A 141942-nucleotide genomic window follows, 5' to 3' on the forward strand; every position below is an offset into this window, starting at 1 on the left:
AGAGATAAATATTACTACTGTAAATTGATAGCCAGAAATCAGTCATAAGAGAAAATTTGTGTTTTCATTTGAACTCTTTCTTCTTTGATAACAATACAGTAAAGGCTAGATTGCAAAAATAATAAGAAACCATAATAGAGCTTTTTCCAAGGTCTGAACTAAGGCATAAAAGAACCTGTCACCTTCTATATTCTATTTAATAATATTTAAAAGAAAATAAAATGTTTTTGTTACATATTTTCCTATCTGAAAGATATCAATGCAATTATCTTTATTTTTTCAAATAATCAAAAATGTGTTGTTGTGTTAAGAGCTTTGTCTGTTGTAGTCACTGAGAGAATGTGCCCCCAAAGAATTTCATCTGAAGGAACTTATGGAAAAGTTTGCTTTTTATCAGAATAATTTTCTCTGATTAACTTCAAAATTGTATTACCTATTTTCTTAGCTCTGTGAGTCACTTCTTAACCAGATCATATCACACCAGTCATTTCTAAATAATTAAGTTCAATTTGAATAATCAAAATCTAAGTATTATATATAATTTTTTCCAACTAGGGAAATGATTTTAGAAATTAATCCAAAATTCAGAATGTTTTTATTTGTAGCTGCAAAGAAATGTCATGAGAAGTCTTAACTAATTAGTTATAAATTTATGAATTTGTTAGGAACAGTGAAATTATATTTGGAGGTATTAATTAGAACTAAATTACCATTTTAAATGTTTTAGAATAGTGAAAAGTGATTTTAATTATAAAGACACTACCTGTTTATTAAAATGTTTTATTTGAAAATAAGTTCATTTTGGAATGATAAATATTATTTAATAATAGAAAATTTTAGAACCTTAAATTTTCTGTCCACTAAGTCTCCCTTGTATATTGCTGCCCTAGATGATATATTGTGGATGTACTTTAATATTCTTGGTAGTCACAATTTTTAATTGTGGTTTGTTTGTAATAAAGACATTGCTCTAATCCCAACCAAGGAGATGAAGTTATTTTCTCAGTCATCAGTCTTTAAGCCCTATCTCTGTGTGAGATACTTTAGAAAAAATTCGACTTCTAGTCTGAAACCATTTATTCAGTTTAGCTTTAAATCTTGTGACTCATATTGCCCATGACCATAAAGGCATTAGTAATATGGCTTAAATACTAGATAGGCGTACAGATTCTAGAAGATCACACTGCTCCTTGACTTCTTTGCTCCGAGGGCCATTTGAAGCAAAGGTAATTAAAAAGACATACGGTATATTCTGGGCTGATTCTATTGCACTAGGTAAAAGAAGGTAAAATTTTCTCGTGTTGGGTGATTTATGATTTCTAGCAAGCCCACTTATCAAAGAAGAAAATTCAAGGGTTTCGATCCTGAAGGAAGAAAAGTCCAAAGGAGAAACCTGAAAAAGAAGAGAAAGGTAGATAAGTTGCCTAATTCAGGCAAAGTAAAATAGCATGAAGATAAGTCATAGTTGAGTTTAAAATATATATAAAATAGTTGAAGAGTGACTTTTATAAAGAGATTATACCTTGCTTCAGATGCTGGTGACAAGTCTTATGAAGAATGTGATGAATTTGATTTTCTTTCAAAATTCAATTCCAGAGTACAGTGGTTTGGTTTGAAACCCACATGGTAAGTTAATTTGAATTAAATGTGATTTAAGACCATAAAAATGCTTGCTTTCAGAATCTGCTGGCCAGTAAAGACCACACTGATTTCCTTTTTTGAATTTACTCATATTTACTAGTATTGTGCTATTCTCTACCAATCCACTGTGCCTTACAAGATTTTTCCCCTATCGTTTTCTTCTTGAGAAATTATAATTGTCAGTAACAGCATCCAGACTATGTGAAAGTCTAGTAAGTCTCATGTGGGTAGAAGCTTGAGGTGGATTTATTTGTATATTATATAAGAAATCTCATTTGAGGGGTACCTGGGTTAAGCATCTGCCTTCGACCCAGGACATGATCCCAGGGTCCTGGGTTCGAGCCCTGTATCAGGCTTTCTGCTCAGTGGGGAATCTGCTTCTCTCTCTCTCTCTCTCTTTCTCTCCCTCTCTCCCTCCCTCCCTCCCCACTGCTCGTTTTCTCTCAAATAAATAAAATATTAAAAAAAAAAAAAGAAATCTCATTTGAGCCAGTGGTGATATGTCCGCAATACTAAGCATGATGCAACACTGGTGTTTAAAGATTGGTGGGTAGAGGTCACAAATTCAAAGAAGTTCAGGGACCAAACAGCTATAGGTTAAACTGTGAGATTATAAGGAAGAGTAGGAATTGTATGCAATGTTATGAGCCCAAGAATGTATGTCTTGTCTGAAGGCATTCAAAGTTTTTTAAAGCACTGTTCTAGGCTTACAAAACCTAAACCTGGAGGCAGAATTTAGCTTGACCACTATTTCAACAGCTCTAAGTAAACCGCCTATTTACAACAGAAATAGGACTTAGAAAAAACTAAAAATGATCTTCTAACCCTTCAATTCCAGACTCTTCCTTCAGAATGCAATTTCGCATCTTGGCTGGCCTTTTGAGCATGGCCACTGCTCTGCCCATCCCTGTGAGTACGCCTCCTCCACTGTCCACTCCATTTGCATTCTGGAGACAGTATTTCTGGGCCAGGAAGCCTTTCCTGTATCTTTTCATTTCACAAAAGATGAAGGTAGAGTCCAGGAAAGTTGCAGAATCAGGAATTTATCACTTGTCCTCACCCAGTAGTTTTCCCAGGACAAATCTCAGTCCCACGTGCCATCTGCTAACTGGGTGACCTTGAGCAAGGAGCTGACCCATGGCTTCTCAGTCTGTAAAATGAGTCATAAGAATGACCTCAGAGTAGTGCAAAGATAACAAAAATACATCTGAAGCACATAATATATATTATATATATATATATATATATATATTATATATATATATATATATATATATATAAGAGTCCTGACTGGAAAATGGGAAGCTCTCAAATAAATTTAGCCAGATGGAACCCTATTCCACAGTGACCTAAGTCTTAAGTATGCAGTTTGAATTCAGTTTCATTTATGATATCTTTACCCCAGTCCATCTCAGGTTGACTACAGCCATGCCTTCCGCATCTATACCAATGAGATCTAGGAGGGTCATCTGTATCAGCTACAATCTGAATAAGTAGGACACCCAGTAGACAAGAAATCCTCTTTCCTGCACGTTTTGTAACCAAGGAGCTTTCAAAGTGAGGGAGCTTTCAAAATTTGTGTTTGGGGATACAAAATTTAAATTTACAGTACTATACTCCCTTCACTTTGAACTTCTAAACACTGAGAACTAAATTGAGAACACTGTTGATTCGAAGATAAAGAGGCATGCAACATGTAATTACTCTTAAGAAACGTAAATGAAAACATTCCGAAGTAAGTTTAAAGGCAAAAAGTACACCTTCTAAATCACTGAACAAAATTAATTCGACATTTCCCCATTAGATAGGCAACCCTTTTCATTTCAGAAGTGAAGGTACAGGGGCGCCTGGGTGGCTCAGTCATTAAGCTTCTGCCTTCGGCTCAGGTCATGGTCCCAGGGTCCTGGGATCGAGCCCCGCATCGGGCTCCCTGCTCTGCGGGAAGCCTGCTACTCCCTCTCCCACTCCCCCTGCTTGTGTTCCCTCTCTCACTGTGTCTCTCTCTGTCAAATAAATAAATAAAATCTTAAAAAAGAAGAAGAAGAAGAAGTGAAGGAGCACCACTGGTGGGCGTACTGCCGAATAGTGGCCTGTTACCTATTCTCATAAAATCTCTTTGTAACGAATACTGTATTGGCATATGTTGCTTCACCTTGTTGCTGTTGTTGTTTTACAAGCTTGAACAATTTGGAGGAAGTACCAGTGAACAGGTAAACTTCTCGTTGTATTTTCAAATACGGTGCTCATCATTTTTAAAGTTTACAGTTGTCTGAAATAACTGACATCATGTTTCTTTTTACAGAGATTTGGCTTTTACCCACCACCAGGACCACCACTTTTTCCTCAGATCCTGTTTCCCCCGCCTCCGCCTCCCCAACTGCCCTTGGTAAACATGGGTTTGAGGAATCTCAAATTACAAAACATATGTATTACTTAGATGATGGCTATTAAATTTCCCAGATTTTCATACCCAAATATGAGGCTTTAAGAGCTTGCCAGGCATCAGCTCTTCACACCCCCGCCCCGCACAGCCTGTGGTGGAATGTGACAAGGGGCCAGAGGATTTCCCCCTCTGAATCTTCAGTGACTTCTTCCAATTGCCATCAAAAAGGTGTTCATACTGAATTCCTTTGACTGTGGTGAGCCTAGGTGCTCTTCATGAAGAAAATACCTCTTTCAATACCTTTTTCCAAATCATCTTGCTGCTTTTTTTTTTTTTTTTAAGATTTTATTTATTTATTTGAGACAGAGAGAATGAGAGACAGAGAGCATGAGGGGAGGAGGGTCAGAGGGAGAAGCAGACTCCCTGCCGAGCAGGGAGCCCGATGCGGGACTCGATCCTGGGACTCCGGGATCATGACCTGAGCCGAAGACAGTCGCTTAACCAACTGAGCCACCCAGGCGCCCCATCTTGCTGCTTTTAAGGTGTTTTTTTTTTTTTCCCCCAGCTCTCTGTAACTTTTTCTCACAGGTGAAACAATGTAATTAGTTTACTCTTCCTGTTAGTTCCTCTCCAATGTCTTCTAATATCTAGAATCTTGTAACATTTATAAATAAAGGCCAGAAGAGTGCTAAATACATAATAGAATTCCCTTCACTCTCTATGTAATACTTACACTCATACAGACAGGTAACATTCATTCGATTAATATTTACTGAGCGTCTACTGCATGGTAGGGTCTCTAGTGAGGGCTGGAAATACAAAAACTATGAGATAAGTTCACAATCGGATGAGAGAGAAATCTGTAAATGTAAAAATATAAGTTGATAAGTGCTTCTAGATGTAAATACATAGTTGACTTGGGCCGTAATCAAAGACTTCATTCACAGAGAAGAAGTGATTGGAGCCCGGTCCCAAAGGCTGAGGAGTGGGCGGGGCGCTGCAGGCAGAGGGAACTGCAAGTGTGTGGGATGGACTTGAGAACGACAGGACAATCTGGGCGAAGGATCAGGACAACCTGGGCGAAGGATCAGTACAATGAGGCTGTAACACAGACTGGAGATGTGTTACATTTGGACGGTATTTAAGCAATGATATTTTGAAAAGTTCACACACATTTTAAAATAGAATCTTGCTTGGGGCGCCTGGGTGGCTCAGTCGGTTAAGCAGCTGCCGTTGGCTCAGGTCATGATCCCAGAGTCCTGGGATCGAGTCCCGCATTGGGCTCCCTGCTCTGCGGGGAGCCTGCTTCTCCCTCTCCCTCTGCCTACTTGTGTTCTCTATCTCTCTGTCAAATAAATAAAATAAAATAAAATAGAATCTTGCTTAACTTCTTGTCTACCACCTACTTTGAAAACAAACATGGTTTTGTATGATTTTTGTTTTATATCTAAATGTAATAAACACCTTTTTGCTTGTATTTAATTTCAAACTGTTTATATCACAACTTTAAGTAGGCTTTTGGAAATTTGTCACTGAAGTTACAGTACTCAATGGAACAGTCTTTAATGTTCTCACATATCCTGAATTTCTAAGTACTTGCATTTATCATTAATTGCTAATTAATTGCTAATTTTGGTTCTAGTCAAGGCTAGAGCATTGTTTCCCTTTTCGTTTTCTGGCTGAAATTCAGTAAGATTTAAGTTTCTCTGTTAACATCTTATGTAAATCCGTATGGCAACAAAGAATCACTAGTATTTGAAATGGAAACTTCCTTCCACCAGATGGCAGAGTAGTATTAAAATCAAAGAATAAACCACTATAGAGAAATTGGCAGATTCACAAGAACTATCAAGCCCATAAGACAGATTCCTTGGCTTTCGATTTGACTAATTAACCCCCCCCCCCCAAAAAAAAGGCATACCTCTCGAGAGGAAAAAAATAATTTAAAATCCCTTAGAATCTAAGCTCCACCAAGTAGAAAGTGGGCTCCTTTTAAGAGCATATAATTGCTCAATAAGTACTGGATGGAGGATGGATGGATGGATGGATGGATGGATGAATGAGTTAATGAGAAAAAAAGCTAAAACAAAATTTTGTTTTATTCACAATTCACTTCCCCCCCCCCCCTTTTTTTGTAGATTCCAATTCCTCTTCCTTTTCCTTTTCCTTTTGATCCAAATCAGGTAAGTATACTTAAAATGTCCTTTAAGAAAGTATTTAAATGAATACAAAAAAAAATTTGAAAATTCTTTAGATTTAATTGGAGAGAAACCTGATACCAAGGATTAATAGTCATCGTTCTCTTTTGGACCTTCAGTTATTGGTATTTTATCTGGTTTGAGTCATTTAATGTACAAATCTCACATACCCTTGCAAACTGAACTACCTAAGACCTGAAACTTTCCTTGATCGTGTGGAAGAAACCCAGGAAACTAGTAGAAAAAGCATTTGAAGTCAAATAATCTAGGGATGCAAACTCTGCCATTTCATACTTTGGAGTGATCTTGAATTCCTTTGAGTCTTACTTTCTTCTAGATTATAAAATAATGAAAATGAATTATTTATAAAGTCCATTTCACCTCTAAAATCATATGCTTATGTCTGCCATTAATGAGAGAAAAATGCATTCTTATTGAAATGTAATCCTTTGAACTGGATTTAAGATTATGGTCATGTTATAAAAGGATTATTTAAATTTTACTTTTGACAGGATTTTGCTGAATGGGAGGACAATTACATGTGATGAGATTGATTGAGTCACAAACCAAAAAATAAGTTGTGTATTTTATAGCATATTAAAACTAAATTTTTTAATGATACTCCTATTACAATGATAGGAAATGACATTATTAAGGTTTTCTTTCATAAAGAAGTGATCCTAAAATATAGTCTTTTTTCCAACCTAGTAGGCATAAGTTTAATGACCTTTTCAAAAGGTCCCTGCTGTGTTTGGATACCACAAAAGAAAATGTGGAGTATATGCTTCCAGAGATAGTAGGTTTGGGGGGGGGGGAAAGGGGGAGTTACTTAAAATATTAGTGAATATGATTCTTAATGACATAATTTTAGAAATGTAAGAATTCTAAAAAGCATGTTTTCATTAATCAAGCTAATATAAAATGTATAACATAGACAAGATAAACAAAATGCTGAATTACAACTCCTTATTTTATTACATTTTATTCTAGGTCCTGACACTTAATGATCTTATAATGGTAAATATATCTGCCCTGTTAATGTATAAATTTCATAAAAATGTTACATGGAACTCCTTATATAAGATAGGCCAGTTCATCATGAAAATTACTATCTTTATGCTTTTTTTTTTAAGATTTTATTTATTTGACAGAGAGACACAGTGAGAGAGGGAACACAAGCAGGGGGGAGTGGGAGAGGGAGAAGCAGGCTTCCCACGGAGCAGGGAGCCTGCTGCAGGGCTCGATCCCAGTACCCTGAGATCATGACCTGAGCCTAAGGCAGACGCTTAGTGACTGAGCACCCAAGCGCCCCGAAAATTACTATCTTTATTAGTCTAATTCATTTGGAAACAAAATAAAGCACAGCTGTTAAATTCAAAGCCAAAAAACAATCTCAATGCACGTGGACAGTTCTACATTCATTACTGAATTCATCCAAACTATGTATTGACAAAACAACCTCTTCCATCACTGATGAGGGTGAAAGTGAAGAGTTGAAAGACTTACAGAATAAACTGCTTTAGGAGAAATGAAATAGACTTGATTATTTCTTCACTAACAAGGCATTAGTATAAACACATAATACATTAAAAATTATCAAATCTAAATTCCAACAGATAATACTTTTTTAACTGAAATGCATGAATTCAACTTTTTAATGATGCCCTTTATTGATACAGTAAGTTAGTCAGGATCTTAGTTTATGAAAACTCAGGAGAAATACTTGAGTGGACTTACAAAAGAAAATACTAAAAAATTCCATTTCCTCTAAAAACATACTTTTCATACTTAAACATTTTCTGAAATCAAGACAAAACTCACAACAGATACATATATTTATTCTAAGGGGATCTCCTTTTTCTTTAAAATGCAATCATTAACTAAGTGGTACATTTTACAGTTGGTGGTATCTTAGAATCAAGGACATGCATATTTTGTACAAATGTCAGAAACTTAGACCTAAATCATCTGTGTGCCTGAGGTAAAAATTTTTGGATTCGAGACTATTTAAAGCCAACCATCTTGAGCAATATTTATGCGTCCCAGAACCTTGAGATCAAATAGCTTCTGAGTCTAATCAATAAGAACTTAAGTCTCTTGAGTTGAAGTGCTAGTGCTCTCCCCACAATCCACTCTGTTTAAGCAACATTATAGTCCATTTCCAAATGGCAAACAATAAAAATTCTTGCATATTTCTAACTAAAAATGTTTTAGGAAACTATCTTCCATGATTAATTACTGATGATTACAAAAATAGCAGTTCACCTCTACATCAAAACATGGCTGAAAGACCACCGGCCTGCAGTTGGAAAGCTTAGAGTCTCATCTTACTTTTACAATTAAATTAGCTGTGTGACCATGGGAAAAAGTATAGTTTACCTCCAAAGTCTCTTCCAGTGAAAATACTGACTCCTCAGACACAGGACTCATTCAGGTTACCAGATCTGAACACTTAATACCTATTTATACTTTCTTTTATTGAACTTTTTAAAAATATTATTGGCTGAGGCATCTGGCTGGCTCAGTCAGTAGAGCGTGTGACTCTTGATCTCGGGGTCGTGAGTTCGAACTCCACGTTGAGTGGCGAGATCACTTAATAAAATCTTAAAAAAAAAAAAAAGTGCTGTTGGCCGCAACCCATCGTGGGAAGAATTCTGACTGAATAACTTAGAGAATTGCATCATCTTCATAGTCATAAGAATTTTTTTTTTTTTTTTTTTTTTGAGACAGAGAGAATGAGAGAGAGAGCACATGAGAGGGGGGAGGGTCAGAGGGAGAAGCAGACTCCCCGCTGAGCAGGGAGCCCGATGCGGGACTCGATCCAGGGACTCCAGGATCATGACCTGAGCCAAAGGCAGTCGCTTAACCAACTGAGCCACCCAGGCACCCAGTCATAAGAATTTTTTTCTCCCAGTGATCCTAGTTAAGTCAGAAAACAGGAAGAGGCCCCCTAAGAGAACAAACACTACCTCAGGTATCGCTCTTGCCTAAGAGAAAATTGGGACAGTGTTTAGCTTACATGTTCTTGCATATGTGCCGGGGTGGACAGCTCTGCAAATAGAGGGATTCGCCTTCTTTCAGTGGTCAATTCCTTGAGCAAGCTGCCAGTCTGTTAAAACATAAGGACCTGTGGAAGCTACAAAGCAGGACTTTTCCAGTGAAACGGGTTGTCTAAGCAGACCCTCAAAGCAAAGTAGTCATAGTTGTCCTAAAATTTTGGTTCAAGTATCATTCACATAGGGAGCTTGCATAATTTAAGAAACGAAGCACTTGCCTGGATATGTACACAGCGAGTTTCTTAACCATTCACATCAAGTTCCTATCTTTCAGATATAGTGAATATAGTTACAAGAAAATAGTTACAAGGGAATAGTTTTTTGAATTAAGGAAATTTAAATCTAGATAGTGTATATTCATTTTAAAATCTTACATCATGTAAATAAAGCACTAAAAATGGAATTTTTCAACAAAAAGAAAGATTTTCATATAGAAAGTATTTTAGCTTATATGTGGACTAAGTTAAAAAAATAAACCCACTGAGAGCTCTAGCACTGATCATTGACTTTTCTTCTTTCATAGTTAATCACTTCTATTTTGAACCAACTTGGGGTAAGTTCATATTAATTTTTAAGCTATTATAAACTACAAACCTATTTAATGGACTGATGAGTTTTTTTTGTTTTTTTGGGTTTTTTTTAGGGTTTCATTGGGGTAAGACTTTATTTCTATGATTCTATTGATAAAAGCAAGTGACATTTAATCTCAGGAAAGGTAAGGATAATTCTCCTGAACCATAAAAACATATGGCAGAGTCAAACCCAACTGACTTACCCAAATTAGAGCTCCTTAGTATCAGGCCATCAAAGGCCAGATGGGAGAAGTTAAGCGCTTTGTTGCAGAAAACCCATTTGAAGATAAAATTTATCAGCACTTCCGGTGTAACAGAACCACATTATTTTCTACCTCCCAGTACACATGATTATACCAATACTAATCCATCAGCAGTAAAATAACCATAGGATGGGAGACATGAGTGGAAGCAAAGAAGAAATTATGGCAAAAATACCTTCATATAGTAACTATAATCTGTATTGTTTATTTTGGCAGAAATAATTCTCTCACTACTATGTCAGAAGTTATATACGGTGAGTAAAATCCCCAAATATCTTTCAAGCACTATTATACATTTTAAAAATATTTTTATCTTAGGAGTTTAATAGTCTCAGGTCATGTCCATATTGATAAATTAATAGTTCGATGAAAGTGTACTGATGAAAACAGGTAATTAATTAACCTACTTAAATGCTTTCTTCAAAGGATGTGTTTTTAAATCAGTTTATTAAAACTTCACAAATATGTTAGAGTATAATACCAACCACCATTTCTTATATTGTAAGAAAATAGAGCATTTAACCTCTAAAAGTGGTTAGAATTTTCAAGTGCCCTCTTTAGCTACCAAATATTTAGGTTTTAGATAATTATGGTCTTATTATGTAAGTTCAGCATATGCTTCCGTTTGAGTTTGAAATGCTTTCAAAAGCTTAAGAACACCTGCTAGCAAGAAAAATATTGGTTGCTGTCACTTAGCCTTAAGATATTACCAAATAAACTGTCTCTGAGCCAAAATTTCAATTTCAACAATGCTAGCTACATCACACGTGGCCCTAAAGTCAAGTCGTAAACTCTAACTATATCACTATGGATAATGTGGGTACTCCTTAAGTAATATATAATCTTCCAAACAGCATGCTTAAAGTAACAAATCATAAAAGCTTCATCACCTTAGTAAGGAACACAATACAGAACAGATTTAGGAACAAGGCAGACCAGGATTCAAATCCCAGCTCTGGCCCTTTCTGAATTAACCTTGGGACAATCTTTCTAAATATCATTTTCATCTGTGAAATGGAAATAATACCACCTAACTTCATAGGATTGTTATTGAGGATTGAGTGATATCATGTAGATACTCAGTAAATGGATGTTATTACTATTTTGCTAAATATCTCCTTTAGACAAAAGTATTCCAAGAGTATTCCTGATACCTAAAATATAAGAAAAGCAAATATGGAGGTAATATCACCTAGTAATATAGGAGCAGATATTCCTCCAGAAATGTCTTAAACTAAAATTTTAATCTGGTTTTTATTATAGATGATGCTGGATATTTAAAACACTTATCAGAAGATTATCTACTTCTATCCTTCTATAGTTTATAGTAGTTTTATAATTCTGCATACTTTGTATATGTTCCAGAGAAAATTCCAAAATGCCATGAAGAATTTATTATCTATAGATCATGTGCTTTAGTCATTCTTTAAATAAAATGTATTATCTAATATCTTTTCTAATGTCAATGCAAATATTTCAACACTATTAGACATAAGTAAATGTTGACCTTCAGGGAATTGCTCAAACTTTCTCAAGAGCTTTAGTAAGCAGCTTCAATTTAAAGAATTCTATTCAGTGTCAGGAAAAAGCAATCTCTTCCTGCCAAAGAGTAAAAGTAGAATCCAAATCATTCATTCTAGGAGAAGGTCATCCTGCCTATCACCTAATGAGCAGGTCATCCTGGTCAGCACAAGTCCCTTATTACATATCCAGGGACCAGGATTTTATGGATTTTAGAAAATTAGTACCATATTTAAACCTTGTAACTCTTCCAGAAGGGTCTGAAACATCCTGAAATCAAACATTCTAATGTTTCTCAGCAAAATTTACAGTCACAAGAATGGAGAGAAAGCTTCCTGTCAGTTCAGCTCAGGTGTACCACCAAAGTAGTTTTGACACTAATCTGGGGTGGGGGGGGGGGAACCTTTTGATTTACCTTAGCCCAAGTTCTGTCCTCAAGCTACAGAGTAAACCTAATACCTTTCTCAAATATGTGAAGAAAGGGAAACACCATGTCTCTATCCCCTAAACTTCCTTTTCTTCAGATGCCCCATCTGTAGTCCAGCTGGAATGAAGGAATTATGATCGTCCCTATGTTAGGTTGACAGGACTAAATACTATGGGACTTTCCCAATAGATATCTTACAGCCAGAATGTGATACACATGCCCACTCAGACAAGTATTCTTTTCCTTCCTCTTCCCTGCTTCCAGAAGCACCTAGAACATCAACAACTCTTTCCTTTCCTCTGGGAATTATAATGTTAACAGTGGGCCTCTCAAAAACCTATTCCAATCCTTAACGTTCCCTTCCAAAAAAAAAAAAACTTTAACTCTCAAAGACCTCCCTGTCTCTCTCATTTCAATTTCTTTCTGAACATCTATTATGATACATGCAGTTACAGTAGTGAAATAAACAATCAATTTACTAATTTCCTGAACATATTTTAAATTCAGAATTTTTGAAAAGTGAGAACATGAGCTCTTGTTCATTGATCTTGATCTTTATTGACTAAAAGAGTGACTGAGGGGCGCCTGGGTGGCTCAGTCGTTAAGCGTCTGCCTTCGGCTCAGGTCATGATCCCAGGGTCCTGGGACTGAGCCCCACATCGGCTCCCTGCTCCACGGGAAGCCTCCTTCTCCCTCTCCCACTCCCCCTGCTTGTGTTCCCTCTCTCGCTGTGTCTCTCTCTGTCAAATAAATAAATAAATAAAATCTTTAAAAAAAAAAGTGACTGAAATTTCCTCAAAACACTGATGACTCTAAAGTCAAGAATACATAAGGTTTCCATTTTGAAATCAGCTTCAGCAAGATCACATAAAACAAAATATGAAGCAAATAATTTAAAGATAAATTAGACAATGGTGGTGCTCCTCCTAAAGGAGCCTGATGTGGCAGGAACATCCTTCAGACACCAGTAGATCAATAGAAAAAAAAAGAACAGAACTGAAAAATAAGAACTAGATGGAAAACAGAAGTTATGGGTGACCATAAATTTATCTTTATTCAGATTATGATTCTTCAAAGATCACCAGTTGTTTAGACTTGGTTTAAGCTCTGCTTAAATAGAATACATACAAAATGATTGTTTATATTTCTTTCGATCAGAAAGCAGAAAATTCTGTGTTGAATTTCACCATATTTACTAATTTTATTCTAATGCGAATAGAATAAATGCAAATAGCTTTGAAAGTGAATAAAATAATTTCCAAGTGACCGACCCTGCCCTCCTGTAGGATGAGCTCTGTGATACCTCCCTTCTTTTCAGCACGCGCCCCTTTGCTGGCCTGTGGCTCCCACAGCAATGCGGGCTACAACCCGCGGCACTCAGTTTCAGAGTCCTCACTCCAGTGTGCATCTCGCTTCTCGGCCACAAGTTTGATAAATTGAGAGTGACTGGCATAAAGCTGGAGTTGATCACTGATGTCCACCCATTTCACTCTTCCAGCATCGTCTCCAGCTTCTAGGGTAAGGTTATCCATTATCTCACCTGTTACCAAAGAAAAAACATCACCAAGAAAAAGTAATCCATTTATTTATTTATTTTTCAACATAATTCTATAGATTCAAGTATTCCTATTAAAAATAGTCTTAAATCATCATTGTATTAGGTGGCCCAGTCAATTAAAAACTAGAATGTTCCAAATTCTTCCAGATGCCCAAATTTTAACCAAGTTCCTAATTTTTTTTTAAAAAAGATTTTATTTATTATTTATTTGAGAGAGAGAGAGAGCACAAGCAGGAGGGAGGGCAGAGGGACAAGCACACTCCGTGCTGAGTGCTGAGCCCAACGTCAGGCTCGATCCTAGGACCCTGAAATCATGACCTGAGGTGAAGTCAGACACTTAACTTAGCTACCCAGGCACCCTCAAGTTCCTAAATTTTAAGTAGAGGTACCAATAAGGGAACTTTTCCCTTTAAGAAGAATATTAGCCTTAAAAAAAAAAAAAAAAGAGTTCATATTAAATAAGTATGAAAACTTATGTCAAAATTAATTCTAAGGGCTCCTGGGTGGCCCAGTCATTAAGTGTCTGCCTTCGGCTCAGGTCATGATCCCAGGACCTGGGATCGAGCCCCGCATCGGGCTCCCTGCTCCACAGGAAGCCTGCTTCTCCCTCTCCCATGCCCCCTGCTTGTGTTCCCTCTCTCACTGTTTCTCTCTGTCAAAAAATAAATTTAAAAAATCTTTAAAAATAAATAAATAAATTCTAGAGGGATTAGAGATTTAAATGTAAAAAAAATAAAACCATCATTGGCAACTCATTTTACACTCTTAAGGTAAGTGGATCTTTCTAAGCATGACCCCAAACCAGAAACCATAAATGAAAATATTTATAATTATATTTACAGATAAATATATTTATTAAAATAATTATAACTATCAAAAAATTAAAAGTAACGCTCTCAATCACTATTGGGAATGAAAATGGCGTATTTCTGGAAGACAATTTGGCCAAGCTATCAAGAGCTTTGAAAAAGCAAATTCTCTTTGATGAGCAGTCATTCCACAAATATCAGAGTGCCTCTTATCCAGTCGGTTTAATAAACATAAGTCAGCTTACCTGTTTCATCATGGTAGTTCACAGCTTCTGTCTCCATCCATGCATTATCAGTGTTTCGAGGATCATCAACATATCCCTTATATATCTATTTTTAAAAGGAGGCAGAAAAAAAGTGTAGAATGAACACAAATGGGTAGAGCAGATGCATGTTACCTTCATTAGAATCAGAAATGTAAATATCCTGTTGCAAAACAGTGTGCATATAATTAACATTACTTAACCGTACATTAAAAATAGTTAAAATGGTAAATTATATGTTACTTATTTTTTACCACAGTAAGAAAAAAGTGCCAAGCTCAAATTGTCAGGAGGCAATAATTAAGCATTTACTTAGGATCAAAGAACTGCAATTCAGAGTATACAGATTTGGGTAGCAACCCAGTGTCCCACTAGGGAACAAAGTCAGGAGTTTTTACTTTTTTATTTTTAAAGATTTTATTTATTTATTTGACAGAGAGAGAGACAGTGAGAGAGGGAACACAAGCAGGGGGAGTGGGAGAGGGAGAGGGAGAAGCAGGCTTCCCGCTGAGCAGGGAGCCTGATGCGGGGTTTGATCCCAGGACCCTGGGATCATGACCTGAGCCGAAGGCAGATGCTTAACGACTGAGCCACCCAGGTGCTCCAAGTCAGGGTTTTTTTAAAGATAGAAAGAGAATGCTTGTAGAAGTTGTCTACAAGGAATTTTGACTGGCGTTGGTACAGAAAACCAATCGTGGCTGAATATAATTGGTTGCTAAGGCTATCACTAAGCAAGTCTGTTCTTTAGCAAGTTGCAGGAATTTGTGTAGAGTCTTTGGAGTATTTGTGGTTTGGCCCAATTTAAAAGTTCAGGGCTCCACCTGGTGAGGAAATGTATAAGGCCGACCTCCCTAAAGGCCTCTTAGCTCCATTTTAAAACCCCTTGACATAACTGACTCCATTATTTCACCTTTCATAGAAGAAATGTAAACATCATAGAACCTTTTTCATGTAGCATTCCATATGCTTGTTTTAAATTTCCCAGGAAACAATACTGTCCAGAACCACTTGAGTCAGCTTTAAAATTCACAAAACCCTCAGAGTGCCTGGGTGGCTCAGTTGGTTAAGCGTCTGACTTTTTTTTTTTTTTTTTAAAGGTTTTATTTATTTATTTGACAGAGACAGAGAGAGAGACAGCACAGCAGGGGGAGCAGCAGACAGAGGGAGAAGCAGGCTTCCCGCGGAGCAGGGAGCCCGATGCGGGGCTCAATCCCAGGACCCCGGGACCACGACCCGAGCCGAAAGCAGACGCTCAACGACTTAGCCACCCAGGCGCCCCATGCGTCTGACTCTTGATTTCAGCTCCGGTCATGATCTCAGGGTTGTGGGACTGAGCCCTGTGTTGGGCTCCACGCAAAGCGTGGAACCTGCTTAAGATTCTCTCTCTCCCTCTGCCCCTTCTCCCACCTCCCACCCCCTCGTGTGAAAATAAAAAATTCACAAAACCCTCAACTCCACAGACTTTAATTTCATAATTTGGGAACAGTCATATTTGGGCCATATGACTTTTTTAAAGGCTCTATAAGTACATTTCTGTTTTAGTAATTTCTGTACTTACGGTTCCAGACATACAAATATTCTTTTAGTTATAAAGAGATCTATAAATAAATTTAGTAAAGACTAATATTTAAGCTATTAATACATGAGAAGATTTGGATCTGGCCATCTAACACAAATGTGACCAAAAACCTAAACCTAAATAAGAAATCCTAATTCTAGAAAGGAAACAAAGCAAGTGGAACATAAGCCAGCATAAAAGACAAGAAACTCAGTCCTTTTTCTTATCATCAGTATACATATACCTTATAAGGTGATTTTTTAAATCACAAAGGGTATGTAGACAAAACAGACATAAGACTTAAATGGTTATCAACCAGAAAAACTCTGAATAACATAACTTAAAATATAAGTGTCCTTGCAAAGAGCTAAATTCATGTAATTTTTTTTTTTTAAAGGTTTTCTGATGGATGGGTAAACTCAGGGTCACATTAGCTCACATCTAGTCCAAAGAAAAACTCAGAGGATAAAAATGTATTCTAATGTAACTGACCTAAAGTTGGGCTATAAAACTTTAAATAGAACTCTATTTACAGTGAAGATCTACTAGAATTTAAGTTGTTTTTATTTTTTTTAAAAGATTTTATTTATTTATTTGACAGAGAAAAACACAGCGAAGAGAGTGAACACAAGCAGGGGGAGTGGGAGAGGGAGAAGCAGGCTTCCCACTGAGCAGGGAGCCCGATGCGGGGCTCGATGCCAGGACCCTGGGATCATGACCTGAGCCGAAGGCAGACACTTAACAACTGAGCCACCCAGATGCCCCTAGAATTTAAATTGTTTTCATGAATATGTATTTCAAATACACAGGTAGTTCACTTTATTCAGAGAATAATCTACCAGATATCCAGGTGAACTTTTAAATAATTTTCACTAATCCATGGGGCTAAATCCTTCAGAGGAACCACCATTTCTTACCACTAGATGTTCCTGGCTGAAGAGTTTGTGCAACTGTTCCTCTAATTCTCTCTTTTCCGCACTGGATTTCTGTAAGGAGTTGAGAGCTTCTTCACCAAACTCTCTTTTAAGTGTAGCACTAATCTTCTCTCCTGGATCCACCATCCCCTAACAGTCACATTTTTGTTTAAGAAAAAGAAAAAGTAATATGCTTTAACTCATGCAACAAATATTTACTGGGTGATACAGTACACATTTATTGTTCTATCTGCCCATAATCATGATCCCCATTCTCCTGTGGTATGTTCTTCTGTAAACCATTTGATTCTAGTAGAAGCAGCCAGTCAGGGTATTTCATGTATTTGATCACAGTAATTGGTCCAAGGTTAGCCTATGGTAAACTGAGCCATTCAGACTCCTTTCCTGATACCTTCCAAACTCCAGCTAAGGAAGGAAGGCCTGGAGGCAAGAAAGAATACAGCAAGCTAATAATTCCTCATTGCTCATTCCAATCCATTTTTATCCTACAAAGAAAAAAACCATTCTTGCAGATAGCAGTATATGTATAAAAGTCATCTTCTTATCAAAGTATCTCCATTTCATATGGCATAAAATAGGAAACCCTCTGTTGCTAAAAAATTTTAAAAATTAAAAAAAAAAAAAACAAACCCTCTGTTGGGGGCGCCTGGGTGGCTCAGTTGGTTTAAGCATCTGCCTTCAGCCCAGGTCATGATCCCGGGGGTCCTGGAATAGAGCCCCGTGTCGGGCTCCTTGCTCAGCGGGGAGTCTGCTTCTCCCTCTGCCCCTGTCTCTCTTGCTCTCTCTCTCTGTCAAATAAATAAATAAGGGGCACCTGGGTGGCTCAGTCATTAAGCATCTGCCTTCAGCTCAGGTCATGATCCCAGGGTCCTGGGATCGAGCCCTACATCGGGCTCCCTGCTCCGCGGGAAGCCTGCTTCTCCCTCTCCCACTCCCCTTGCTTGTGTTCCCTCTCTCGCTGTGTCTCTCTCAAATAAATAAATAAAAATCTTAAAAATAAACAAAATCTTAAAAAGCAAAACAAAATTAAAAAAACCTCTGTTGCACACCCATTTTATTTTATTTTATTTTTTTATTTTTTTTAAAGATTTTATTTATTTATTTGTGAGAGAGAGAATGAGAGACAGAGAGCACGAGAGGGAGGAGGGTCAGAGGGAGAAGCAGACTCCCCGCTGAGCAGGGAGCCTGATGTGGGACTCGATCCCGGGACTCCAGGATCATGACCTGAGCCGAAGGCAGTCGCTTAACTGACTGAGCCACTCAGGCGTCCACAAACACCCATTTTAAAATGCCACTTCAAATATACACTGACATGAATGCAAAAACAGTCCACTATTCCTGATATTATGGAAACTTTTAAAACTACAAGGAACAGTAAGTAATAAAAGTTATCTTTTTTTATGTCTAAAGTTATCAGAATTCAGCAAAACAATGCTAACAGTCTTACTCTGGATTTGGAGTAGAGGTTGAAGTCTGAAATGGGATCCAACATTTATGAATACCTACTTTATGTGGGGTACTTTATATGCTATTGCTAGTAATCCTATGAAGCAGATACCATTATCTTTATCTTAAAGAGAAGATTCTGAACTCCAAATCTTCAGCTCAAAGTGCAAAGGCCAGGATACAAACCTATGTCTAACTCCAAAGTCCATGTTCTTTTCCAAGGGTTTTATAATTAGACTCAAAGTCTAACAACTTTGATGCATTACCTTACACTTGCTATTGACAATGAGACTTCATTACAGTGATGAATGACAAAAGAATTACTAATTGAAGTGGAGAGGAATGGAAAATAAATGAAGGATAAAGATCCCCACACAATAAATAATCTTGCAGCAAATGAAGCAACTAAGAAGGACTTAAAACATTAATTTGATTTTATTTTAGTTCTTTTCTTACCCCTGGGATTGCCCATTCTCCACAGTCTTTCCTTTTTATTGCCACAAACTGTAAGATGTTTTTCCCAGAAACGGGGTGGGTGATTTTATTTCCACTTCCATCCCTTTTCCACCTGTAAATAGTAATATAAAATCATAACTGATTTAGAACAAAGAAAAGGACCTGTCTCAAGTTTAAGACAAAGTTACAAAGATGTATTTTTCTTTATAACAAGACTATATATAAGTTTACCTCAAATCAGCTAGTTTTACCAGAAAAATATTTTGTAATAGAAACATTTGGTATTTAGCACTATTACAAACCAAGTCAGGTATCTACTTTCTATAAAAGATACTGTATTCTCTGTAATAAAAATTCAGAATATAAATAGTTTTTACTACTTAAAGTACTGTCAAAAAAAGAAGTTTAAAAGCCAAACAGAATTTAGAGACAGGGGTATAAACTTAAGAAACAGTCCAAGGTCCTTTTTTAAGAATCACAACTAGTGTAGGGGCACCTGGGTGGCTCAGTCAGTTAAATGTCCGACTCTCGATTTCAGCTCAGGTCATGATCTCAGGGTCCTGGGATCGAGCCCTGCATTGGGCCCGCACTCAGCGCAGAGTCTGCTTGTCCCTCTCCCTCTGCCCCTTCTCCCCCACTCTTGCTCACTCTCTCAAATGAACAAAATCTTCAAAAAAATTTTTTTTAAATAAATAAATATCAAGGTGATGGTTCCTTTCAGAATGCACTTCTTCTAACCATATCCTCTTTCCCAGATGCTGATACATCTCCCCTTTCCCTTCTCTACCCCCACCATAGCCACCCCAACACCCAATTTTAAGAATTGTTCTAATACTATCTTAGGCAAAGATAAAGACTTTGAACTTCCAGTACTAAACCAAAAAAGAAAGCCTAGTACCTAATCACTGCTTTGCATCAGATTCAATGAAATAAATGAGTTTTTTTTTTAAGATTTTATTTATTTATTTGAGAGAGAGAGACAGATAGTGACAGAGATAGAACACAATCAGGGAGGAGAGGGAGAAGCAGGCTCCTGCTGAGCAGGGAGCCTGATGTGGGGCTCAACCCCAGGACCCCCGAGCCAAAGGCAGAAGCTTAACCGACTAAGCCACCCAGATGCCCCTAAATAAATGAGTTTAAATAGGAGTTTCCAAATTTCTTTATATAGTGGCTGACTACCAGTTCTATCCCATAATTCCTGCCCTGAATGCGCTCAGAGTCTAGTAGTGGAGCTAGACATGTAAGTGAATGAATTATAAGAGAGAATGACAGTTTGAGGAGTACAATAACTAGAAATGAAAGAACAATTAGTAAAAGAAGACAGCATCGGTTTTTAAAGATGCCAGACATAGGTATAACATGAGGAAAAAACAGGGCGCCTGGGTGGCTCAGTTGGTTGAGCTACTGCCTTCGGCTCAGGTCATGATCCTGGAGTCCCTGGATCGAGTCCCGCATCGGGCTCCCTGCTTGGCGAGGAGCCTGCTTCTCCCTCTAACCTTCCCCCCTCTCATGTACTTTCTCGCTCTCTCAAATAAATAAATAAATCTTTAAAAAAAAAAAAATGAGGAAAAAACAAAGGTATAAAATAATATGTTCAAGAAACTGAATGTATAGGTGGGGTCTGGCCCCATGGGCATTAGTGGGGGCAAGAGGTGTGATGAAGCTGGAGGAGTAGGCGAAGAATTCATCAAAGTCAGCTGCTTAGAGAGCCAGAGAATGTGTTTAAGCAGGGCAAAGCCATAAGCACCTGGTATTTTAGAACGCTCACTCACTTTGACAAAAGTATGGAGGCTGGTTTGGAGGGAAGCAAGACTGGAGGCTAGAAAACTGTTACCATGATCCATGTACAAGATGATGAGGACAGGACAGAAGGCAAACAGGGTAAGAATAGAGACAGCATACCTTTTACTTTTATTTCTTAAAAGCCATTTATACAGCACTTATTACGTACCCGATAACTGCTTTAAGTCTTTAATGTATTTATCCATTTAAATCTCAAAATAACCCTATAAAGTAGTTGCATTATTACCTTTACTTTACAGACAGATATGGAAAATGAGGCACAGAGAAGTAGATTAAACTTGCCCAAGATTGCAGAGCTTGTAAGTGGTATAAACCAGGATTTGAACCCAGGCAATCTGCTTCCAGAATCTGTTCCCTTAATCACTATACTATTTACTTAAGTCAAACAAACACAACGTTTACACTAATTAGATAAAAGGAGGTAGTAAGAAGGTGAGTGATGATGCTGTTCACTCACAAACATTTACTAGCACCTACTACACATCACATTCAAGGAGCTGGGAAAACAAAGACCAACACAGTCCCTTGCTGCTCAGCCAGCCAGCCAGTCCTGGCTCCAGCACAGGGAAGAGAAGCAGAACAGAGGGAGAGATGCTGCCTGCCGGACAAGGCAGGACCAGCCAGAGACTGAACAGCGTGCACATCATGTTTACATTCTCAGATTTTATCCTGAAGGCACTCACTTAAGGATTTTAAGCAAGTAGTTTCTTGCTTTGTTCTTTATTACTACCCAATACATTATTACCAAATTTAAAACAAAATTTGATATAATGGAAATAATGTATCATTTTAATTAATGAATCTCATTAACATTTCTTCAATACCAATGATATTTCTATATACTATTGACATTCCCTCCCCACTTCTGATGGCCCACACCTTCCTGTCTCACCAAAACTAGAAAGAAAATGTTAACACCATTAACTTTTGATCTGATTTTATTCATAATAATATTTAACACTTCCCATTACATTTTCATTTTAAAGGATCTAAAGGAATATCAGATAGTTGTACACAGAGAATCTCTGGAAGAGGCATCTGGGAAGAGAAAAATTTAACATTTGCCTGGAGAGTATGGACAAGAACATTTGTGAAATTCTATACTATACAATACTGTTCCTGAACCATGAAGTACTTGAAAGAAGAGGGAATGGAATCTTTTCTTTAAAAGTGACTACGTGAAAAACTGGTATAAAAGAAAAAAAGCACAATATCTGAAGCCAAATATCCCCAATTCAAATTTCAGATCTACAAGATTTAGGCGAGTCACTTAACCTCAGTGAGTCTTCATTTTCAGATCGATAAAATAGAAAGGTTAATACCTAACTTTGAGGAGTTTTGTGAGAAACAAATGGACAAACTAACATCTTATATTCTTCTCTTCCCTCCATTTCTACTGCCACTCATCTATTTAAAGGGACTCATTGGTTAATAGATCCATTACTGAGGTAGCAAAGAGCATCAATCTAACAGCACAGCTGAAAGCTAGACTCTGCCACCTGTGGGCTCTTTCATAGCCTTGGACCATCTCAAAGCCTTCAGATGTCTCATTTGTATAATGACAGAATTAAGCTCAAAATGTCTATTATTTTGAAACAATGCAACACAATCACCATATACACTCCCATATATTTGGTCCACCAGAGAAAAAAATAAGCTAACAAGAAGCTAACTTTCAAGACTCTAGCTTCCCTTTTCTTCTTGGCCCCTTATCAGCATTCCTACTTCAAATGTTTCACACCTTCCGGATTTTAGCCACCCTCAGCAAAACTGGAAAGAAACTGATACTGTCATTAGTATTTTTTACTTATATTCATTAATAAAAATATATTAACTCTTCCCATTTCATTTAAACCATGAAGCTTCTAAAGGAATTTGAAACTGATAGGTAGGTTGGTAGGTAGATACGTAGGTAGGTAGACAGGGAGGGAGGTGGGCTGGTAGGTGGGTAGATGGATGAAAGATAAATCTGGGATGAGGTGTGGGGTAAAGATCTCTTTTGGCGGGAGAACTGAAAGGGCAAGTAGGAGAATAAGATGGGACAAATATCGGTGCCTCTTCCAGGAACTTGAAAATAAGGGAAATAAGCTGCTTTCCTAGAATTAAACTATGAAATCATATTTATATCTCAGATCAGAGAAAAACAAAGTCTCGTGAAAGAACGAAAGGGCCTCAAAATATCAAAACACAAGAAGTAAAAATATTGGGGCGCCTGGGTGGCTCAGTCGTTAAGCATCTGCCTTTGGCTCGGGTCATGGTCCCGGGGTCCTGGGATCGAGCCCCACATCGGGCTCCCCGCTCCGCGGGAAGCCTGCTTCTCCCTCTCCCAGCCCCTCTGCTTGTGTTCCCTCTCTCGCTGTCTCTCTCTCTGTCAAATGAATAAATAAAATCTTTAAAAAAAAAAAAGTAAAAATATTGAAGGTATTTGCATTATTTAAAGGAAAGTGACAATTACATGTGAGAAGGGAGTTGAGAAGTGAAGAAATCCTAAAGATAAAAAAATTAAAAGGATGACAGAGATGACAGAATATTCCAGATGTATTGGAAAGATGATCCCTGTGGAGATGGTCAAGTACATCTAAACACTGGATTCACCTACCTTCTTTATTCTGATTCATGCTCACCAAGGGGCTTTCTGAATACTTGGCTTACCAGATAGACCTGCCTCAGGAAGAGAATGCCTGTCCCCTGTTCGGAAACCTTCACTGGCTCCAGTTCACACTCCTTAACTTTGGCATTTAATATTCTCCACAATAAAATTGCACAAAAATTAACTAAGTTTGATTACCCGCTATTCTCCTATAAAAATCTTCTGCTTCAACCAAGCTGGTCTTTTCACTGGCCCTCAGTACTCAGATATTACTACAAGCCTTTTTCTTAGGCCTCCTACTGTCCCCCTATTTAAGCTTCAAGTTCGGCTCAAGTCTGCCTCCTTAATAATGCCTTTCTTGGGTGCTCCAGCTTACCATCATCATGACCAACATCTAATCTAATTTGGGGGGGGGGGCGGTAGGAGGAGAGGGAGAGAGAAAAATTTAAGCAGGCTCCATGCCCAGCATGGAGCCCAATGCAGGGCTTGATCTCACGACCTGAAATCATGACTGAGCCAAAATCGAGTCAGACGCTTAACCTAATGAGCCACCCAGGGGCCCCTCATCTAATTTTCTAAAGCATCCTGTACACCCATGTTACCTGACATGTTTTTTTTTTTTTTAACCTTGACATGTTTTCTTATTTCGTATTTTTCATCTTGCAAATGAAGCCATAGCTCTTCTGTGACAGGGAGCTGAAACTTAGGATTCTTTTATTTTTTATATCCTCCAAAGCACCTACTCAATTCTGTGAACAAACATATGTTCAGTAAATACCAGGTGAGTTAACTTTGTTCAGATAATGCCTAGTCTACTCATGTAACATAAAACTACAGCTTTAATATGAAAAGACACTTCTCTGAAGAAGACATACAAATGGCTAACAGACACATGAAAAAATGTTCATTATCATTAGCCATCAGGGAAATCCAAATCAAAACCACATTGAGATACCACCCTACACCAGTTAGAATGGCAAAAATGGACAGGGAAAGAAACAACAAATGTTGGAGAGGTTGTGGAGAAAGGGGAACCCTCTTACACTGTTGGTGGGAATCCAAGTTGGTACAGCCACTTTGGAAAACAGTGTGGAGGTTCCTCAAAAATTTAAAAATAGAGCTACCCTATGACCCAGCAATTGCACTCCTGGGTATTTACCCCAAAGACACAGATGTAGTGAAAAGAAGGGCCATATGCACCCAATGTTCATAGCAGCAATGTCCGCAATAGCCAAACTGTGGAAAGAGCCGAGGTGCCCTTCAACAGATGAATGGATAAAGAAGATGTGGTCCGTATATACAATGGAATATTACTCAGCCATCAGAAAGGATGAATACCCAACTTTTACATCAACATGGATGGGACTGGAGGAGATTATGCTAAGTGAAAGAAGTCAAGCAGAGAAAGTCAATTATCATATGGTTTCACTTATTTGTGGAACATAAGGAATAACATGGAGGACATTAGGAGAAGGAAGGGAAAAATGGCAGGGGGGGGGCGGAATTAGAGGGAGAGATGAACCATGAGAGACTATGGACCTGAGAAACAAACAGGGTTTTAGAGGGGAGGTGGGAGGGGGGATTGGTTAGCCCGGTGATGGGTATTAAGGAGGGCACGTACTGCACGGAGCACTGGGTGTTATACGAAAACAATGGATCATGGATCACCACATCAAAAACTAATGATGTATTGTATGGTGACTAACATAACATAATAAAATTAAAAAAAAAAAAAAACTACAGCTTTACACTTATATCAGTATGATTTCACATAAAGTTCCTTTAAAATATAGAGTTCACAAGGATACCTATATACATACACATGTATATATACAACCACATATACATTATATATGCATATGTTATATATACACAAACATACATACGTGTGTATATAAACACAGGTTACAGTCCGTATTTCTCAATCACTTGGCTCTCTGCTGCTGAAATGTTTTTTTCATTCTTACCTGGTTATGATGGGATCTGCAGCATGATTTGGGCCCCATCGCCCCAAAAGTCCCCGGCCAACCAGTCCTGTCCGTCCTGCAGGATTTCTGGGACAAAAAAATGTAAAATCAATTGAATGTGTTCATCTTTTTTAACCCAACTTGATATAGCCCAAAAGAAGGCAGTCAGTACAATAAGAGGGAAATAGTATCTCGTCCCAAATCCACTAGCATTGTCACATATCTGGCACTAAAATCTCATATTTCCTTACACTGTTATTTAACATTTCTTTTGTGCATGTCTTAAGCTTTGGGCCTGAACCAGGAAGATCTCATTCTCAAAGTTGTTCTCAATATGAGAATTTCTTCTGTTTTCATCTATACTCCTAAATTCAAACCAGAACTTTACTGAACTCTTACAACAGGGCAGATGAATGGTCTGCACCTAATCATCATCTATCTCTACAAAAGTGATGATTTATCATTCAAGATAACCACACTTGTCTTCACTTTCTCACCATTTCCTTTTCTTACTACCATTTCATACAACCCTTCTCATGAAAGTATTTTTGTTACTTTTTTAAAGTTTATTTAAGTAATCTCTATACCCAATGTGAGGCTCAAACCCATAAACCCAAGATCAAGAGTCACACACTCTTCCAACTGAGCCAGCCAGGTGCCCCTATTTTTGTTACTTTTAAAAGTCCATTTATTCCCAGTGGGTTCTGGATGTTTATTACCAATAATATATATTTTGTAGCATATAATGAGCTAGTAGTATTACTCAGGATTTCAAGATTTTTTTTAAAGATTTTATTTATTTATTTGACAGAGGGAGACACAGCGAGAGAGGGAACACAAGCAGAGGGGGTGGGAGAGGGAGAATCAGGCTTCCCGTGGAGCAGGGAGCCTGATGCGGGGCTCGAACCCAGGACCCTGGGACCATGACCTGAGCCGAAGGCAGACGCTTACCGACTGAGCCACTCAGGCGCCCCAGGATTTCAAGATTTTTAAAGAAAGCAATATTATAAAAATGCCAACTTACTGTGTAACCAAATAGCATAACCCAACAAAAAGTCTGTCAGGTAAACATAGCAACGTTCATGCGTAATTCTCTTCCAGTCAATATTCCTTAAATGTTCAACTTTCATTATGTACCAGTAAAATACTGTAACCTACAGTCCTACCTTATTAAGATTTTATCTTTTGTCCTCTCAATACATGAAAGAAAATAAACAAATAGCCAAAATTTTCTCTGTCAGCCATCTCTTTTTATTCTGGTCTTTCCTGTGACTGTTATTTAGGCTCAATGAGTTTTGCTATTGTTTTTGTATTAGGCTCAGAAATATTTCAGCAAGATTTATAAATAAAGACAAGACACATGGCCAGGTGACAATAATTTTACTTTTCAAGTTCACAGGAAGAGGGGCAAGGCGGCCAACAACTATGTTTATTCCATGTGACCACCCACTCCTGAATACAAATGATCAAAACCAATATTAAGGGTTGCCTGGGTGTCTCAGTCGTTAAGTGTCTGCCTTTGGCTCAGATCATGATCTCAGGGTCCTGAGATCCTGCTCTGCAGGAAGCCTCCTTCTCCCCCTCTCACTACCCCTGCTTGTGTTCCCTCTCTCGCTGTCTCTCTCTGTCAAATAAATAAATAAAATCTTAAAAAAAAAATATTAAGAGAGAATGTTAGTTTTTAATAGATGACCAAGCCTCTAACTTGTACCTTAGAAACTATGGAAAAGACACATAGACTATCTTGTAGCTTGAGAAGCAGAGAAAGTTGTTTGCAGTGAAAGAGAAATAAAAGCACCATGTAAAAAAAGCAGAGATGGATTTTCAATTCTACCCTTCCTCAAGTTAGTTGCACTTATGCTTTGGGCTCCTTGAGATGATCCTATAACCCTAAAGTTCACTTTTTACTCAGGCAAGCTAGAGTTGTTTCTATTAGTCAGACTCTTGGCTAAAACAACATGCTATCTTGCCTTTGCTGCCTATCCTTTTACGTGGGTACATATCCTTTAATATATTTTATCCAGAAATGAACCAAAGGAATAAGTCAAATGCAAGGAGGGTCTGACTTAAAAAGATCCAACAAAACAGAAAGGTGAAGTTATGACCAAAGGCTGACTTTAGCAAAACTGAAGGACCAGGTTATGGTGAGAGGAGTACAACCACTGCCTTGTCCTTGAGCAACTAAGAATACAAATCACAACATTTTTTCAAGGTAAGAACTATGACTACAGATCCCTGATCTTTCTTTGTTTTATTTGAGGCATGCTAATTTTTACATTTCTTCCTAACTTTTATAATGTCTTGTTAAGGAAAATGGAAATTTTTGGAGTTGTGTATAAAAATCATTTTTAGAAGCATAGAAAGAAACTTCATGTTAAGTTACTGGATTATTTTTATTTTTACTCTTACATTTGGGTAAATTCTTACCTTTAGACATCAATTTAATAAATTTAATAAACTACTGAATGTACAATTTTCAATCCTGTTTTTTTTTACGTAATACCTACACCCAATGTGGGTCTCCAATTCACAACCCCCAAATCAAGAGTCAGATTCTCTACTGACTGAGCCAGCCAGGCGCCCCTCCTTTCTCTGTTCATTTACTCAATTCATTATTTCTACCTTCAAGGTGGAGTTACAAAAAAGTGCATTCAAATCCTTCCTCTCCCACTTAGTGTATGCGAATTGCTTACCTTCTCTCTCCTCATCTGTAAATGGAACCAAAAATATCCACTCGTGGGGTTATTGTAATGTTTTAATTAGATCACACATATAAATTCTTTTGTATATTGTCTGGCACATACAAACACTCAATAAATGTTAATTGGGTTTTCTACCTTCTTACATTCTCCCATCCCCAGTACCTACCTGGGTCTTCCATTTTCAATCTCATACAAACCATTCTGGCTCTTTCTCTCAACATGCCCATCCTTTTCATTAAACTTAGGAGAGAAGTTACTTTCACTGTAATTAGAATACCAAAGCAAAATAAGAATAATGGCCTAATACTACCAAGAGCTCACTAATGCCAGTCAATCTGTTATTATAATAAAGTATCCATGAAACTTAATTAAGAGTCAGTTTTCATTTACAAATCCATCTTACTCCTTCAAAACAGTTTCTTAAAAAACTGTTAACCAAAACACCTTATAGTACAAGGATGTGTATTGTAACCCCTCTGGGAAGGACTATGCAGAAAATCTGCAGCTCCTCCCACATGCTACAAAAAAGTCTACATTACTATTAGCAAGGAGGAATTGTCTGTGGGCACAATATGGAAATTAGTGGTTCCTTTGTGGTCCCCAAAATAAGATCCTTTCTGATATCTTGATGTTTTTACTGTCTCAAAGTAACTTTAATTTCCTCAAATGTACACTAGCTAATATTTTCATCAAAGTAAACCCACAAAACAATGAATTTACCCCCAAACTTCATACTAACTATAATGTAGACTAAAATAAATATTATATGTTAGAAGTGTTCTAAATCTTGATCTCAATGGTAATTAGAGCCGTATAAACATAAAATCGTTCTGAGCTATAGAAACACACAGAAGAAATGTGCATTCTACTGTATTTGTCATTCCTCAATAAAAATATTTTCAAAGTAAATATAAATAAACTACTTTCCTCACCATTATGAAACCACTGACATAACTGCATTGATAGTGAATTGTTCATAGGCAGTTCTGATGTCAGTTTTGTTTTTTTTCTTGCTTTAATTTCAATAAGTGAGCATCGAAGTATTTTTGCTCTAGTTTGGAAATAAGTTGCAATCTGAATGATTCAGACATTCTTTCAAGACTTCTAACCAATCTTCTATCTAACACACAAATAAAAAGAATTAAATGGTAAAAATCATGAAATTATAAAACCAGTGTTACAATGCTTTTGGGACTCTAGAAATTCACCAATGGGGAAAAAAAGCATGAACCTAACCATAATTGAAATATTAATGTTAGTAATAAAGCTTGACTTAGATGGCGATATAAATTCAACTCTTAAAAAATAAACCGAATGAAAAATAAGAAAACGTTCCTCTGTTTACACTATATAGCACCCTTGCCAACACCATTAATTTTAATTGTCTATGCTGGATATGTAAAATACTCTAAAATGAGGGGAAGTAGAATTCACTGAAGCTACTAATTTCTCCACAGGTTAGCTTCATAATTAATTAATAATCCAAGTACTATTACAAAAAAATAAGAAATAAAAGTTCAAGTACTATCAGATAAAATAAGAAAACCGTAGGTCAAAATCAACTCACAGCATAAGACCATGGTAAAGTTTAACCTAATGAACTAATACTGGATCTAACTAGCAACATTTTTTACTTACCTGACTAAATAATCCCTTGGGAAGCATTTATAATAAATTGGCCCATTAAATCTAACTTATAAAACTGTTCTAAAACCACGGAGCAGTTTAGCAGAGTGGTTAAGAGCATGAATTATAGGAGTCAGATTGAGTTCAAGTCCAAGCTTCACCATCTATTGGCTCTGTGACCAGAGGTAAAGGGCAACCTTTCTGTGCTTCCGTTTTTTGTGTGTTTTTTCTATAAAGTAGAAATAACAACCCTATCTGTCTTCCAGAAGAGGTATAAGAATAAAATAATGCTTATAAAACACTTAGTACAACACCTAGTTTGTAGTTAGTACATTAAAAAACCCTATCATTATATTCATTAAAAGGAACATAAATATAAAATGTGAACTGATGTATTTCTATGAGTTTAGTCAAAGGATTTTTGCTTGAGTGTTTATTTTCTTTTCTCTCCTTTATCTATCCCTTTTCTATTTTTTTCCCACTGCTCTAATTTCATCATCCTCCTGTTCTTAGTAATCTGAAAAAATTCTGAAAAATATTTTCACTACTTCAAATACAAGTCTAGCAGTGGTAGAAAATAACCACAAAAGATGTTCTACTGATAACCTAAACAGAACAAATGAAAATAGATACCACCACTTGCCATTCTATAAAACTCCACAGTAAAACAGATTTACTTTTTTGGAAGGATCATCATAAAACCCCCAAAAGAACAAGCAAACATGGATTGTCTAGCTTTAGCAAGAATTCAAGCCAATGTGGAAACTGAGTTCTGACAAAATCAAACACTAGATAAAAATAATTTTTCAGCTGTCAAAATGGTAATTTACAAATACAACCATTCTCGTCACCGTCCTACACCCAGCTACCAGCTAATGCCAGCTGATTTGCTCACCTGATCTGAGGATCTGCCCACCTTGGTCCTGCCAAGACAGAGACTGCAGTGTATTCCACAGGATTATAGTCTTGCCACTCAACAAACCAGCCTACTTTCTCATTAGGAACCTGGCTGCGTTGGACTTTTGAACCCGGGTAAGGAGATGTCCGAGCCTTGTTGTGGGAATTCTCTTTGGCACCATTAGAACTAGACATGATGTTTGAGCTAAGATGAAACCCACAGGATGAAAATGTGTTTCTGGAGAGAAAAAAAAGAAAAAGGAAAAATGTTTTACATAAATGCCAAAAAAATTAAAAATAAAGAACCTAACTCAAAGACCCAAAAACATACTTTTCAATTTCAAAGTATAAAAGTCTAACATCTGTGAGAAAATTATTTTCAAATATGAAAAATTTTTAAATATTGCCAAATCTTATTACTTGGAACCTACTCACTGAATTTCTTTTAGTTGAGAAAAAGGGACAGAAGTTTACTTTTGTTAGCACAACAGTTGAGGAAGTTTGTTATGAAAATTCAACCATAAAAACAAATATAAAAGAGACTTTTTAAAAAAAATGGTCCATGGTCTAACACACGTGTAAAATGTATGCCAAGAATGGCACAAAAGAAGAACAAGAAAATGGAAATATCTGTTGTAAGTTCTTACATTGTACAAGAATTAACGTAATACTACTGAAAGTCAGACTATGATAAATATATGAATTCTAAACTGATGACAGCATCCCTGCTCTGCTCTCACAGTATCAGTGATCAAACGCCAACTTGTTAGGGTGGTGAAATAAGTCAACATCCTGTGCCTCCTGATATCACACACTGAGAAGTACAGTGATCATTTCTGAGGTATTCCTTACAAGAATGTATGACCAGAATCGAAAACATAAGGACATACAGAATAGAACCAGGTCAAGGGACAGCTTGCAAAATAAATGTGTGTACTCTTTCAACTGGTAACATCATGAAAGACAGAGTAACTCTTTCAGATAGATGCAGACTAAAAAGACATGAAAACTAAATGCAATCAATGATTTGAATTGGTTCCTGAACCAAAAAAGAAAAAAAAAATTTTTTTTGCAGGACAAGTGGTGAAATTTGAATGGGGTTATATAAATAATTTTATTTTTTAAAAGATTTTATTTATTGGGGCACCTGGGTGGCTCAGTTGGTTAAGCGTCTGCCTTCGGCTCAGGTCATGATCCCGGGGTCCTGGGATCGAGCCCCGCATTGGGCTCCTTGCTTGGTGAGAAGCCTGCTTCTCCCTCTCCCGCTCCCCCTGCTTGTGTTCCTGCTCTCACTGTCTCTCTCTATCAAAAAAATAAAATCTTAAAAAAAAATAAAATAAAATCTTAAAAAAATAAAAGATTTTATTTATTTATTTTTGACAGAGACAGTGAGAGCAGGAACACAAGCAGGGGGCGTGGGAGAGGGAAAAGCAGGCTCCCCACCAAGCAGGGAGCCCGATGCGGGGCTCGATCCCAGGACCCCGGGATCATGACCTGAGCCGAAGGCAGACGCTCAACGACTGAGCCACCCAGGCGCCCCTTAAGATTTTATTTATTTGACAGAGAGACACAGCGAGAGAGGGAACACAAGCAAGGGGTGCAGGAGAGGGAGAAGCAGGCTCCCCACCGAGCAGGGAGCCTGATGGGGGGCTTGCCCAGGACCCTTGGGATCATGACCTGAGCCGAAGGCAGATGCTTAACGACTGAGCCACCCAGGCACCCCTATAAATAATTTTAAAAGGTGATGCAAAACCGTATTTATTTACTCCTGACAAAGAAACACTTGGGAGACGATAGCTTCATTGGTGAATTCTATGAAACATTTAAAGAATTGACACCAATCCTCCTCAAACTCTTCAAAAAAACTGAAGAATGAATATATCCAAATTTTTTTTTATGAGGCCAGCATTATTACCCCGATACCAAGCCAGACAAAGGCACTACTAGAAAACTATAGACCAATATCCCTGATGCATATTGATGCAAAAATCCTCAACAAAAAAGCAGCAAACAGAATTCAACAGCACATTTAAAGGATTATACACCATGACCAAGTGAGATTTACTGGAATGCAAGGATGTTTAAACATACAAATATCAATCAATGTAATACACATTAACAGAATGAAGGAAAAAAACACATGATCATCCCAATTGATACAGAAAAAGTCGGTCATAATCCAATAAATAAAATTCACAATAAAAACATTCAACAAACTAGGAATAGAAGAAAAAGAAGAAAACTACCTCAACATAGTAAAGGCCATATACAAAAGCCCAATTTTTGGTGTGATAGTGAATAGTGAAAGACTGAAAACTTTCTAAGATCACAAACAAGGGACCCCAAACAGTCCCTTGAAAACAATCTTGAAAAAGAAAAAGTTGGAGGTGTCACACTACCTAATTTCAAAACTTACTACAAAGCTATAGTAATCATAACAGTATAATACTGGCATAAAGACAGATATATAGACCAATGGGATAGAATGGAGAGCCCACACAGGATGAAAAGACCCTATACTCCGAGGCAACAAGTTTATTTGTAAAACTGGATCCTAAAAAAAGTCTGACATAAAAGAGCTTCTGGTGCATTCTACACCAATCTGCACTCCTTCCCTCCAGAAGAAGCTGTTGTCTCCAGTTCTGCTCTACTTACCTACTTTTGAGTCCCCCAGAGGGTGAAGCCTGCTAACACTGATCTTCCTCAACAAATCTTCAGAATACAACTCCAGGAGCTCTATTTCCACCTTCTAAACTCTTTAACACAGAAGGACTCCGTGTGACGGTATCAGCAATTCTTTGTGTCTCCTTAGAATAAGTTTCTGGTTCTCCTAAATTTGAATGGGCTCCTTAAGTTTGCACAAGCATGATATCTGCCCCATTGCAGACTGAAGAAAAAATTCATATTGAAACTCTTACCACAAACTTGAAAATGCCAGAAAACCAAAGGAAGGAGTGTGTGTGTGTGTGTGTGTGTGTGTGTGTTATAAAGCGGGGGAGTCGGAGGGGGAGACGAACCATGAGAGACTATGGACTCTGAGAAACAAACTGAGGGTTCTAGAGGGGAGGGGGTGGGGGGATGGATTAGCCTGGTGATGGGTATTAAAGAGGGCACGTATTGAATGGAGCACTGGGTGTTATACGCAAACAATGAATCATGGAACACTACATCAAAAAAGAAAAAAGGAAGGAAGGAAGAAAGAAAGAACAAAGCTAACTTTATTGTATCCAAACAAATGGTTCTGGCCATGGTAGGAAGTACAACTAGTTCCTATAGGAATGAATGAATACCTCAGATCTGGATCCTAGGGATTAAACAACAGTACCATTTTTAACAACAACAACAAAAAAAGAATGGAGAGCCCACACATAAACCCTCACATAGATGGTCAAATGATTTTTGACAAGACTATTCAAAAGGAAAGGACAGTCTTTTCAACAAATGGGCCTGGGAAAATTAGATATCCACATGCAAATGAAGATGGTCCCTTACTTTATAGCATATGCAAATACTAATGCAAAATGAATCAAAGACCCAAACACAGACCTAAAACTATAAAACTCTTAGAAGAAAACATACAGGGAAAATTTCATGTCACTAAACTTGACAGTGATTTCTTGGATATAACCAAAAGCACAGGCAACAAAGAAAAACAGATAAATTGGACTACATCAAAGTTAAAAATTTCTGGGCATCAATAAGCAGTCACTGGTTTTAGATATATCCTCACTTCACCCAGGGTTCCTAGCATTATAAAAATGAAGAGTAACTGTGGTGCCTGGGTAGCTCAGTTAAGCGTCAAGACTCTTTAACTTCAGCTCAGGTCATGATCTCAGGGTCCTGGGATGGAGCCCCTCCTCCAGCTCTGTGCTCAGTGAGACTCTTACTTCAGCTCAGGTCATGATCTCAGGGTCCTGGGATGGAGCCCCTCCTCTGGCTCTGTGCTCAGTGGGGAGTTGGCTTGAAGATTTCTCTTTCTCCCTCTCCCTCTGCCCCTCCCCCCATTCACACGCACTCTTTTTAAAATAAATCTAAAATAAATAAATCTTAAAAAAAAAAGTAACTGGCAAGCAACTTTACACTGTTCTAGTAGCATCTATGAAAAAAAGCATTCATAACTTCCAAAGAACATAGTTTGATTTTTTTTGTCTTTAACTTGGAATATTTTATAATTTTATTAAATTTTACTTTAATTGGAATTTGGTTGACACACAATGTTATATTATAAAAAGCATGGACTTTCATTCCTTCCCTCCCCAAATCCCACTGAAAAGAGAGAAAGATGGGGTGCCTGGGTGGCTTAGTTGTTAAGCGTCTGCCTTCGGCTCAGGTCAGGGTCCCTGGGTCCTGGGATCGAGCCCCGCATCGGGCTCCCTGCTTAGCGGAAGCCTGCTTCTCCCTCTCCCACTCCCCCTGTTTGTGTTCCTTCTCTCACTCTGTCTCTCTCTGTCAAATATATAAATTAAAAAAATCTTAAAAAAAAAAAAAGAAAAGAGATAAAGATGTACAAAAGGCAACAAAATCCACAGCAGGAGAGAGACTAGAACACCACCACTGAATAAGATTGTAACCAATTTCAGGTAGAAAGTGGATGGACTCATAGTGACTTACAAACCAAAATACAACAAATTATATTTGAGAATATGCACAAAAAAGTGAGTGAGAGATGCTATGCCTACAAGAGGAGGCCTGAGAGCTTTCAAGCTTAAAATAGTGGGCCCAATTGTCCTAAGTGGGCAGTGGGACAATAATCATGGAACTCGGTCGTCCTCCTTCCCCAAATAAAAAGTTGCCATTGGTTATGTTTGCCCCTGGGATAAAGCCAAAAACTTAAAATGAAGACTAGAACCTCTATTGCGAATATTGGTGTTAGAGAATACAGCAGCAATTTAGACTTAGTATCACCAGAGTTCACACTAACACCAGGAAATAAAGTTAACGCACCTATGCTCAGCAGAGAACTTGCTCCACTAGTGCAAAACCTGGAAGAAAGGGGTAAGGGGAGGGTTCCCAGCCTGTCTACAGGCTCCCTGCTCACACACACTCAACTGAAACCTTCCAGTCTACGTGCCCTGGTATATGAGGCCAATGTTCTAACAGTCCTCCCATTTAGAGAAAACAATGTCTATTACTTACATTAATCAAAATATAAATGGATAACCGGTGTCCACCAAATGTTCGAGAACAGAAGGAAAAAGGACTGAAAAGTAACAGAACCATTGACCCATTAACAGATAATTCACGAAATAGAAGATAATTTTTTATTTTAATTATCATTTTTACAGATTCAAGGTTTTTATATCCATAAGAAAAGGCTGCTATTAAGAAGAGCAATTAGAGAAAAAAAAGTTCTTGTCAAAATTTACAATTTAATAGAAGTGATGACGCAATGGACTGAAGTCTGAATTAGTAATCTGGAAGATAAATCTGAGTAAAATCTCTAAGAACATTATACAAAAAAGACAAACGAATGTTAAATGAGAGAAAAAGAGAAGCAAGAAATTCAATCCAGAAGGTCCAACAGCTATCACAAGAGTTCCAGGGAAAAAGAAAAAAGAAAAAAAAAGGACAAGACAAAAATGGAGAGAGGGCGAATAGAAGAAAATTTCCTTTTGCCCAAATAAACATGACACGCCAAACAAGAATTTTTTCAAAACCACTCCTAGAGACAGAAAACTCGTTCCTTACTCTGTGCCTAGCATATCTAGGACATCGTGTTTACTGAACAATTAATTAAGAGAAAAAAAAACAGAGAATAAAAGTAGGAGGCAGTATGAGATACCATAAATCCCTGTATTTATCCAGGGGTAAAGAGGTAGATGATAAATATATTATCTACACTTAAAAGTAGAGGTGGTGGGGAATGACGACTTATACTTTTCATTTTACACCATTTATACTGTTCACATCTTTAAACTATATGCATGTATTAATTTTTACCATAATGTTTTAAGCATCAACCAGGAAAAAAAAATGGCACGGGACAACACCACACATCCAAACAAGTGCTATTTAAACTCTGGGAAGACAATAATATTGGTGACTTACGGAGGATGGCAAATTTCAGTATCAGAAACCAAGAAAGATTTACTACCACCAGTTTTCCTCAAAAGGCAGATAAAACATTTTGGAGCCTTTTTGAAAACGTGCATATGGCTATAAAAACCCGGGATGCAAGCAAAGCCTACAGAATCCGCGGGACCGGACGCTGGCTCCACCCACAACCCCAGGACTCAGGAGAAGGCAGCACTAGGAAATACCTGCACGCCAGAATGCTGCAACAGCCTGAGGACTTGACAGTCACAGAGGCCAAGGCCACAGAGAGAGACACTGTGGCTAAAGTCTTTCCCAGGATGCGTTCGGCCATCAGCTGCCCGCGGGCGCTTCGCGGAGCGAGGTCACGCTTAGCCGGGGCCACAGCCTCGGTCCGCCCCACAGCCCTAGGTATCTAGCGGGCACTAGGACCGGACCGCCCTCCCGTTCCGGGGAAGGAGTATCTAGGTCTTTCACAGAAACACACAAGACCCGGAGCCCTCCCCAAATAATCTCCCGCTTGCACCAGTGAGACGAAGGGAACCAGATCTGCGAGGGACGCGGACGTTATCAGCGCCTGCTGCCGCGCAACAGCAACGCGGACCCCGTGACCTCACACGTCCGTGACAGCGCTTTACAGCCGCGCCGTAAAGCAAAAACAGCGCCGGCTTCGCAGCGTTCACCTTTTTCGACCTCCCAGTATGCGCAGGCGTACTTGGGGTGGAGTGGTGCAAACTCTACCGAGAAAGCGCCCGAAAAAAAGGAGAAGTGCAAGAACATGGGGGAGCTGGAAGGGGGGAAGTGGGGAAAGAAAGAAAAGGGATTGAGAGAAAGTCGTGTACCTGTTTTTATTTTTATCGGCAGGAAGGAGTTACACGCCCCTCAGGTAGTGAACAATGGGCGTCCTAATCCTATCTGAAGAAGTGGTTGCAGGAAAAGGAGGTACTTCAGAGATTTGCAATGCATTTAAGGCTTTTCTCTTCCTCTTTTACCAAGCTGTTCACTATAGCTGCTAAATTTGACAAAGCTTTGCCGGATGTGGCCTTGGCAAACCAGTGGAGGAGCAAACCAGCTGTGATTCGGCTGCGCAGCTTGGAGCAGGAATACAGACCAACACCCAAGACAAAACAAGGGGCAAAAATTAGCCAAACCGCCAGACTGAAGATTGGTAATTCAGACTGAACAAAACAGTTTGTAACCTGGCTTTCATTTTTTTATATTCATTATCTTACTAATGTGGCAAATACTTAACTTTTAAGTACAAAGTCCACTGTTTTTGATGATGTGGTATAGACACAGCCATTATAAAATTTTGACTATCTCAAAAGCCTGATTAATCAAACTTTGACAAGTATCGTCCTGAAGACTGAAGAATGCAGAACTTTTGGCCTATAACAGCTCCATCACAACCTCTACACTAAGACACTTGACAAAACTAGTATGGCTTCTAGCAGTTTAAGGCCTTGTCCCTAGGATAATCGGAGACCCCCTTAAAATGCGTTGGTGGAAAAGCTAACAATGCAGCAGAATTGACTATTCCAGGCAAAACCTCGTGATAGGTAGATAGTACCTACACCCCTCTCTTAGAGCAGTTTCTTTCAAAAGTTTGCAATTATAAATCCTTTCTCTGCCCTTTGTGCTAAAAATCTATCCAGAACTCTTTTCACAAGGACCTGAGAGCCCCTCACTTTGAAATGCAATCTTCAGGGAGATAACTCTGTTCTATCTCCCAGTCCTTGTAGGCCTAACTTCAATGGACACCTTTCTTCAACTTGGACTGCTGCCTCTTGTCATAAAGATAGAAGTTTCTTCTCTGACAGGCACCAGTTAACAAACCCAGATGGCCTACTCATGTGAAGCACCAACTCACCCCCTTAACACCCCTCAGTGCCTTTCCCTTAGCACACTGCAGGCTTTAAAAAGTCTCCAGCCTTCTGTTTCAGGGAGGTTGAGTTCATTCACACAATAGTATTACTAAATAAAATGTGTCCTTACCACTTTACCTAGTATCCAGGTCTGTTTATTTTTGACAGTTCTTCCAGATAGTAAAGTACTATTATTAAAAAATAAATTTCTGGCTTTGGCTTCCTCTGGTCAAATAAACTTTGCCCTAATTGTTGACAGCCATTAACCTCTGCTTAAACTGGAAATATAATTAGGCAGGCTCTGTTTAAAATGTTTAGTTCCTCTGAAGTGTGCTGACAAATCGGTCATTAGGAAGAAGAGAAGTAAGGCAGTGAGCCACAAAACGTTTGACCAGGAACAGGAGAGAGAAAGGCATTCTCATAGAAAGTTCCTCGAGCTCTAGTTTTCTAACTCTACATTCCTTAAAGAGAGATTGGAATGGACTTAGCTCAAAGAATTACACAACTATGCAAACAAAACCAACTCCTAAGTACTAGGACTATACCACAATTAGCTCAGACAGAGGGTCTCCAGGGTTCCACCCTTCGGGGACATCTACTAGATCTACTAGAGTGTTGTGAGCATGTGCTATAGCCCACTCTTGGGCAGAACCGAAATGCCATCTCAGATATTTACTGTTTTATACTACCATCCATTTATCCAGATTCCAAATTAAATGGATATCATTAGAACTTAAGTAGAGAGAAGTGAGGGCTTATATTTTTTATTTAATTTTTTTAGTTAGTAACCACATACCAACTTTAAGTGCTTCTTACAATAGTGAGACAGGCAAAAGATGCTGAATAATGAATGTTTTTCAATAGGAAAGCAATGTATGTGATTACCGGAATTGATTTTAGGTATACTAAAAATAAGAGTGATTAATAATTCCAACTGTTTCACCCTTGTTCTATTCATTTCATTACATGGCAAATATTTATGGATTACTTACTATTTACCAAGCACTGCCCTAAGTGCTAGGAATAAAGTCATGAACAAGACAAACAAGGTCCTGCTCTCATGAAACTTACTTTCTAGGGGAGGTAAATGAACTATAAATAAACAAACTAGAATTGCATATTAGGAAAAGTGCTATGAAGGAAGTAGACAACTTGCTACATAAAAGAATAATTGAAACCGGAGTAACTATATTACAGGAGAAGAGTGTCAGCAAAGACTTCTCTGAGGAGATCACTCTTGAGAAATACTTAAGGATATGAAGCTACCAGGCACTGGAAAAGCTGGGGAAAGCATTCCAAGCAGAGAGGACTGTGAGTACAAAACCTCTAAGGTAGAAAAGAGCTTCGCCATAATCAAGGAACAGAAAGGTCAGTGTGCTAAAGCATAGTAGTAAACTAGAAAGTGTGATCTGGAATGAAGCCAGAGAGGTGGCCAGTCTGGTGGACACAGCTCTCTGTTACCCAATACCCATTTATTCATTCTCCCTTCTTCCATGTCATATGTAGAAATATGTCCAGTTGGGGTGCCTGGGTGGCTCAGTCGGTTAAGCATCTGCGTTCGGCCAGGTCATGATCCCAGAATCCTGGGATCGAGCCCCACATCGGGCTCCCTGCTCAGCGGGGAGCCTGCTTCTCAGTCTCTCTCTGTCCGCCCCCACTCACGTTCTCTCTCTGTTGAATAAATAAATAAAATCTTTAAAAAAAAAAAAATCTTTAAAAAAAACAAGAAAGAAAGAAATGTGTCCAGGTAAAAACTTACCCCCTATACTCCCTGCAGCTAAGGGGGCCACGTGACCCTTTCCTGGCCAATGAGATGAACATGGTAGCCTACTGTGTGGGTTTTCTGGGAAGGCTGTTATTTTCCTGGGCAAAAGAGACTGGCTGATTTAGCAGGAACTATTAACCTTTTGCAATTTCCCCTCCCTCTTGTATTCCTGCTTGAAAGGAGGGCACATTTCCTAGAGAAGAAGAAGCCATCTTGAGATCCTAATGACAAAAGCCACACACATGGATGGCAGGATAGGGTACAAGAAGGAACCTGAGGGTTTGTTGTATTTTTGTTTTTTTGTTTTTGTTTTTTTACTTCCTCAAATAGTTGCACCATTGCACCTGTCCTACCTAGACTGCTTCTGGACTAATAAGGAAAATAAACCCCTATTTGACTAAGCTACTATGGGTTTATTTTATGTAAAAATCTTGACTCAAGAGCCAAATCATATAAGGTCTAATAGGCTATGATAAGGAATTAGCAGTTTATCCCAAGTACAATGGAAAGCCATTAACACTGTACCAAATTTTGTTCCTCAAAACATAGAGAAGTAGGTATTATAAAAATTGGAACTGGATAAATAGCAACATAGCAGTAAGGGTTGGAATGAGAAGTCCAGTTACTAGACTCTTAATACTTGCCTCTACTGCTATCCTCTCTCCTTTTCCATAATCCCCTGGGTCAAAAGTAGCCTGCTTTCCTCTTTCTCTTCCCTGATGGCAAGGATTTTCTTCGTATCTTTTGTGTTCTTTCAATCAGCCACCAGTCCTGTCTCTTAATAAGTTAATGCATGCTGAAGGAAATTTAAACAAAGAATTTAAATGACTTGTTGAAAATCACAACTAGAGAGTGACAGAGCTGGAATTCCAACCTAACTTCAGAGTTTTTGCTTTGATCTTATGCTGCCTCAGTCTTCATAAAGGCCAAGGATGAATAGTCTTGAGATGACTGTGATTTCTTCTGGTCCAGTCTGTCCCAGTTAGTCTAATAGCAGCCTCCTGCTGAGGAAGGCCACTATTTAGTCATAAGAATGTAAATGCTGTCTGTTGATTTTTAGCTTTCAGAATCAACATAGAGCAAGCACAGAAAATGTTACAGTTACAAAATATAAAGTAGATATGATCAGTCCTGAGAATATGAAAGTAAACCAGATACTACAAGTTGGGAGGTAGAACTGGACAACTGAGGAAAACAATAGGGCTTACCCTCCTCTTACAAAATGGGAAGCCAAAAGTTTCATCATACAGTGGCAGGAATAAGACATAAAAAGTCTAAAAGTTTTAAATATAAACAGACAGGGATGCCTGGGTGGCTTAGTCAGTTAAGGATCTGCCTTTGGCTCAGGTCATGATCCCAGGGTCCTGGGGTCAGGCTACCTGCTTGGCAGGGAGCCTGCTTCACCCTCTCCTGCTCCCCCTGCTTGTGTGCTTTCTCTCTCAGTCTGTTAAATAAATAAATAAAATCTTTTGAAAATTTAAAAAAATTTTAAATATAACCAAACAAAAGTAGTAAGGATAGTGACATAATTGTATTGGGAATATATAGGGAGAAAGGTGTTAAGAGTGGAATAAGTGAACTACATCCTCAGCTGTCATAGAAGAAAATCAGTAATGTCTACTATTGACTAGCTAAGAAATGACACTGTAAGTCTTTATTAGAGGCATAAAAGTCAACTGTACAAGAGACAACTAAAAGGATTAAAAGTGGTTAATCTGAAGAGTTAGACAATGAGACTGAGGACTGTTGGTTTTTATTATCTGCCCTGCTGAACCATTTTTTAAAAGATTTTATTTATTTGAAAGAGGGAGAGAGAGATTGAGAGAACGAGAGTGGGGAGGGGCAGAGGGAGAAACAGACTCCCCGCTGAGCAGGGAGCCTGTGTGGGACTCCGTCCCAGAACCCTGGGATCATGACCTGAGCTGAAGGCAGATGTTTAACCGACTGAGCCATCCAGGCACCCCTTGTTGAACTATTTTTAAACCAGATATATTCATTACTTTAAATGCATAGATTCATTATTTTTAAAAAAATGTGGTTGGACAAGCTAACATTTAACTCCCTCCAGCTCTAAAATTCAGACTTCAGAGCCAAGTATGAAGGCTTCTATCCCAGAATGACTGAAAAACTATTGGAAGTACCTTCTTTAGCACAGTCTGGCAATCATTTCTGAATGTTCTTCCTCAGGGTTCTTTAAAGTAACGGGGAAAAGAAAAGAGACTGTTTTTCATTGGCCTATGTAATTGCAAAGTATGGTGGCCTTTCCTTCTGAATCCACTAGGACTCTACAGAGCCAGCCTTGCAAACATAAACCTCTTAACTGATGACTGGTTAAAATACAGTAGTAGCTATCATTCATTAAGTATATTTGTATGTAAGATGTCAGCTCTGCTTTTTAAATATCTCATTTACTCAACCAAGCTGCTATTATATCCACTTTACAGATGAAGTATCTGAGACCTCAGGAAAGGGTAAGTAATTAGCCAGATATCACATAGCTGATAAAAAGTTGGCAGGAATTCAAAATCCTAGTTTTAAGCGTGCCTGTGTGGCTCAGTCAGTTGAGCGTCCAACTCTTTATTTCAGCTCAGTTCATGATCTCAGGGTCCTGAGACTGAGCCCCATGTCAGGCTCTGCACTTGGGATTCTCTCTCTCCCTCACCCACCACAACACACACACACACCACACACACGCGTGTGCTCATGTGCTCACACCCTCTCTCTCTAAAAAACAACAAACAAAATCTTTCTTTTAATAGCTGCACTCTATGACCTGTTAATTAGGGATTAAGTCACCTAATGCTATGAGGGAGAGGTGTTATAAATGCTATAGGAGTTATGAATAACGGGAGGTATTATGAGTAATAGTTTTTATCCTTTTGAATTTTTCCAAGTGATTTAGGAGTGGCTTAGCTTTTCTTCTTTGCCCTAAGAAAAAAGGCAACATAGAGTAGTAATAATGGCCTAGATCTAAATTCAACTCTACCATTTATACTATGACCTCAGGTGATTTGTTTATTTCTCTTAATCTTTTATGTCTTTATTCATGTAATAGACATCTCATTGAACCTACTTCTTAAGACTGTTGAGAGGGTAAAATAAAGTGTGTCTATATGTGAGGCACTCAGCATAATGCCTAGTCATAGTAAGTGCTCAAATCATCATTGAAGGGCTCCTTATCCTTACCTTTTGTTGCCCCCCCCCCCCTTTTTAATGCTACTTCAGCAGCTGGGAGGGCAGGATGAAATTAAGGTTCTCCACATAGAAAACATTTTATTTTTTTTAAAGATTTTTTTTTTTATTTATTTGACAGAGAGAGACACAGAAAGGGAACACAAGCAGGGGGAGCGGGAGAGGGAGAAGCAGACTCCCTGCCGAGCAGGGAGCCCGATGCGGGGCTCGATCCCAGGACCCTGGGACCATGACCTGAGCCGAAGGCCTAACAACTGAGCCACCCAGGCACCCACAGAAAACATTTTAAACTGTCCCAATGAGGCACCTGGGTGGCTCAGTCATTGAGCGTCTGCCTTCGGCTCAGGATTCACAAGAATCCTGTAGGGTATGTATTAATAACATCCCAGTTGTACAAATTAGGAAACATTCTCAGGGAGGTGAAGTCACATACACATATAGGATTCAGGTATGACTGTTTTCAAACATTGGGTTCTTTTCCTAGACCAGGGGAACTCTAGCTGGCTTACTGGATCAAAACTACCTAGTTCTCTTTGCATACAATTGTTTTTCTTTTTTTTTTAAAAGATTTTATTTTTTTAAGTGATCGCTACACCCAACATGGGGCTTGAACTCACGGGTCTCATGCTCTCCCAACCGAGCCAGTCAGGTGCCTCAAATATAATTTTCTTAATAGAAAATATTAGAGACAGAGCCAACATATATGAAAGCATACACATGTAAGATGTGCTTTCTTCCTACAGGTATTGGGCAAAAAAATTTGACAGTTAATGCATTTATTTGCTGTGGGAGCTTTAAAAAGTTAATCTAACTGATCTATTCATTTATAAAATAGGGAAATAGTTTTCTTCTCTACTTCCTAAGAAGCTTGTTAAAAATCTAATGAGATCGGGGCGCCTGGGTGGCTCAGTGGTTAAGCGTCTGCCTTCAGCTCAGGTCATGATCCCAGGGTCCTGGGATTGAGCCCCGCATCCGGCTCCCGCTCCGCGGGGCGCCTGCTTCTCCCTCTCCCACTCTCCCTGCTTATGTTTCCTCTCTCGCTGTGTCTCTCTCTGTCAAATAAATAAATAAAATCTTTAAAAAAAAAAATCTAATGAGATAGGGGCGCCTGGGTGGCTTAGTCATTAAGCATCTGCCTTCAGGCTCAGGTCATGATCCCAGGGTCCTGGGATCAAGCCCCGCGTCTGGCTTCCTGCTTGGCAGGGAGCCTGCTTTTCCCTCTCCCACTCCCCCTGCTTGTGTTCCCTCTCTCGCTGTCTCTCTCTCTCTCTCAAATAAATAAAATATTTTTTTAAAATTATAAAAATCTAATGAGATAATATATGTGGAAAAAAGCTCTGAAAACTGGGAAATTTCTTTTTTCTTTTTTTAATGTTTTAACAGCTAAATTTTCTTTTTTTTAAATTAACATATAATGTATTATTTGTTTCAGGGGTACAGGTCTGTGATTCATCAGTCAGGAAACTTTCTATGCAAGTATTTGTACTATTGTAAACTTGGATTTGAGAGCCATAACAAAAAGTTGCAGATGATAGATGTATGAATTCTTTGTGAACTTCCAATTTTTTGTGATCTTCCTGCCTCTTAAATATAAAGTGACCATCAGTCACCCACTGACAGAAGTCTCTTTCCAAGTACTGTAGTGTCTCACAAAAAGCCCCATTTCAATTATTATCAAGAACTGAACTGGAAAAAAAAACAAAAACAAAAAACATGTAACAAACAATGATTAAGCTCTTCCTGCACACAAACCCAGAATTGGGTCTTTTTCTTTTCAGTAACCAATACTTATATAAATAGGCTACTAAACTAAAAATTACATAGGTAATCTTTATGCAAGGTGATTTTCTTTCTATTTTATGATTCATTCTGGAAGCCGTGATTTATTAACCTGGAGAAAGATACGATTACTTAAGTGTAATATGTTTTTTTCACAAGGTCCAACAGGTTGAGCGAAAAAGGTTATCCAAATACACTGCTCTTCCTTGTGGATACAATCCCTTATGATATGATACGATTTTTCCTGGGCCTTGATTATCGCTGCCCCTGAAAGGACATTTTCTCTGCCCTCCAGAAATCGCACTTAGTTCAAACCAGAATGTGAGATAGCATAATTTCTCGTGATGGGGGGGGGTGGGGGGCTTGCGGAACAATTGACCTTCTCCCCACGTCCCTTTTAAGATAGGAAACTACATCTGCATCCCTTCACTGGTGGTGAGATCAAATTTCAAAGAAGCATCTGGACTGCGGACACTGTCAGTGATCTTTGTAACTTGGAGAGGAATGACCATATTTAGGAAAACAAGCGGCAGCTAAGCCTCCAGGGTCGGCTCGCAAGACCCGGAGGTAGTGGGTCAAAGACGAGCGGACTGGGAAGCCTTGCCCTCCTCTGGACTTTGTCCCTCCCAGATTTCTGAGCTGGCGAGCAGCCGCTCCGCACTGCAGCCCGAACCAATTGTGAAAGACCTAACCAAGCCCAGCCCAGCGGAAGGAACGGTTTCAGAGTTGTTTCTCTTTGATAAAAGGAGCCCTTCCTTGCTTTTGCTTTTACTCTCTCCGGTGTTGGATGGAATCGCCCTCCAGAAGCAATTTAGAGTGACTGGCGAAAGGCAGATACACCAAAAGCTCACGGCAACGACCAGGATGAAATTCTTTCTGCAGTGCCTCCAGCTTCTGCCCTTGCTGATCATCTTCACCCTAGAGTCTCTCCTGAAGCTTTTTATTCCTAAGAAGAGAAAATCAGTTACTGGAGAAATCGTCCTGATTACTGGAGCTGGACACGGAATTGGGAGACTAACTGCCTATGAATTTGCCAAACTTAAAAGCACACTGGTTCTGTGGGATATAAATAAGGTAATAGTGCTTCCTATGTTTTACTTTCTGGCACCTTTAATCGTAGTCATGGATGCATTCTTCAGGCAACAACCCTGTACAGCATCTCTATAAAGTAGGGAGAAAAAAATTACTATTGGCATTTTATAGATCCATTAATGTTTATGATTACAGGATAAATGGACCTAGAGGATATAAGATTCCCAGTTACTACCCATCACTAATTTTGCATTGTAAATGTATCCTTACTTTTGCCCAGAAAAGAATCTGTGGTCTCCTCCAGAGCCTGATTTCACTGATCCCTCTATCTTAAACAAATGGAAAGAGTAATGGTTTTAAGCTAGTCTATTAAGAGGTTTGCACCTATTAAGAAAAAAATCCTACTTGCCATTACTGAGATAAGTGGTTTTAAAAGATACCCAACAGAAAGCAATATTACTGTATCATAGCAATTGCCAAAAATAATTTTTAAAATCATCTTTTAGTTAAAAACAGTATAAAAGAAAAAACTCTTCGGGGTACCCGGCTGGCTCAGTCAGTAGAGCATGCGACTCCTAATCTCGGGGTTGAGTTCAAGCCCCATGTCGGGCCTCGAGTTTACTTAAGCAAAATTAAACAAAAAATTTTAAATAAAAATAAAAGAAAAAACTCTTCAATATACATAATGATTTACAAGAATAGGTGTAGGCTTAAAGGAAGAGAGGAGGACTTAGAACCTAACCTTTTATATGGCCAGTGGTAGATGGACAGAGAGTTTTCTGCAAGGCACCTGAGGGCCTGAAAAGCCATCCCTTACACATTAGTCAACATCCAGCGCTGTAGCTGTAAACAAAAATTCAGGGAATGTGAAGTTAGATAATAGTTCTCCAGTGAGTGGATGGTTGAGATAGCAATCAACAAGTACTTATTGAGTATCTGTTACATGGATAGTAAGAACACAGTGGCGAATAGGCGAGTAATCTTGTAGGGAAAATAGACTTTAAATAATTATACATGCATTGAAAGATACAAACTAGTCCCAGTCTAATCTGATGTCAGACATGGCGGTAGAGTCAAACTCAGTGGAGCTCTCCACCTCTTCATGAGCTACCTCCTAACTTCCTAGAGCTTTAGAATCCTTTTCGGCAAAATGGATAAAATAACAGTACTTACCTTAAAGGACTGGGAGGATTATACCAAATAGTGCCCACAAAGCATTTAGCAGTGTCTGGCATACGGTAAACACACATTAGTTATTATCCATTCACAAAGTGAAGTTTAAGCCAACATTAGAGGATTTAGGGCTAGGAATTAGGTTACACATCTGTGTTAATGGCTCCCAATGCCTTATGCTTGTTCGTACAAAATTTTCTCTGATTCGGAGTGGAGTGTGTTTATCCAGCAAATAGTTATTGAGTGCCTACTATCTGCCAGGCACTGTTGTAATACAGAACTGAGGACACAGCAGTAAGAAAAGCACAAAGTTGGGGCGCCTGGGTGGCTCGGTTGTTAAGCGTCTGCCTTCGGCTCGGGTCATGATCCCAGGGTCCTGGGATCGAGCCCCGCATCGAGCCCCGCATCGAGCCCCGCATCGAGCCCCGCATCGAGCCCCGCATCGGGCTCCGTGCTCCGCGGGAAGCCTGCTTCTCCCTCTCCCACTCCCCCCTGCTTGTGTTCCCTCTCTCTCGCTGTGTCTCTCTCTGTCAAATAAATAAATAAAATCTTTTTAAAAAATTAAAAAAAAAAGAAAAGCACAAAGTTCATGAACAAGGGACGGTAAACAAGATATGGTGTATAATAAATTATGTGATTGCTAGAAGGTGATAAGTATAAAGAAAAGTAAAATATGAAAGGGGATAGAGACTCTTATGGTGGGAAGGGCAGGGATGAACGTGTTGATCTTACACAGAAAGCCTCCTGAGATGGAGATAGTTGAGTCAAGATCAGAAGAGGCAGAGGGTACAGTCAGCCCCTCCCATATCTTTGCAGAGAGGGATCAGCAAATGCAAAGCATGGCACAGAGTGAGGGAAGGGAGAGAAGTAAAAGAAAAGTCTAGATCTGTGCTTTCCAACACAATGGTTGTTGAGCATTTGAAATGTGGCTCATCTGAATTGAGATGTGCTGTTGGTGTAATTACACACAGGATTTCAAAGAGTATGAAAAGAGGAATGTTGAATATCTTACTAACAACTTTTATATAGACTACATGTTGAAATACAATATTTCATAATAACAAATATTCCAAAATAATATTTTGGATATATTAAGTTGAATAAAATATACTGCTAAATTAAATTTTATTTTTTCCAGCGTGACCACTAGAAAAATTAAAATTAGGTACGTGGCTCGCATTATATTTTATGAGACAGCGCTGGTCTAGAAACCCAAGTAGCAGCAGCTCCAGATCATCAAGTTTCCCGTAAGCTATTGTTTGTGCTTCGGCTTTTCCTGGGGGAGCCAGTGGAGGGTTTTGAGCCAGATTCTAGGCTGTTGGGTTGCAGGGAGAGCAGTTAGCAGACTAGTGGTAATCCAGGCAAGAGATGATGCTGGTTTTGTAGACCAGGGAGGTAGTAGCGGCAGTGGTCAGAAAATTAAAGACAATGTAGTAAGTATTTATTATGTTAAATTCATTAAATTTAAATAAACCATCTGTTGTTTTAAGGTTATATCTTTCCCACTTTTTTTTGTGGATGAAACATACATATATATTTAATGAAATTACAATGATAGTGGACTGATAGTTTCTGTGTTGGTTTTAATGTCCTTATACGGCCAAATAAAAGATTGGCAGTCCTAGTTCAGTATATACACTGCAGTCCACTTTTCTTGAAATTTTACAGGTTTTAAAATTATGAAAGTCTGAGAACCACTAAACCTGACTGAGGAGGGAGGGTAGGGTGGAAATTTCAAGGAGTCCAGGCAGCAGAACCTAGAGATGTAAAACTTTTGGGCTGGTGGCTATATAGAGAATGAGTGAAGAAGAGGAGAGTTTCAGATTGTTTTCAGACCAAGCTGGAAGGGCAGGGAGGGGCCAGATCAAATTCTTTCCCCCCAGGGTTCAAAGACAAATTGTCCCCAAAGACAAATTTCTCAGATTAAGTCAAGCAGCAAGGATAGCAATGTCCAAAGATATCCTTCTCAGGATGTTGTGGACAGACATCTTCCTACTCATCATGAAGTCCACAGAAAAGGAGCATGAATTTAGGGAGGGATTAGTGGTGGCTTCAGCTTTGTTATTCTACTGAGACAGATGCCATGAATTTTTTATTGTTTTATGTAGATAATCACATTTCTTGACCAGTGTCACCCCCATGCCTCATTAGATAAGTTTGTGATGATAAATTTATTTTTTAATTTTAATTTTTTAAAGATTTTATTTGTCAGAGAGAGAGAGAGAGAGAGCACAAGCAGGGGCAGGCAGAGACAGAGGGAGAAGCAGGCTCCCCGCTGAGCAAGGAGCCCGATGCGGGACTGGATCCCAGGACCCTGGGATCATGACCTGAGCCCAAGGCAGCAGCTTAACTGATTGAGTCACCCAGGCGTCCCTGTGAAGATAAATTTATAGCAAGTAGTGAGCACCTAATATATACTCAAAGACTGTTTATCAAATGTTAAAGTGAATTAATGAATGGAAAAAAACATGGAAAGAATCAGAAAAACATGTAGATGTTTAGTAGTCTAGGTAATGGGCAAAAAGCTTTGGTTGTGGGGATAGAGGCAAAGAATGATAAGTAAAGTCTTAAAGGAGAGCCCAGGATTAAAAATTGAGAACTGAGGGGCGCCTGGGTGGCTCAGTCGGCTGGGCGTCTGTCTTCCGCTTGGGTCATGATACCGTCATCCTGGGATCGAGCCCCACATCAGGCTCCTGGCTCAGCGGGGAGTCTGCTTCTCCCTCTCCCTCTGCCCCCTCTCCTGCTCATGCTCTTGCGCACATGTGCGTGCATGCTCGCTCTCAAATAAATAAATAAAATCTTAAAACAAATAAAAATAATAATAAAAAATAAAAATTGAGAACTGAATCCAGCACATTAGGAAAAAGGTTAACAAGGGAAATGTTGAAGAATGATGAGCAGTTCCACTGTGCTGAGAAAAATTTTAAAGGTCTGTTTATTTTTTATTTCTTACCAGATGAATATGGAGACTGTCTAAGATTTTTCCTGGCAGTATTTCCAACTTAAATTTGTTGCATAGTTCAGGAGGTGTGGAGTACATACCTTGGCCCTAAGTGGGGAAGACCAGGGAAATAGGCAAAGCATGATTGCAGACATAAAGGAAGGGCATGTTTGTCACTTCACACTCTGTCCATTGGTGGAGAAAGCTAACCAGTACTAAGCAAATCTCCACAAATGGAATAAAGGGCAAATGGAGTTTTATTGTAGAATTTGTTCTAAATAAGAACTGAATTTTGTGAATACCCAAAGAATCAGTACCATATACTTTTTAAAACTTTCTTTATTGTGGTAAAATATGTATTACATAAAAATTTCCATTTTAACCATTTTTAAGCGTTCAGTTTAGTTGTGTTGAGTACATTCACATTGTTATGAAATGACCTCTACTATCCATCTCCAGAACTTTTTCGTCATCCCCAAATGGAACTTTGCACCCATTAAACAATTAGTCCCCAGCCCCCTCTCCTCCAGCCCCTGGCAACCACCATTCTGCTTTCTGTCTCCGTGTATTTGACTATGCTAGGTATCTCATATAACTAGAATTATGCAATATTTGTCCTTTTGTATCTGACTTGTTTCACTAAGCTTGATATCATCAGGGTTCATCCATGCTGTAGAATGTGTCAGAGTTTTATTCCTTTTGAAGGCTGAATAATATTCCATCGTATGTATATACTACATTAATGAAATATACTTTTAAAGGAAGGGGCCCAAAGCTGCCTGTTAGGTACAGGAGGGCAGCATAAGGTTTACTTGAGACATTTTGATGCCCCTTGGGGAATAAGGGCTCCTCATCAGAGGACAAACAACAGTTTGTGTGAGAGATTTCAGCAAAAGGGAAACACCCTATTTCTTTTACTGTCACAGTAAGTTCACTGGGCGAACTGCGAATTCTTTCCCTGGCTGTCCAGATTTGGGTTTTCTGCAAGAGGAATTACAGACTACCAGCAAATTCACACACTAGCGTTCTGCTCTACCGTTCTCTCTGTGGGTAAATGTAGTACGTCCACCCACTTGTGCATTAGCTGACAATAATTTCTTGGCTTGCAGAGTTCACAGACTAACCCTCAATCCAAGGTATGGTTTGAGACATTCTTTACAGTGAAAAAGCTACAAAATCGGTAAAGACAAACCAACAAGCAAAAATGGAAACCAAAAAAAGGAAAACAAAAACAGAACCCTATGGTCTGATCATGAATTTAAGGTGACAAAATCAGCACTCCAGGCTGGGCTCGTCATTCCTTCTCTCAAATTCCACTCTCCTTGTGACTTCCATCTGACTTGTTGCAACACTGTGTTGCCAGTTCCTTAAACTAAGAAAGGAAGGACGTCGCTTCGGTTCTTCCCACCTTCCTCATGTTGTCCCCAAGCCCTGCTGATTTTGCCTCCTAAAGATATGTTTTAAGGCTCATTCTCTTCTCTACATTCTTTATAGTCGTGCCACAGTTCAAGCTTGTATCATCTGTTGGCTGAATCATTGCCAACTGCCTACTAATGTTTCTCTCTTCCTGCAGTATTGACCCCTAAAGTCTGTTCTCCATACTTTAGCAAGAGTAATCAGTATAATACACAAATCTGATTCTGTAATTTAATCAGTGCCCCCCTCCTAACTTTTTGGATAAAACTTAGTATGACACACAATGCCCTTTATTTTTATTTATTATTTTTTTTTAAGATTTTATTTATTTATCTGACAAAGAGAGACACAGCGAGAGAGGGAACACAAGCAGGGGGAGTGGGAGAGGGAGAAGCAGGCCTCCCACAGAGCAGGGAGCCCGACGCGGGACTCGATTCCAGGACCCTAGGATCATGACCTGAGCCGAAGGCAGACGCTTAATGACTGAGCCACCCAGGCGCCCCACACAATGCCCTTTAATCTGGACTCTTACCGGCCTTGAGCTTTATGACCCAGCAACGCCAATCTGCTAATATTTTCCTACTGACCTTTCTCCTACCCATCCCTTTGTTTACACTCTGCCTGCCTGTCCTTTCCCCTCTCTTTACCTGTCTGTTCTACTCACCCTTAAGACCCTACTCTGGTACCTTTTCTTTTTTTTATTTTTTTAAAAGATTTTATTTCTTTATTTGACAGAGACACAACGAGAGAGGGAACACAAGCAGGGGGAGCAGGAGAGGGAGAAGCAGGCTTCCCGCCAAGCAGGGAGCCCAACTCGGAGCTCAATCCCAGGACCCTGGGATTCTGACCCAAAGGCAGACGCTTAACGACTGAGCCACCCAGGTGCCCCTGGTACCTTTTCTTCTAGAACTCTATTTCATGCCCCTTCTCAGTGTTCCCATAACTTTCTGTATATTTTTCTGTTGTTATACTTACCACAACGTGTTAGTTTGAACCATGTGAAACTGCCAATATTCAATCCTTTATTCTGACACAATAACAATTTCATATGTCCTACCTAAATCTTATACTTACTTTTTGTTTCTTTCTACTAGACTGTGAACTTGCTGAGGTCAGTACTCTGTCTCATTCATATTTCTATCTGTAAGGTTCTTCTAAGCACCGTGACTATGACCTACACATTAAAATGTTAAAAGAATGAGTGAATGAATGAATGAATGTAATTAACCCCTTATTTATTTATTTATTTAGCTAGAAAATTGATGTATGTGGATAGTTTTTAGTGACAGAAAGAAAAAGCTAAATATTATTTTTTTAAATCTTGATATGGAATACACACACACACATTCACAAAGTATGTAAAATTCATGAATACAAAACTAGTATTTTAAGATTTTTATGTTCTTTAAAAAGCTTGCTTTAAGTTTGGTTCCAAATAAAAGAATCTTCAAAGTACTAAGAGCAAAGTGTACCTATATCCCTGACAAAAATGTGTCCAGTTAAATTCCTGCCTAACGCTAGTTCAAACAATCTGACTATTCTTAATTATTTTCAGCTGTTGATATAATATGTTCATGTCATTTATTTCGTTCTCTTTATCAAACTTTTTGTTGCCTTTCTAGCACGGAATTGAGGACACAGCTGCTGAATGCAGGAGACTGGGTGCGAAGGCTTATGCCTTTGTGGTAGACTGCAGTAACCGAGAAGATATTTACAGCTCTGCGAAGAAGGTGAAATTTTGCATTGGTTAGGATCGGGTCATGTCAGAGCCTGGAGGGATCCTGGAGATGACACTGTCAGGATGCAGACAAAGTAGCAGAAGTTTTGTGATTTGCCTAAGGTTGTGCAGCCAGCTAGTGGCAGACCCAGAACTAGAACCTAGAACTGAGTTTCCCAGACTTCAGTGTGTTCTAGAATCTTCCAGAGAGCTTGTTAAAAAATGACATGCCTGAGGTTTGCTTTCAGTGGATCGGGGGCTAGGCCCAGGAATCTGCCCGTTTAGTACCCCACATACCCACCCACGCCTCACCCATGTGATTCTACTACAAGTAAATTCTTGGATGACACTGCAGATCACTGACGGGGCCTTCAGATGCCCAGTCAAAGAACTGGGTTAGGGAGTTAGGATAAATTTAACTGTTTATCAGACTTTCATCATAGATTTATCTCTATAAAGCAGTATTTGCCTCTTCTATATACAACTGAAATATGCTATGTGTATATAATGGAGCTTCACTCCGAACGCATTTATACATATACTTGTTAACGAAATACTACAATAGTAAGAAAGTCAGTAGAATTATCTGGGCAAATTCCTTAAAATACACATTCCTGGACCTTACCCCTGGATAATCTGATCCAGTACAGTATAAAGATTCTGATTCAACCAGCCTTGAGAACTTCCTTGTTTAGGGAATTTTAGATTTGAGGACATTTTTAACTTCTGTTTTTGAATTGTAAACTTTTATTTCAAGCTAATGCGTCTATTACTGGTGAGGCCTGAGCTAAGTCAAAAGAATAAGTAGAAATTGGGGCACCTGGGTGTCTCAAGTGACTGACTTGATATCAGCTCAGGTCATGATCTCAGGGTCGTGAGATCGAGCCCCGTGTATGGCTCTGTGCTGGGTGTGGAGCCTGCTTGGGATTCTCTCTCTTCCCCTCTCCCTCTGACCCCTCCCACACTCCACCCCCCCCCCCCCCCCCCCCCCCCCCCCCTTTTAAAAAAAACAAAACAAAAAACCAACTAAGTAGAAATTACCCAGGCTAGTGGTGGGAAATAGCTTTCCTGGAAGGGAGGGGTACAGTAAGAGCAAGGCCTGTAGACAAGAAACCTCTGCATTTAACAGTTACTATTTTACTTAAATTAACAGTGATTTTCCTTTAGAGAGATGTACACTCTTCCAGTTACCACTGGCTCTATCACTGCACGTTACTTAACCTCTCTGTGCCTAAGTTTCCCCAGTTATAATACGGGGATCACAGCGGTACCCACCTCAGGGTTGTTAGGAGGATTAAGTGAATTAATGATGTAAAGTCTTTGGATCAGTCCCTGGCACACAGTGATCATGTCTAGATTCATCTGGGAATAGGCTGTTCTGGAAAAGGTAATTTCATTATTTGAACCTATTCCATGGGTTTTAACCCTAGTGTTTTTACTGAAATTGCTCAAGGATAAACAATATGCTTAACAGAATATGCACAATGACATGTGATAATCAGATATTTTGAAGTTATTTTAATGTGGTTACTTTAATATCAGGACATTTTTGTGTCACCTAAGCATTTAAACTCATGGCTTGCTTTCACTATTGAGAAATGTGCAGAGCAGACATTCACGGTGTGGAGAGACAATAGGTGATGATGGGGAGCCCAAGGATGAAGGAAGGGACAAGTGTGTCTGGGCAAATTCTTTGGCAGCATAAAAGAGCGATTTGTGTTTTAAGTCACGCTAGTTTGGAGGCGTTACAGCACCTTCGCCACTTCAACCACACACCCTGTCCTGTTCTTCTCAGTAACTGAGGGGCATTATTCTGAACGACAGTTTTCATATCATGCTAGAGACGTGGCTATAGGTACAAATAGTGTTGACCAAGGGCCCAGTATCTTAGCTTGACTCTTTCATACTTTAAATACGACCTGATGAAGTTCATTTCTGGCTGACAAGCCTTCAGCTGTTGGCACACTGGTGTCCTACTGGGTCGCTGATGGGTATCCCACCTCCTGGCTTCCTTTCTGTTTGAGCTTAGAGGTTTGTCTTGGGCTCTGAGGTCAGAAGGTCTGGGAGAGTCTCAGCTCCATGTGACCTTGAATAGTCACATGACCTTGAGCAAGAAACAGCCATTCTGTGTTTCATGTTTCTCATCTCTAAAGTGAGCATACCAAAAGTTGCCAGCTCATGGAATTATTTTGAGAATTAAATGAGATAAATAATGAAATTTTGCAAAATGCATAGCACAATGAAAGCCTTTAACAGGCTATTTGCCACCTCCCCCTCAGTCCCCCAGCACACTGTAGCACTATCTAAATATGATAACTCTTAACAGAAGTTAGCTTTTATTTGGAACACAATGTGTAACAGAATGCATTGTAACTCTAGGGTCTATCCACCAAGAAGCTTAGTTACTCAAAGAACTGTAAAAATATCAGATAAGATATTCTGGCTTTGCCAGCCCTTAGGCCAACTGTCACCTGCAGGGGGGAAGGTTGGTGAGCAACAAAATAAATAGTTTGTACTACAAAAATAAAGAAATAGAAGATGTGACCAGCTTAATGGTATAATCAGTTTTACATAGATTCCCAGATGGTCCCTGCATTTGCCAATTAATTAAAAAAAATTTTTTTGCTTACCTTTTGAAGTAGTATTTAAAAAATAAATGCTGGGGTTTTTTTTGTTTTTTTGTTTTTTGTCTTTTGCCACTGGTTATGTTTTTATTAGCCAGATGCCTCTCAGAGTAAAATCAGTAGAGCAAAAGTCAAAAGACTAACCTGCAAAAGAAAACTTCTACTTAACCAGACTTATAGGTAGAGCTGTTTTGAAATTAAGTACCTAAGATTAAAAGGTTCTTTTTTCCATATTGGCACATAGATTACAAAACTGCTTTCCCCCCCCACATCTAATAGAGGAACACATAGTTCTTTAATAATCCTTGCATGTAAACCTTCCTTCATAACTCTTAATGATACAGATATTTGTCTTATTTTTAAAGGTGAAAGAAGAAATTGGAGATGTTAGTATTTTAGTAAATAATGCTGGTGTAGTCTACACATCGGATTTGTTTGCAACACAAGATACTCAGATTGAAAAGACTTTTGAAGTTAATGTACTTGCACATTTCTGGGTAGGTATGACTTCTTTTATGAAAACATTCCCTTTTGTAAAACCCAAAGACTGTTTAAAGTGGAGATTTCAGGACACCTGGGTGACTCAGTTAAGTGTCTGCCTTTGGCTCAGGTCATGATCCCAGGGTCCTGGGATCAAGTCCCGCATCAGGCTCCTTGCTCAGCAGGGAGCCTACTTCTACCTCTGCCTGATGCTCCCCCTGCTTATGTTCTCTCTCTCTCTGACAAATAAGTAAATAAAATCTTAAAGTGGAGATTTCAGCAGACATAAAAATGTATCAAATTAATACTGAAGTTTTCTGTAGGTACTAAGGATAATATACGAAGAGGTCATTTTTCAGGGCTCCTGGCTGGCTCATTTGGAAGAGCATGAGACTCATGATCTTTGGGTCATGAGTTTGAGCCCCACGTTGGGTTGAGATTATTAAAAAAAATAAATAGACTTAAAAAAAAAAAAAAAGTCATTTTTCATGCTCTGACCAAATCTCATCAACCATTCTTCCTCCCCCCCTTAATAATATTAATACTAATAATTAATTAATAATAAACTTCAGGTGTTATATATGTTTTAATTTTAAACTAGATTCTCACATCTATGTGACATTGTTTATGAAGAAAGGGATTAGGGGTCATCTGAGTCCTTTTGTGTGGTTCTTTTAAGGGTGAGCCCAGTTTGCTTTCGGATTCTCATGAGACTCAGGCCTTGAGTATTTTCTGGCCCCAAAGTTGCCAACTTTATCATAAACCTCACCATTCAAGGTCTATAGATACAGATATATATATGTATATATATATCTATAATATATATATCTATATGTGCATATACATATATATGTGTATATATATACACACAGATACAGATATATATATATACAGTTGCAATATATACAGATACAGAGATATATATATCTGTGTGTATATATATATATGAGAAAGAGAGAGAGAGAGAGTTTCTAAAGAGGCTAAAAATTGCCCAAATAGCCAGTTACTGAAAGGGTCCCTCAAAGTTTTCTTGGATGTGAGTTTGGGATACATAATCTCTAAAGAATATTAGAATTAGTGAAAATGCAGTATTATTTTATGTCAGTATTCCCAAGTTATTGGCATCTGTCTTTGTATCTGCATTACAACTGATGAATTTGCCTGTCTTTCTGCCTTTATTAAAACATAGGGCATTGTCTTAATGTTTTTGAATCCCCATCACATAGTAGGTGCTCAGTAAATATTTATTGCATGAATCATTCAGTGACTACTGGAAGATTGCTATTCATTTCAGTATTTTGCTGACATAACCAAATTATTTTCTAACAATTTCACATTACATATAAATTCTTTTGATAACTCTAGATTATTATATCTATTCAATATATGAAATGATAGAAAACATCAATGACAAAAGGGGTAGAGGATCAGGGGACATTAGAAGTTCATAATTTAAATGAAATGGATTCTCAAAGTTTTCAGTATCCATTGCTTTGCATAGTTTTTCCAATCTATGCATCCTATCCAGTCTCCTTAATTTGTCACATTTGGCAATTAATTGGGTTTTTCCCTTAATTCTAGGAAAAATGTTAACAAAATATAGCTTTGTTTGGAAATATTCCCAATGGGTCTGCAAATCAGAAATAACAATATATCTTTTTCTCTTAATAAACACTATTTCTAGACTACAAAAGCATTTCTTCCAGTGATGATGGAGAATAATCATGGCCATATTGTCACTCTGGCTTCAGCAGCTGGTCATACTGGGGTCCCCTTCTTACTTGCGTATTGGTAAGTGAGCATGTATTTCCTTAATCTGTTTCTATGTTTAACTTGTGTGTGATTTCTTACCCTGTCTAATGAAAACTACCATTAATGATGATAAATTTGAAGTTGCCCAAATAGAAAGTTGCACAAAGTCTCTTGTACAACAGTATTATCAACCATTAACCCCCTCCAGGCTGACCATTCTAGAGGTCTAGAGGTGGCTGGAGGGAAATTATCAAATTAGAAGCCAGCTCTTTTTTTTTTTTAAAGATTTTATTTACTTGTTTGAGAAAGAGCACTAGAGAGAGAGAGTAAGCACAAGAGGGAGAAGCAGGCTCCCCACTGAGGAGGGAGCCCGATGCGGGGCTCGATCCCAGGATCCTGGGATCATGACCTGAGCCGAAGGCAGACGCTCAATGACTGAGCCACCCAGGCGCCCCTAGAAGCCAGCTCTCAAAGCATTTCTCATCCCTTTTAGCAGCAAGAAATTACAAAACAAGAGTAATATTTTTGTACCATGAATAAAAGTTAATAATAAATTTTAATAATTTTGTGGAAACAAAATGGTGTAAAGAGAAAGAGTATAATCTAGGATTCTAAACACTAAAAGCATCCAAACAGTGGAATTGTAAAAAAAATTATAATAGTTATACATTTAAAAAGCCATGCCATTATACCTGAAGAACTTACTGTAGCAAGCAGGGCACAGTAATGGTATGCTCCACTGTATACTGTAAAGAATTGATTAGTGAGGCCACCATACCCCAGGGGATCCTACTGGTTGCACATACCCCAACAGTGCTTGGCCATTTCTATATTTTAGCAAGTAGTAACTCTTAAGATGTTGAATTATTGTGTAAATAATATGTACTGTCAAATAAATACACATACACATATGCTCAGATTTGTTTTCTACCATCATGCTCTTTTGGAATTAAGTATCTAAGTTCTAGAAACAACCCAAACAACATATAGTTGTATGGGTATAAATATATAAACATTGGCGTGGGTGGGTATCTTATTTTTATATAATATATACATATGTATATATATATATATACATACATATATAAAAGATCTATATCTTGCATTTTACAAGTTCCCAAGGATATATACCAAGCCGTTTTGCTCTAACCACACCTAGAGAGTGGTTGTTCTTTGATAATGACAAGTAATTTTATTTTGTTCCTTTTATTCATCTCTATTTTCTTTCTTAACGTGTATTTGTTTTCTAATAGCTTTTAAAATCAACACAGACTTGGATTGAGGTTTTTTTTCTAAAAGATGAAAGGACTGCTGAGGAGGTCACAGTGCAGACCCATGGCCCAGAGCCAGTAGAAGTTTGGTGATTGTCCCCTGGCCACCTGAGACTGATCCAATTTGGCCTTCCTTCACTTGATGAAAGATAGCTGCAGGTGTTGCTTCTCAGCTAGTACATGGCATCCTGTTCCGCTGCCAGGTTCTTAGCCCCAGGTACCCAGATAAGCCAAGAGGATCTGAGTCCAGCAGGGCTGGGAAAGCTGTCATGCCTCCTCCTTCTCTTTGCCATAGTAAATGCTGTAGCTCTTTTGATTCGGATTTGATTCTCTTCCATTAAATGTCCAGAAGTGAAAATCAAGAGAGAACATGTTTTGCGTGAGAAACAAATTTATTTTGATCACCACTGATAGTGCTTTCAGCAGAAGTAAAAGATCTCACCGAGTCTTGTCAAAGCAGGAACGACACACACAGTTGTGTGGATTGTAGACTACACAATTCTAGGCTGCACTGTTCATATTCAGTTCCCTTTAAACTCGATTTTCCGGGAGATGGCTGTAAAGTCGCTTGAGAGGAGATGTAGGTTTTTCTTCTTCACACAAAGGCACCGTTTGGGCTGAAAGGTAGGGTCACAAGCACACAAGTGGTTTGTGCACTTCTGGCTTTGGGATGGAGCGGCGGCTTGCTTGCCCCTGTAGGACTCTTCTTTGGATCCTCAGCTGCACATGGCCTGAGCTGCTGCAGTCTATGATCCTAGTGACCGTAACTGTCTTGGATTCAGTTGACTCTGGTTTTTGCTCAGCATCTGATCAATGATGGAGCTTTCACAGAGACACACTGAAGACTTCTCCCAGCAGAAAGCAGTGTTTATCAGTGGTTGTTACTAACAACTGGGCAATGCAACTGAGATGCTGCTTTTTAAAACATAAACTTTTTTATTGAAGTATAGCATACATTGGTAAAAACGCAGAAATCATAAATGTGCAGCTCAATGAGCTACTGTAAATGGACACATCTATTTAACCACCATGCAGGTCAAAAAATAGGACAAGACCTTAGAAGCACTTTTTAGAACTCTTCCCAACCAGCAATCCCTCTTTCCTTCTCGAGGGTAATCCCTGTATTGACTTGTAACACCACAGATTAATTTTGCCTATCTTTGATCTTTATATACACAGAATAATGCTATGTTTGTGAGGTGTATCCTTGCTATTGTTGGTAGCTACAGCTTCATCATTTTCTTGCCTGCATAGTATTGCATGATGTGACTAGACAGCTGTTTATTTATCCATACTACTGTTTACAAACATTTGGGTTGTTTTCAGGATGGAACTATTGTGAATCATATGGTATGAATCTTGACTTAATCACTTACGAACATTATGTGACCTTTGGCAAGTTACTTGACTCCTCTGTGGTTCATTTTCTTCACCCATACGAGAGGCTACTCATAGCAACTAACTAAATCATCAGGATGCTGTAAAGTTTAAATCGTATAATGTAATGCACTTAGTATAGAATCTGGAGTCCTCTAAGTGTTCAATAACAGGAGGGTACCTGTTGATGTTACATTCCAATTCTACTTTCCAGTAATCACACAAAATAGCAAAGTCCTGCCTGTCATTTTAGCTTCCAGAATGCTTTGCCTCAGTGGAACTAATCCCATATGCTCCGGCTCCCCAATGTTGAAATGAAATGAGAGGGGGTCTGGAATTACCCGGTTCTTTTCCGTGTAATCGAGCCTTTATCTGCCACTGGCCCGAGTTGCTAAGCCACAGCAAAAGAATTTATTAGAGCTCCAGTCACCTATATTGGAAAAAAATGTTTCAATTTATTTTGAAGTTACAGTTCACCAGTTTTAAATGATTAATGTGAGAAATCCAAGATCAAAGAACTGGATTCACGGTGAGAGATGTTCACCTTTTAATTCTATTCTAAAATGTTTTTTGCTGCTTGCTAAGTATTTTGTCCAAAAGTATCTTGATTTTTTTTTTTTAAGATTTTATTTATTTATTTGTCAGAGAGAGAGAGAGAGAGGCAGGCAGAGGTAGATGCAGGCTCCCTGCTGAGTAAGGAGCCTGATGCAAGATTTGATCCCAGCACCCTGGGATCATGACCTGAGCCGAAGGCAGACGCTTAACCAACTGAGCCACCCAGGCATCCCCAAAAGTATCTTGGTTTTTAAAAGAAAATATTTAAAAGTACCATGAAACTCTGGCTAATATCTCTTGTCAACTTGAAGAGCCAATTTATAAGCATGAAAGTCACCAGTATGGGAAGACGTGGCAAAATCAAGTCCTGATCTTTACTAGCTTATAATGAAATGTTATTTAAAAGAATGATTGGGATAAGAAATATTAATTCATGTTACTAATAATAAGAAATTAGATGTAATGTTACAAAGTGCAGGAAAAAAATCCACTCACTTTTAGCTTTCATTTATACATAGGTCTAAAAATAAATTTACCCTGAAGTTCAAAAACACAGAGTTCTTTTAATACATTCAACATTATTAACTCTGAGCTTTAATATATTTGTGCACTTTTAGTTCACTTAAGAAAAATCAGAAAATACAGTTTAGTAAAAGAAAAAAAAATTACCGATAATCTTACCATGCAGAAATACTCGTGGTTAGCATTTGTTAAAATTTAGGACACTTTCAGTATAGTTATATAGTCAAGCATTGAAAAAAATCTGCCTACATAATCTTGGCTTTTTAAAATTTTAAATGAACATTTTGCACGTTAATACATATATGTGCAATATCATTTTCATTTTTTGCATGGTATGCCGCGGCACATATGTGCCACTGTTTATGCAATTTATCCATTATTGTTGCACAGTTCATTTGTCAGGACTCTTTCGGTTGCAAGAAACACAACACTTAAACTGCCTGGGACCAAAAGAGGAATTGTTTAGCTCTGTAGTTAAAACTCTCAGGCAGGCTCTTTGCCTCTGTCTGTTGGTGAGGTAGCTACCAGCAGTTCCCGAGTAATGTCCCCCAATAACCAGCAGGTAGGGGAAAAGCCATGATTTCCCAGTACTGCCTTCAAACGCTCTATCTAGCTCCAGAGGTCACTCCAACTAGCTGGATCCAGCCACTGTACAGGGTGCTACCTGCGTGACGTCACCAGAATAAGGAAATAGGAAGGCCAAAGGGCAAAAACAACAGCTGTCCACTCCAGGCATTTAAAATTGTTTCCAACTATTGGCCTTCATTGGACTAACCTTGAATATAAGTCTTTAGAAACATGATTGATTATTTCTTTGGGATAAATACTTATAAGAGGAATGACTGGATCTAAGAGCATGGCATATTTTGAATGAATTTGATACCTTTTGCCAAATTGCCTTCCAGAAAACGCTGCCAATTAACCTGTGCTTTGGAAACTAGTAAGCTGTGGAAAGTCCTCTCTCATTCTTTTTTTTTTTTTTAAGCTTAGACATATATTGAAGGCTTAAAGAGAAAAGATTCCCAGTTCAATGATTTAAAATGAAAACATTCTGTACGTTGAAAAGCAACTCAAATAAAAATTTCCTCATATCCTCACTATTATTGCTAAGCAAAAATTCCATCTTGTTTTAGTTTGTATTTATTTTATTCCTGGAATAACACATTTTTGGATGCATATACCCATTGGTATTTTTATATTGTGAATTTTCTGCTAATGTCCTTTAGCCATTTCTCCATTGGAGTATTGTCTTATTTATTTATAAAAGTTGCCCTATACGCCTGAGTGGCTCAGTCGTTAAGTGTCTGCCTTCGGCTCAGGTCATGATCCTGGGGTCCTGGGATCATGCCCCGCATTGGGCTCCCTGCTCGGCGGGAAGCCTGCTTCTCCCTCTCCCACTCTCCCTGCTTGTGTTCCCTCTCTCGCTGTGTCTCTCTCTGTCAAATAAATAAAATCTTTAAAAAAAAAAAAAGTTGCCGTATATTAACGCTTACCCATGGCTTAAATATTGCAGCTGCTTTACCAGTTTGTCATTTGCCTCTCAACTTGGTTGGGAGCTAATAAAGTTTAGAGTATACCATATAGAGGCCTGGTTTATTGCCCTAATTTAAAGCCTGATTCTACCACTTCGTTTTGTGTGTCTGGGCAAGCCCTATAACTCTGTAGGGGGAAGGCATCCAGAAGACATGACCTGTGAGCTGGACCTAGGCAATTGGAGGCTCCTCCCCACTGCCCTGTCCTTGGAATGTGGTATCTGACTGCCTTCCCCATTCCCAAAAGCTGCCCCAGGGACACAGCCTTGATATAGAAATGTGGTGTCGAGGGATGCCTGGGTGGCTCAGTCGGTTAAGCGCCTGCCTTCGGCTCAGGTCCTGGGATCCTGAGATCCTGGGATCGAGCCCTGCATCGGGCTCCTTGCTCAGTGGGGAGCCTGCTTCTCCCTCTGCTGGGTGCTTCCCCTGCTTGTGCTCTTGCTCTCTCTCTCTGTCTTTCTCACTCACTGGCAAATAAATAAATAAAATCTTTTTTTTTTTTTTAAAGATTTTATTTATTTATTTATTTGAGAGAGAGAGCGAGAAACAGCATGAGAGGGGATAGGGTCAGAGGGAGAAGCAGGCTCCCCGCTGAGCTGGGAGCCCAATGCGGGACTCGATCCCAGGACTCCGGGATCATGACCTGAGCCGAAGGCAGTCGCTTAACCAACTGAGCCACCCAGGCGCCCTAAATAAATAAAATCTTAAAAAAAAAAAAAGAAAGAAATGTGGTGTCGAGACTATCTGGATGGTATATGTGACTGAACCCAATTAAGGCCTCTATATAAACTTTTAAGATTCTGGCAGGTGGGTGTGGAGATCTACTCACCTTATGTCTGCCCAAGACAAGCCTCCCAAGTTCCCTTGCTTATTAATAAACCTGCCACCTACCAATCTTGAGTGGTCTGTGTTTCTTTGGCCTCCCTGCCCTGTATGTGCAGCAGGGGGCAGCTTTAGATTATACCCAGCAAGCTCCCAAGGAGATTGTAAACCAACTGCCCCCACCCCAGTGCCTCAGTGTCCTTTTGGTAAGTGGGGATCATAGTAACATCTATTGCAGAGTCGTTGTGAGGATTAAATGCAATAATACATCTGAATAACTGAGGACAGTGTCTGACATGTAGTGATCAGTTTTACATATGATTATTTTTGTGTCATTTTTCAAGGTAAGATTTACATTTTACGTAAGTAAATTTAGCAATCTTTTAAGCCTTCAGTGTATGTGTAAGCTTTAAAAAAAAAAAAGTTGAGGGACGCCTGGGTGGCTCAGTTGGTCAAGCGGCTGCCTTCGGCCTGGGTCGTGATCCCAGGGTCCTGGGATCTAGTCCCACATCAGGCTCCTTGCTCAGCAGGGAGCCTGCTTCTCCCTCTCTCTCCCTCTGCTTGTGCTTTCTCTGTCAAATAAATAAAATCTTTAAAAAAAATAAAAAATAAAAAACAAAAAATAAATAAATAAATAAATAAAAGTTGAGAGAACTTTCCACAGGTTTGTATTTTCCAAAGCACAGGTTAATTGGCAAGAATTTACAACTACTTTGTATAATTGCTAATAAATACAGACTTAAAGAAAAATAATCTGGTAATTAATGGCACTGAACTGCACACTTAAAAATGGTTAAAATGGCAAATTTTGTTATAAATATTCTTACACAATTTTTAAAAATTAATAATGTCATATTCCAAAAATCATTGAATTGTACACTTCAAATGGGTGAATTATGACACATGAATTTATTTCTCAATAAAGGTATTTTTTTAAAAACCTAATTAGAAAAATAATATCTGCTTAGAATATGATTTTCCTTCTCTTGCCAAATGAAGGAGCTGTGACAATAAGAATAGTTACGCATTTTGATTCATTCATTTGACAAATATTGAGCAGCTATTATAAGCCAAGCACTGCTAGGCCCTTGGGATTTACTGGAAACCAAAATAGTCACAAAACTTATAGTAAAAGTATGAGGGACAGATGTAAAAAAAAAAAAAATCACCCCAATGAATATTTAATCACAAATCCTAAACAGGCTATCATGAAAAACTGAAGATTACTATATAATAGGAAAATAATTTAGACTAGGGGTCAGGGGAGTCCTCTTTGAGGAAATGAAGCTGAGACTTGAAGGGAAAAATAGGACTTGTCCAGGAGAATTTTCCCAGGAATTCCTGGATATATCAGATAGTTAACAGGCTCTAGTGACATTAAATCTTACGGAAACAACAACAGCAAAAACAAACACGTCGCCAAATTTTTTTTTTTAAGATTTTTTTTTTTAAAAGATTTTATTTATTTATTTGACAGAGAGAGACACAGTGAGAGAGGGAACACAAGCAGGGGGAGTGGGAGAGGGAGAAGCAAGCTTCCTGCCGAGCAGGGAGCCCGATGCGGGGCTCGATCCCAGGACCCTGGGATCATGACCTGAGCCGAAGGCAGGCGCCTAACGACTGAGCCACCCAGGTGCCCCAAGATTTTATTTATTTATTTGACAGAGAGAGAGAGAAATCACAGTAGGCAGACAGGCAGGTAGGCAGAAGGAGAGGGAGAAGCAGGCTCCCCGCTGAGCAGGGAGCCCAATGCGGGGCTCGATCCCAGGACCCTGGGATCATGACCTGAGCCGAAGGCAGATGCTTAACCGACTGAGCCACCCAGGTGCCCCATTGGCCAATTTTCCTAGCAAGACCTTTGAACCTACTCAGTTCTCACTTTAGTAGGTGATGTTGGGATGTAGTAAGTGTTCTGTGCCAATGCTTCTCAAACTTTAAGGATAGATTTATTTTTGAGACAGAGAGAGATCACTCGTGCTTGCACACAAGCAGGGGGAGGGACAGAGGGAGAGGGAAAGGGAGTACCCCAAGCAAGCTCCCCACTAAGCACAGAGCCCTACCTGGGCTTGATCTCCTGACCCTGAGATCACGACCTGAGCCAAAATCAAGAGACGGATGCTTAACCGACTGAGCCACCCAGGCACCCTGCTTCTTAGACTTTAATGCCTATGAATTTACCTGAGGGTCTATAATGCACATTCTGATTCGATAGGTCTGGGCTGGACCCTGAGACTCATCTGATGGCCATGAGGCTCAGCACAGGACCACACTTAAGTAGGGAAAACAGACATCTGAAATAAGCAGATGCAGCAGCTTTCTGGAATTACTTTGTGACCTCTCTCTGTTTATTTTCAGTTCAAGCAAGTTTGCTGCTGTTGGATTTCATAAAGCTTTAACTGAAGAACTGGCTGCCTTAGAAAGAACTGGCATCAAAACAACATGTGTCTGCCCTAATTTCATAAACACTGGCTTCATCAAAAACCCAAGCACTGCGTAAGTTGAGACAGAAAGGAAGACAAAAGGGTTGGTGATTACTATGAATATCAGCCATTCTGTGGCTGATTAAAAAAAAACTATTTTTCTTAAATAGTTTAATCCTTCAAACACCTGATATTCAATGCCCTTAGCTCATCTCAATTTCAGCTCCTGTGGAGTGTGGGGACACAGGTGGAGAGACAAAGAATGGGAAAGAATGTATATAAACATAAATATGAGTTAACTCAAGTTAACTTGCTAACCCTCCTTTCTTTCCTTTTCCTGGGCCATGGTTCTCTGACTTAAGTATACATACATTTCATCAGGAGTGCTTGGGAGCCACGTAGGGGTCCCACCCAGAGATGTTGATTGTTTGGGTTTGGCCGGGATAGGATGGTGGTGGGGGAAGGGGCCTTGGGGCTCTGTTTAACAAGCACCATTGGCAGTTCAGATACAGATAACCCAGGACCACAGTGTGAAAAACACCTTCCTTTGGTAATCTAGCGGTTATCCTCCAAAATGAGTACCAGTCTTTACTTGGTTAAAAAACAAAGTAAAGGGGCACCTGGGTGGCTCAGTCGGTTAAGCGTCTGACCCTTGAATTCAGCTCAGGTCATGATCTCAGGGTCGTGGGATCGAGCCCTGCATGGGACTCCGAGCTGGGCATGGAACCTGCTTAGGATTCTGTTTCCCTCTGCCTCCGCCCCTCCCCCAACCCCTCTCCCTCTCTAAAAAATAAATAAATAAATACAACTATCAAGGATCAGTTCTGAGGTTAACTTTTTTTTTTAAAAGATTTTATTTATTTATTTGAGAGAGAGAATGAAAGACAGAGAGCACGAGAGGGAAGAGGGTCAGAGGGAGAAGCAGACCCCCCGCCGAGCAGGGAGCCCAATGCGGGACTCGATCCCGGGACTCGAGGATCATGACCTGAGCCGAAGGCAGTCGCTTAACCAACTGAGCCACCCAGGCACCCTGAGGTTAACTTTTAACGTTTCTTCTCTTTGGGAATAATTTTAATGTCTTTGTAAACATGATACATACTTTTTGAAAAATTCCAATATATAGAAAATTACAAATAAGTAAGAAAGTTTCTTTTTGAGTTTCCTTGAAACCCTCTATCCAATGCAGACTACTCTTAACATTTTGATGAACATTGTTCTAGACATCTCTCTGTGTACTGCTTAAATGTCTGAATTGTGTGTAACTGGCATATATTACACCTGGGGTTCTGGAGGCTGTAAGTCAGGTACTTATTTCGCTCAGTATTATGTTGTGGACATCATTTCCTGTCAGTAAATAGAGTTTTATCATAAATTCTATTGATTACTTAGTCTGAACAGTTGTGTCTACTAGTGATTTTTTTTCCCCTGGCACAGCTGTAATGAACATCCTAGTGCACACACATTTTCACATTTTGGTACCATCTCCTTCAGGTAGATTTTATTTTACTTTATTATTATTATTATTTTTTAAGATTTTATTTATTTATTTGACAGAGAGAGAGAGAGCGAGAGCAGGAACACAAGCAGGGGGAGCGGGAGAGGGAGAAGCAGGCTTCCGGCCGATCAGGGAACCCGACATGCGGCTCGATCCCAGGACCCTGGTCATGACCTGAGCCGAAGGCAGATGCTTAACGACTGAGCCACCCAGGCACCCCTTTATTTTATTATTTTATTTATTATTATTATTTTTTTAAAGATTTTATTTATTTATTTGACAAAGAGAGACACAGCGAGAGAGGGAACACAAGCAAGGGGAGTGTGAGAGGGAGAAGCAGGCTTCCCACGGAGCAGGGAGCCCGATGCGGGGCTCAATCCCAGGACCCTGGGATCATGACCTGAGCCGAAGGCAGACGCTTAATGGGAAGCCACCCAGGCACCCCTTATTTTATTTTTTTAAAGATTTTATTGATTTATTTGTGAGACAAAGAGAGCATGAGCGGGGGAGGGGCAGAGGGAGAAGCAGACTCCCCGCTGAGCAGGGAGCTGGACAACGGACAATGTGGGACTTGATCCCAGGACCCTGGGATCAGGACCTGAGCCAACCAGGCGCCCCTCCTTCAGGTAGATTTTAGAAGAGGGGTTTCTGGGTCGAAGGGTATTCAAATTTTAAATATTCCTATGTACAGCCAAACTGGGAAGTGTTGTACCAGTGTGTAGCATGGTGCAGGAAGAGCACACCTCCACTTCCTGCTTCCTCACTGCTCTGCCTTCTGGGGCTGTAATGCCCTTTCCCTCTGTGAAGGATCGTCTTTATTTTCTGATGACCCAGTAGCTAGATCAAAGTGTTTTCTTATGTTTTTGGGTAGTTTGACTTCTTTTGTGAATTGCCTGTTTCATGGCCTCTGCTCATCTTCTCTACTGAGCTATCGAGTTTTAAAATTGGTATCTAGGTGTTCGTTGTACGTTTAAGACACGCTTTTATATGTCATAGATGTTGCATATATTTTTCCCCAGCTGACTATTTGCTGTTAAACTTATTTTTATTTAGTTTTACATTAAAATTTCTCATTTTTTTTTCCCTTCATGGCCTTGAGTTTCTGCGAGGTGTTTATGAAGGTCTTTTTCACCCCAAGCTTATGAAAGTATCTACCTATATTGTTTTTCTAGTACTTTTATGGTTGCATTTCACATTTAGATCTAATTTACTTTAAGAAATAAGGTCCGGTAATGCTTAATTGTTTTCCCCAAATAGTTAATAAGTTATTTTGCATTATTTATTAAATAATACATCGTTTCCTTCACTGCTTTGAAATGTCATCTTTATAATCTGCATATTTACTTGGATTTACTTTTGGATTATCTATTACACTGTTAAGATTCAATTTTTAAGTTTTATTCTGTCTCCTCAAATTTTCTCCCTCTTTTCCCCCATTTATCTGCCTTTGGTGAAAATATATTTTATGTTAATAAAGAATATTCATTGTGGCCCTTTGGGAAAATAGCAGATTCTATTTAAATACATCTTAACCTAAATATGTCTACCCACAGGTCGACAGAGTAGAAAGCCAACATCAGGTAGAAATTTGGTAGCTGTCCAAAGATCTCAAGCCCCCTGAAGAATCTATCAAATTGTCCAAGAGCCTATTTTTTTTTTTAATTTATCTATTTATTTTAGAGAGCACACAGGGGGAGGGGCAGCAGGAGAAGGAGAGAGAAACCCAAGCAGACTCCAGGCTGAGTGCAGAGCCCAACTCGGGACTTGATCCCATGACCCTGAGATCACAACCTGAGCCAAAACCAAGAGTTGGACACCCAACTGACTGTGCCACTCAGGTGCCCAAGAGCCTATTTTTAAGATACAATTTTGTTAGAAAACAGAAGCGGACATATTTACTTTAGAAGGCCAGTGTTTTAATTCATCTGTATTAATCAAGTAAACCCTAATTGAACCCTGAAGAGAGAACATAAAGGACAAATTAATTTGGGGGCCTGAGTAGTAGAGCTGACCAGGAGGAGTAGAAAGAGGATAAAACTTCACTAACCTGTCAAAACAAGTACTATATGATCTCACTTATGTGGGGAATCTGAAAAAGCTGGACTGATAAAAACACAGAGTAAAATGGTAGTTACCAGAGGTCGGGGATGGGAACACTGGGGAGATAGTCATTTCAGGGCATGAACTTGCAACCCACTGGTTGGCAGGATAAATCAGGACAATCCTTCTGGAGGGCAATCTAATAAATCTATCAAAAGTAATTAAGTTCCTACTTATGGATAAATAACTTCTGGAGTTCTAATATGCAGTAGTGATTGTAGACAGCAGTACTATATTATAAACATCAGAGTTGCTCTTAAGAGGCTAGATTTTAATTGTTCCTATCACACACACACACACAGAGTCATGTGGTAGAGGTGTTAGCTAATTCCATGGTAATCATATCGCAATATATAAATGTATCAAATCAGCACATCATACACCTTAAACTTACATGTGTTAGGTGATGTGTTGATTATATCTCAATAAAAAAATATATATATATTTTTAAAGAGTCCATTAAAATTAAAAGGAAGTGTCAAAGGAAGAGGTGAGTTCCATCCTCAAGGATAAGATTTGCCAATTTCCTCCCATTATTTTCAGGAGGAAAACCCTCACTGGACCCTGATATAATATATTTGAGTCAGTTTTTTCACCCAGACTCTCTTTTAGCAGTTAAAAACAGACACCGTATTTTTTAAAAATTCTAATTGAATTTTTTTAAAAGATTTTATTTATTTATTTGACAGAGAGACAGAGCGAGAGAGGGAACACAAGCAGGGGGAGTGGGAGAGGGAGAGGCAGGCTTCCCACGGAAGAGGGAGCCTGATGCAGGGCTCGATCCCAGGACCCTGGGACCATGACCCAAGCTGAGGGCAGACGCTTAACCGACTGAGCCACCCAGGCACCCTGTACTTGAATTTTTTAACCTTGCCCCCAGGACAAGGCTGCACAAACTAACCTTCCTTGTGGGCAAGAGTGCCCTCTTCTGGCAAAGCTCTGCTAGTGACAATTAAAAAATAATTGGGGTGCTTGTGTATATATGTGTATGTGCATATGTATCTTTGCTCACTTTTCTAACCATTTTGTTAAGATTTTTTTTTGAAATGGAATTGCTGGATAGAAGAGTAGGAACTTAATTACTTTTGATAGATTTATTAGATTGCCCTCCAGAAGGATTGTCCTGATTTATCCTGCCAACCAGTGGAGTATAAAGTACCCATTCCCCTTACCTTTGCCAGCTTTGAATAGTAGCACACGTTTAATCTTTGTCAATATGATGGGGGGAAAAAGTACTGTGTTATATTAATATATTTTTGATTATTAGGAAGGCTGACAATAATCTTTTCATATTTAATAAGTCCTGTTATTTTCTTTACTCCACTCTGCTTATAGAAATCAAGCTACATCATACAAGTGCTTATGAAATCAGCTTAAGGAAGTTCCCTCCTGTTCCGAGTTTGTTGAGTGCTTTTTTTTTTTTTCCCCATGAAAGTATGTTGGATTGTGTCAAATGCTTTCTCTGTGCCTATTGAGATGGTCATGTGGGGCTTTTCACAGGATATATTATAATGATTGATTATATGGTGAACCACTTAGCATTCTTGGAGGTTTTTTTGTGTGTTCTTTTTATTTATTTGTTTTATTTGAGAGAGAGAGGAGCAGGGGGGAGGGGCAGAGGGAGAGGGAGAGAATCTCAAGCAGACTCCTCACCAAGCCCGATGAGGGGTGCAATCTCACAACCCTGAGATCATGAGCTCAGCTGAAACCAAGAATTGGATGCTTAACCAACCAAGCCACCCAGATGTCCCCCACCTTACATTCTTGCAATAAATCTCACTTGTCCATTGTATATAATCCTTTTTTTTTTTACTGATTTTATTTATTTGAGAATGAATGAGCCAGAGAGAGAACACAAGCAGGGAGGGGCAGAGTGAAAGGGAGAAGCAGACTCTCCACTGAGCAGGGAGCCTGACATGGGGCTTGATCCTGGGACTCCAGGATTATGACCTGAGCTGAAGGCAGACGCTTAACCGACTGAGCCACCCAGGCACCCTTATAATCCTTTTACTATTATGCTGCATTTGGTTTGATGCTGGATTTTGTTGAGGATATTTATATCTATATTCATAAGAGATATTGTTATTTAGTTTTCTAGTGATATCTTAGTCCGGCTTTAGTTACAGGGTAATTCTGGCTTGTAGACTGAGCTAGGAAGAGTTGTATTTTTTAAAGAACTTTAAGAAGGACTGGTGTTAATTCTTTAAACATTGAGTAGTTTTTCATGAAGCCATCTGGTCCTGGGTTTTTCTTTGCTGGGATTTTTGGTTACTGATTCAATTGGTTGTTAAAGGTCTACTCAGATTTTATATTTTTTCTTGAAATCAGTTTTATTGCTTCGTGTGTTTCTAGGAATTTGTACACTTCTTCTAGGTCATCTAATTGTTGGCATACAGTTGTTCATAGTATTCTCTTATAACCCCTTTATGTCTGTAAGGTTGGCAGTAATGTCCTCATTTTCATAATTTGTCTTCTCTCTTGGTCATTCTAGCTAAAAGTTTGTCAATTTTGTTGATCTTTTCAAAGAGCCAACTTTTGGCTTCATTGATTTTTTTTCTTTTTTTCTTTATTTATTTTAAGATTTTATTTATTTATTTGACAGAGAGAGACACAGCAAGAGAGGGAACACAAGCAGGGGGAGTGGAAGAGGGAGAAGCAGGCTTCCCTGCCAAACAGGGAGCCTGATGCAGGGCTCGATCCCAGGACCCTGAGATCATGACCTGAGCCGAAGGCAGACACTTAACCAACTGAACCACCCAGGCGCCCCTTCATTGATTCTTTCCTATTGTAATCTGTTCTCCATGTCATTTATCTCTGCTCTAATCATGATTTCTTTCATTTTGCTTGCTTTACATTTAGTTCTTCTTTTTTTAGTTTATTAAGGTGAAAAGTTAGGTTATGGATTTGAGATCTTGGGGTTTTTTTAAATATAGGAATTTATAACTGTAAATTTCCCTCTGAGTATTGCTTTTGCTGCATCCCATAAATTTTGGCATGTTGTGTTTTTTCATTAATCTCAAAGTATTTCCTAATTTTCTGTGATTTCTTCCTTGTCCCTTTGGTTAATTTCCATATATTTATGAATTTACCAGTTTTTCTTCTGTTATTGATTTCTGATTTTATTCCATTGTGTTTGGAGAACATATTTTGTACGATTTTAGTCTTTTTTTAATTTCACGAGACTTGTTTTGTGGTTTCACATATAGTCTGACCTTGATAATGTTCTTTGTGCCCTTGAGAGGAATATGAATTCTGCTGTTGTTGGATGAAGAGTTCTATAGATGCTGTTGGTCCATTTGGCTTATACTGTTGTTCAAGTCCTCTGTTTCTTTGCTAATATGTCTAGTTGTTCAATTCATTGTTGAAAGTAAGGTTAATGTCTCCAATTCTTATTTTTAAACTGTGTCTTCCTTCAATTCTGTCAATTTTTGCTTCATGTTTTTGGAGCTCTCTTGTTAGGTATATCAACAATTTTTTTTTTTAAGATTTTATTTATTTATTTGACAGAGAGAGACACAGCGAGAGAGGGAACACAAGCAGGGGGAGTGGGAGAGAGAGAGAAGCAGGCTTCCCGCGGAGCAGGGAGCCCGATGCAGGGCTCGATCCCAGGACTCTGGGATCATGACCTGAGCTGAAGGCAGACGCTTAATGACTGAGCCACCCAGGTGCCCCTCAACAATTTTTAATTAAATATTCTTCCCTCACATAAGTTCTCTCTTTCCATTTCCAACAATGTAGCATAATCTGAATTTATTAGATTAAGTGTAATTGGATATCCTGACTAAATTTTTTGGACAGCCAAGAATTTTCGTTCAATATCCTTTTAAAACATCTACCCTCCTACATGAAATATACATAAAAAAATTTCTTTACAACTATGTGTATGGAACTAGAGGGTATTATGCTAAGCGAAATAAGTCAATCAGAGAAAGGTAAGTATCATATGATCTCACTGATATGAGGAATTTGAGAAACAAGACAGAGGATCATAGGGGAAGGGAGGAAAAAATGAAACAAGATGAAACCAGAGAGGGAGACAAACCATAAGAGACTCTTAATCTCGGGAAACAAACTGAGGGTTGCTGGAGGGGAGGGGGGTGGGAGGGATGGAGAGGCTGGGTGATAGACACTGGGGAGGGTATGTGCTCTGGTGAGCACTGTGAATTGTGTAAGACTGATGAATCACAGACCTGTACCCCTGAAACAAATAATACATTATATGTTAATAAAAAAATTTTTTTTAATTTCCTTTAAAAGTTTAGTTTTCATGTGTGCTACAGAAAGATATTAGTTTTGTTGGCTAGTACCATAAAAAAGAAAATGTTATAAAAAGAAGGTAACAAGTAATATTTGTATCGTATGACTGTGTAAAGTACTTCCATGCACATTACCAGTGGAATGCAGGAGCCCGCTTATACTCATTCAGCAACACTGTTTTGAGAGCTTGAAATCCACAATGGTGAGAGTATATACACCAGAGAAATGAAATGCTACAAAACAGGTAACTGTGTGCTAGAGAGCCAGTTGTGAAACATTCACTAGCATACCACTGCATTAACCCCATTTTTCAGATTAAATACAAAAACAAAAACCTCTAAACTTTAAAGAGTAGAAATACCTTCCCCAAAGTTCCTCAGTTACTTAAGTGGTCGCTAGATAATCAAACATAGTTCTTCTACCTGAAAATACTCTTTGTCCCTAAGTATTCCTATGCCCCCACATGCATTCTCCTTCCCCACACCAACAGATAGGCCTGAAGTATTTTGGGACAGTTTCTACAAAATCCATCATGAGCATTTATTTAATAGGATTTGCAACTCTTATTAACACTAGACTGTCAGGAAAAAATAATTTTCCACGTACTGATATTTTAATGACTAAGATTTCATTCTGCCAAGATATTATTTTGTGGAAACCTTTTCTTTTTAGCCTTTTAAAAATCTTGGTATTGGCCAGCCATTAAATTTAATGAAAATTTCTTGGCAGAGGCTAAGTTTTTGGGTAAAGAGATCAAGTACACTAAGAAAAGTTTAGTCAGCGCAACACTATTTGATCAGTAGGTTCACAAGGCCACAGTGTGAATGCAGAAGTATGCTATACTGTTTACACAGGTGTTTGTGTGCTTTCCTGAAGCTTGGGAATAGTGAAGTCTGGGAGCAATGTGCTAGAAGGTGAATTTCCTCCTGAACACTTCAAGGCACAAGCATCTTTCAGTTTCTAGGCTCATCCTCCTTGGTGCTCTGCTTATGTCACTGGCTACATGAGGGCTTAGTCTTCTTCAAGCTTCGATTGCCTTTCATTTTTACCTTCTCTGGGCCAAAAGCTATCATCTTTATTATTACATTTCCTTTTCTGTTGCATCTCCACATTTTTTCTATATAATACTTCAGGGTCCCGGGGGAGCACAGTATTTTCAGAAATGACTGCCCTATGCTGAGAATGAAAGATCATATCATATATATTTTAAACTCTGCTCTCCTTCATATATTCAATTATCAGGCTCACTTTTTTTAATTTAAATTCAGTTAGCCAACATATAGCAGATCATTAGTTTTTGGTGTAGCGTTCAATGATTCATTAGTTGCGTATAACACCCAGTGCTCATCACATCACGTGCCCTGCTCAATGCCCATCACCCAGTTACCCCATCCTCCTACCCACCTCCCTTTCCACAACCCTCAGTTTGTTTCCTAGAGTCAAAAAGTCTCTCATGGTTTGTCTCCCTCTCTGATTTCTGCCCATTCAGTTTTCCCTCCCTTCCCCTATGATCCTCTGTACTGTTTCTTATATTCCACATATGAATCATGCTCAGTTTTAAGTACAACACTACACTTCTCAACTGTCCTAATTTTACTTTACTGCATATTTTTTTCTTTCTGAATGAACTATTCTATATTTGTTCCTAATGAATCTCATCCAATTCTTTTTGTCTCACTTCTCTTAACTAATCACACACATTTAAAATCTGCCTCCCCAAAATGTTACTCAAATATTTGGTGATGTTGGCAGATTTCATGAGTGTATTTAATTATGTACCTTTTTTTTTAAGTCATCAATAAAATGTTAAAAACTGAGGACCAATTCTTGCATAACACCATCCCAAGTGCACGTGTTCTAACACGCAGATAGCAAAGGCCATCTTTTAAGAGATCTCATGCTACTCCACAGTGCATACGCCAGGGTGAGGATGCAACATAGAACTAGTAACAAGGCTGAAAATTAAATCAAGACCTAGTAAATATAAGGGTTTCCTATGGAGATGAAGGACCTGGCACATTTTTTTGGTTTTGTTTTTTTAATATTTTTATTTTATTTTATTTTATTATTTTATTTTTAACTTCAATTAATTAACATATAATGTATTATTTGTTTCAGGGGTACAGGTCTGTGATTCATCAGTCTTACACAATTCACAGCACTCCCCACAGCACTTACCCTCCCCAATGTCCATCACCCAGTTACCCCATGCCCCCACCCCCTTCCCCTCCAGCAACCCTCAGGTTGTTTCCTAAGATTAAGAGTCTCTTGTGGTTTGTCTCCCTCTCTGGTTTCATCTTGTTTCACTTTTTCCTCTCTTCCCCTATGATCCTCTGCCTTGCTTCCTAAATTCCATGTATCAGTGAGATCATATAATAATTGTCTTTCTCTGATTGAATTATTTCGCTTAGCATAATACCCTCTAGTTCCAGCCACATCGTTGCAAATGGCAAGATTTCATTTTTTGATGGCTGCATAATATTCCACTGTGTGTGTGTGTGTGTGTGTGTGTATATACACCACATCTTCTTTATCCATTCATCTGTTGATGGACATATGGGCTCTTTCCGTAGTTTGGCTCTTGTGGACATTGCTGCTATAAACATTGGGGTGCAGCTGCCCCTTCAGATCACTACCTTTGTATCTTTGGGGTAAATACCCAGTAGTGCAATTGCTGAGTTGTAGGGTAGCTCTATTTTCAACTTTTTGAGGAACCTCCATACTGTTTTCTAGAATGGCTGCACCAGCTTGCATTCCCACCAAAAGTGTAGGAGGGTTCCCCTCTCTCCACATCTTCACCAACATCTGTCATTCCCTGACTTGTTAATTTTAGCCATTCTGAACTGGTGTGAGGTGGTATCTCATTGAGGTTTTGATTTCTATTTCCCTGATGCCAAGTGGTGTTGAGCAGTTTTTCATGTGTCTGTTGGCCATTTGGTTATCTTCTTGGGAGAAATAGCTGTTCATGTCTTCTGCCCATTTGTTGATTGGATTATTTGTTCTTTCGGTTTTGAGTTTGATAAGTTCTTTATATATTTTGGGTACTAGGAGCCAGGTACATTTTTATATTTTAGTTTTCTCTGACACTTTAGAAATTGTTCGCTGAAGAGACTTCGTATATAATAAAATTTGTATAATGGTATTTGACTTTTCCCCCAAGACTTCTAAAGATTATTTTTAAGATTTTATTTATTTATTTATTTATTTATTTATTTATTTAAGAGCGAGCACAAGTGGGAGGAGGGGCAGAGGGAGAGGGAGAAGCAGACGCCCTTGCTGAGCAGGGAACCCACCAACGTGGGGCTCCATCCCAGGACTCTGGGACCATGACCTGAGCTGAATACAGATGCCCAATTGACTGAGCCACCCAGGCACCCCAAGACTTCTAAAGATTTAAAAGTGAATTTGTCAGTCCTAATCTAGCTCAATTATTTTTTATTCCTGGCTACATCTATAATTCTCATTTGCAAAATAGGGACTGTAGTCTCTCTGTCACAGGCTGTCGCAAAACTTCAGTGAGATGGCCTATGGAGCATGTTTAGCACAGTGCACAGTATGTGATAAGCACTAAATAAGTGGTTGTTGTTATTATTCATGCTAACGCAGCTACTATTTGGGGGCACTTATAATGGGCCAGATACTACAAGTCCGTTATGTTATGATTCCTATGGTAATTTAACTTCTTTGTTTAGCACCTAACTAAAGCGGAAGCTTCCGTGAAATGTTTTGTTGCTAAAGACTGCTTCTGATTTCAGTTTGGGACCCACCCTGGAACCTGAGGAAGTGGTAAACAAGCTAATGAATGGGATCCTGACTGAGCAGAAAATGATTTTTATTCCATCTTCTATAAGCTTTTTAACAGTGGTGGAAAAGTAAGTGATATTAACATTTATTAGCATTATAAATAAAGATTTATGTATTACATGTTTTTACTCAGATTTCAAACCAGACATTTGATAAAGTACAACTGAATGGAATTAAGGTGTATAAAAACGATAGGCTTCAATAATCCATCAGTTTTTAATACCACATTTGTTAATCCTTGGAGCAACGTTTGTATAGCAGTCATTTACTGAACTGAATAATTTCCACAAGTTTTTAAGTTTTCTTTTTAGAGAAAGAGAAGTGTATATTTCTGAAAGTCTTGTCTCATAGATGAATGACTATAAAGGATAGTTTTTAAGCATCACTACATAATGGAATCATAGAACAATAATATTGGAGGAGACTATAGTTAGGTGTTAGATATTCATCTAAATATACAAAGATAATCATCAAGCTCTTATTTTGTGCAAAATCATACCGAAGCATAGGAATAGTTAAATAATCTATGATTTTAGAGATCCTTGAGCCTTACTACTTGCACGGACCAGTGGCATGAGCATCACCTGGGAGTTTGTTAGAAAAACAGAATCTCTTGATGTCCTGAATAGAATTTGCATTCTTGTAGGATCCACAGGTGATTTGAATGCATATTCAAATTTGAGAAGCATTTCTTTAGAGTAGTAGCTCTCAGCTTTGTTCATAGTGGAATTCACTTGGGAGTTTTCAAAATACTAACTCCTGGGACCTACTCCCCAAGACTGTTGGAATTGGCCTGAGGTGTGGGCTGGTCTCTGAGAGATACAACTTTCCGAGTGATTCTGATGTACAGCCAAGATTGGAAACCACTGGCTTAACCACCTTCCTGATAGCACATTGCCTCATTATTCATATGAGAACACTGTGTAGCAGTGAGGCTGGTCCAGGTCATGAGGGGAATGTGAAGAGGTGGCTTAGGTTAAAAGAGGGAGGGAGGGAGGGAGGGAAGAAGGAAGGGACGGAGGGAGGGAGGAAGGGAGGGGGGAAGGAAAGAAGGGAGGGAGGAAGGGGGGGGAAGGAAAGAAGGAAGGGAGAAAGGAAGGAACAAAGGAAGGGAGGGAGGAAGGAAGGGAGGGAGGGAGGAAAGAAAGAAGGAAGGGAGGTAGGGAGGAAGAAAGGAAGGGAGGGAGGGAGGAAGGAAGGAAGGGAGAGAGGGAGAAAGGAAAAAAGGAAGGAAGGGAGGGAAGGAGGGAGGAAGGGAGGGAGAAAAAGAAGGGAGGAAGGGAGGGAGGGAGGGAGAAAGGAAAAAAGGAAGGAAGGGAGGGAGGAAGGAAGGAAGCCAGCCAGCCTCTTGTTCTCTGTCCCTACATAGTGGGGTATCAGGATCACTTGGGAAGATAATTTTTAAAAATAGATTCTTGAATCTCACCTCTAGAGGTTTTAATATAGGATATTTTGGTTGGGACCCAGACATCTGTATTTTAACAGGCAGTTGCCACAGGCAATTGGTTCAAGATTATACTTTGAGAATTACTGACCTAGGAACTGAAAAAACTTCAAAAGATCAAAAGCATGTCAGGCTTTTTAGCCCCTTTTTAGTTCATTCTGCAAGGAACTATGGTTGAACATACCTTAGAAGTTTAGGTAGTAAAACTCAAGGATTTCCTGGGTGAATAACCAAGTTAAAACGTGTAATGTGTTTAGCATTATTCTTGTTACATTTCATAAGTAAGCACTCTGACTACAGTCCCTTAGAATGTAAGTCTATGAGGGAAGGAAGGTCGCCTGTTTTCATCACTGTATGTAATGCTTGTACTTCGAAGAGTTGACAGACACATGGGGGGGGGGCACCAAAATGTTTGTTGATTTAATAAATTAATTCTATTTCCTAGACCTTTAGCATAGAGACTCAAAGTTTGTGCTTTGGAGTTAGATGAAGCTGTGTTTGTGACTTGCTCACCACATGAACATAAGATGAGTTGTTTAACTTCTTTGAAGCTCAGTGTCTTCATCTGTCACATGGAGACAATAAGACATTATAGGACTGTGAGGAATAAATAAAATGATGCATTTAGAGTATTTAGTATACTATAGATACTCAATAAATGTTATATACAGCTATTATTATTATAATTAACGCTATTATTAGCATTGCCCTGATTTTTCTGACTGTGAATGTTTGGTGCTCAATTGCCAAGCCTTATTTTAATGCCATCTGGTCAGTTGTCTGTATATGCAGTTGACCCTGAACAGCATGGCTTTGAACTGCAGGGGTCCACTTAGAGGTGGATTTTTTTTTTTATACAGTACTGTACTTTAAATGTATTTTCTCTTCCTTATGATTTTCTTAATAACATTTTCTTTTCTCTAGTTTACTTTATTATAAGAATATAATATTTAATACATATAACATATAAAACATGTGTTAATTGACTATATAAGTTATCAGGCTTCCAGTCAACAGTAGGCTTTTAGTAGTTAAGTTTTTGGAGCGTCAAAAGATATATGTATGTTGTGCATGTTGTGCAAGGGTCAGCTATGGTTACCCCGACTTAGATAATCTGTTTAGATTCTCTCAGTCTCATTGGAATGTGACAAATTCCTCAACATTCTTAAGTACAGGCATACGTCATTCTATTGCCCTCCATCTCATCGTACTCTCAGATACTGGGTTTTTTACAAACTGAAGGTTTGTGATAACCTTATCAAGCAACTCTACTGGTGTCGTTTTTCCAACACCATTTTCTCACTTCATGTGTCTGTCACATTTTGTTAACTCTTACACTATTTCACACTTTTTCACGATTGTATTTGTTACGGTGATCTGTGATCGGTGATTACAGCTCACTGAAATCTCAGATGATGGTTAGCATGTTTTTAGCAATAAAGTATTTTTTAATTAAGGTCTATAAAATTTTTTTAGACATAATGCTATTGCACACTTAATAGACTACAGTATAGTGTAAACATAATTTTTATATGCACTGGGAAACCAAAACATTCATTTGACCTGCTTTATTGTGATATTCTCTTTATTGCAGTAGTTTGGCACCAAACCTGCAGTATCTCTGAGGTTTGTCCATTTAGGGTGGGGAGAAAAAAAATGTTAGACCTACTACATGTCCGTCATGTACAAAATAAAATGTTTAAAGCATTTTATATTAACACATGGATTCTTCACAAGAGCACTGTGGAGTAGGTGTTGATTTTTCCAATTTCACGTGGGGAGTTTAAACTCAAAAGTTAAATAACTTGTTCAGCATTATACTCAAAACCAAGTGCTTTATCTACATTTTCATTTAGCAGTTCTGTCTCCTCAGTCTCTCAGTGGAACATTTTTAATAATATTTTGGATTATCAAGTACAAAATTAGTTCCTTTTCTCACTTCCTTTCCAATGTCATGGTTCTTATTTTATTTTATTAAGATTTTTATTTATTTATTTGACAGAGAGAGACACAGCAAGAGAGGGAACACAAGCAGGGGGAGTGGGAGAGGGAGAAGCAGGCTTCCTGCGGAGCAGGGAGCCCGATGTGGGGCTCGATTCCAGGGTCCTGGGATCATGAAGTGAGCCAAAGGCAGACACTTGGTGTGCCTGGGTGGCTCAGCCATTAGGCGTCTGCCTTTGGCTCAGGTCATGATCCCAGGGTCCTGGGATCAAGCCCCACATCGGGCTCCCTGCTCCGCAGGAAGCCTGCTTCTCCCTCTCCCACTCCCCCTGCTTGTGTTCCTTCTCTTGCTGTGTCTCTGCCTGTCAAATAAATAAACAAAATCTTAAAAAAAAAAAAAAGGCAGATGCTTAACAACTGAGCCACCCAGGCACCCCATGTTTCTTGTTTTAAAAGCCTTTAGCCTCTCAACTCTTCAGTTCTAGACACCTCCTCTCTTAGATCTTCGGAGAAACATAGGCATAAATATATTTCGAAAACTAAATATTTCAAGTCACTCCTACCCTAAAGGAGGTGAAGCCTCCTTCCTTTTCCTTTTGAGAACAAAATGGATTTAATTGGAAAGAACATAGAGTAGTGACTCAGAGTTAAAGCTCCTAATTTTAAGACTAATCTTGTTTAAGATGATACCTGATAAGGGATACACCCAAACCGCAGATTAGAGATATGTTTTATCTCTATTGATTGAGAAACTACTGATGACAAGAAGTTGCTATGAATTTTTTTTATGTTAGCTGTCACAGCAGCACTTATGTCCATTAGGAAATAGTGCAGGGAAGTAAGAGACACATCATGCCTTCGTTTTTATACAAGACTAATAGCACATACTCATCCGAGGTTCTCCATAGACCGTAGGATGGAAAGCTCCATCCTACAGGCATTTCCATAGCCAGCTGTGGATGAGAAAACAGCATTATAATGGGGAGACTTTACAAATACCCATTGTTAAGTGGGGACTAGGGCAATAAGGCTGAAGTCTGGTTTTTTAAGAAGTATCCAAAAAACTTCCTTATCCTTAAAGGAAAGAGAGAAAGAAAGAAAAAAGAAAGAGAAAGGAAGTAAGTCCAACAAAATAGTTTCCATCTTGTATGTGCCTGTTCCTTCCTCTAATTGGATGTGGTTGTATTCCAGTATTTGATTTATATGTTACGTATAGCTGCCTCATATGTAGAATAGAAATTAAAAAGTTCCTTTCCTCATGCAAAAAAAGATGATACATGATAAATGTAAGTATTTTAAAAGAAGATATTTTACAAATACACTTAATACTAATTTCCTAATTATTTTCATGTATCTTTTTTTTTTTAGGATCCTTCCTGAGCGTTTCCTGGTATTTTTAAAACGAAAGATCAATGTTAGCTTTGATGCAGTTATTGGATATAAAACTAAAGAACAATAAGTCGTACATAGACTACATTCCACATTTAGTTGATGTGAATACGTATCTTCAAAAATACCTGCTTTCCAAAACATCGTTATATTTAAGTAGCATAACTTAAATTCTTCTTCATACATTAGCTATAAATAAATAGGACTGGTTTACCAGGGTTAAGTTGATTTCATCTAATATTAATCAGAACTTTAATGTTTAGACTTCTGCTTTTCCTAATTATCTTTTTTTTCTTCAGTGTCATCTTTTGAGGCCCTGGCAGTCCTCATTTATTATCACTTGTCCTTTATCTGAAAGCTGATTTCATATAATACAAAGAGGGGACAATCTTAGGAATTGACCTTATAGAAAATAGAGAAAAGGAACAAAAATAATTTTATAATAATTTCTAAGATTTTGTGGCTTGTGAAGTCTTTGCAAAATTTGTACTATAAATGTATAAGATATATTTTTATTTCTAATTGCACTTAAATTTATATAATTCACATGTTTCCTTTTCTAATCTCCATAAAAACAAAAGCTTCAGACTCTCTAAATACAATGAAGGACTGAATCTAGTGGCCTTTCAGAATGAGTTTCATGTGATGTAAGAAATATCACTGAAACATTTCATCTTACACATTACCACTCTGTTTCCTGAAAGATGCCTCACGTTTCAAAGCCAAACATTTTAGCTCAAAGAAACTAGAGATTGACACGTGTTGCACATATATAAAAGCATCATTGGAATTTGAGGCAGAGAATTAGGAGAATGTACCCACAGTGGCAGCAATAAACAGATCACACTTAAACTTTTGTCTCCATCTTTTCATCTTGAACGGAACTTGGCTTAACCTTCAAATTCAAGGAAAATGGATTATGTAATCAAAGATCTTTTTTTTTTTTAATACTCAGAAATTTCTTGGATTTTATGGAAGTCCAAGTCAAAAGGGAAAATAAGATCCGACCAATAAATTGAAAAAATAAGCAGGTTTGTTGGATTTTTTAAGATTTTATTTATTTATTTTGAGAGAGAGAGTGAGCCAGCATGCATAAGCAGGGGGAGTGGCAGGCAGAGGGAGAAGCAGGCTCCCTGCTTATATCAGAAGGTTCATACTCAGAAAACATATAAATCAGAATACTGACCTTTATGAAATGGAGCAAATGAGTCACATTAGGTACATAAACTTCAGGGTAAAAGATCTTAAATCTGTTTCTCCACAGAAACATATTTATTTAATATTTATTTATTTACCTCCAGCAATTCTGTGTAGCAGGCGATGTTGAAGGCATTGGTGAAATTCCCATAGGGAGCAGGAACCCAGAAGAACCTTAGAGGCTGCAGCCCCAGGTCTGCTGAGAGGTTAATGAATACTGCAGAGGTTCTGGGCTTTTATTCTCTGCCCTTTAAAAAAAAAAAAGTTTGCTCTGATTCACTAACGTCAGGCAATTACTGCTGTTGACTTGAAGGTCTGAAAACTTTTTTTTTTTTTAATTTCAGATATTTAAAGGTCTGAAAACTTTTAACTGTTATTTGAGTGAATGAATTCGAACTCTGAACCCACTTCTGTACAATTCAGTGGGAAAATTCATCTCAGCCATCAATAATAGGGCTGCTTCTGAGAGTCACACAAAAATCAAAGAGGCTTATGTTGTCTTGGGGTAAACGGGAAAGATTTCTCTAATTGTCACCTGTCATGGTATTCTGTGGTCCTAAACTAAGACCTTGATAACAGACGGCCCTCTCTTTGGTGCGGTAGGGAAATTCTGACCATTGGCAAGGAACCAGCTCTCCCTGGACACACCAAAGTCTTTCTGAGCCCTTGCTATCATCCTGTGGGCCCTGCCTTGGGATAACTAGGACTCACCGACCTTTCCTATTCCCTTCGAGAATGTTCCCATGCTTGCCTTCAGAAACACTCTTCCCCACCCCTTTTCCCATGCCACCATTCTCACCTGCCAGAAATCTATTCTTTATACTGGAAATGAGGATTAGAAAGAGTGAGGAATCAGGTCAAGGAAAAGGGTTAAAATTGACCCTTATGTCGTCAACACCAACTTGGCTAGTGCGTAAATAGCTAGTAAGGATTTTGCTGTGGGGAAGGGAGCAATTATTAGGAGTTTCCTCTCCCAGACTGGGTGATAGATTTACTCCTTTGAAGAATTCTGTGTGGGAGACATCATTCTTCCCATTTTATAGATGGGGTAGCCCAAAGAGATTCAACATATTTAACCTAAAATCACACAGCTACTCAGAAGTCAAGATGAGGATTTGAACGCATGTTTGCTGACCTCACTATCCTACAGCCTCAGTGGAATTCTTGGAAAGTCAAACCATCACCCTAAACACCCTCTGCTTCCTTTTACCCAAGCTTTCCTTGGTATTCAAACAATATTCCATAATTAGCCAATGATAATCTCTGATTGGAGCTCTTTCATCTACAAATTATTTTAAGGTGGAACAAAATGCTACATGCAGATGCCCAAGTATTCTACCTGAAAAAAGTCTAGCCTGGACTGACCCAATATCACGACAGTCTAAAGTTCCCTGAAATTAAAATGCTGAGCCTGAAAACACTGGGATAGTCTTGATCTACACTGGACATCACATCCTTCTCCAAAATACATAGGAATTCCCACTTGACCTTAGAGCCAATCTGACCACTCAAGTTTTTTTTTCTTTTTCCCTTTAATTTCTTTTTTTTTTTTTTTAAGTGGTGTAGGGATGACTGGACAATCTTGGGATGAGAGAGATGTGCCTTTTACTTTCATAGTCTTCCCTATAATTACAAGTGGCCAAGTATGGCAAAAAGAGCATGGGCAATCTAACTCAAGCTAGCTGTGCTGGAACCTCCATTTCCTCATCTGTAAAAGGACTGAATTAGACTGTGTAATCTCTATTATCTCCAGTTCCAGTTCCATAAATGTCTTATAATCAATACATGCAAAATCTAGCGTCTTCTCTACACCATCTGTGTTCCCTAACAGAGAATGGCGTGTCTACCAAGTGTCCAAGCTAAAAACTTAGAATTACACCTGCCTCCTTCCTTCTGCTCACCCTCATCCCTCACCTCACCAAAAGCCTCTAACCTCTGGCACACACATTCAATATTGGTCACCATTCCCACATTTATATTTCCAGCCTGAATCTCTCCTCTGAATGCCACACACATATGCAACCGCCTTCTTGATGCCTCTGCCAGTATGACCGGCAGGCATCTCACCCTAAGATTTCTGAAAATGAGCTTGTGATGTTGTCCCAAACCTGTTCCAAACCCCATTATTCCAGTTGCTCAGGCCAAAAAACTTAGTGTCACCCTTGATTCCTCCCACATTCATTACAAAAGCAATTCTGTTTGCTCTACCTTGAGAATATATCCAGAATTCTATCACCTCTTATCACCCCCCTACCACCACCCTGATGCCACCCTGCCACCATCATCTCTTGTTCCCCTCAGCACAGCAGCCAGAATGAGTCTTTTTAAAATTTTTTTTTTTAAAGTAGGTTCTATGCCCAGCATGGAGCCCAATGTGGGGCTTGAACTCAGGACCTCGAGATCAAGACCTGAGCTGAGATCAGGAGTCAGACACTTAACTGACTGAGCCACCTAGGCACCCCCCAGAGCGAGTCTTTAAAATATGAGATCACGTCATGCTTTAGCTCAAAATCCCCCATTAGCTTCTCACCTAAAACTTAAAACTAAAGTCCTTACCATGACCTAGAAGGCCATACGTAATCCAGTCTTCTTACCCACTACCTTATTACCTATATTAGAGTTCTCCAGAGAAATAGAACCAGTAGGAGATTTTATATACATACATACATACATACATACAAGGAGAGATATATTTCAATTGAGGAATTGGCTCACATTATTGTGGGAGGGTAGCAACTCTGAAATCTGTAGGGGAGGCTGGCAGGCTGGAAACTCTTGGGCAGAGGTTGATGCTACAGTCTTGAGGCAGAATTTCTGCTGACTCACGGTGTCTTAGTTCAGGCTGTTACAGCACAATACCAAAGGCCAGTGGATTATAAGCAACCGAAATTTTTCCTCCCAGTTCTAGAGACTGGGAACTCCAAAATCAAGCCACCAGGATTTAGTGTCTGGTGAAAGCCTGCCTTCTGGTTCACGGCCAACCAGCCTGTCTTCTTGCTGTGTCTTCACATGGCAGAAGGGGCAAGGGAGCTCTATGGTATCTCTTTTACAAGAATACTAATCCCATTCATGAGGGCCCCATCCTCATGAACTCATCATCTTCCAGAGGCCCCACCTCCGCATACCATTACTTTGAGGATTAGGTTTCAACATAGGAACTTTGTGGAGGGGGGACACAAACATTCAGTCTATAGCACAGAGAAAGCTCAGTTTTGTTTTCAAGGCCTTCTAACTGATTGGATAAGGCCCATCCATAGCATTAAGAATAATTTTGTCTTATTTTTTTCTTAAGATTTTATTTATTTATTTGACAGAGAGAGACACAGCGAGAGAGGGAACACAAGCAGGGGAGTGGGAGAAGGAGAAGCAGGCTTCCCGCAGAGCAGGGAGCCCGATGTGGGGCTCGATCCCAGAACCCTGGGATCATGACCTGAGCCAAAGGCAGATGCTTAATGACTGAGCCACCCAGGCGCCCCTAATTTTGTCTTATTTAAAGACTATTCATTATAGATGTTAACTACAAAATACCTTCATAGCAATACCTAGATTAGTGTTTGAAAAGTTGAAAACTATAGCTTAGCCACGTTGACCTGTAAAACTCTCACACTACCTTCACAATCTTTTCAATTCACTCCAGCCATACCAGTCCCCTTGATGATCCTCAACCCACCAGACATGTTCCTATCTGAAGACTTTTGTACCTTACTGTTTCCTCTCCAGAATGCTCTTCTACAGACAGCCACATGGCTACCTCTATCTTCCCTTTAAGTCTTTTTCCTTAGGTCTTTTCAGAACTTCTCACTCCATATCTAAAATGGCAAACCTTCCTACACAGCCATGCCCTATAAGATTCCACTTCTCCCTCTGTCCTCTATTTTTCTCCTAATCCTTACTATTGTGAAGCATACTATATATTTTGCTTATTTATCTTCCTTATTGTCTACATTGCCCCTAGAGCAAAGCTTCTTAAGGGAAGTGATTTGTTTTTATATATTTTGTTCAATGCTGTATCCCCAATGCCTGGAATAGTCCCTAAGACATACAAAGGGTTTGATATGTATTTGTTAAATGAATGCCCATTTATTCTATTATTCCCTCTCCCAAATATCTCTTTGCCAACATGTTCATTCAGGCCACCACCATTTCTGGCCTGGGTTACTGAGCAGCCATCCAACTGGTCTCCCTCCATCTATTCTTCCCCTTCTTCCAATGCATTCTCCATCCTACAGCATTTCTAAATCTGATGATAGCAATCCCCTGCTCAAAACCTTTCACAAGCCCTCCTTGATGCTGAGACTCTGAGTGACTGAGCTTCTGATAAGTTCTCTACCTTCTCTCTGCTCCACACTCTGGAATCCAAGATGGACCTTCCTAGTCCTTGAAGTCATGATCTCTCACCTCCCAGTGCCTCTACACATGGTTTCCTATATCTAGAACATTCTTCACCTTGTGGCCAACCCCTGCTCGCCCTTTAGGTCCCATTTATGGCTCACCTTCCCCACCCCCCCCATCTTCAGATCTGGTGATGCTCACATAGCTCCTTATATTTAGGATCATCATTGCACTTTGCACCAGGTGAAGAGTAAAAGGGCAAGAGATTTCTATTCGCCCAAGGAAATGGGTAGCCAGAAAACAGAGGTAATCACTGTATAATACTTCGACAGTAAGATATGAAAGATGGGATAGCAAACAGGCGTGGGGTGGAAAAATATTTCACCGAATATTTTTACAATGGTAGAGAACAGAAAGGAGTTGAAAGCAAAAGAGACAGGTTCTGTAGGCAGGAAGAAGTTAGAATTGATAGGGAAAGAATAACTAGAGGAACGAGGAAAGAAATATTGAGAAGTAGATCAAGACCCTCTCTTTGCTACTGTAAGGAAAGAAGTTGGATTGATATGCAGAGATGAAGCAAGGGGTTTCATAAACCAAAAATATGCTGAGACCTCTATAAGATGTGAACTTGGGGATTGTTTGGATAAAAACTAGGTTTCGGGGCACCTGGGTGGCTCAGTAAGTTAAGCATCTGCCTTCGGCTCAGGTCATGATCCCAGGGTCCTGGGATTGAGCCCCACATCGGGCTCCCTGCTCAGTGGGGAGCTTGCTTTTCTCTGTCCCTCTGCCCCTCACCCCTGCTTGTGCACTCTCTCTCAAATAAATAAATAAAATCTTAAAAAAACAAACAAACCTAGGTTTAGGAGCCTCAAGAAGTTTACAAGATATTTAAGACTACCTAACACTGCTTTATCAGTTTGGCAGTACACAGAACATTTGACGATGTACTAATGAACTCTCCAGAAAGGAGGGGAAAAGTATTTATTTGAAGAGATTATATTCCTCAACTTGTACTTGGCAGATTACTATAGCTAGATTAAACAAACAGTGGGTTATAGTAATGTACATAAATCCTATAACTTTATCATTTCATGGTCTCCAAAGAGTGGTATTTCCTGATAACCAAGGTTTCTCTTGAGCATTCATATTTTTCTTGTACTGTTATTTGTAAACAATATATTAGCTACTCAAAACTGAAATAACTGAAATTTTGTATCATTTCCCCTAAACTTGTGAATTCTGGTAAGGCCATGAAAATATACACAGAAAAATATACTCTGTCCCTGTGTATTTGACTAATTTAGGTCATTTAAGTGGAGTCATGCAATATTTGTCCTTTTGTGGCCCTAATTTCATCTAGCATGATGTTTGTACGGTTCATGCATGTTGTAGCATGTATCAGAATTGCATTCATTTAAAAAAAGGAATAATATGGCCTTGTATGTATATATTACATTTTGTGTATCCATTCATCTGTTCATGGACACTTGAGTTGTTTCTACTTTGGAGGTGTTGGAAGTTGCACCACTTTTATTAGCCCTTTGGCTAAGATCAAGTGGAAATCGCATCACTTTTAAGTGGAGACTTGGCTCCTGATCTAATGCTCATTCCCATAGTATCACAGAGGGAATTGATTGCTTTATATAACCTCGAATCTCCTCCAAACTTATGAGGTTTTCAGGGAAATGGGCATCTCCTGTAAAATAATTAGTTCACTGAAATATTGATGCTGAGCTTTCATGAGTAAATGAATCACACTAAAGTTGGTTGGTCCATACTTTAAGTCTCCTGAAGATAATATCTCTTTCTCCTTTTCCTTCCATTAAACACACACACACACACACACAATGGTTTACAGGGAGATACCAAGAGACTACCAAAAGCTGATGCACTCTCTTTAGAATTATTTCTAGAGGGCGCCTGGGTGGCTCAGTTGGTTGGGCGACTGCCTTCGGCTCAGGTCATGATCCTGGAGTCCCGGGATCGAGTCCCGCATCGGGCTCCCTGCTCAGCGGGGAGTCTGCTTCTCCCTCTGACCCTCCCCCCTCTCATGCTCACTCTATCTCATTCTCTCAAATAAATAAATAAAAAAAATCTTAAAAAAAAAAAAAAAAAAAAAAAGAATTATTTCTAGAGGTGAAACTTCACTGTGCAACACAGCACAGAACTGCTTCTCGGTAAGGAAGTCCACAGAGCACTTTTTCCAGGATTCCATTGTCCCTGTGCCAAGCTTTGGGTAGCAATTGCATCACTTCCAAACTCAGGTGTTTCCAACCTACTAGAACACGTGGACAAAGCCTGCAGCAAATCTGGCTTCTGCCAGTCCCATCCACACTTGGAGCGCAGCTCTTTCCGGGATCTCTGTGCAGAGGGTGGCTGGCATTAGACAAGGACTGAGCCAGAGAAGAATACAGAGCAGAGCCATGAATATCATCTTGGGTCTCCTCCTGCTTCTGTTCACCATCATCTACTCCTACTTGGAGGCACTGGTGAAGGTTTTCTTTCCCCGAAGGAGAAAATCTGTGGCTGGGGAGGTTGTTCTCATTACAGGAGCCGGGCATGGAATAGGCAGGTGGACTGCCTATGAATTTGCAAAACGGAAGAGCCGACTGGTTCTGTGGGATATTAATAAGGTAATGCATTCACTTGCCCATCTTTTAAAGTCACAAGTAAGACATGTTGTAAAAATTATTTGACTTAGCAGCTGCTTACCTTTGTATTTTTCTTTTTCAATGTTTCATAAACTCTCCAGTGCCATATTTTACATATGCATTGGGATGGTTTGACAAAGGGAACATAACTGAGAACTAAGCAGTGATTTTTTTTTTTTATGCCATCATATGCAGGTTGAGAACACAGACTCGGAGCCAGGCTACTTCCAAGCTTCCCGTTTCCTTATCTTTTTGAAAAAATATTTTATTTATTTATTAGAGAGAGAGAGATAGCAAGAGAGAGCACTAAGTGGGGGGGGAAGGGTGGGGAGAGGGAGAAGCAGGCTCCGCGCTGAGCAAGGAGCTCAGTGCGGGACTTGATCCCAGGACCCTGGGACCATGACCTGAGCCAAAGGCAGGTGCTTAACCAACTGAGCCACCCAGGCGCCCACTGTTTCCTTATCTTTGAAATGGAAATAATACCTCACAGAATGGGCAAGAACAGGGGTCAGCAAACTACAGCTACGGGGCCAAACCTGGTCCTTGGGCAGGGTGTTGAGCGAGGAATGTTTTTTATATTGTTAAAAGAATGTCAAAGCAAAACCAGATAAAAAACCAAAAAGAACATAAGACAGAACTTCTTAGTGCCTCCCCTCACATCCACACAATCCTAAAATATTTACTCTCTGGCAATTTACAGAATAGTTTGTGGACTCCTGGGCAAGAGGATTAAACAAGTGAATATTTTAAGTGCTTAGAACAATGCCTGGCCATAGTAAACATTAGTCGTGTTAAATAAAACCCACAAGCAGTGGGTCAGGCTTTCTCTTGAGCATTCATATTTTTCTTGTACTGTTATTTGTAAACACTATATTAGCTACTCAAAACTGAAATAATTGAAATTTTGTATCATTTCCCCTAAACTTGTGAATTCTGGTAAGGCCATGAAAATATACACAGAAAAATGTTACAGGATTTTAAGATTGGAAAAACTGTGAAGTTTTAGGAATCAGGTTTTCCACAAATCACAGTGAGATCTTAATTGCCATTATATTACTACTCTCTGATGTTCTTTGCTATCACATCCAGTTGGCCCCTATTTCTTAAATCCTTCAAAAACGTCATTTGGGGGCGCCTGGCTGGCTCAGTTGGTGGACCATGTGACTCTTGATCTTGGGGTTATAAATCCGAGCCCCACATTGAGTGTAGAGATAACTTAAAAGTAAAATCTTTAAAAAGAAATGTCACCTGAACTTAGAAAAGTAGTTTTTCTCTGGTTCTTTCCAGACAGTAAAGAATACTATACAAGGAAAAGTTGATACATTTCCATGTAACAGACACAGGCATTTAATAGATGAGTTGATATACATGAAAGTGATTTGGCATCGGCTTGGTCCTTGAAGAGATTCCAAAGCATTTTTTAGAAGAGGACAAGAATTTACCAATTGAGACAACTGTTGTCTGCTGTTCTCAAGCATTCATCAAAAAGATAGAAATAAGTATAGATCCATGAAAAAGACTTGATAAAATCTAACCTTTGGATCTTTCCAGATGTGTGTTTTTGGGGAGAGGATTATACTTACTACATTTTTTAAAGTTCCAGTGACAAGGAATAAAAATGACTTATTTAAGATTATGCCTGCAGGATGAGTCACCTAACTTCACAGGATTTCTTTGAATCCTTGGATTTTATGGTTAAACATTAAAGGTATTAAATGATTCACTCTAAGGCTGCAAATGAAGCTCAGATCTCCTTTACCTGTGGAAGGTGCCAACTCCCTTTTTGTTAAGGCTGGCTTCTTTTGTCTTACCTAAGGAATCATGCTACTGGTTTGCCCTCACTCAATCTAAACTGTTGCTTTAGGAAAACTGAAAAGTGGAGTAACCAATGCAAGCCGGAGTTGAAGCTAAAGCAACTATTTGCTTACAAAAAGACAAGGCATTACATTTTGCAGTTCTGTAGCTCGGTTATAAGACTGACACATTTTTGATTCTTCAAAGCCTCTGACGAAAGCTCTGGTTACTAATGCTCTCTACTGGGGCGCCTGGGTGGCTCAGTCGCTTAAGCAACTGCCTTCGGCTCGGGTCGTGATCTCAGGGTCCTGGGATTGAGCCCCACATCGGGCTCCCTGCTCAGTGGGGAGCCTGCTTCTCCCTCTCCCACTCCCCCGGCTTGTGTTCCCTCTCTCACTGTGTCTCTCTCTGTCAAATAAATAAATAAAATCTTAAAAAAAAAAAAAAAAAAAAACTAATGCTCTCTACTGACCATGAATCGAGAGACAAAAGAATGCATGGTGGGTCTTGTAATCTGACAATGAGCAAGCTACCAGGTGAAGCCTAAATTGGTGAAAGAGCTCCTGTCCTCCCTCCACACTCTTCTGCAAGCCCCAAAAGGTTATGAGGGGACACTGACTCTGTGACTACATGTCCTAATTTCTGTTCGGGTCTATTCTTTGGGATTTCAGGCTTCTGCTCCCGGGCTTAGCCTGAGGTAGTGGGATATGGAGGACACAAGGGAGGTGGTGTGCTGGCTAAGGGAACCCCCCTGCCACTCATTCAGGGATTGTCCCAAGCAACAGCCACACAACTAACATCCCAGTGTTAGAAAAGGGCTTGCAGCTGTCCTTGCCTCTTTATCACAGAGAAGAGTCTATAAATTGTGAGAGGAAAAAGTGGAATTTTATTGAGATAAATCCACAGAGGTCAAAAAAAATTAACGGAAGTCAAAACTTGAAAAGAATTCTCATTTTCCAGAAATGCAGGTCAAGAAACATCAGGACAATTTTACCTTAGGAAAAAAGGTCTTTGAATTTAGGCTGAAAAGTTTCTCCATCGCCATGTCCTGGAGTTGTTACAAAGTTACTATAAAGTTATTATTATACTTGCGAAATAGTTACATAGATAAGACTCTATCCAGTGGCCCTTCCCCATTTTCACTCCAGAACACTTGCACACAAGATTATATCCCCAAGAGCAGTTTGTCTCCCTATGAAAGTCTTCCTCAAATAAGGATCCCTCTTTCACCTTCCCTCCTAGAGGGTTAAATTAGAATCATCGAGAAACCTATGACAGGCAGAGGCAAAGAGTTTAAAATTACCACTCGTTTAGAGTTGCTTTACTACCTATTATATGGTTGGTGCTCAACAAATATATGTTAAATGAAAAACTGAGTTTCCTCTTCTTTGTCCTCAAACATTTCCATGACCCCACAAAGAGCAACATCTTTCAAGCATGTTCTAGCTGTGAGAGCAGCCTGCTTTAGAAAAACTGCCTCCTGGAGAACCCTCTCACCCAAGATAAAAAGCTAGAGAAACATGAAGGACTTTTTGTTTGTTTGTTTCCGCTTTGACTCAGAATGGCTGTTGAGAATGAAGCCAAACAAGGTGAAAACACGTGACCGGTAGGAGCCCTCACTGGCAGAAAAGCCAGGTAAAATCTCTTGGCCCATTACGCAAGCAGCGTCTCTCGTGAAACTTCGTACAAACAAGGAGGGCATTTTGGACATGAATTTTAATCTTTAAAGAAACTTCTTCTCCAGTTCTTTCTCTCCCACTCTTGTCCCCTAACTGACCTACCTCCTTTTGCATTTGTCTTTTCCAATTACAGCGCGGTGCTGAGGAAACGGCAGCCGAATGCAGGAAACTGGGGGCCACTGCGCACGTGTATGTGGTGGACTGCGGTAACCGAGAAGACATTTATAACTCTGTAAAGCAGGTGAGACTTCAGAATACAAATTTCTTCAGATAATTTTGTATCCATTGACATAGAAAATGTAAAGGTTCTTTTTGACTGCCTGATTTAGATTAGAACTGAGGAAGTTGTATGAAGAAGGAAGGGCATTTATTTTTTCCTTGCATAGAATCCACTCAACTGCATAGAATCCACTCAACTCTGCCTATTCTTACTGTTTCATATTATCGGTCAATTTCTTTCTGATCAGAAGTTTGAGCAGTGGTACAGAGTGACAGAGAAGAGATTTAGTCCCAGGAGAAAGAATCACTTTCTAGTTTCAATTTAGTCCTATTACTTTTGCAGTAATTCCTTTTTTATCTGTAATTTTTTTTCCCTAGGGGATTTTATTTATGTTGCTGCTAATCTAGTCTTCTACAGAAAATGAATTGTTAATAGTTATTATAACAGTTTTTAAAAGAGTAGATATCAAATACAGTGAACCAAGCACTCTGATAAACGACTGCATCCTTGGATCTCTACAATAACCCTGTTGACCTCATTTGCCAGATAAGCAAACGGAGGTTGAGAGGGCTTAGCCAGTCCATGGTCACATGGCTAGTAGGTGGTAGAACGAAGATTACTCAGCACTAAGAACATATTTGGTCAGGACTGATAATATCAATTAATCGACACAAATATTAATTTCACTTTATAGACAAGTTTTTTTCCTGCCTGAACTCTGAGAGCTCTCATCAAGTGGATTAAAGAATCTAATCCCTGGGTGACATAAGCCCCAAAACTTTGAGTTTCTTTTCTTTCTTTTTTTTTTTTCCCCCAAAACTTTGAGTTTCTATAACACATCCAGTGAATGTGTTTTTTTTCCATTTCAAAGGTAAAGAAAGAAGTGGGAGATGTAACCATCCTGGTGAATAATGCTGGGACAATATATCCAGCTGACCTTCTTAGTACCAAGGATGATGAGATTACCAAAACTTTTGAGGTCAACATCCTAGGACACTTTTGGGTGAGTGTGAGAAACATTTCTGGTTTGTGCATATCTCACACCTCCCCCTAAGGTACATGAAGTTTGTAGTTAAGTTCACACCTTTATATTTGCCTTAAATCAAGAATCACCAAATTAATTTGAGTGGGGGAGTCTCTGACAGAAGGGCACAGAGTTTGAAAGGACACAACTCACCAGAATGTAGGCTCGTTGGTCTCTCTTATCCAGGAATCTAACACAAAACATGGCCTGGATGGACCAAGTGCTCAATATATTTGTGGAGCTATGCTAAGGGTATCAGTGTACATCTTTTCAGGGCTTTAGAGGAAATATATACAATATACATTCACTTGTGACCTCATACCATGGAATTTTAGAACTGAAAGGACAACATAAATCACTACTTGAATGTATATCAGGGTTAGGAACTTTTCTGCATGGGACTCAGATAAGCTCTAGGTCCATGCCTGAACTTAGATATATGGCTCTACAGACCTCTTATAATTGGTTATCAGAAAACTGAAATATGACTCTGTAGAAAGCATTTATATGGATTAATCTTCCAGTGCCTCAATATTAGGTATAGAACCTAGAGCAAATCTGGACTCTGGAAGAGAAGAAAAAGATATGTGTCCCCCCGCACCTGCCCCAACCACTCACACATGCTAATGAGGATTGATTATTATGCCCACCAAACTACATAGAGACCTCATGTGTTGGTTATCTATAGCTGCATAACAAATTATATCAAAATTTAGTGGCTGAAAGCAACAATAAGTGTTTGTTTTCCTTTCAGAGTTTCTGTGGGTCAGAAATTTAGGAGTGGCTTAGTTTGGCAGTTCTGGCTCTCTGGATTTGTATAGGGTCTATAGGGTGTGTTCATAAAATTCTCATAAAATATTGATATTTCTCTCAAAACAGTGAAAGCTTTTTGGAGATAAAGAATGACTTTTTGTTTCCTGTAACATCAATATATAATACACAATGTTACAAATAGGGAGATACTAAATCTAATCATGATGGATAATGATTGTGGATCAGGACAAAACCCAGCTTTTTCTACTTAACTTGATATAGTTACACAAGATTTCAATTCTTCTCATTAGAATGATAAAGCCCCAAACCAAAAAAAATTACATGATACCAGATTACCATAGGGGATCTTTTCGGTTCTGAAAACACTGAATTTTTCCCTTGATATTATTGCGATGATATATCCATAAAGGAGATATTTGATTCCTTCTGAAGGGAAGATGGGGGAATTTTTTTTTAAGATTTAATTATTGGGGCACCTGTGTGGCTCAGTTGGTTAAGTGTCTGCCTTTGGCTCAGGTCATGATCCTAAGGTCCCAGGATTGAGCCCCGCATCGGGCTCCCTGCTCAGCAGGGAGTCTGCTTCTCCCTCTGTCCCTCACCCTGCTCATGCTCTCTCTCTCAAATAAGTAAATAAAACCTTAAAAAAAAAAAGATTTTTAAATTAAGTAACTTATTTAGAGAGAGGGAGAGAGAGAGCACAAGAGCACATGAGCAGGGGGAGAGGGAGAGAAAGAATCGCAAGCAGACTCTGCACGAAGCGTGGAACCCAACATGGGGCTCAGTCTCATGACCCTGAGATCATGACCTGAGCCAAAATCAAGAGTCAGACCCTGAACTGACCGAGCCACCCAGGCGCCCCAGGAAGGAAGGGGAAATATTAAGATGAGCTCTTAGCATGTGATACTTAGTACACAGCCCTCAATGCCACCTTAAACAAATACATTTCAATCTTTTTCATTTCTGTCATTTATATGGAAGTAATCATGGAATATTGACACGTTTCATTTCATCTTAGAAGTCTCAAATGCTATTTTTTCTTAAAAAGAGAACTACCTACCCAAAAAAAAAAAGAGAACTACCTAATTTAGAAACCTAACACCTGTGCCGTTTTTTTTTTTCTTTCTGCAATGATCTTTAAGATCACAAAAGCACTTCTTCCGTCCATGATGAAGAGAAATCATGGCCACATTGTCACAGTGGCTTCAGTGTGTGGCCATGGAGTGATTCCTTATCTTATTCCATATTGGTAAGTATTATTTTCCAGCAATGATATAACTATATATTCTTTCGAGGGTTTATTAGACCTTAGATTCCAATCCTCGTGGCAGGGTTATTTACAGAATTTACATAGTAGTCTAGAATAAACTTTTACAAAATGACTTCTCCTAAAACAGTGAAACTGGTTGTAATTGTTAAAATATTTTTAGATTTCTGAAAGCTCCTCTATAGAGCAATGAAATGTAATGCCAAGTATGTTTCCATCGTATCCTGGAATGAATACATGTTGATAAAAGAAACAGGGAACCACAGACTAAGAAGTAAAACAGACAGAAGTCCAAATGAACATAAACGTGTGCATCACCTGCATACCCAAGATCAGCTAACCAGAGTGAGCCCTGCCCCAAAACCTTTTCCACTGTGCTCGTGCCATGAAAGATGGTGTGTGTTGAGAGAGAGAGATTGAGAGAAAGCCTCTAGCTGATTAAAAGATATAGAGAGTACACTCCATGATCTACCAAGGACACAAAGAGAAAAGGTTGGGAGCCCTGAGGATACACTATTTGCAAAATCTCTTTTCCTTGTAAACTCCTTCAATGGCATCTCATTTGCTTACTTCGGCTTCATATCAACCTCATAGAAAATTTAACTTGGTAACATTTGGTCCAGTTCTTTTTGTAACAGCCAACACATGAGTATCAGTGGAAAGGTGTGGGTGTGGGTAATTAATAGATTTATTATGTACTTATACATCATATTCAAGGTTAAACTGAGTCATGGACAAAATTACTTCTGACGCTGAATGTAGTCACTATAGTTAAATTTCAGTGTCAGTTAGGGGTCATTGCACACACATGGTTGTTTCAAACGGCCTCTACCATCTTAAAACACAAGTAAGAATGTCACAGATTAAACATTTGCTATTGTTTTAATGTCTAGAAATGTGGAAACCCAATGTAATACTTTTCCTTTTTTGCTTCTCCCTTAAGAAAGCAGCTGGCCTTTAATTTTACCGTTTTTATTGTCACCTGGGTCAAAAATACAATGAACATTTATATAGATTCTTATAGGTAATGAAGTTATAAGGCATATGCTATACAATTTAATTCTCAAAACAGCCCTATATTTTATAACCTGCATTTAAAAGTGAGAAAATCAGGGCGCCTGGGTGGCTCAGTTGGTTAAGCGACTGCCTTCGGCTCAGGTCATGATCCTGGAGTCCCGGGATCGAGTCCCGCATCGGGCTCCCTGCTTGGCGGGGAGTCTGCTTCTCCCTCTGACCCTCCTCCCTCTCATGCTCTCTGTCTCTCATTCTCTCTGCCTCAAATAAAATAAATAAAAATCTTAAAAATAAATAAATAAAATAAAAGTGAGAAAATCAAAGAAGATAAAGTGATATGCTAAAGGCACACCCATACCACCTAAAGTCTTTTTACTCCAGATTTTGACAATGAAATTAAGAAGTCAAAGCAGCCTCCAGGATAAAGAGAGAAACTAGGAACTCACTTAATAAGAGAGGAGAAATGTGGAGAGTCCCGCAGAAGTTTCAGTGTAGATACTATTACATAGTTTTTCTACATATGTTTTACCTGTTTCATATTTTTTAAAATAAAAATAGCAATTAAAACTAATTAGAAAACAGTTTGAAGATTGAATGGAAAACCTTACACTAGGGTGGAAAAGCGAGCAGTAAGGCAGTTAATATATTACTAGGATTCGTTCTATTGCTATCATTGCTAAGTAAGAAATCGGTACGTTCAGAATTCTGTAAAATCATGTAAGAAAATGTAAATGAAAATTGATGACCAAGTGGAAGATTTGGGACATTGGCTTCTACTTGTTCTCAAACCAAATCAGCATTGCCTTCTTACAGAAATCTAGCAATGATGGTGGGTAATTCTCTTACAGTTCCAGCAAATTTGCTGCTGTCGGCTTCCACAGAGCTCTGACATTAGAACTTGAAACCTTGGGGAAAACTGGAATCAAAACTTCGTGTCTCTGCCCAGTTTTTGTGAATACTGGGTTCACCAAAAACCCAAGCACAAGGTGAGGTCAAAGTCAAGTTAGGATGAAAATATGGCATGAGAAATTGATATGAAATCTGTACAAGAAATTTTTAGGTGGATCAACTGAGAAAATAGGAAAAAGAATGAAAAAGGAAAAATGTTTCGTCTTAATGTTGTACTGCCTTTAAATTTTCACTTTGAAATTAGACGAATAAAGGGGGAAAATGCATTGATGACTGGCAGGAGCGACCAACTGCCAACGAGTTAGGCAATTGGGTGTTTATTTTTGTCCAGGTGAAAGGTTCAACACACTCGGGTGCCAAGAGGGAATGAGAGGGGGTGGGACAGGCTGGAGAGGTGTGCTCAGGGATGTCAAGAGTGTCCTCTCTTAGAAACCCCACCCCCAAAATGAATGTTACATAACATCCCCCTCGCCCATTCATGGTTCATCCTCCTCAGAGTATGGAAAGGTACAAATATATGCCCCTTTTCCATCTTCCACGGTGCTAGCAGGAAGTACTCCAACATTTTTCAAACTTGTCTGGTCCTAAGAATCATCACCTGTGCTTCCATAGAAAATAAACACTCTATGGGTCTTCCTTAGAGATTAGACTGAGATGAGCTCCAAGAATGAGATGTTTTGTTTTGCTTTGCTTTGCTTTGCAAGCATACCTACCAGGTAAGTCTGGAGACAGGTTTGGAAAACATTGATGTATTAAATATAATCCCAGCATTTGATCACCGTTACCTCCTTGTCCTCCGTAAATATGTAGATGCTTTTAGGAGCAGCAATAAGTTGAGCCCCTAACCCTTTAATCAAGATGAATTTCTATGAGGACTTTGTCTCTGGTAAGGGAGGATTTGAAACCATAAGAGAGGGGCTCCGGGGTGGCTCAGTTGGTTAAGCAACTGCCTTCGGCGCAAATCATGATCCTGGAGTCCCGGGATCGAGTCCCGCATCGGGCTCCCTGCTCAGCAGGGAGTCTGCTTCTCCCTCTGACCCTCCCCCCTCTCATGCTCTCTCTCTCTCTCATCCTCTCTCTCTCAAATAAATAAATAAAATCTTTAAAAAAAAATAGAAACCATAAGAGAGGAGAAATTGGTCCTGAAAGGAGAGGAAAAAAAGCAGAGAGGTGAGGAGATGGGCCCTAAAATTCAGACACCTTCACAAATTTGCCTCGATTCTGGTATATATTCTGCTGCAGGTTAACAAAATACACTAAGCTTGCTCATCTGAAGCCAATTTATTACTAAAGGGGAATTAGTCCAAATATATTCATTCAAAAGAGCTAACAAATTCTCCTTTAAACTTAGCCTCATTTGAAGCTACTGACTCTGAACTCTAAATTAGCTGTGTGGTCTCTGGAGCTGTGGTCACTCCCTGGCAGTGGAGTTTTTAATAGTGCTAGATCATAGGCACTTAACAAGTACACAATATTTAAGTAAATACTGTGGTATGACTGGGACTCTGGACTCAGTTTTCTTAAACAGCAAATTGGGCCTAATAAAACCTTCTTGGTAAGCATTCAGGCTTAGTATGGGCCAAGCGTACCAGGTCCACTGGGTGGGGAAGACACAAGAGATGAGAAGAGTAAGTCTAGTGTGATCCCAGGTAATGTGGATGCCTGGGGGTGACTCTAGGGGCTGACAGGCAAAGCTGAAGATTGACCCAAACTGCTGGATTCTGAATCCCGTTGGCAAAGGCTAAAATATTCATATACTAATGTTAGGCTTGGCTCAGATACTGGGTTGAAGAAACCAGGTAGGAAAAATCAGGGAGGGAAAAGGCAGAACCCAATAATTTAGAAAGGTATTGATTTATATTACTCTCTGCTGGTTTGCTACTCAATGCCATGAAAACCTAAATCACAAAATAATCTGTAGTAAATCACAGAACATGTCAGGGAAGGAAGTTATAACTTAACTCTTCTATGCAACCTTTTTCCATTCGACCCGTGCCCAGACTTCTTAGTTTTGATGTAACATTTTCAATCCATTTACATTTTAATTTCTTCTCATCATCTTGCACTAGTGGTAATTCTACACTGAGCCTGTGGTTATAAATGCTTCTCAAGAACTCACATACACAGTCTTCAGTATATGCAAGCATGTTAAGCATCTGACTCTTGATTTCTGCTCAGGTCATGATCTCAGGGTCACGCCTGAGACCGTGCAAGGTCACGCCTCTGGAATGCAATACTCCCTGTGCATATCTTGAACTCTCATTAAATTGTAGCATAGGCAATTCAGAGATGGACCTCAAGAATTAAATGCCTTCAAAACAATCCAGCTTTGGGACACCTGGGTGGCTCAGTCATTAAGCATCTGCCTTCAGTTCAGGTCATGATCCCAGGGTCCTGGGATCAAGCCCCGAGTCGGGCTTCCTGCTCAGCAGGGAGCCTACTTCTCCCTCTGCCTGCTCAGCCTGCTGCTCCCCCTGCTTGTGCATGCTTGCTCTCTCTCTCTGACAAATGAATAAAATCTTCAAAAACAACAACAACAACAATCCAGCTTTATGGGATAACTCCAGAAGAAAGAAAGTATGCTTGGCAATAGCTTTGTATCCCACAAGCCCTGACGAAAGATGTCAGATGTTCACTTTCTGTCCATGAATAATCCCACCTGCTACTCTTCTTGCCTGGAGCCTCTTCACCTATATCTCCAATTCCTCTCCACCCTTTTGATATATTTATTTATTTTTTTTAACTTTATTTAAAGATTTTATTTATTTATTTGACAGAGAGAGACACAGCGAGAGAGGGAACACAAGCAGGGGGAGTGGGAGAGGGAGAAGCAGGCTTCCCGCAGAGCAGGGAGCCCGATGCGGGGCTCGATCCCAGAACCCTGGGATCATGACCTGAGCCAAAGGCAGATGCTTAATGACTGAGCTACCCAGGCGCCCCGATATATTTTTTAAAGATTTATTTATTTATTTATTTATTTTAGAGAGAAAGAGAGCACGAACAGGAGGAGGGCAGAGGGAGAGAGAGAATCCTCAAATAGGCTCCCCGTGGAACCTGTCTTGGGGCTCCATCCCAGGACCCTGAGATCATGACCTGAGTAGAAATCAAGAGTCAGATGCTTAACCAACTGAGCCAGCCAGGCACCCCTTCACCCTTTTGATATTTTTACTGAGTGAGCCATAAAACATGCCCACTGGATGTGAAAGTTTAAGATTGTGATAACAAAACATCCCCATGGAATGTGTGGGGTGGGTGGGAGCAGGTGACATTTGTTCAGTGAATCCTGGAACCTTTTAAATCCTAATTTGGTGACAGGATAAGGTAATTTTCCTGCCTTTGATAATTAAAACACCAACAACAATAAGAACCAAACTTTTTTCTTCTTAATCACAGACTATGGCCTCTTTTGGAGACAGATGCAGTTGCAAGAAGCTTGATAGATGGAATACTTACCAATAAGAAGATGATTTTTGTTCCATCATATTTCAATATCTATATAATACTAGACAAGTAAGTACAGCACAAAACATCTAAAATGCTAAAACACCAGTAGAGCTATCATTATAATGAAGAGTCTTTCAGCTGTGAAAGTTGCTGTGGAACCCCCCCCCCGCCCGCCCCATGCCTGGGGAGAACAGTTACATTTTCTCTGTTACTGTGTTTTTCAGTCTATAAAAAAAACAATGATTCATTTTCTCTACCACATCTACCATCTCAGTTTAATCTTTGCTAGAGACCATTCCAACTGAAGGAAAGACAGTTTAAAGAGAACACGATGTAATTAAAATTAAAGGGTCTATTTAAAAGCCTGCTGGAATTTTGATGGAAATTGCATTGAATCTATTGATCAACTGGAGGAGAATTGACATTAACAACATTGAGTCTTCCAACCCAAGAAAACAAAGAACATAAAATACCTTTCCTTTTTTTTCTCTTCTTTAATATCTCTACACAACATTTTATAGTTTTCAGCATACAGTCTTACACACCTTTTATCAAATGTATCCCAAAGTATTTCATGGTTTTGATGCTGTTGCAAATGGCATTCAGAAAATGTTTTCTATTTCCCATTGTTTGTTACTAGTATGTGTTTGATTTTTGCATTTTGATCTTGTATTTAACACCCTTGCTAAATTCATTTCTAGTAGTTTTTTGTAGATTCTAACAGATTTTTTTATAGATTATTTCAGATGATCATATTGTCTGCAAATAAAGACACTTTTACTTCTTCTTTTCCAATCTGTATGGTTTTGGTTTTTTTTTCTTACCTTATTGCACTGGCTAGAACTTTCCATGCAATGTTAGATAGGATTGGTGAAAGCATACATCCAAGTATTCCTCTTAAGCTTAAGAGAAGAGTATTAAATATTTCACAATTAAGTATAATGTTAGCTGTAGCTGTTTTTTCATAGATGCTTTTTATCATGTTGAGGAAGTTCCCTTCTATTACTATTTTGATGAGAGATTTATCAAATGCTTTTACTAACTGTGTTAAGAAAATCATATTTTTTTTCCATTTTCACTTCCATTTGTTGATATGATGTATTATACTGATTAATTTGATTAATTTTATTTATTTTTTTAAGATTTTATTTATTTATTTGACAGAGAGCTATAGCGAGAGAGGGAACACAAGCAGGGGGAGTGGTTGAGGGAGAAGCAGGCTTCCTGCCAAGCAGGGAGCCCGATGCAGGGCTTGATCCCAGGACCCTGGGATTATGACCTGAGCTGAAGGCAGACGCTTAATGACTGAGCCACCCAGGCACCACTATACTGATTAATTTTATTTTTATTTATTTATTTATTTTTCTTTTTAAAGATTTTTTTTTTTTATTTGAGAGAGAGAGTGAGAGAGAGAGAGAGAGCACAAGAGGGGGGAGCGGGAGAGGGAGAAGCAGGCTCCCTGCCGAGCAGGGAGCCCGATGCGGGACTCGATCCAGGGACTCCAGGATCATGACCTGAGCCGAAGGCAGTCGCTTAACCAACTGAGCCACCCAGGCGCCCCTATACTGATTAATTTTAAAGAATAAGCTACCCCTGCATTGTAATGTCTTTGTCTGATTTTCATAGAATAAGTTGGAAAGTATGCCCTCCTCTTTTCCAGAAGAGCTTGTGTGGGATTGGCATTTTTTCTTTAAACATTTGGTAGAATTCACCAGTGAAGCCATCTGGGCCTGTTGTTTTCTTTATAAACAAGTTTTAACTAAAAATCTAGTTTCTTTAAAACCTATAGGGCTATTCAGGCTACTTATTTGTTCTTGGTAATGTGTGTCCTTCAGGGAATGTGTCCATTTCATCTAAATTGTCAAATTTATTGGCATAAATTTATTCATAATCTTCCCTTATTGTACTTGTAATATCTTTAGGATATCTCATTCCTGGTAGTGGCAATTTGTATTTTTTGATTTTTTACTCTCTTCAGTCTATCTAGAGGTTTATCAGTTGATTGGTTTTTTTCCAAAGAACTAGCATTTGGTTTATTTTATTTTTTATGTATTTTTTTTATTTTTCATGTGTTCTACTTCACTAATTTCTTTTCTGATCTTTATTATTTCCTTTATTCTGACTATTTTTCATTTAATTTTCCCTTCTTTTTCTAGTTTGTTAATGTGGAAACTGAGTCCATTGATTTTTTTTTCTAGCATAGGCACTTAATACTATAAAATTTCCCTGTGTACTGTTTTCAATTCTGTCTCTCAAATTCTAACATGTTATGTTTTCATTTCTATTCTGTTCAAAATACTTCCTAATTTCCCTTTTGTAACCTGGGTTACTTAGAAATGCATTTTTTAATTTCTAGCTTTTTGGAGATTTTCTGGAGATTTTTCTGTTTTCTAATTTAATTACTTCATATGACTTTAATATTTTAAATTTATTGAGACATGTTTAAGCTTGGAATATGTTTATCTTGATAAGTGTTCCATATGCACCCAAAAAGAATGAGAAGAGTATTCTGTATTGTTGAGTGTTCTGTAAATGTCAGCTTAGGTCAAATTGGTTGATAGTGTTGTTCAAATCTTCTGTGTTTTTACTGATTTTCTGACTATTTGTTTTATCAGTTATTGAAAGGAGTCTCAAAATCTCTAGCTATAATTGTGAACTTGTCTATTTTCTTTACTTTTCTTTCCATTTTTGCTTCACATATTTTGAAGCCCTGTTATTATGTGCATAGCAATTAGGATTATTGTGTCCTCTAGATGAATTAACTACTCTGTCGTGTTGGAAATAACCTTGTTTATCCCTGGAAACATACTTCGCTGTAAAATATACTGATATTAATATAGCCACTTCAGCTTCTTTAGATTAATGTTATCTTAGTATATCCTATTCTGTTCTTTTACTCTGAACCTGTTTCCTTATATTTGAAATGTGTTTTTGTAGGTAGTATATAGCTTGTTCTTTTTTTTTTAAATCCAATTTTATAAAACCCCTTTTAATTGGGGGTTTTTAGACTCTTTACATTTATTTATTTATTTATTTAGATTTTATTTATTTATTTATTTGACAGAGAGATAGAGCCAGAGAGCACAAGCAGAGGGAATGGCAGAGGGAGAGGGAGAAGCAGGCTCTGCACTGAACAGGGAGTCCAATGCGGGACTCGATCCCAGGACCCTGGGATCATGACCTGAGCCGAAGGCAGATGCTTAATCATCTGAACCACCCAGGCACCCCTAGGCTCTTTACATTTAATATGATTGTTGATATAGTTAAATTTAAAGCTAAGTTTAAAGCTTGCTATTTGTTTTCTATTTATTCCATTTATTTTTGGTTCCTTTTTTTCTCTTTTTCTGCCTCCTTTTGGTTTAATTGAATATTTTCATGTTTCCATTTTATTTCCTTTTTTGGATTACTAGCTATAATTCTTTGTTTTGTTACTTTAGTTATTGCTTTAGGATTCATAGTATGTGTCTTTAACTTATCATAGTCAACCTTCAAATGATATTATACCACTTCATGTATAGTCTAAGAACCTTACAATGATATACTTCTGTCTCTCCCCTCTGACTTACGCTATGATTGTCATACATTTTACTTCTACATATGTTAAAAATAAACGCACATTACAGTTTTTGTTTGTTTGCTTAAACAGCGAATACTTTTTTAAAGATCTTTAAATAACGAGGTAAATTCTTAAGTGCTTATGCATGTGGTTAACATTTCTGGTGCTTTTTATTCATTTGTGTAGATCCAGACTTCTATCTGGTATCATTTTCCCTCTGCCTGAAGAGTATCCTTTAACATTTTCTCAGAGAAGTTCTGCTGGTTGTGAATTCTTTCGCCTTGTGTATGTTTAACAAATTCTTTATTTTGCCCTAAGCTTTGAAAGATATGTTCACTGAATATAGAACTCTAGGTTGATAGTTTTTTGTTTTTCAGTACTTATATGATATTCTCTGCCACCTCTATGATTTCCATATCATCTCTGCTGGAGGCTGTTCTAACTGAAGCAAAGATTGTTTTTAAAGAAACACGATATGATAAAGTGATTAAGAATGAAGGCTCCACCTAAGATGAAAAACCACTTTACCACTTAGTAGTTCTTTGACCATGGATGAGTTATTTAACCTCTGTGGCCTCAGATTTTCCATATATAAAATGGAGGTGGTGCTAATACCTCCTTTCTAAGCTTACCATAAAAATAAGATAATGCAGGTAAGGCCCCTGCCATTAAAAAAGCACAGAAGTCAGATATTAAAGATTTAGGAAGCAGAACTTACATTGAATTCTAGGAAAAAGAGCATCTGGCTGGCTCAGTCTCTAGAGCATGCAACTCTTGATCTCGAGGTTGTGAATTCAAGCCCCATGCAGGGTATAGAGATTACTTAAAAATAAAAAAAAATATTTTAAAAAATGCTAAGGAGATAGGATTATTTACCCAGAGGACATAATCTCAGCTTTCTTCTGAGGGACAGTTTAGATAGATTAAAATTGTATCAATGAGAAGATAACTATAATAACTTCACAAGACCTTAGGTCATTTTGAAACCAATCCACATAAACTGTGCTACCTTGGAATAGAACAATTCAAGAACAGGGGACAAGCTGCATCACTGCATCAGTTTCAGTCTTCCATTTTAGCTTCAGTAGACTAACTTAAGTTAGCATAACCTCGACCTCATGGCAACATCATCTCAAGAGTTCACTAAATGTCTTACTGCTAAGCAACTGTAGGAAAGGAGTTTCATGGGATTCCTCCTCAATTAGGGCTCAAAACACGTCATACTGGGGCGCCTGGGTGGCTCAGTTGGTTAGGCGACTGCCTTCGGCTCAGGTCATGATCCTGGAGTCCCTGGATCGAGTCCCGCATCGGGCTCCCTGCTCGGCGGGGAGTCTGCTTCTCCCTCTGGCCCTCTCTCTGTGCTCTCTCTCAAATAAATAAATAAAAATCTTAAAAAAAAAAAAAAACACGTCATATTAATATTGAAAAAATAAAAATCATAGCATATTTGCTTATGAACAAGATACTAAGCATAGTCATACTGTCAGAGTTAGAGAATAGGTATCTCTGTACAATAAACAAGAGTCTCAAAATATTTGGTATTATTGTGGAGCTGTCATGATGGTTTGTTACTCAACAATAGGCACTTACTGTTAATCTTCTTCACATATAATTCCTTTTACAGAGATAGACAATTTTGTGAGCAGATGCAGTTACTAGTATGGAGGTTTCTTTGTAAGGATAGTTAAAAAGCCCATACAGGTTCTCTTATACTTGTCTTTCTCCCTGCCCCTTTGCTTATTCATCCATCTTCTACCCGACCTGAGGCAAGGATGTAAATCTTGCATTAGTCAACAACACCAAAGTGGTTTTCGATATGATTTTCTTTGCAGAATGTGTTACTTCTGCCTTCTTATATTCACACATATGCTCTTCCTTTCATCTGCCTATTCAAATCTTACCTGTCCTTGAACACTTTTGAAGTTCTCCTTCACTATTCCAGCCCACACGAATCCTCCTCACAGTTATAGCCCTTAGTTAGAGAAGGCTGATATTTCTCATCCATTGTTCCAAGACAACCTCTCCTCTCCTCTTAGTCTCTCAGCTCAACGGTAAGCTGCTCAGGTCATGGCTGTTTTTTGAGTACTTTTGTCTATCTTCTCATTGATACAATTTTAATCTATCATCAACTGTCCCTCAGAAGAAAGCTGAGATTATGTCCTCTGGGTAAATAATCCTATCTCCTTAGCATTTTTTAAAAGATTTTTTTTTATTTTTAAGTAATCTCTACACCCTGCATGGGGCTTACAAGGTATATAATAGGCGTATTATAAGGTGTATAATAGATATTCTGGTGGTGTCTTTCTGTGAATGCTTCCTATCAGGATTCATCGACAGTTTCAGCAATTAAGTCCAGACCTTCAGTTTCAGATCTTTATCATATGAAATCTCCTATAAGATTTCACTAATATGAGAAGGTTTGAAGAATGGTTTATATCAGTGTTTTCTTTATATGTCCACAGTATTTGAACTATAAGTATTAAAACACACACATACACACACACGAGAGAGGGGTAGATGTGAAGGAAGAAAGGAGGAACACAGGAAGATTAAATGCAAACCAGATAACTCTCCGTATTTTAAAGGACAACAAAAAAGAACTCTCGTGTCAAAAATTTTTCATTGAGAATTTTTTATCTTTTTTTTATACAGATTTCTTCCTGAACGTGCCTTGGCAGCTATGAATCACTTACAGAACGTTCAATTTGAAGCAGTGATTGGCCACAAAACCAAAATGAAATGAATAATGGAGCTCCAGCCAGAGATGTCTGCACCTTAATGATGTAAATCTAAGTTTAGAATCAATGCTTCAAAGCTTAATTTCACATTTTTCAATACTGTTAATATAAAAAAAAAACATTAGTTTGACATCAGCAGCAAAGGAACAAGACTAATTACCTGTCTATCTCAAGAATATTAATGTAGCTTTAACAGTCAGATCCAATTTCATTCCATGCCCCTTAAAAACTTCTGTGCTTATATAAACATACTCAAAAGGCCTCTTTTCTTCAGATATTTTGTTTTTTTTTTCTTTCTGCTTCAATGGGAACAAAGCCACCTCCCGGAGAGTAAATACAAAGAGAAGTTATTTACACAGGGAAGGTTGAAGACCTTGTCAACATGTACACCATGTGAGCTAGCAGTTAGAGATGAGGTTTAAGCAGGCTGCAGTGCTCCAAAGGACAAAGAGGTTACTTCTATGAAATTCAACATTTGGAAGCTTTCACTGGCTTCTCCCTTTTCAGCAGCCCAAAACAGTGCAACGGTATTCTGTAGTTTCTTGCTTGATTCTGTCCTTTGTATCACTCTTATATCCACCAAGAGTGGACACTATACTTTCTGCCCTTTTCATAACCTCTTAAAATACTATGACCTTATAAAACCTGACTCTCCTTGAATCTCAGAATATCTGAAATTTTAACCCCAGGATAAACCCCTCTTTATTTGTAGTTTATGCTTTCACATATCATTGGTACCAGAGATGTTTAGATAGTTTTGAGCTTCAAAAATGAAAACTAACACAGAAAAAAGAATTAGGCTGACTACCCAATACTAGACAGTAGATCTAAGAGATAAAAGAGTGTTCTCTTTAAAGATCTGATTCCCACTACAGCAAGAGTAATCTTGTTTTTGTGTTTTTCTCATATATAATAGACTGCTTTTCCATCAACTATCTGCCTGTTTTTATTAAAAATGAATGATTAAACACAAATCATTAATAAAAATTTCTTAAAAACAAATGATAAATATGTTGTGCTTTTAAAAAAATAACCTCTTGGGGCGCCTGGGTGGCTCAGTTGGTTAAGCGACTGCCTTCGGCTCAGGTCATGATCCTGGAGTCCCTGGATCGAGTCCCGCATCGGGCTCCCTGCTCAGCAGGGAGTCTGCTTCTCCCTCTGACCTTCCCCCTCTCATGTGCTCTCTCTCTCTCTCTCTCATTCTCGCTCTCTCAAATAAATAAATAAAATCTTAAAAAAAAAATAACCTCTTGTGGTTATAAAATAGAGCTTTGATTTCTAATCTCTCAGTCTCAATGAATCTCCTTCAGGAAGCAAGGATCTGGATGGTAATAGCTAGAACTAGCAGGTATTAAGGGTCCCAGCGTTCTCTCAACTTTGGCTTCTTTGACAGTAGAAGTGTTGGTTTATCAAATGACTTACTAAATTCTTTCTGTGTGTGGCACTGAGCAGAGTTTTATTGTTTTGAGATTTGTTTTTTCCTAGATATTTTGGCAATAATTTTTATTCATGATGACATTTTATTTTTATTTTTTTAAAGATTTTATTTATTTGTCAGAGAGAGACACGTCCCCATGATGACATTTTAATTCCTTGCTTTAAAACTAAGAACTGGGGTGCCTGGGTGGCTCACTTGGTTAAGCGACTGCCTTCAGCTCAGGTCATGATCCCAGGGTCCTGGGATCGAGTCCCGCATCGGGCTCCCTGCTCTGCGGGGAGCCTGCTTCTCCCTCTCCCACTCCCCCTGCTTGTGTTCCCTCTCTCGCTGTGTCTCTCTCTGTCAAATAAATAAATAAAATCTTTAAAAAAAAAAAGAAAGAAAACTAAGAACTGTAGGGACGCCTGGATGGCTCTGTCAGTTGATTGTCTGCCTTCAGCTGGGGGTCATGATCCCAGGGCCCTGGGATCCAGCCCCACATAGGGCTCCCTGCTCATCAGGGAGTCTGCTTCTCCCTCTGCCTGCCGCTCCCCCTGCTTGTACTCTCTCTCGCTTGCTCTCTTTCTGACAAATGAATAAATAAAATCTTTAAAAAAATAAATAAAACTAAGAACTGTATAAGTGAAGCTTAAAATGTGTTATTTTAAAAGTGTGATTACAAAACTTCAAAAGAGAAATATGTAAAGTAGAAAATATAAGCCTACCTCCCACAATCCCATTCCCCAGCGGTCAGGTTATTAATGCACAACCTTCTGGTCATTTTCTAATGCATATATAAGCATATATATGATAAATACATTACATTCCTTTATTGTATGTTTTACCGTTTGTATTACATAATAGTTTGATAACATGCATTATATTCTGTAACTTGTTTTTTTACCTTACCAATGTATCACAAACAGCCTTTTCTTTCAGTAGAGTTTAACCTCATCCTTTTTCTTGGGCTCATAGTACTAAATGATTATAATTAACAATTCCTTTGTAATAGACATTTTGGATGTTTCCAATTTCTTATGACTCAACAAATCCAAAAAGGTTGAAATCATATCATGTGTATCTTCCAACCACAACAGTATTAAACTAGAAATCAATCACAGGAAAAAATCTGGAAAGAATACATATACATGGAGGCTAAGTAACATGGTACCAAACAATGAATAGGTCAACCAAGAAATCAAAGAGGAAATCAAAAAATACATGGAGACAGGGGCACCTGGATGACTCACTCAGTTGAGCATCCAGTTCTCGATTTTGGCTCAGGTCATGATCTCGGGGTTGTGAGATTGAGCCCTGTGTCAGGCTCTGCATTCAGCCTGGAGTCTGCTTGAGATTCTCTCTCCCTCTGCCCCTCCCCCCAACTCTCACATTCTCTCTCTCAAATAAATAAAATATTAAAAAAAAATACATGAGACAAATGAAAAGGAAAACACAATGGTCCCAGATCTTTGGATGCAGCAAAAGATGTTTGAAGAGGGAAGATTATAGCAATACAGGCCTACCTCAAGAAGCAAGAAAAATCTCAAACAACCTAACCTTACACCCAGAGGAACTAGAAAAAGAAGAAAAAACAAAATCAAAAGCCAGTAGAAGAAAGGAAATGATAAAGATTAGAGCAGAAATAAATGAAATGGAGACTAAAAAAACAAAGTCGAAGAGGTCAAGAAAACCAAGAGCTACTTCTTTAAAAAGATCAAGAAAACTGATAAACGTTTAGCCAGACTCATGAAGTGTGTGTGAGGGGTGGGAATCAAATAAAATCAGAAATAAAAGAGGAGAAATAGCAACCAATACCACAGAAATACAAAGGATCGTAAGAGTATTATGAACAAGTATATGCCAACAAATTGGGACAACCTAAAAGTAATGGATAAATTCCTAGAGATATATGACATTCCAAAACTGAATCAGGAAGAAATAGAAAATTTGAACAAACTGATTACAGTTTGTTCAAATGAAATTGAATCAGTAATCAAAAACTCCCAACAATAACAAACTCCCAACAAACAAAAGTCCAGGACCAGATGGACTCACAGGTGAAACTACCAAATTTTTTTTTTTAAGATTTTATTTATTTATTTGACAGAGACAGAGTGAGAGCTCAAGCTGAGGGACAGGGGGAGAGGGAGAAGCAGGCTCCCCACTGAGCGGGGAGCCCCATGTGGGACTTGATCCCAGGACCCTGAGATCACAACCTGAGCTGAAGGCAGATGCTTAACCAACTGAGCCACTCAAGCGTCCCTGAAACTACCAAATATTTAAAGAAGAGTTAATATCTATTCTTCTCAAATTATTCCAAAAAACAGAAGAGGAATAAAAGCTCCAAAATTTATTCTGAACCCAGGATTGCCATGGACACCAAAGCCAGATAAAGACACTACAAAAAAAGAAAACTATAGCCCAATATCTCTGATGAACATAGATGTAAAAATCCTCAACAAAATATTAGCAAAGTAAAAACAATATATTTTAAAAAATTATTTAGCACAATCAGGTAGGGTATATTCTCAGGATGCAAGGGTGGTTCAATATTCACCAGTCAATCAACGTGATGCATCACATCAACAATAGAAAGGATAAAAACCCTATGATCATTTCAATAGATGCAGAAAATGCATTTGACAAGATTCAACATACAGTCAAGATAAAAACTCTCAAAAAAATGGGGTTAGAGGGAATATACCTCAACACAATAAAGGTTGTATTTTTTTTTAAAAAACCCATAGCTAACATTATAATCAATGAAAAAAACTGAGAGCCTTTCTTCTAAGATCAGGAACAAGACAAGGATGTCCACTCTCACCACTTCAAAATAGTACTGGAAGTCCTAGCTGCAGCAGTCAGGCAAAAAAAAAGGGGGGGTGGATAAAGGTATCCAAATTAGTAAGGAAGAAGTTAAACGGTCACTATTTGCAGATGACATGATACTATTTATAGAAAAGTTCAAAGACTCCACCAAAAAACTACTAGAACTGAAAAAAAAATTCAGTAAAGTCACAGGATATAAAAATATACAGAAATCTATTGCATTTCTATACACTAAAAATGAAGTAGCAGAAAGAGAAATTAAGAAAGCAATCTCATTTACAATTGCACCAAAAAGAATAAAACACCTAGAAAGAAACTTAACCAAGAGGTTAACCAAGACCTACACTTTGAAAACTATAAAGCTTTGATGAAAGAAATTGAAGATGACCCAACCAAATGGAAGGATATTCCATGCTCATGGATTGGAAGAACCAATATTGTTAAAATGTCCATACTACCCAAAGCAATCTTCAGATCTATTAAAATACCAACAGCATTTTTCATAGAACTAGAACAAATAATCCTAAAATGTGTATGGAACCACAAAAGACCCAAATATCCAAAGCAATCTTGAAAAAGAAGAACAAAGCTGGAGGCATCACAATCCCAGGTTTCAAGATATGTTACAAAGCTGTAGTAATCAAAACAGTATGGTATTAGCACAAAAATAGACACATAGGTCAGTAGAACACAATAGAGTCCAGAAATAAATCCATGCTTATATGGTCAATTAATCTACAACAAAGGAGGCAAGAATATGCAATGGGAAAAGATAGTCTCTTCAACAAAAGGTGTTGAGAAAACTGGACAGCCACATGCAAAAGAATGAAATTGGACCATTTTCTTAGACCATACACAAAAATAAACTCAAAATGGATGAAAGACCTGGAACCATAAAACTCCTAGAAGGAAACATAGGCAGTAATTTCTTTGACATTGGTCATAGAAACATTTTGCTACGTGTATCTCCTGAGGCAAGGGAAACAAAGGCAACATTAAACTATTGGGACTAGACCAAAATAAAAATTTTGCACAGTGAATGAAATCATCAACAAAACAAAAAGGCAATTTACCAAATGGGAACAGATATTTGCAATTGATACATACAATAAGGGGTTAATATCTAAAACATAGAACTGATACAACTTAACACCAAAAAAACCCCCACAAATAATCCAATGAAAAAAATGGGCAAAAAACATGAGTAGACATTTTTCCAAAGAAGATATGCAGATGACCATCAGACACATGAAAAGATGCTCAACATCACTTATCATGAGGGAAATGCAAATCAAAATCACAATGAGCTCTCACCTCATACCTGTCAGAATGGCTAAAATAAAAAAGACAAAAATCAACAGGTGTTGGTGAGGATGGGGAGAAAAGGAACCCTTGTGCTCTGTTGGTGGTAATGTAAATTGGTGCAGCCAGTGTGGAAAACAGCATGGAGGTTCCTCAAAAAGTTAAAAATAGAATTGCCATATGATCCAGTAATTCCACTACTCTGTATTTACCCAAAGAAAATAAAAACACTAATTCAAAAAGACATGTGCATCCCTGTGTTTACTGCAGCATTCTTTACAATAGCCAAGATATGGAAGCAGCCCAAGTGTCCATTGATAGATGAATGGTTAAAGAAGCCAAGATGTGATATATATATTTCCTGCTTTAATGAAACTCACATTCTAGTAGGTGGGGCAAACAATAGATGACAAATATTATAAGAGAGTATTTAAAATAGTAGAGTCAGGGAAGAACTCTCTGAGAAGCAACATTTTGGGGCAGAAATATGTACGAAGGCATGGCCCCTGCAAATACATAGGGTAAAGAACATGCACATTCTGACAAAAAAGCAAACTTCTGTGAAGGGCTGTATGAGGCCAGAGGGGCAGCGCAAGTGGGCAGAACTGTAGGTGATGCACTAAGAGAGGTAGGCAGCGACCAGATTACTGGGGATCACGCAGGACACAGTAAGAAGTTTTGATTTTTCTGAGTGTGAGAGGAAGGATCTGAGAAACTTGAGTGGGGATAGACCCAAATAAATAAAATCCCAGTGTTTGTTGCAAAGAAGAAAACTTTCCTTTTTAATTCCACTTTTGGCTTTAATCCTTTGTGAGGGAAACTTAGAGAAATGCCTGGATGCACAAATACTGAGCTCTCTTTGCCAATTTTCCTGCATATTTTGAGTGCAGACTCCTTCCTTATAAGTTCCAACTGAGTTTCTAAATGCTTTACCAAGACAGGCTCCATCTCATGATTCTCCCTAAGGGTTCTTACTCCCACTAAAATCCCATTTCCAGGGCTATTTCTAGGGTGTGCAGGTCCCTGGGACAATATTCCTTTGGGACTCCTGTCTATAAAAATAAGTTGATTTAAAAATATAAGGGGCGCCTGGGTGGCTTAATCAGTGAAGCATCAGACTCTTGATTTCGGCTCAGGTCATGACCTCAGGGTCCTAGGACTGAGCCCTGGGTTGGGCTCCCTGCCCAGAGCGGAGTCTGCTTGTCTCCTTCTCCCTCTGCCCCTCCCCCCTCAAATAAATAAATAAATCTTTAAAAATATATATATGTATATATTATAAAAGGGTGCCTGGCTGGCTCAGATGGTAGAGCATGCGACTCTGTCTAGGGTCATAAGTTCGAGCCCCACATTGGGGTACAGGTTAATACTTAAAATTTTTTAAAATATATATATTATAAAATTCCTGAGTCTATGTGAAGTATAGTGACTTATTGATGAAGATTTAGAATAATAGGAAGATTTATTTATTTATTCTCCAGTCAGTGCATGTAAAGATTCTTCTTGGTATCCAGCTACCATCTCTTCTCGTGTGGTCCAGGAATCATTCCTTTCTTTTTTATTATCAAATGAGCTATTTCTTGCTAATTTCATATCTTTTGCCACAAGAAAAGGTAGCAATGCTGTTATTACTCATAATGCCATGGCGCTTATAACATGTTTGTATTGAAATGATACGAGTCTCCTAGCCTCTACAAGACCCTACTACCATTTATTTAATGTTAGTTGCATCATTACCTTTGACTCTGCATCATCCATTGTGCTACCTGTAAATTCTGGCTTCAGTCACTCAAAGATTGCTATGGCACTTCTTTTTTTTTTTTTTTTTTAATTTTTTTATTCTTATGTTAATCCCCATACATTACATCATTAGTTTTAGATGTAGTGTTCCATGATTCATTGTTTGTGCATAACACCCAGTGCTCCATGCAGAACGTGCCCTCCTCAATACCCACCACCAGGCTAACTCATCCTCCCGCCCCCCTCCCCTCTAGAACCCTGTTTGTTTTTCAGAGTCCATCGTCTCTCATGGTTCGTCTACCCCTCCGATTTCCCCCGCTTCATTCTTCCCCTCCCGCTACCTTCTTCTTCTTCTTTTTTTTTTTTTCCTTAACATATATTGCATTATTTGTTTCAGAGGTACAGATCTGAGATTCAACAGTCTTGCACAATTCACAGCGCTTACCAGAGCACATACCCTCCCCAGTGTCTATCACCCAGTCACCCCATCCCTCCCACCCCACCCCCCACTCCAGCAACCCTCAGTTTGTTTCCTGCAATTAAGAAGGCACTTCTTTGATAATAATCACAAATTCATGTCTGACCCAGAGTGTACAGGAACATGTGAATAATTTGTTTTCTGGTCATGTTGAATTTATTACTTGAAATGCTATAGCACAGCTTGGAACAACCGTCTTCCAACTATGTTTTTTCTTAAACTCTTCAGGCTTCCATTTCTGGAATGTAATCTTTTTCAATAATAACTCTAGAGGGGGGAGTGTATATATAAACACATAATCTTGTATATACAATGTGTAGTTGCTACTTTATAGATCTATTTTGAAAGACTTTTTTTTTAAGATTTTATTTTATTTTTAAGTGATTTCTATATCCAACATGGGGCTCGAACTCACAACCTGGAGATCAAGAGTTGCATGCTCCACCACCTGAGCCACCCAGGCACCCTGACTCCTTTCTTGTTATCAAGAAAGTCTTTCAGGGCATCTGGCTGGCTCAGTCGTTAAGCATCTGCCTTCGGCTCAGGTCATGATCCCAGGTCACGATCCCAGCCCCGCATCGGGCTCCCTGCTCCGCGGGAAGCCTGCTTCTCCCTCTCCCACTCCCCCTGCTTGTGTTTCCTCTCTCTCTTTGTCTCCCTCTGTCAAATAAATAAAATCTTTAAAAAAAAAAAAACAACAAACAAGAAAGGAGTCACTTTCCATATAGTGTAAGTATAAGTTCTTTTTATCTGACAGCAACAAATGATATATTTTTTAAATTTTTTGTTTAAAAATTCTGGAAGGATATACACTGAAATCCTTCCAGTGGATGGTAGGATTTGAGATGATTTTTAATTTTTTTCTATTGTTGTCTCTATTTTCAAGGTCTTTCCAGCCTTTGTTTGTCTGGGTTAGGACTTTTTTTTTCTCTTTCATTTTGACAATTAACATTTAAAATATAAAATTTTCATAAGAGAAAAGCTTTTTCATTTCAGATAAAGAGTGCTATGGGATTAGAAATTATGTTAAGAAGGGGCGCCTGGGTGGTTCAGTCGTTAAGCGTCTGCCTTCAGCTCAGGTCATGATCCCAGGGTCCTGGGATTGAGCCCCACATTGGGCTCCCTGCTGAGCAGGGAGTCTATTTGCCCCTCTCCCTCTGCCCCTGCCTCCATTCATGCTTTCTCTTTCTCAAATAAATAAATAAAATCTTTTTTAAAAAAAACACATAACATTAAGTTTTCCTCCTTAACCGTTTATAAGTGTACAGTTCAGTAATGTTAAGAGTATTCACATTATCATGCAACAGATTTCTAGAACTTTTTCATCTTGCAAAACTGAAACTCTATACTTTTTTAAACTCTTTATCATCAAATAATTATTTCCTTTCTCCTCCTGCCCCCAACCTTTCTACCTCTTGTTTCTGTGCTTTTGAGTACCTTAGATACTTCATATGTGTGGAATCATATGGTGGAATCATATCCATTTCACTTAGCATAATGTCCTCAAAGTTCATCCATGTGGTAGCATGTGACCAGATTTCCTTCTTTTTTAAGGTTGCATAATATTCTATTGTACCTATGTACCATATTTTCTTTGTCTATTTGTCTGTCAGTGGATATTGGATTGCTTCCACCTCTTTCTTCTATTATTTTTAAGCAAATCCTATATATCATATTTTTGGAAATATTCTTTATTTCATATTAATCCAATCCAAATTATGTCATTTCGTATTAAGTAAGTTAAGCCCCTAATACAATATTATATACATCTGGATGATAATTATGTTACGAGATATATATTTGGGCAAAGGACATAATAAAAGAAGAGAAAGAGCTTATCAGTGAGTAAAATGTTCAATTTTTTAAAATTTAGGGACTTGTATTGATATTGAAGTTCACCAATTTATCTTTCCAGAGTTAGGACAAAACAAATGTCCCATTCAAGCACTAAAACTGGATAATTTATATAGATATTGCCTTAATATGATAACTTCAGATTTTCACCAATATCAGTGTTTGCTCTAAGACTACAAACAACTCAGATGGTAAACACGTTTTAGGGAAAAATTCTTAAATCAAAAAACTATGTTATCAGCTATATCTTACTAAAACTCAATTCTGGCATTTAAAAATTTTTTTCAAGTGTAGTTAACTTCAGTATTATATTAATTTTAGGTGAACAATGTAATGATTCAACAATTCTATACATTATTCAGTGCTCATCATGCTAAGTGTACTCTTAGTCACCTTCATCTGTTTCACCCCCTCACCCCCCAGCTCCCTTCTGGCAACCACCAGGTTGTTTTCCTGTAGTTTGAACATTTTATTTCATTTTTTAAGATTTTATTTTTAAGTAATCTCTACACCCAATGTGGGACGAGAACTCATAACCCCAAGAACAAGAGTCGCACACTCCACTGACTGAGCCAGCCAGGTGCCCGTATAGTTTGAACATTTTAAAATCAGTGAGATAACTGGCAAAATTTGAATAAAATTTTAACAGTGCTAATTTCCCAGTTTTAATAATCATACTCTGGTTTATGTAAGATATTAACATTTGGAGAAACTGGTTGAAGGTTATACTTGTACTATTTTTATCACCATTATGTAAATCTGAAATTATTTCAAAATGAAAAAGGTTTTGAGTGCTAGTTTCTCTATATGTAATTGGCATCTTCTGAGTAAAACTTAGATTTGCCCTTTTAAAATTCTGAGCTTGATGGTTAGAGATTGAGAAATGCACACTGTGAGAAGGTAAAGATAAAAGGATGATGGTCTTGGTCATACTATATCTGAGCAAGCATCAGGGAACTTGCCGAGAGCTTCCTGCCCAGAGACCCAGTTACCTTTCTGATGTGTAAAGGAGGGCCAAGTGCCAATAACCAAGCAGAGACACCCACCAAGTTCTTAATCTTTGACTTTTTATATAAAATGGAATTTTCTCAGAGTGCCTAGGTCGCTCAGTTGGTTAAGCATCAGCCTTCAGCTCAGATCATGATCCCGGAGTCCTGGGATCAAGCCCCAGTGTTGGGCTCCCTGCTCACTGGGGAGTCTGCTTCTCCCTCTCCCTCTGCCCCTTCCCCCCTCCCGCTCATGCCCCTTCCCCTCAAATAAAGAAATAAAATCTTTTTAAACAACAACAACAAAAAAAACCCAGAATTTGCATCTGCAAAAAGACAAACTAGGGCACCTGGGTGGTTCAGTCATTGAGCATCTGCCTTTGGCTCAGGTTATGATCCCGGGGTCCATATCGAGCTCCCTGCTCCACAAGGAGTCTGCTTCTCCCTCTGCCCCTCCTCCCACTCCCACTCATTCTCTCAATCTCTCTCCCTTTCTCTCTCTCAAATAATAAATAAAATTTAAAAAAAAAAAAGACAAACTAAATATGAAACTTAGAGACAGCCAGAATACAGGAGAAAGGGGACTTAGAGTCATTTTAATCTATTATCATTAGCGTAAAGGAAAATAATACAAGTTAAATAAACTATACCTGTTTTCCTAATAACTGGAATAATTACGTTTTTATGAATTTCTTCTTCATGCTTCCTTCCTGTGTGTCTGCATGAGCTTATCACAAGGTCTCCCTGTGTTTGATAAATTTGAGCTGACGCCTGACCCTTTATTGTGCAATTAATACCATCTTTGAGCCTTAAAACTACGAGTAGCTATTAATTTCATAGTAGTTATTGTCCGGTAAGCAAACACAAGTCTTATCTTAAAGATAAAGCTCTAGGTAGTAGAGCCAGGTATGAAAGAAAACTGAGCTAAGTTGATATAACACAAGGCAAATAGATGGTCTAAGAAAAATTCAAAGCCACCATTTCACTTAAATGGTGCCAAAGATGCAGTTTCAGTCAACCGGATGTTTTTTTATCATATAGACACTACTTGAATGTTAGTTCCTTTTCTAGGTTTCTAGTCACGCCAATATGTTGAAAACAAGATGAGCTTCATGTAAATGAAATCTGTGCAGCCACTCAGGGCCCTGTGCTCGGAACGGCCCCACAATTGTTTTCATACTCTGCTGCCGCCATCTTGAAAGTCATAATAACTTAGGAACAGGGGATCCCACATTTTTGTTTTGTGCAGGGCCCTGCAAATTGTGGCTGGCTGAAGGCGCCTCGAACTACCAACCAGCTCTCATCCAGGACAAGATTTTGTGGACATCATGGCCTTCAGTGCCTAAAGCCCAGCCCCAACCCCTGTCCCATCAAGCTGAAAAGTAAGATTCCAGCCTTAAGGTTGTTATCATTTACCTAAAAGGTACTCAGTGAATGTTAATTTCCATCCCTGTCCCTCTCTCCTTCGCATTCTTCCTTTCCTCTCTCCCTCTTCCTCACTTTATTCTCCTTTTCTCCTTCCATTTCTTCCCCTCCTGATTCACCCACCACCTTACCAATTCTTCCTCCTTCATTCGCCTCTTCCCTCCCATTTCTGATGCTTCACATTCCCACTCCTTTCTCCCCCTTTCCTTTCTATCGAATCCTCTCCCACCCCCATTCCCCATTCAGGGTGAGACCTTCAAGAGCTGGTACCCCGGGAGCCAGCGTGGCCGGGAACAACCAGGCTTAGCGTTTCCTCTAACGCCGGCTCTGCACTCCCAGAGTGACTGTGCTCTCAGGTCCTTTCGACCGGGCAGAGATGGAGTCAACTACTGACCCTTGCCTTTTCCAACGCACATTTAAAATTTGTATCCCCCGCTTTCTAATTTTTCCAGACTGAATGCCAGGAAAATCCACCTTTCAGTTAAAGGATGTGTCGGAAAACAAGTTGCTCTTTGGAAGGACCTGAAGATGAATCTGAGGGAGGCGAGGTAGACCAGACACCTGGAGGGCTCCCAGAATCTTGGAAATCTGGGTAAGCCAGTCTGCCTGTAGTCACTCTTGTCAGCATGGAAACTGTTAATGTGTTTTATTCGCACTTAGTAACCTGTCACCAGATGGGGTTAAGATCAGTCTGTATGTGCTTCACAGAAGGAGCTGCCCTCTTTTTTTAAAACCTTGCTAAATATGAGAAAGGTAAGCTTTATACATTTTGGCTGGCAGAGCTTAAACAAACCCATCTGGGGATGATGCCAACACAGATGGCAGAAATTGCTCTTGATTTGCCAGGACCCCTGCCAAGTGAAGGCCTGACGATTTTGGTCTGAAGGACTTTGTGCAGTTTCATAAAAGAAAATTCATTATTTGAACTGAAACGTGATCCAGGGTCACACAGAGGAGTATCTTATCTTAGTTCAGTCAAGGTAAGAGATGCATTAATCTTGAGTAGGTTTTGGAAAAGAAGTCATAATTCTTACTCTTACTGATGGGGGCAAAGTACAAAGAGCCCCTTCAATATTGCTTGCTTTTTTATTAAGGGACTATGGTTTTCTTTTTTCTTTTTTTTTTTTTTAAGAATTTATTTATTTATTTGAGAGAGAGAGAGAATGAGTGAGGAGATGGGCAGAGGGAGAGGAAGAAGCAGACTCCTCGCTGAGCAGGGAGCCCAGTGTGGGGCTCGATCCCAGGACCCTGAGATCATGGCCTGAGCCAAAGTGAGATGCTTAACCAACTGAGCCACCCAGGAGCCCCAGGACTGTGGTTTTCTAGAAGTAGAGACATTGTGGTAGTAGATAGAGGGGAAAAAATTTTTTGTGGTTCAGTGACCAAAACGTATTTTGTCAAGCCAATAGGCAGTATGAATAGTGTGCAGTAACACAAGATATTGTAGCAAATAAACTCCACATTTCCAGTGGTTAATTAATACAATGAAAATGTGTTTCGGGCACCTGGGTGGCTCAGTTGGTTAAGCGACTGCCTTCGGCTCAGGTCATGATCCTCGAGTCCCGGGATCGAGTCCCGCATCGGGCTCCCTGCTCAGCAGGGAGTCTGCTTCTCCCTCTGACCCTCTTCCCTCTCGTGCTCTCTATCTCTCATTCTCTCTCTCTCAAATAAATAAATAAAATCTTAAAAAAAAAAAGAAAATGTGTTTCTTTTTTTCTTTTTTAAGATTTTATTTATTTATTTGACAGAGAGATAGAGAACACAAGTAGGCAGAGTGGCAGGCAGAGGGAGAGGGAGAAGCAGGCTCTCCGCTGAGCAGGGAGCCGGACGTGGGGCTCGATCCCAAGACCCCAGGATCATGACCCGAGCCAAAGGCAGCCACTTAACCGACTGAGCCACCCAGGCACCCCAAAATGTGTTTCTTACTCGTCTAAAGGACCCAGGCAGGTATGCCTAGTCAGAGGGCAGTTTTTCCAGGGTGCGATTTCCTTCCTTCTTGAAGTTCATCTGTTTTCCAAGATCTCAGGGCTTTCTAAACTGGATGGTGTAAGAGAGAATGGAGAAGCCTCATCCACTTCTTAAGATCCCGTAGCCCAGCCAAATCTATCAACAGATGAATGGATAAACAAAATGTGGTGGATGCACACAATGGAATATTATCCCGCCTTTAAAAGGAAGGAAATTCTGACACATGCTACAACGTGGGTGAATTTTGAAGACATCATGCTAAGTGAAGTTGGTCAGGGAGAAAAGGACAAATATTATAATTCCAGTTATATGAGGTACCTAGACTAGTCAAATATGTGTAGACAGGGGCACCTGGGTGGCTCAGTCAGTTGAGCATCTGACTCTTGGTTTCAACTCAGGTCATGATCTCAGGGTCCTGGGATGGAGCCCCATGTCAGGCTCTGCACTCATGTGGAGTCTGCTTCAGATTCTCCCTCCCTGTCTCTCTCTCCTCTCCCTCTCAAATAAATAAAATCTTTAAAAAACAAAACAAAAAACCAAATATGTGTAGACAGAAAGTAGAACAGTGGTGGCCAAGAACAGGTGGGAGGAAGGAATGGGGAGTTATTTTTAAAGCATACAGAATTTCAACATCACTCATCATCAGGGAAATGCAAATCAAAACCACAATGAGATATCATCTTATACCTGTCAGAATGGCTAAAATAAAAAAAACACAAGAACAACAGCTGTTGGCAAGGATGTGGAGAAAAAGGAACCCTCATGTACTGTTGGTGGGAATGCAAACTGGTGCAGCCACTGTGGAAAACAGTACAGAGGTTCCTCAAAAAATTAAAAATAGAGCTACCCTAAGATTCAGTAATCACTCTACTGGGTATTTACCCAAAAAATACAAAAATGCTAATTCAAAGGGATATAGGCACCCCTATGTTTATTGCAGCATTATTTACAATAGCCAAGATAAGGAAGCAGCCCATGTGTCCATCAACAAATGAATGGATAAAGAAGCTGTGGTATAGGGGCCCAACTCATTAGTTGGACATTGGACTCTTGGTTTCAGTTTAGATCATGATCTCAAGGTTGTGGGATTGAGCCCCCCATCGGGCTCTACACTCAGCACCAAGTCTGCTTGAGATTCTCTTTCTTCCTCTCCCACTGCCCCCTACGTCTGCTCACATGCACGCTGTCTCTTTCTCTCTCTTTCTCTCTAAAATAAAAATAGGGGCACCTGCGTGGCTCAGTTGATAGGCGTCTGCCTTCGGCTCAGGTCATGATCCCAGGGTCCTGGGATCGAGCCCCGCATCGGGCTCCCTGCTCAGCGGGAAGCTTGCTTCTCCCTCTCCCACTCCCCCTGCTTGTGTTCCCTCTCTTGCTGTGTCTCTCTCTGTCAAATAAATAAAATCTTTAACAAATAAATAGATAAATAAATAAATAAAATAAAAATAAATAAATTTTTTTTAAAAAGGGGAGGGTGCCTGGGTGGCTCAGTTGGTTAAGTGTCAGACTCTTGATTTCGGCTCAGGTCATGATTTCAGGGTCATGAGATTGAGCCCCACTTTAGGCTCTGCACTGGACGTGGAGCTTGCTTAAGATTCTCTCTTTCCCTCTCCTCCTTCCTCCCAACTCATTCTCTCTCTCTCTAAAAATAAAAAAAAAGAAGAAGAAGAAGATATGGTATATATATACGATGGAATATTCCTAAGCCATAAAAAAGAATGTAATCTTGCCCTTTGCAATGACATGGATGGAGCTAGCGAGTATAATGCTAAGCAAAACATGTCAGTCAGAGAAAGACAAATACCATATGATCTCACTCATATGTGGAATTTAAGAAACAAACAAATGAACAAAAGAAAAAAAAAGAGAGCGAGAGAGACAAACCAAGAAAGACTAGAGAACAAGCTGATGGTTACCAGAGGGGAGGTGTGTGTGGGGGGATGGGTAAAATAGGTAATGGGGATTAAAGAGTACATTTATCATGATGAGCATCGATAATGTGTAGAATTGATGAATCACTATATCGTACACCTGAAATTAATATAACACTGTGTGTTAGCTATACTGGAATTAAAATTTAAAACTTAATTTTTAAAAAGTTTAAAAATAATAAATATATATCAATTAATTAAATAGAGCTTTAGTTTGGGATCATGAAAAAGGTCTAGAGATGGATGGAGTGATAAGTGTACAACAATGTGAATATACTAACCAACACTGGACTGTAACTGAACCATTTAAAAATGGTTAAAACAGTAAATTTTATATTATGTATATTTTACCACAATAATACTAATCATAAAGCCTTCAGCCAAGAACTAGTTAAGAGCGCCTGGGAGCTATTAGCCGCTGGCTGGATAGCGAGTGAGAACACCACACTGTGAGAGGAAGCCCAACATTTGGGTGGACAGCTAGCCTTTTCTGCCATAACCAGGACGGGGCAAAGCACTCAAGTATTCGTTTTAAAAATGATCCCGGCCTGACCCTTACTCATCCCTATTCAAATAAGATGTTTTCTGGGTCATTATTTGCTCTCAATGTGAATAGTTTATTCTCACCTTTTAAAAATATTACCTGGGCGCCTGGGTGGCTCAGTCGGTTAAGCGACTGCCTTCGGCTCAGGTCATGATCCCGGAGTCCCGGGATCGAGTCCCGCATCGGGCTCCCGGCTCGGCGGGGAGCCTGCTTCTCCCTCTGACCCTATCCCCTTTCATGCTGTTTCTCTGTCTCTCTCTCTTTCTCTCAAATAAATAAATAAATAAAATCTTTATAAAAATAAAATAAAATAAAATAAAAATATTACCTATGTCGCTAATATTTATTGAGCCCTTACCATGCACCAGCCAGTGCTATAAATGCCCTATACATATTAAATTATTTAACCAGAATAAAACCTTTATGAGGTAGATACTCTTGTTATCCTTATTTTATTTTTTAAGGTTTTATTTATTTATTTGACAGAGAGACACGGCGAGAGAGGGAACACGAGCAGGGGGAGTGGGAGAGGGAGAAGCAGGCTCCCCGCCGAGCAGGGAGCCCGGTGCGGGGCTCGATCCCAGGACCCTGGGATCATGACCTAAGCTCAAGGCAGACGCTTAACGACTGAGCCACCCAGGCGCCCCTATCCTTATTTTAAAATACAGGACCTGAGGGGCGCCTGGGCGGCTCAGTCCATTAAGCATTCAGCTCTTGATTTCGGCTCAGGTAATGATCTCAGGGTTGTGAGATCGAGCCCCACTTCGGTCTCCACACTTGGCTCAGAGTCTGCTGGAGATTCTCTCTCTCCTTCTCCCTCTGCTCCTCCCCTCACTTATGCTCTAATTAAATAAACAAATAAAATCTTCAAAAAATAAAATAAAATACAGGACCTGAGGCACAGAGAGATTATGTAAGTAAGCCAGGACACACAGCTACTGAACAGCATAGACAGGACTGGACCCACAGTCCGATAGAACCTGTATTCTTTTTTTTTTTTTAAAAGATTTTATTTATTTATTTGAGAGAGAGAGAATGAGAGAGACAGAGCACACGAGAGGGGGGAGGGTCAGAGGGAGAAGCAGGCTCCCCGCCGAGCAGGGAGCCCGATGCGGGACTCGATCCCGGGACTCCAGGATCATGACCTGAGCCGAAGGCAGTCGCTCAACCAACTGAGCCACCCAGGCGCCCAGAACCTGTATTCTTGACCAGTAGACTGTACTACCTTCTGGGAAGCTGTGCTGTATTGACTAATCTGTGCTATATATGGTGAAGACAGTAGTTCAGCTGCTCCTAGTACTGGCTTAAACAATAGAGAAGGTTTAATTTCTCTTACTTTAAAAGTCTAAGCTGTTGGATGATCCAGGAGAAGCAGCCAGCTCTGCTCTACAATATTGTTTAGGGACCCGGACTCTTCCTTTTGCTCCACCTTCCCTGAAGGTGTATCCCTTGTGATCCAGCACATCCTGGTTCAAGACCAAAGGAAGTGGGAAAGAGGAAGAGAAAGGAAAGCAGCTTCCTTCTAAGGATATGATACACGTAACACTTCCGTTCCTATAGTTCAGCCATAACTTATCATATTGTCACACATAGTTATAAGCGGAGCTGAGAATTTAGTGTCCAGCTAGGCAGTCATGAACACATTTGAAACTCAAGGGAGATTTGATTATTAGCAATCTCTGCCATGCATGGTCATCACGTAAAAATCCTATGCTTAATCATCGGACCATATGTAGTAACCAGGTACCAGAGATGGAGAGTTACTTAGAAGAATTTGTATTGAAAGTGACTTGGAGAAATTCTAGGTCATAGAGAATAAGGTGAAAAATAGTCTGTGGAAGTAGGTAGCACAGATTGGTGGTGGGACGAATCCTGATTTTGGATTCCAAAAGACTCAGGCTCTAATCTGCCTCTGCCACTTACTAGTCATTTTCCATCTTCATATCTAAACCATCAGCAAATCCTGTCCACTCTTCACTCAAACCACATCTGTAATTCAACCCCTCCTCACCACATGTCCTCTGCTGCCACCCTGGTCCAAGTCATTGTCTTGCTCTGCCCAGATTATTGCAACAGCCTCCTAAGTGTTCTCCCGGCTTCTTCCTGGGCCTCCTTCAGTATTCCCCAGTAGCCAAAGTCATTCAAGCGTCAGCCCAAATGTCATATCCTCAGGGTGTCCTTTCATGACCACCCCATCTACATCAACCTCCTCATCCTGCCAGTATTCACTCTATCATATTTCTTTCCTAGCACCTCCTACTATCTGACACCTGTTTACTATTTATTTGCTTACTCATTTAATGGTTGTCTCCCTTCCATGAGAATGTAAGCTCCAAGAGAGCAAGTACCTTACCAGTCTTATTTACTACTGTATCTCAATGAGTTGATACAGTGGCTGCTTTTTATTAGGTGTTAAATGTTTCTTTTTTTTTTTAAGGTTTTATTTATTTATTTATTTATTTATTTATTTGACAGAGAGAGACACAGTGAGTGAGGAAGCATAAGCAGGGGGAGTGGGAGAGGGAGAAGCAGGCTTCCCTCGGAGCAGGGAGCCCTATGCGGGGCTTGATCCCAGGGTCCTGGGATCATGACCTGAGCAGAAGGCAGACGCTTAACGACTGAGCCACCCAGGCGCCCCAGGTGTTAAATATTTCTTAAATAAATGAATGTGCAAGGGGTGTCTGGCTGGCTTGGTCAGTGGAGCCTGTGACTCTTGATCTTGATCAAATCCCACACTGGGTGTAAAGATTACTTAAAATAAATAAATAAGCTTGAAAAAAATAAAATAAATGAAGGGGCAAGATCGTTTCATGAAGAAGTGTATCCATTAACGTAACAGTAACCACTGTAACAGATAAATCCCCAAATCCCAGTGGCTTGTAGAATAGAATTTTATTTATTATTTAAATGAAGTCCATTCAGGAGACCAAGCTATTTTTTTTTGTGGTTCTTTTCTCCTAGTGGGCTTTCATGTCCTCTGCATTCAGTCAGTAGAGGGAATAAAAGGATGGTGAATCACCAGTGAAAGTTTTTGTAGACTAGAAGTGACATATATTACCTCCTTTTGATTTATTTTCGCTGGCACTCATTCATATGGCTACTTCCTTCAAAATCTGTAAGTTTGAAGTCTGTTCCAAAATTTCTGATTTGAGGGGCAACTGGCTGACTCAGTCAGTGAGCATGTAACTCTTGCTCTTTAGGTCATGAGTTCAAGTTCCATGTTGGGCATAAAGCTTACTTTAAAAAAATTTTTTTTAAATGTGAAGCTGTCATTGATTAAGGAATGAATCAAGTCGGTCACAGAAGCACTAAAATGTCTCCTCTTGTCCCGATGTTCCCGAAGATAGTAAAAAGGTCAAACATGAAAACCTAAAGAAAAAATTGTGTAAAATGCATTCATTTGTAACAGAATATCATAAATTTAAAGGAAAATAAAATTATAAAGTTAACTTTTGGTAAATACAGCAATTATAAGTGAAAACATTATATTTTTTTCCAATAAGCTATGGTCAGGATATTTTTCTTGGGTGTCCCTAGTGAGGTCATATTGTCTTCCTCTTCTCTCTGACCTTCTATAGAACAATCTCTATAAAATCAGTTTCTCCATTTATAACACATGTCTTCCTCCTCAGGCAAACAGTATTATAATTTAAACTTAAATACTGCATCTACAAGACGATTTTTTGGGAAGAAACCAAATAATTAATCCCAGAAAACTAAGAAAAGGGAAATGAAGCTCATGGGAGGGAAGGCAAGAGAACACAACTTTGATCTAATGAGTAGCACGGGAAATGGGACGGGAGGTAGGTGTGTGTGTAGCTTTGCATATCTGAGTTGGAGATGTGGTAGTGTTTAATCACTTCTAGACAAAGTCACGTATACCGTGTCAGGGCTCTTAGAGCAATCTGCACTGCCTTCTCATAACCTCTCTACACTGGATTACATATGTCTGTTGCTCTCTGGCTTCTCCAGTGGATCAAGCTCCTTGAGTGTAGGAACCTTGTCCTTCCTTCTTCAGATTCCCAGCTCTTCTGTGGTGCCTCTGCACAGTAAGGCCTCAATTAATGTTTGGATGAAATTCTATGATAAGACTGTTGAAACAGTGTTGAGAGAGGAATGCTTCCCACATCCTCCTCCAGAATGCCAGTAGACAGATTTATATCCCCCAGGCAAGAGATTGGCGGCTATGTCTTTTAAGAAACTGAATCACAGGGCGCCTGGGTGGCTCAGTTGGTTAAGCGACTGCCTTCGGCTCAGGTCATGATCCTGGAGTCCTGGGATCAAGTCCCACATCGGGCTCCCTGCTCAGCGGGGAGTCTGCTTCTCCCCCTGACACTCCCCACTCTCATGCTCTCTCTATCTCATTCTCTCTCTCAAATAAATAAATAAAATCTTTAAAAAAAAAAAAAAGAAACTGAATCACACAAGAGGTAAGGTCTATAGATTCTGACACTGAGGGTCCAAAACGGAAACATCGAATGGTGCTCCGAAAAAAAACTACAGTGAACCAGCCCATGTCTCCAGAATTTGTTTGATTTTTTAGAACTGGAAACCCAGTATTGCCAGGTATTTGAAAAAATATGCCTCCAACATAGCAGATAAAGATCATAAACAATTTTTTAAAGACTAAGAATAAACAATAAAGAGAGGAAAATAAAAACTTAAACTTTAATTAATTTCATCAGAGAGATATGAAAAGATATTGCATACAAGAAACAAAGAGGATATTATTAAAAGGAAACGAGACAACAAAATAGGGTTCTTGACAATTGCAGATTAGATAGCAGACATAAAAAAAATTCTGTGAAAACTTTGGCAGGTGAAATTGAGGAAATAATCTAGAAAGAGGAACAAAAAGAGGGAATATAATTAAAAATAAGAAAGGGAGGAAATTTCAATAAAACCAAAGAAGAAAGGTAACTAGAATTGATGGAAATAATTGTCTAAATTGAAAGGGCAACTTATATGTGAGTGTCCAGATTGAAAGATTGCTACTAACAGTGAATAAGAAAATATTTACACCAAAGTGCATGATCATGAAATTGCAAACCACTAAGGACAGAGCTGATCCTAAACACTCATGGAGAGAAAAAAAACTTCACACTGAAAAGTTTGAGGAGAGGGCGCCTGGGTGGCTCAGATGGTTGAGCGTCTGCCTTCGGCTCAGGTCATGATCCCAGGGTCCTGGGATAGAGTCCCGCATCAGGCTCCCTGCTCAGCGGAGAGCCTGCTTCTTCCTCTGCTTCTCTCTCTCTCTGTCTCTCATGAATAAATAAGTAAAATCTTTAAAAAAAAAAAAAGTCAGAAAAGTTTGAGGAGATGGGGCGCCCAGGTGGCTCAATTGGTTAAGCATCCAACTCTTGGTTTTGGTTCAAGCCATGATCTCAGGGTCATGGGATTGAGCCGCACATTGGGCTCCGTGCTCAGTGCAGAGTCTGCTTGTCCCTCTCTCTCTGCTCCTCCTCATGCTCTCTCTCTCTCAAAAATAAATAAATAAAACCTTTAAAAAAAGTTTGAGGAGATAATGGTATCACACTTCTCAACAGTAACATTAGGGAGCTAAAAGCCTAGGGAGCGAAGCCTACAAAATTCTGAGGAGATATAACTTTAAAACTTTAAAATTTTAGGGCGCCTGGGTGGCTCAGTTGGTTAAGTGACTGCCTTCGGCTCAGGTCATGATCCTGGAGTCCCTGGATCGAGTCCCGCATCGGGCTCCCTGCTCGGCAGGGGGTCTGCTTCTCCCTCTGCCCTCTTCCCTCTCGTGCTCTTTGTCTCTCATTCTCTCTCTCCCTCAAATAAATAAATAAAATCTTTAAAAAAAAAACTTTAAAATTTTAAAGAGTTCTATAAGAAAATTATCAAGAAAATATAGGGTAGAGGGAGACATTCTCAGAGATGCAAGTTTGAAAATGTAAATGCAAGAATTGAAAGCTTGTCAACCTGCTATATGGCCTTTCTCAGGCAGTAACCAGAACATATGCTTCATCAAAATGACCAGATAAACTACGATAATACCTATTGCAAGAATTAGAAGAAAACCAGGGAAATACAAGAGAGCTGAAGTTACAGCAAGCCTCCCGAATGACAAGTCCAGATCGGAGCAGGAGGCAGAGGATTTCCAGGAAGGCTACCTCCGTAATGTGCTGGAGCCAACTTGTAAAGGCTCACAGGAATACACTGTGTGCTTCTCTTTGCAACCCTGCATTCAGTGACATCACGACCGGCAGCTTGAAATGGGTCATGTGTAAATCTGTATTTACACAATGGAAGGGGAAAAGCTAAACTTCAGAGTTCTGGTGCCCCAACCCCCCAAGGATAGCTAGTTGTTAATCATTTACCAGCCCACTCCTGAACTTAGTAGATTCGCTGTTAAGTTTGACTATGTGGAAATTTATAGTAAGAGGTATTTTACAAAGCTATTGGGAATGTGGGAAACTTTAGTCAAAATTTCAAAACTAAACAAGTGGGGAAAAAATGAGGTAGTTACTATCTCTAGGAAAAACAAAAAGTACACAGTAAAAATACTATAATTATAACACATTATCTGGCTCAGCTATGAGCAAATTTTACATAATCATAATAATGAAAACCCTGAATATGGATGTAATCAAAATTGGAGTATCATTATATTGGAGAGGAGAAAAGAGGGGAAAAGGTCTGTGAAAGGGAGCAAAAATCTTCACCTGTCATACTGGAACTGGAGGCAGGCATGAGAATGTCCCTTCTCAGATTTCTAACTGCAGGGAACAAACATATCAGTCCAATGGGCCCAGTCGCTGCACTTTGAAATCCATCACTACATTTATGTGGAATCCATACTTCTCATGGGCTGCTCCCAGCAGGGACTGAGAGAGAAAGGGATATTAAGGTAAACTGGTTTCTGGGAGATAGGGGATTTCTCCAAGGGGTGACTATGATTCGAGGAGTCCCCAAGGGCCTTGCTGACCTTCCTTTGAATTGCTCTGCGTTATAAAGTGATCCTACCCAGACTTACTCCTTTCCCTCTCTCTGACTTAGTAAGACCCACAGAGCAGTCTGATAGCACTTCAGTTTTCCCTTGGTTCTCTCTTCATTTTTCCTTAGAGGCATTTCCCTAATAAATTCCCCATTTTTGTGTCAGCCTCTTGGAGGGTCTGGACTAACACAGAAGTCAGTTAATAGTACCTAAATTAATCAAAATATGGCTGTATATACATTATTTTCCTAGAATATGCATATATATACACATATATTTAAAAAATCGAGTAGTGCTGAAGAGTTCTAAAAATATATGCCCCTTTATCATTTCTTTTAGCTATTTTTTTTTACATTTACATGCATATTTTTAAGTAAATTGTTTTTAAAATGACAGACCACTGCTGTAGACATTGCTTCCTTTAGATTATTGAGGGAAACCAAGATTTTATCTTGATTTTATAAGCTGTACTTCTAGGACATGATCAGTCTATACAATGACTCCTTGCACTTTCGTTTGGGCATCAGTGGTTTCAGGCTGATTCATTAAACTCCTTGCAGACAGCTCCACCAAGAGGGAGCAAAATAATCAGCCATCGAAGGGCCTATGCTGAAATGAAAGCACTATTTGCAATGTCCTTGGGTTGTTGTTTCTATGTTTAATATATGTGGAAGAATAATTTTTAGAGATGTTATTTTTTCCCTTCTATCCTCCCCAATTTGGATAGGACACGTGCTTTGTATTACTTTGCCTTAGAATTTTTGCAAAGGCCATCAGAAGTGGTATAAATCCTCAAAAAGTTCACTAGAACTTTCAAATAAAATCCAGGAGAGTAACTTTTCACACTTACAAAAATGTCTTATATGCTACGACCGTTTATTAATACATTATATTTTATTATCTAAAAACAATAATAGGAGCACCTGGGTAGCTCAGTCATTAAGCGTCTGCCTTCGGCTCAGGTCATGATCCCAGGGTCCTGGGATCGAGCCCCGCATCGGGCTCCCTGCTTCTCCCTCTCCCACTCCCTCTGCTTGTGTTCCCACTCTCGCTGTCTCTCTCTCTGTCAAATAAATAAATAAATAATCTTTAAAAAAAAAAAGTAAAACCAATAATAACCCATTCACCATCTTCATGATCAAGATTATTTTCCCATGCTGTGCTCAAGTCTTTATAAAAAAAGTTACCTAACCCTAATCCTTTAAGGTTTTCACTGAAAATGTAGTGGGAAATTCTAGTTAAATTGATAGATTGAGACCTAAACTTACCGCATTCCTTTTCATAATTTCTCTAAAATAGCAATTAAGGAATCTTTAGAAAGTATAGAAGGACAGAATGTAAAAAAAAAAAAAAAAAAAGACTACAACAGGGGCACCTGGGTGGCTCAGTAATTAAGCGCCTGCCTTGGGCTCAGGTCACGATCCGGGGGTCCTGGGATCGAGCCCCGCATCGGGCTCCCTGCTCCACGGGAGGCCTGCTTCTCCCTCTCCCACTCCCCCTGCCTGTGTTCCCTCTCTCGCTGTCTCTCTCTGTCAAATAAATAAATAAAATCTTTAAAAAAAAGAGACTACAACACAGAAGAGAATGTAGAAAGCAGATGGATGTGTGCTAAGTAATTTAGCAGAACAGAAAAAAGCTGAACCTAAACCCCAGAAACCAAAAAGAAACAAACTAATCTTTGCACATAACTTTTGAGTAAATTAAAGTAAAACAAGCAAAGAAGTGTGATATCCTCAAGTTTTAAGGTACTGTATAGGACATACGATATTCTTAGAACAAGAAAAATGCGCTATTTTATAAAAGGAACATTTTGAGGGGCACCTGGGTGGCTCAGTAGGTTAAGCATCTGACTTCAGCTCAGGTTGTGATCTTGAGGTCCTAGGATCTAGCCCCAAGTCAGGTTTGGCGCTCAGCGAGGAGCCTACTTCTCCCTCTCCCCCTACCACTCCCCCTGCTTTTGCTCTTGCTCACTCGCTTGCTCTCTATCTCAAATAAATAAATAAAATCTTAAAACACACACACACGCACACACAAGTTTTAGAAGGTAAAGCCAAGGAAATTTCACAGAAATTAAAACAAAGAGATTTAAAATAAAAAGAAAGACAGATTAAAAAAACAAGAGAACCAGAAGAGTTCTAGATAATAAAAGAGAGGGAGGAAATTAACAAAAAATTATTACCAAAAAATTCCCCTATTCATTTAGTCATGAATTTATTCATTTCCTTTAATGAGTACCTACTATGTTCCAGACCCTGTGCTAGATGATGAGAACTCAGCAGTCAACAGTAAAGCAGTAAAATTCCTGATCTCATGGAGCTCACTCAGAAATGAAAGTTATAACTCTTCAGATAGAGCCCACTGAATATCATAGGCAATAAATTAAAAAATATTGGCAGTAAAGCACATCAACACGAATTTTCAGAACACCAGGATGATGAAAATCTCCTAAAATCTTCCACAAAGAGAAAAAAGTTTATATACAAAATCTTGTGAATAAAAAAATAGGCTTCTCAACATACACACAGGAACTAGGAGACAATGGAACAATGTCTTCATAATCCCAGAAGAAATTATTTTCTACTCAAAATTAAATTCCCAGCCAAATCAACATGAGGGTAGAATATAGTCATCTTCAAATGTTCCAAGTTTTCAAACTTTTATTTATCATGTAGCTTTTATTGGGAAGCTACTTAGAAGAGGTTCTCCACACAATGGAAAGGTAACTAAAAAAGATGTAGGATCTAGGGAATAGGGAATCCAACACAAGAAAGGCAAAGGAAGTTCCAGGATGATAGTTGTGCATCAGACCTAGAGAGCAACCAATCCCAACTGGAACAGAAGGCCACAGAGCTCCAGGGAGTAGCTGTTTGCAGAAAGAGTGAGAGCAAGTGAATGGGGTTTCAGGGAGTAGATTACCCGATACATATGTATAACTTAAGAGGATATTTATCCTGCCATCAAGTATTATGAATGAATGAATAAAGGATGGGTGAATAAAATAAGAATACGCTAAAAACAAAAAAGGCAATTTTTTGGAGGTGTAAGATAACTAATTTGTTGAAAGTAATTAAGAATATGTAAAATAGGGGTGCCTGAGTTGCTTAGTTGGTTGTGTGTCTGACTCTTGATTTCAGCTCAGGGTCATGAGATGGAGCCCCATGTTGGGCTCCGTTCTGAGCATGGAACCTGCTTGAGATTCTCTCTCTCTCTCTGTCTCTCTCTCTCTCCCACAGCCCCTCCCCTCCTTCATACGCATGCTCTCACTCTCTCTCTCTCTAAAAAAATTAAAAAAGAATATGTAAAATTGGAGAAAAATAGTAGAGTGAACATGTTATTTATCAGGAAATAAATAACTGTCAGCCAGTTAAATTAAGCAGACTGGTTTTTTTGCCCTTGTTTCCCTTGCCTCAGGGGATGTGCCTAGAAAAATTTTGCTATGGCCAATGTCAGAGACATTACTGCCTGTGCTCTCTTCTAGGATTTTTATGGTTTCAGGTCTCACATTTAGGTCCTTAATCCATTTTGAGGTTTTTTTTTAAGATTTTATTTATTTATTTATCAGAGATTGAGAGAGAGAGCACAAGCAGGGAGAGCTGGAGAGGGAAAAGCTGGCTCCCTGCTGAGCAGGGAGCCCAATGCGGGTCTCGATCCCAGGACCCTGGGATCATGACCTGAGCCGAAGGCAGACGCTTAACCAACTGAGCCACCCAGGCGTCCCCATTTTGAGTTTATTTTTGTGTGTGGTGTAAGAAAGTGACCCAGTTTCATTCTTTTACCTGTAGCTGTCCAGTTTCCCAACACCATTTGTTGAAGGGACTGTCTTTTTTCCATTGCATATTCTTGCCTCTTCTGTACTGGGACGACATCAAAATAAAAAGCTTCTGCACAGCAAAGGAAATAGTCAACAAAACTAAGAGACAACCTACTGAATGGAAGAAGATATTTGCAAATGACGTATCCAATGAAGGGTTAATATCCAATATAGAGGATGTTGGATATTAATATAGAGAACTTGTACAACTTGACACCAAAAAACCTAGATAATCCAATTAAAAATGGGCAGAAGACATGAACAGACATTTCTCCAAAGGCATACGGATGGCCAACAGACACATGAAAAACTACTCAACATGGTTCATTATCAGGGAAATGTAAATCAACAATGAGATGTCACCTCACAGCTCTCAGAATGGCTAAAATAAAAAACACAAAAAACAGCAAGTATTGGTGAGGGTGTAAAGAAAAAGGAACCCTCATGCACTGTTGGTGGGAATGCAAACTGGTACAGCCACGTGGGAAACAGTATGGAGATTCCTCAAAAAGTTAAAAATAGAGCTATCCTAAGATTCAGTAATCACTCTACTGGGAATTTACTCAAAAAATACAAAAACACTAATTCGAAGGGATCCATGCACCCCTATGTTTATTGTAGCCCTATTTACAATAGCCAAATTATGGAAGCAGCCCACGTGTCCCTCAATAGATGAATGGATAAAGAAGATGTGGTATATGTATACAATGGAATATTATTCAGCCAGAAAAAAAAGAATGAAATGTTGCCATTTGCAACGACGTGGGTGAAGCTAGAGAGTATAATGCTAAGTGAAATAAGTCAGTCAGAGAAAAACAACTATCCTATGATCTCACTCATTTGTGGAATTTAAGAAACAACAAATGAACAAAGTGGGTGGGGGGAGAGCCAAACCAAAAACAGACTCTTAACATAGAGAATAGTTATTTGAGGGGAGGTGGCGGGGATATGGGAGAAATAGATGAAAGGGATTAAGAGTACACTTATTAGGATGAGCACTGAGTAATGTGTAGAATTGTTGAATCACTATATTGCACACCTGAAACTAATATAACACTGTATGTTAACCATGCTGGAATTAAAAAACAAACAAAAGAAACAAAAAACAAAACCAAAAAATCCTCATAGATACACACAGACTAGTGGGGATGATTATGGTAGTGAGGGCAGGAGAGGAGGAGGACTTGGACTTTTTTTTTTTTTTTTAGTTTTTCTGCTAATTCCAACAGTTTACACATCTTGAGGTCAGTTTCTATTAATTCCTGTTTTTCTTGATTTTGTGTTCACTCTTTCCTGCTTCTTGGTATGTCTAGAAAAGTTTTAGTTTTGTGCAGAACATTGTGAATAATACATTGTTTAAAATTGTTTAAAAATAAGTAAATATTTCTTCTGGTGAGAAGGATGATGGTGGGGATGAGTGTGGCAGAGGATACTGCTTTTCATGACAAGTCTTGTTAAAATCTGAATATATGTATTTCTCCAATAAAAATTTAAATTATAAAAATATAGTTAAAATTGATGCTACTTGAAGCAGTTGTCAAACAATGTATAATAAAATAGAAAAATGATTACTTGATAAATCTATTTTATTTCACAAATTTTTAAAAAGTGCTCTTTTTCTGGCTAGTTCAGGTACTCACTGAATTTGAAGAAAGAGCAAAGGAATTAAGTCATCCGTGAAAATAAGTCCTGGTCCATTACCCTAGAACAAAGAGAAATCAGGTAACTATACCTATTGTGTGAGCATTTCATAATGTGTAGAATTGTTGAATCACTATATCATGCTCCTGAACCTAATATAGCATTGTCTGTCAACTATAATTCAATAGTAAAAAAAATTTTATTGATTTTCACTTATTTATTTTTAAGTAGGCTCCATGTCCAACATGGAGCCCAATTCAAGGCTTGAACTCACAACCCTATTATCAAGACCTGAGCTGAGATCAAGACCTGGATGCTTAATTCACTGAGCCACCCAGGTGCCCCAGTAGTAAAAAAAAAAAAAAAAGAAAAAGAAATTTAAATCAGGATAGGCCTAAAGCAATTTAGGCAGTGGGTCAACAATGGATCATTAAATAGGCAGAAGGTTCTGATCTGCCTTCTGCTCACCATCTCTCATTTTTCATGGAAGTCATGTTCGTAAGGGAACTCTGAGTCATTTTGCAGCAAGATTAGACTCATATTCTCCTTCCATCCTAAAAGGGAAGTGGTAATAAATTCTCAGTGTCAGAAGATGTAAGAGGAAAAAATGTTAAATATTTGTAAAGTATTAAACACAGGGAATAAAACTGGGAAAGAGAGAGAGAGCACAAGTGCGCTAAAGAAAATTTTATAACTTGCAATTTTTGTTATTATATAAACCTTGGGCAAATGACTCTGAAGTCTCATCTGAGATGGATTTAATACTGATCTAGGAAAATAACTCTGTAAATTCCCCATGCATTTAAAATAAAAGAAGTATTCTTTAAATTCTTTCAGTAAAGTTTAGCTAAATAAGTAAAACACAGAGGTTCTCCAAGAAAGAGAAATACTGGAATAAATAAAAGGACAAAAACTCCTATCCGCCCCTCGATGATTAATGATACAATAAAGATTAAAAAAATGCATTTCCCTATAATCCATTCTTGGTCATGTCCCATTAATAGTTTGTCCTCCCCTTCACCTACTAATATCATGCTTAATAATGTCTATCAAATGGACTGCAGACTGTCTTTATAGTACATAAGGGAAAACAGCAACGGTGATTAAAGTAGCCCTTCTCCTCCCTCCTTCCTTTTGTTCTTCCTCTTACTCTTCCTCCTTTTTTTCAAACAATCTGTTTAAATAAGGACAGGGCGCCTGGGTGGCTCAGATGGTTGAGCGTCTGCCTTCGGGTCAGGTCATGATCTCAGGGTCCTGGGATCGAGTCCCGCGTCAGGCTCCCTGCTCCTTGGGAGCCTGCTTCTCCCTCTGCCCCGCCCCCCTCTCTGTCTCTCATGAATGAATAAATAAAATTTTTAAAATAAATAAATAAATAAATAAGGACAAATGGTGAGGGACAAGGGCATGGAGTATATCAGCTTTGCTTTTCACAGCAATAAAGACAAATTTGTTAATTACACTAGCAGAGGTTCTGCATCGAATTAGTCTTAAGGAAAGGAGATACAAACAGAAAGAATTACCAAATCAACAATATTTGGGTCAAAGGTGAAGTATTTCTCTGTCTATGGAGTCCATAACAATTATTCCAGCTAGGGCTATTTGAAGCTATTTGGCAAAACCAACTAAAAAAAAAATAGACTACAAAAGTAAAGATGAAATATTACTTCCTCCCAAAATATGGCACTAAGTAGTTCTGGCCTTAGCATGACCTTTCCAAATCTGTTTTTCTAGTGTGTTGAAGCGGAAAAATCGAATTTACCAGAATTCCCTTCAGGGAGAGGGCAAGCCTTGTCAAAACTGTGTATGTTGGAAGACAAGCCTTGTTGAATCTGTGTATGTTGGAAGCTCAGAAATGGAGAGCATCTGAATGTGGGTAAAATGTCCTATGTAGGACAAGGGGATGGATTGCGTGGTAGTTTCAGAAAAGGAAGAGCGAGAGACGGGGTAGAAGGAGGATAACGAAAGCCCATGATGTGACATCTCTTGAAGACAACCACCACCATTCTTCATGCAGATCTACTGGAAAAAATCATGAAAGTCTTGAGGTGAGTGAGTAGAAAGTGGTGAAGGTACAGATTTCATCTCCAGGATCTCGTGGGGGCTGATTGGAGATACATCTGAAGGGAAGAGGAACGGTGAAAGCAGAGGAAAACATGAGGCATCAAGAGGACATCAGACCTTCACAGACCATGATATTAGGGTTTTGAACCAAGCTTAGCCAACTCTTTGAGAGGCCAGGTGCCCAAATGACATAGAGGTAACACGTTATTTGTCGACTGAGAAAAGAGGCAGAGCAGAAATAAAACAAAAGCATTTATTTGGGGGTCTCAGAGTTGCAATTCAGGGAGCACAGACATGGGTAGCAATCCAAATTGTGTGCCCCTAGGGAACAAAAAGCAGGGGTTTTAGGGGCGCCTGGGTGGCTCAGTCGTTGAGCATCTGCCTTCGGCTCAGGTCATGCTCCCAGGGTCCTGGGATTGAGCCCTACGTCAGGCTCCCTGCTCCGCAGGAAGCCTGCTTCTCCCTCACCCACTCCGCCTGCTTGTGTTCACTCTCTGGCTGTGTCTCTCTGTCAAATAAATAAATAAAATCTTAAAAAAAAAAAAAAGGCAAGGGTTTTAAAAGACAAAAGAGAATGCTTGTATGGGTTGTTTACAAGTAATTTTGATTGGTGTTGGCCGCAGAAAATGAACCTTGGCTGAATATAATTGGTTGCTAAGCCATCACTAAGCAAAGCAGCAAATCACAGGTGTTTGTGCAGAGTCTTTGAAATATTTGTAGCTTGGACCAGCTCAGAAGTTGATGGTTCCATCCACTGAGGACATGCATAAGACCCACTTCTTTAATGGTCTCCTGGCTGCATGTTAAAACTCCTTGACATAAGTGACTCCATTTCATTTCACCTTTCACAGTTTTATTTTGTGCTTTTGCTTTTCAGCTTATCCAGGCTGCTTTGAACAAAGGTGAAAAACCCAGTTTGATCTCAGTTGGAATCATCATTTTAGAACCAGGTATGCCCCTCACAGTTACTGCCAAACTATGAGACTCCTGTTGCAGGAAGGCATTGCTCTAATAGCGATTTAAGCAAAAAATTATTGTAAA

The 141942-nt window shown here is 39.0% G+C and overlaps 3 protein-coding genes across 8 annotated transcripts; 2 read left to right on the forward strand and 1 right to left on the reverse strand.

The window, feature by feature from the left end:
• Positions 1-12807: 12807 nt before the first annotated feature.
• On the reverse strand, positions 12808-37329 carry NUDT9 (nudix hydrolase 9). Of its 5 annotated transcripts, none has more exons than XM_021702308.1 (8): positions 36932-37329; positions 30670-30909; positions 28315-28410; positions 25447-25533; positions 19087-19198; positions 17167-17313; positions 14674-14758; positions 12808-13601 (listed from the first exon to the last, which is right to left on the reverse strand). In XM_021702308.1, the coding sequence occupies exons 1-8, from the start codon at positions 37036-37038 to the stop codon at positions 13423-13425; spliced, it is 1053 nt and encodes a 350-aa protein (XP_021557983.1). In that variant the 5' UTR covers positions 37039-37329; the 3' UTR covers positions 12808-13422. The 5 variants fall into 5 exon arrangements, with proteins under 5 accessions (XP_021557983.1, XP_021557986.1, XP_021557988.1 ...); XM_021702311.1 differs by having other exon boundaries at positions 37231-37290; XM_021702313.1 differs by lacking the exon at positions 36932-37329 and adding an exon at positions 36720-36816.
• An 8408-nt stretch (positions 37330-45737) lies between these two features.
• Positions 45738-84221, forward strand: HSD17B11 (hydroxysteroid 17-beta dehydrogenase 11). The gene is made up of 7 exons (XM_021702307.1): positions 45738-46379; positions 53490-53597; positions 56574-56705; positions 58373-58479; positions 66875-67012; positions 78547-78663; positions 83349-84221. Exons 1-7 carry the CDS (start codon positions 46170-46172, stop codon positions 83437-83439), a joined length of 903 nt encoding a protein of 300 aa, XP_021557982.1. The 5' UTR covers positions 45738-46169; the 3' UTR covers positions 83440-84221.
• A 7100-nt stretch (positions 84222-91321) lies between these two features.
• HSD17B13 (hydroxysteroid 17-beta dehydrogenase 13) lies at positions 91322-110900 on the forward strand. 2 transcript variants are annotated; one of them, XM_021702299.2, is made up of 7 exons: positions 91322-91531; positions 95156-95263; positions 96114-96245; positions 98180-98286; positions 100167-100304; positions 103621-103737; positions 109880-110900. In XM_021702299.2, exons 1-7 carry the CDS (start codon positions 91322-91324, stop codon positions 109968-109970), a joined length of 903 nt encoding a protein of 300 aa, XP_021557974.1. In that variant the 3' UTR covers positions 109971-110900. The 2 variants fall into 2 exon arrangements, with proteins under 2 accessions (XP_021557974.1, XP_021557975.1); XM_021702300.2 differs by lacking the exon at positions 95156-95263.
• The last annotated feature ends 31042 nt before the right edge of the window (positions 110901-141942 follow it).

The sequence above is a fragment of the Neomonachus schauinslandi genome, chromosome 2, assembly GCF_002201575.2.
Source record: "Neomonachus schauinslandi chromosome 2, ASM220157v2, whole genome shotgun sequence".
Taxonomy (NCBI): Eukaryota; Metazoa; Chordata; class Mammalia; order Carnivora; family Phocidae; genus Neomonachus; species Neomonachus schauinslandi.

Coding starts and splice junctions, on each gene's coding strand:
- NUDT9 (XM_021702308.1), bottom strand. CDS start 37,038: ATGGCCGAACGCATCCTGGGAAAGACTTTAGCCACAGTGTCTCTCTCT. Junction 19,199..25,446: donor GCAGATCCCATCATAACCAG/GTAAGAATGAAA, acceptor TACTATTTACAG/GTGGAAAAGGGATGGAAGTG. Junction 13,602..14,673: donor GAACTACCATGATGAAACAG/GTAAGCTGACTT, acceptor CTTTGGTAACAG/GTGAGATAATGGATAACCTT.
- HSD17B11 (XM_021702307.1), top strand. CDS start 46,170: ATGAAATTCTTTCTGCAGTGCCTCCAGCTTCTGCCCTTGCTGATCATC. Junction 46,380..53,489: donor TTCTGTGGGATATAAATAAG/GTAATAGTGCTT, acceptor TTGCCTTTCTAG/CACGGAATTGAGGACACAGC. Junction 56,706..58,372: donor ATGTACTTGCACATTTCTGG/GTAGGTATGACT, acceptor CACTATTTCTAG/ACTACAAAAGCATTTCTTCC.
- HSD17B13 (XM_021702299.2), top strand. CDS start 91,322: ATGAATATCATCTTGGGTCTCCTCCTGCTTCTGTTCACCATCATCTAC. Junction 95,264..96,113: donor TTTATAACTCTGTAAAGCAG/GTGAGACTTCAG, acceptor TCCATTTCAAAG/GTAAAGAAAGAAGTGGGAGA. Junction 96,246..98,179: donor ACATCCTAGGACACTTTTGG/GTGAGTGTGAGA, acceptor ATGATCTTTAAG/ATCACAAAAGCACTTCTTCC.